This window comes from Anomaloglossus baeobatrachus, chromosome 7 (assembly GCF_048569485.1).
Source record: "Anomaloglossus baeobatrachus isolate aAnoBae1 chromosome 7, aAnoBae1.hap1, whole genome shotgun sequence".
In the NCBI taxonomy this organism is placed as follows: Eukaryota; Metazoa; Chordata; class Amphibia; order Anura; family Aromobatidae; genus Anomaloglossus; species Anomaloglossus baeobatrachus.
Genome location: NC_134359.1, coordinates 282,111,791 through 282,255,020, shown reverse-complemented (window position 1 = coordinate 282,255,020; position 143,230 = coordinate 282,111,791). Strand labels below are relative to the sequence as shown.

The 143,230-nt window shown below is 49.0% G+C and overlaps 14 protein-coding genes across 14 annotated transcripts; 3 read left to right on the top strand and 11 right to left on the bottom strand.

Annotated features, from left to right (window-relative positions):
* Window positions 1–6,256: 6,256 nt before the first annotated feature.
* On the bottom strand, window positions 6,257–6,637 carry LOC142246382 (histone H2B 1.1-like). Its single transcript, XM_075319431.1, has one exon. It carries the CDS (start codon window positions 6,635–6,637, stop codon window positions 6,257–6,259), a length of 381 nt encoding a protein of 126 aa, XP_075175546.1.
* Window positions 6,638–39,843: 33,206 nt separating this feature from the next.
* Window positions 39,844–40,230, bottom strand: LOC142246381 (histone H2A type 1-like). The gene has a single exon (XM_075319430.1). The coding sequence runs from the start codon at window positions 40,228–40,230 to the stop codon at window positions 39,844–39,846; it is 387 nt and encodes a 128-aa protein (XP_075175545.1).
* A 330-nt stretch (window positions 40,231–40,560) lies between these two features.
* LOC142246380 (histone H2B 1.1-like) lies at window positions 40,561–40,941 on the top strand. Its single transcript, XM_075319429.1, has one exon. It carries the CDS (start codon window positions 40,561–40,563, stop codon window positions 40,939–40,941), a length of 381 nt encoding a protein of 126 aa, XP_075175544.1.
* A 12,086-nt stretch (window positions 40,942–53,027) lies between these two features.
* LOC142246379 (histone H2B 1.1-like) lies at window positions 53,028–56,272 on the bottom strand. Its single transcript, XM_075319427.1, has 2 exons — window positions 55,896–56,272; window positions 53,028–53,260 (listed from the first exon to the last, which is right to left on the bottom strand). The coding sequence occupies exons 1-2, from the start codon at window positions 56,270–56,272 to the stop codon at window positions 53,170–53,172; spliced, it is 468 nt and encodes a 155-aa protein (XP_075175542.1). The 3' UTR covers window positions 53,028–53,169.
* Window positions 56,273–56,603: 331 nt separating this feature from the next.
* LOC142246378 (histone H2A type 1-like) lies at window positions 56,604–56,990 on the top strand. The gene has a single exon (XM_075319426.1). It carries the CDS (start codon window positions 56,604–56,606, stop codon window positions 56,988–56,990), a length of 387 nt encoding a protein of 128 aa, XP_075175541.1.
* An 18,718-nt stretch (window positions 56,991–75,708) lies between these two features.
* Window positions 75,709–76,089, bottom strand: LOC142246377 (histone H2B 1.1-like). The gene has a single exon (XM_075319425.1). It carries the CDS (start codon window positions 76,087–76,089, stop codon window positions 75,709–75,711), a length of 381 nt encoding a protein of 126 aa, XP_075175540.1.
* A 337-nt stretch (window positions 76,090–76,426) lies between these two features.
* Window positions 76,427–76,813, top strand: LOC142246375 (histone H2A type 1-like). The gene has a single exon (XM_075319424.1). The coding sequence runs from the start codon at window positions 76,427–76,429 to the stop codon at window positions 76,811–76,813; it is 387 nt and encodes a 128-aa protein (XP_075175539.1).
* A 6,912-nt stretch (window positions 76,814–83,725) lies between these two features.
* LOC142246374 (histone H3) lies at window positions 83,726–84,136 on the bottom strand. Its single transcript, XM_075319423.1, has one exon. It carries the CDS (start codon window positions 84,134–84,136, stop codon window positions 83,726–83,728), a length of 411 nt encoding a protein of 136 aa, XP_075175538.1.
* A 710-nt stretch (window positions 84,137–84,846) lies between these two features.
* Window positions 84,847–85,482, bottom strand: LOC142246731 (histone H1.3-like). The gene has a single exon (XM_075319784.1). The coding sequence runs from the start codon at window positions 85,480–85,482 to the stop codon at window positions 84,847–84,849; it is 636 nt and encodes a 211-aa protein (XP_075175899.1).
* Window positions 85,483–93,688: 8,206 nt separating this feature from the next.
* Window positions 93,689–94,069, bottom strand: LOC142246373 (histone H2B 1.1-like). The gene has a single exon (XM_075319422.1). The coding sequence runs from the start codon at window positions 94,067–94,069 to the stop codon at window positions 93,689–93,691; it is 381 nt and encodes a 126-aa protein (XP_075175537.1).
* Window positions 94,070–102,323: 8,254 nt separating this feature from the next.
* Window positions 102,324–102,734, bottom strand: LOC142246372 (histone H3). The gene has a single exon (XM_075319421.1). The coding sequence runs from the start codon at window positions 102,732–102,734 to the stop codon at window positions 102,324–102,326; it is 411 nt and encodes a 136-aa protein (XP_075175536.1).
* Window positions 102,735–116,809: 14,075 nt separating this feature from the next.
* On the bottom strand, window positions 116,810–117,190 carry LOC142246371 (histone H2B 1.1-like). The gene has a single exon (XM_075319420.1). It carries the CDS (start codon window positions 117,188–117,190, stop codon window positions 116,810–116,812), a length of 381 nt encoding a protein of 126 aa, XP_075175535.1.
* An 8,251-nt stretch (window positions 117,191–125,441) lies between these two features.
* Window positions 125,442–125,852, bottom strand: LOC142246370 (histone H3). Its single transcript, XM_075319419.1, has one exon. It carries the CDS (start codon window positions 125,850–125,852, stop codon window positions 125,442–125,444), a length of 411 nt encoding a protein of 136 aa, XP_075175534.1.
* Window positions 125,853–140,268: 14,416 nt separating this feature from the next.
* LOC142246368 (histone H2B type 1-O-like) lies at window positions 140,269–140,649 on the bottom strand. The gene has a single exon (XM_075319418.1). It carries the CDS (start codon window positions 140,647–140,649, stop codon window positions 140,269–140,271), a length of 381 nt encoding a protein of 126 aa, XP_075175533.1.
* Between the last annotated feature and the right edge of the window lie 2,581 nt (window positions 140,650–143,230).

Sequence of the window (143,230 nt, the reverse complement as noted above, 5' to 3'; positions counted from 1 at the left end):
CTGTTTTCAGTTTGATTCTCTGGACTATATATCATGTTCTGCAATGTTGTAGCTGTTATTAGTATACATTATGATGCTGTTGAGGTCCTAGTTTGGGACACCTCTGACTCTTTTTGTATCCATGTCACTGTTATTTGTTTTATGTTTGCATCTCTTATAACAGTGCCCCTATTTATATAAACTTTGCTATATTAATATAATTTTGGGTGCGTCTATGTTATTTACTATGTATGGCCTTACAAAACTCATTTTTCTCCTCCTTTTTGCTATTTTTTAGCCTGGGGTGACCTCTACATTGGATCCCCAACCACGGTAAAGCTGCCAGCTGTGGTTTTCAGGCTACAGCAGTCTGCTTTAATCTAGCTGGCTATCAAAAATAGAGGGACCCCACGTCATTTTTTTTTAACTATTTTTTTAAATAAAAAAAATTAATGGGCTTCCCTGTATTTTGATTTCCAGCCAAGGTAACGCAAGGCAGATGGGGGTGGCAACCCGTAGCTGTCTGCTTTAACTGCGCTGAGAATCAAAAATACAGCGGGGCGCTACGTTATTTTTTTTAATTATTTATTTTTACAGCATTGTCATGTCAGGCAATCAAAATACAGGGAAGCCCATTTTTTTTTAGTTATTTAAATAAATAATAAAAAAAATATATATATGGGCTCCCGCAGCATTTTTTGTATTGCTAGATAAGGGTAATCCAAGCAGCTACTGGCTGCTAACCCCCTCTGCTTGGTGTTACCTTCACTGGCAATGGAAAATCCAGGGAAGCATTTTTAATTTTTTTTTCCCCAAACAACTAAAAAAAAAAAAATGACATGAGCTTCGCCATATTTTTGTATGCTAGCCAGGTACAGCAGGCAGCTACGGGCTGCCCCCAACCCCCAGCTGCCTATTTGTACCTGGCTGGGAACTAAAAATATAGGGAAGCCCTTTTTTAAATTATTTCATGAATTTCATGAAATAATTAAAAAAAACGACATGAGCTTCGCCCCATTTTGGTGTCCAGCCGGGTACAACTGGACAACTGGGGATTGGAATCCGCAGCACAGGTTAGCCCGAGGTTTCTGGGCGCCTCTACTGCGAATTGCAGTCGTTAGCCCGAGGTTTCTGGGCGCCTCTACTGCGAATTGCAGTCCGCAGCCGCCCCATAAAATGGCACTTTCATAGAAGCGCCATCATCTGGCGCTGTATCCAACTCTTGCAGCTGCCCTGGTGATGGTGATTTGCTGGGTAATTATGAGTTAATACTAGCTTTGTTTTCCTAGCTAGTATTAAGCCAGAGATTCTTAATGTCAGGCAAGTTTGACCCGGCCATTAAGAATCTCCAATAAGGTGTTAAAAAAAAGACACCACACAGAGAAAAAATACTTTAATAGAAATAAATACACAGACACATTAGAGACTCCATGTTTATTACTCCCTCTCACCCCTCCACGATCCATGGTCTTTTGTCTTCTTTCTCCTTCAACCCATGCAGCTCTGCTACATCAGGTATCATTGCATGGGAGAAAGACGCTGCTGCCCTGTGAAAGACGCTGCTGCCACGTGCAGAAATCACTCAGTGAGAGTGACTACAGCCTGCCGACTGTTAGCGGTGACTTCACAGACGGGTTGCCATAGCAACGGTGCTCCGATCATGTGATTCCCGGTGCCGCTATTCACCGGCTGTGACAGCCAGTCCTTGCATGTGGGCTGACTCTGTAAAGAGCGCCCCATGCAGGAACGGGGAGTCGTTCGTGTGCCAGAGCATCTCGCCAGTACACGGAGATACACAAACGATCACCGCGTACTGGAGAGATGCACTTACAGGACCTAGGACCAGGACATGACGTCTAGCCATGTGACCAGTCTGTAGCCAATGAGATAAAAGACACGTGACTGGTCACATAGCTATTTTGACTTCACGATAGGTCCTGTCATTACTGCTGGTTATCGGGAGGACGCAGCGATTACCGATAGAAAAGCAGCGGGAGACAGAGTGGAGGACGGATCGCGGGCACCGGTAAGTGTTATGGCAATGTTTATTAACTGTATGTGTACATTTATAATGTGTTTTTATGTGTTTGTGATTTCCTCCCATTGTTTCCTATGGGGTTCGAGTGGTTCGCCGAACCGAATTCGAACGCGGCCTCCGTTCGGCGAACCGACTCGAGACGATCTGCAGCCGGTTGGCTCATCTCTAGTTGTGACTACAATTGTAATGACTTTATAGAACACAAGGACTCAGAGCAAAATAACAGGCAGATGTGGAGGATCAGTTCTTGAAAGTGAACTTTGTGGCGATGATAAGACTGATATTGGAGAGATCAGGACAGATCTAAGCTCTAGACCGCTATGGACATGCGCACACGGGCGGTCACTTGTCTATGTGTGCACGTTGCGTTTTTTTTCCGTGGAAATGCTGCGTTTTGAACTGCAGCGTTTTCAGTGCCAAATTGCATGCATTCAGCTTCCCCAGCAAAGTCTATGAGAAAGCTGAAAAATCTATGCACACGCTACGTTTGTGAACGCAGAGTTTTGGATCCCCAAAATCTCTGCGGAAAAAAAAGCAGCATGTCACTTCTTTTGTGCGTTGTAGCTGCGTTCTCCACACATTGAAATCAATGATGTGGGTCAAAACCCAACCAAAATGCACTTGGACTGCATTTTTGTTGCGTTCCGCATGCTTTTTGAGAAACAAAACGCAGGTCTTTTCAGTCTCTCTGTCAATGTCGGTCAATCTCTGTCTGTGGATGTCGGTGAAAAAGCATGCGCAGTGAAAAATAAAGAAAAATAAAGAATTCAGCTGCTAAAAAAACGTTACATGCTGCATTCCTTACGCCCAGCGGAAGCAACGCAGCGTCGGCCAGCAGAAGCAACGCAGTTACTTTTGGCACAATCCGTCATCCATACAAGTCTATGCGAAACAGAGGAATCCATTAACGAATTCCACTGTTTTCCAAAAGTAGGGGGGGACCGGAAGATAAGGACCAGAGGGTATATATCCCAATCGCCAGTCAGGGCCCACCGTGCTCCAGATGGCAATGGAGCTGCTGGCTCCCTGTGGGTTAAGTGGACACTATAGGACTGATGACTCATAGATAACCCAGCAGACCTGGGAACCGGTCACGTGTGTAGAGACACGTCAGACCGGATGACAACCCAGTTAGCGTTGCGGTGGAATTGGCGCAACCCCGACCACGTGTGTAGGGAACAAGTCAGGCCGGATGGTGACCAGGTAGTGTTGACCGAGAAGACCGCTGCGACAGCGCCCTGTCGGTCACGTGTGTTAGACACAACAAGCCGAGCAGTCCTTCGATTAGCCTTTCTGGTCACTATGCTAATGGTGACGTGTGTAGAGGACACGTCAGGCCAAGGGATCACACCAGTAGCGTTGACTGGGAAGCCAAGGAGGATAATAGGTTCACACACCCAATCCTGGAACACCCTGTTAACTCCACAGGGGTCCTGGGGTATGCTGTGCGTGTGCGTAAGAGGCACAACTGGACAGGTGACGCAGCGCACGTAACAGACGGATTGCGCCAAAAGGTAAATAACGCAAGTGTGAAAGTACCCTTACCCGTCACTGGGCCAGTTTGGGATGTCACAGCGGCCTGGCCCGGTTCCGTGACCCCAACGGTGTCTATAAGAGATGAAGGGGTTGGTTGGGGACGTTGGGAGTAGTAGTTATTTGTAATGCCACCTGTGGTACCGTATGCGGCCAGTTGTTAGCAGCCACTGCAGAATGTCTCTCTTCTGGGGCAGATGGTGATGCAGCTTAGGTGTTGCAGCTCTCCACAGGCAGAGCTAGGCCCCAGGTTGGGGGTGGCTGTTCAACCATGTGCGAGAGTGCAGGGCGCGGTATGGATCAGACAACAGAGCGGTTGCAGTTTAAGTTGTATACTGAATGACTTGCTCCTGTCGTTGGACTGCCAAAATCCGCTGTGATGGGCTCCAGCCGATCCCGGATAGTTCGGAGGCCTGAACCGGTGGGATGCTCCGTGAGGCCTTCCTTCCTGCGCTGTGTTGTGCAAGTCCCTGTGGCTTGGATCTACGCTGGGATCAGAGTCTTGGGGGTGATTATGTTCCCCGTCTCGCATAGCAGGCAGCGTGAGCCCGTTGATGGGTTCGCCCTTTGGTCACGACTCCTGTGCTGTGCTGTGCTCTATGTGCTGCTTTACCCAGGGCACTGTTGTGGGCCAGAAGACTTGAAATCTTCTGCCCAACGAATTCTGCTGGCAGGCCATGAAGTGCCCACCAGCCTAGGACTTCGAGATGTGTGCCAGTCATGAGTGAGATATGAGCTCTCTCCTCAGCGACAGTGTTCTCCTGCATCTCACTTGGTTCCCGTTGGTTTCTAGACTGCTGTATGTGGCTCCTCTCTCCCCAGATCAGTTGCCCAGCTCAACTGAGCACCTAAGCTAGTGGGTGGGAGGCCCCAGACGATGTGGTGACCATTCTAAATTACTCTACCTTAACCCCGTCCTGGTGAGAGGGCAACTGGCTTATGTATGTTTGTGGATTGTGAATGACCGGCCCCGCCCTCTTTCTTGCCCGGGATGATTACTGCACCTCTGGTAAGGCGTAGTACCCTGTGGTGACTGAAGCCTCAGGGGCGCCACACATACACCCCATATAGCGATGTATATCCTCCCCCTGTACAGCTGTATGGGTCCAAATGTTGCTTTTAGTGATCGGGGATCGAACTGGTGTTTTTTTCTTGTTTTGCAAATTACAGCTAATCAGGAGGATTCTTAACTAAGGAAGAGCGAACCTGAACTGTAAAGTTTGGGGGTCACACTGGGCAATGGGTGTTCGGGTCACGCACCTGTACACTAGCTTTTACCTGTATGTCTGGTTCCTGTTTAGGTTTATGATCTGAATAAAGAGAATACAGAGCAGCCAATCAGGAAGCATTTCCCATGTGGCACTACCGGCCCATCACAGCCACATCAAGTATTGATAAAGCTGTGATTAGCAGCTCACGACTGAAGAAGCAAAAACAAATAAATGACTTGGGCTATTGCCCTATTTATGAGAGCCAGCTCAGATAAAGCAGCAGCTGTAGGCTGCAACCCCCCCACCCCCCCAGCTGTCTGCTTTACAGCGGCTGATTATCAAAAATAGAGAGGATCCCATGCAGGGTTATTTATTAATTAAATGTAAAAAAAATAATAATATAAAAAGACTGACAGCACATCCACTAGGTGTGAACAGAAGCACACTGAAAATTCAACATTACAAAAATCTGTACAGCAGCAAATGAAAAGCTAAACTATGTAATCATGCAGTGCCAAATTCTCTGTACTACATTCACCCCCGCAGGTCTGTGAGAAGCGGTGACGTCACTTAAGTCACCGGAGTTCACACCTGGAGACTCACAGGGTATCATGTGTGATGGACGGTCTCCTCTGCCAGATTGCGGGACACGGCGGCAGGGCAGTCCGGCAATCAGGTCACTGCAGTTCACAGCCCGAATATCACCACATCCGCTCCTCTCTATAGCCAGCAGTCCTCACATTGTATAATTACACAGCAGGACCGCACACAGGTCTGTTTAGCCGCATATACTCCTGAGTGCTCCTCATATACATCCATACAGGGCCATATACTGCTGTGCACCTTCCATGTTGTCTACATCCCATATTGTACTTTTTACACCCATATAAAACTTTCATTGTAATATTCAGTGTTACTCCAAACATTCCAGTATTAGTAGAATATGGAAAGCCCATACAGCGCCGTATACAGCAATATAGTGCGGACAGATCAATCACTCCCGGCCTGAGAAGAGGAAATAAACCGAATCACCGCGTGTTACCGAGAACAAAGAGGGGAAACTCTCAGCTATAGGGCGGGAATTTCAAATTTAACGTTCAACCAATCAGCAGTCAGTAAGGCTCTGGCTCCGCCCATAGACGCTGTTAACCCGTTACTGCCCGCAATGTTCAGAGTTTTCTAGTACCCCCATATACGGTACTACTGTTATCTCTATATGCTGCATACCGCCATAATCTCCAAACGGTTTTGTATACTGACATTGCCATATAACCCCACAGTTCTGTATAATGCAGGATATTCCTAATCTAGTACTATAAACCGCAATTTTACGCAATACATCTGTATACAAAGTACTTTGAATTCAAACTAACACTATATACCGCGTTATTATGCTGTATACCTAGTTTCTCCAGAATCAAGCTCTGCTGTAGACAATGTGGTGGCTCTTAGAAGAGCCTTTGTGGTGTGGAGGATGGGGATCAGCAGTAACGGCTCACTTGGCGCTGGTGTACTTGGTGACGGCCTTGGTGCCCTCGGACACGGCGTGCTTGGCCAGCTCTCCCGGCAGCAGCAGGCGCACGGCGGTCTGGATCTCCCGGGAGGTGATGGTGTGGCGCTTGTTGTAATGAGCCAGGCGGGAGGCTTCCCCTGAGATGCGCTCGAAGATGTCACCGACGAAGCAATTCATGATGCCCATGGCCTTGGAGGAGATGCCGGTGTCGGGGTGCACCTGCTTCAGCACCTTGTACACGTAGATGGCATAGCTCTCCTTCCTGGTCTTCCTCCGCTTCTTGCCGTCCTTCTTCTGAGTCTTGGTCACGGCTTTCTTGGAGCCCTTCTTGGCGGCTGGGGCGGACTTGGCGGGATCAGGCATGATGAGAGAAGAAAGATCTTGTCACAAGATAAGAGAATAATAACCTTGCTCCTCCCAGAGCGGCCGTATTTATAGACCGGCCATGCAAATGAGCACTGATGACACATCACAGTTCCATTGGGTGAAAAAGGCACGTGACTTGTGGAAACGTCATGATCACCGCCCCTGCAGCTCATTGGAGGATCCACAAGTCTCATTTCCATGGATGACTTCAGATTCAGTCAATGACAGGAAAGGAGGGCGGAGCAGCAGCTTATAAAACACTCCGGAGCCGGCACACGCGTCACATTACAGTTCTTTATCTTCTGATCTCCGAAAAAAGCAACGCAGCGATGTCTGGACGCGGCAAACAAGGAGGGAAGGCCCGCGCTAAGGCCAAGACCCGCTCATCCCGGGCAGGACTGCAGTTCCCAGTCGGTCGTGTGCACAGGCTTCTCCGTAAGGGCAATTACGCTGAGAGAGTGGGCGCCGGCGCTCCGGTCTACCTGGCCGCTGTGCTCGAGTATCTGACTGCTGAGATCCTGGAATTGGCCGGCAATGCTGCCCGGGACAACAAGAAGACCCGCATCATCCCCCGTCACCTGCAGCTGGCTGTGCGCAATGACGAGGAGCTGAACAGGCTGCTGGGTGGGGTGACCATTGCCCAGGGAGGCGTCCTGCCCAACATCCAGGCCGTGCTGCTGCCCAAGAAGTCCGAGAGCAGCAAGAAGAGCAAGTAACGCCGCTGATCCGCATCATCCACAACACAAAGGCTCTTCTAAGAGCCACCACCCCGTCCTCACAGGAGCTGGCGCCGCTGATCTCTGCTGTGGTTCTGTACATATAGATTTATTATGGCCGCGGTTCTATATATCTCCGGGGGTATAAGCTGCACCCGGCAGTGTGAATAGGCCTGTGTATTATGAGGTTGGCACAGTGGCTGTAATTACTGGCACTAATCAGGTTTATCATCTGCGCTGTCACTCGTGTTCTGTTGGAAGCAGCGGTCACAGCACAAGGGAGTGTGAAATATCCACATACAGACACCTCACTGATGGTTCGTAATATGGGATTCTCTGCTCCGGTCTCTTCTACACAATCCTCTTCTCCATCCTCCATGTCCTGCAGTGGGAGGCGCTGAGTAACAGCCGCTGTTGTGCCCTTTCTGCGGGGATTTGGGGCCGGTGATGGGCGCCGGGCATTAGATGGTATAATGTGGGTAGATGCTCCTCTACGTACGGCTCCTGATGACTCCACTAGTGCAGGGCGACCCTGTGTTCCTGTCCTCACTCCCCATGTGGCGGCGCAGTGTGGTACACGGACTCTGCCGCTCAGTCTATATACAATGACTGCGAACAATGTGTGATCGGAAATCCCATCACTGTAACTCCAGTGTTATATACCCCCATATCGTGCCTCTATATAGAGCTGTACAGACCACACAGAAGCACGGCCGCCTCTGTGAGCACCGAGGTTTCTGCAATCACTGAACACATAATGTGAGCGGCATCTGCTATATGGAATATACGGAATAATAATGGAGATACTTGTGGATTTCCTGAGATCCCATCAGCCGCGACAAGGCGCCTCCTGTGCTGGCCCTGATCTCATCTGTTCCATACAGCAGCGGCGCCGCTCACATTTCATACACTCGGGGTTTGCAGACATCTTGGATCTTACACAGGCGCTGGATTCTTCTGTGTATTCTGCGGGTATTGGGCGTGTTCACACTTGCTGTATTCGGAGTCGCTGCTCACTTTTCTTTATGCTGCACAGACCCCATTATAAGTCTCCATATAGCGCTGAATATAAACCTACATATGAAGTATTCACTCAGCCCCAGACCTTCCGCCTGACACCGCGGGGCACAGAGAACAGAGAGTGGAGAAACTCAGCCATTGTGCGGGAATTTCAAATTCAGAGCTCAGCCAATCAGGGCACAATACAATTCTGAGTCCGCCCACACATCGCTTTCCTCAGACGTTCAGTTTTAACACCTTAGTGCCTGTGATGAATCCAGTTGCCATTACAGAATAGAAATTGAAGGCTGGAGAGTTTACACCACTCTGGAGAAAGTATAAGCGGCTCTACATGGAGTATAAAGTGGTGTATGGAAGGAGAATACTGCACTATATGGAGGTATTCCGCATTTATAGATAATAAACAGCACAATAGGAGTTTACAGCAGTATATGGAAGTATACAGCACTATGGATGGTGTATAGGGCACTGCACGGGGTATACTGTACTTTGTGGACGTATACACAACTATATGGAAGGACCCAATACTTTATAGATATACAGCACATTATGGAGTGTACAGGACAGCGGTGAGATTATTTTGGCTGTCGCATTTTAACGCATGGTTTTTTTTCGGGGGCCCCAATAGTGCTCTGTACTGCTATAGAGGGCTGTATAACGTCCATACAGAGTTTTCTACTCATTATAAAGGGCTCTGCACTTCAATGTAATGCAATATACCCCCATATAGTGCTGGACGCCCGCTAATAGTACAGATCATCATATAGTGCGGATACAACCTACATATTTAATTTTCACTCTGATCCAGAGCCCCTCCCGCTGACACCGCGGATCAGAGAACAAAGAACGAGAGAAAAGCAGCCAGGGAATCATTCAATGCTCAACCAATCAGCACTAATCAGGTCCCTGCTTCCGTCCACAGACACTAACTCCTTAGTGCCCGCGATGTTCCAGCTGCAGCTAAAGCAGAGGAGTCAGCAGTGATCGAGCGCAGCGCCGATCTCCCGCCCCTCTCCGCAGCAGCTGTAGCTTCTATTCAGGGTGTAAAATAAATCGACTGATCTGCTATAGAGCCCATATGGTGATTGCGCAGTGGATGCTTTTCTGCCTCGTAGCTCCGCCTCTGAAACCGTAGATTTCAGACTAAAGAGCGCTCATCCGTTTAACTCTTTGACATCACCGTATTCAGCTGCGTTTTCAGTTCCTTTTCCATCTACCACTGCTTTGACCTTCCTGCCGTCATTGTGAACATCGCTCCATCTGATTATAACCTGCGCCTCTGCATATAGGGGAGATTATATTCTGAGGATTCAGGTCTGGGGCAGCTCTACAATGCTCCGGATACAGCGCAGTCCTGTCCTCCAGACCTGCTGCCCCCGCACACGGTGATCGCGCTGGATGGAGGATGAGCCGCCATTATTATTCTGAAGGGTTATTAATCTTCGGTGGCCGACGTCGATCGGAGACTATAGTGCCCAGGACGCGGTGATTACATGAGTCTATAAACCCGGTACAGTTCGTCCATCTATCCGACTGCCTCATACAGAGTTATTCCCGGTGAATTATGACTTTTTTAGCAGGGTAGTACTTACCTATATACCAATCATGTAATTAAATAGGTATGCAGCAGGTTTGTTGCCAGATCCAGACCCTTGCACTGCTGGCACTTTATCCCTGCATTGATTTAAACTCTATTTTGGTTAGTTATGTAATCCTTGTGTTTTTGCAAAATATATTCCGGCTGCATTGTAGCACATTATATATAAATGCTTATTATTTCATGGAATGACTTTATGGTTGTGACTAGAGTTGAGCGCGGTTCGAGGTTCACCAGTCCACGGTTCGAGTGATTTTGGGGGTTGTTCTAGATCGAACTAGAACTCGAGCTTTTTGCTAAAAGTTCGAGTTACATTCGAGAATGGTTCGATCATCAAAAGCAGGGCTTTTTACAGCTACAGTGTGCAGGGAGCCATCGTTGGCAGGCTGCAGTAAGCTGGTAACGAAGATAAATATTGGGTATCCAAGCAAAGCGCTTTGCTTGGTAACCCGATATTTACCCTAGTTACGTGTGCAGGGAGCCGACACTTCCCTGCTCAGCTCGCTCCGCCCCCTCCTGCACTCGGCATGTACACACTCACACACACTCACCTGTCACCAGCCATGCAGTCCCTGACACTGAAGTCCTCAGAGCCACATGGACACGCTAGGCTACACCCACTTCCACCCACTTCGCACTCCGCCGCCCGCACACATGGCCCTGCTAGGCTCCACCCACCTGGCATTCTGCACACATTACCCCACTTGGCTCCACCCTTCCTGGCAATCTGCACACATTACCCCGCTTAGCTCCACCCACCTCGCACTTGGCACACATGGCCCCGCTCGGCTTACCTGCGGTGATGAAGTCCCGCCCTCCCGACCTCAGCACTGTCACTGTCCTCCATGGCCGCCGCTTGTCACATCTCCTGCTCAGGCTTCCGAACCGAGACTGTAACTAGCGGTGACGTCACAGGCTCCCGCGATACTTGGCTGTGAAGGCGGCGGTCATTGAAGTCAGTGACAGCTGTGCTGTCAGCAGTACAGGAGATCGTCACCGCAGGTAATGTACCTCGCTCCTGACAGCAGCACTTGTCATGCCCTGCAGTGACCTGGGCTGACCTATTGATGTTAGCTCAGGTCACTGCATTGCTCTCCCAGCCAATGGGGAACATTCTCTTCTTCATTGACTGGGGCATTGACTATGGTATGGATCGTCATGGGAACCGCTTGGATTACAGCAGACCTGGATTTGTTTTTCTTTCTCATAAATTGGTGAAAGAGGGAATGCTTTGGGGAGTGTTTTTTCAAATAAAAAAATTGTTTGTCGTCTATTTTTTTTTATTACTGACTGGGTTGGTGATGTCGGGTATCTGATAGACGCCTGACCTCACGAACCCCAGGGCTTGATACCAGGTGACATTACACATCTGGTATTAACCCCATGTATTACCCAGTTTGCCACCGCACCAGGGCACGGGATGAGCTGGGGCGAAGCACCAGGATTGGCGCATCTAATGGCTGCGCCACTTCTGGGGCGGCTGCGGCCTGCTATTTTTAAGCTGGGGAGAGTCCAATAACCATGGACCTCCCTAGTCTGTGAATATCAGACCCCCAGCTCTCTGCTTTACCTTGGCTGGTAATCCAATTTTGGGGGGACCTCCACGTGTTTTTTTTTAATTATTTATTTAATTTAAAATAACAGCGTGGGGTGCCCTCAGTGTTGGATTACCAGCCAAGGTGAAGCTGCCAGCTGTGGTCTACAGGCTGCAGCCGTCTGCTTTACCCTAGCTGGCTACAAAAATAGGGGGAACCCCACGTCTTTTTTTTTCTAAATGTGTTAGGTTTTTTTTTGGTAAATACAAGGCTAAGCACCCCTTAGTGCCACATGAAAAGCACCAAAGGGTGCAAAATTACAAAATGCATGAGAGTGGGACATTATGTGTCTTTCTGCCATTATAATGACAGAAAAGACTGATATGAAGTGTACAAGCACAGGAAAATCACCAGAGCGCTCTACGCTGTGAAAAGCAGTAGAAAATGGCACTGGAGTGATCATGTGACCGCCTCATGTAGGTTGAAGCTATGGATCCTGGGTAAATTTATGTATTTTCCTTCCTTCAGTTTTTTTGCAGTACGCAAAAAAAAGGAAGGCGCACGGATGACAAAAGGATGACATACGGACCGTATATGGAACGGAAACAGATGCCACACGAATGCACCCGTGAAAAAAAGGACCGTTTTTTGCGGACCGCAAAAACAGATCGGTCGTGTGAATGTAGCCTTATTCTGATCTTCCGTTTATAAACAGCAGGCATAAATAAGTGAATAGCGCCCCCCCAGCGTCAGAAAATCTCCGGGGTTTCAGGGGATAGCTGAAACCCTGGAGATCATGATTCAGGCCGGTTTTTGCAGTCCCCGCTCACGTGATCACCGGTATACACAGTATACAGATGATCACGTTACAGTAAAAGACAGCGCCGGTAAAAAATTATTTATCTCCCATCTGGCATGAACAAACATGTCAGATGGGAGATAAATCTCCTTCTCGGTCCTCTCTGGTCTCCCGCTGTCACCAAAGTGCCCCCTCCGACCCCCTCCCGGAAATCCAAGATTGCCACGCGGACAGCAGCGCGCCGGCCGCATTCACGCTTCTCCTCTGATTTCTGTTGCATGTGCCATGACACATGCAACAGAAAACTCCTCCCCAGGCCCTGCCAGGTCACCCCCTATAACCCCACCGGTGTTCCCCGGTACCTGTGCAGCAATGATCCCCCACGGCCCCCTCCTTCACAATAGACGCTGCCGCATGCACAGAGCGGCTGTCAGCTCAGCTTCCTGTGTTCATACACAGTGAGTGGCGGTAACCATGCATCTGTAAGCTACTGCAATGCCCTGCTCATGAAATAAGGAACATAGTTGATCAGGAGAGCTATACTACATTTCCAAATGGAGGTATTTGATTTTATAGTTGCCCTGCTGAACGACTACCAAACATGAGAGTCTGTTATACGCCACAAGTAAACACATCTAAATAGCGAGCTCTGTTGTTTAGTATTCATTCAGCTGAATAATTGGACTTAAAGGGGTATTCCATCTCCAAGATCCTAGCCTCAATATATAGTAGGTGGAATAGCAATAATATCAGCAAATACCAATATTTGGAAATGTAGAATAGTTCTCCTGATTAGGCATGCCCTTACCTCATGAGCAGGGCATTGCAGCTTTGGTAGCAACACTTATGACATGGACTCTGCTGCTGTGCACCCGGGGAGAGTGGGTGCAGATTCATTGCACCCTCACTCCTTACCTGGAGGTTCTGCACTCCTAGAAAAAGGGTGTATACGTTCCCTGAGCGTGTCCCCCCATATTCTAGACGGTCCAAAGTCATTGTGGGACTCCCTTATTTTTTTTCCTTACAATAAATTGGTGAAAGAGGGAATGTTTTGTGGAGTGTTATTTCAAATACATTTTTTTTTGCTTATTTTTTTGTTCGTACTGACAGTTTGTGATGTCGGGTATCTGATAGACGCCATGACATCACAAACTGCTGGGCTTAACCCCTTCACCCCCGGCCACTAAAACACCCTAATGACCGGGCCATTTTTTGCAATTCTGACCAGTGTCACTTTGACAGGTTATAACTCTGGAACGCTTCAACGGATCCTGGCGATTCTGAGATTGTTTTTTCGTGACATATTGTACTTCATGTCAGTGGTAAATTTAGGCCGATATTTTTTGCGTTTATTTGTGAAAATTTAGGAAATTTGGCGAAAATTTTGAAAATTTCGCAAATTTCAAACTTTGAAAATTTATGCCCATAAATCTGAGAGATATGTCACACAAAATAGTTACTAAATAACATTTCCCACTTGTCTACTTTACATCAGCGCAATTTTCGAAACAAATTTTTTTTCCGTTAGGAAGTTAGAAGGGGTCAAAGGTCATCAGCAAATTCTCATTTTTCCAACAAAATTTACAAAATAATTTTTTTAGGGACCACATCACATTTGAAGTGACTTTGAGAGGCCGAGGTGACAGAAAATACCCAAAAGTGACCCCATTCTAAAAACTACACCCCTCACACTGCTCAAAACCACATCCAATAAGTTTATTAACCCTTTAGGTGCTTCACAGGAACCAAAGCAATGTGGAAGGAAAAAATGAAAATTTTACTTTTTAACACAAAAATGTTACTTTAGCCATAAAATTTTCATTTTTACAAGGGAGAAAAGAGAAAGTGCACCCTACAATTTATTGTGCATGTTCTCCTGAGTACGCTGATACCCCATATGTGGTAAAAATCAATTGTTTGGGCGCACGGCAGAGCTCGGAAGGGAAGGAGCGCCATTTGAATTTTTGAACGCAAAATTAGCTGCACTCATTAGTGGACGCCATGTCGGGTTTGAAGACCCCCTGAGGTGCCTAAACAATGGAGCTCCCCCATAAGTGACCCCATTTTGGAAACTAGAGGCCTCAAATAATTTTTCTAGATGTTTGGTGAGCACTTTGAACCCCTGGGGGCTTCACAAAAGTTTATAGCGTTGAGCCGTGAAAAGAAAAAAAAAAATTTTTACCACAAAACGGTTGCTTCAACTAGGTAGCTTTTTTTTTCACAAGGGTAACAGGAAAAAATGCACCATAAAATGTATTGTGCATTTTCTCCTGAGTACGCAGATACCTCATATGTGGTGGAAAGTAATTGTTTGGGCGCATGGCGGGGCTCAGAAGAGAAGGAGCGCCATTTGACAGCAAAATTGGTTGGAATCATTAGCGGACACCATGTCACGTTTGGAGACCCCCTATGGTGCCTAAACAGTGGAGCTCCCCCACAAGTGACACCATTTTGGAAACTAGAGCCCTCAAATAATTTTTCTAGATGTTTGGTGAGCACTTTGAACACCTGGGGGCTTCACAGAAGTTTATAGCGTTGAGCCGTGAAAAGAATTTTTTTTTTTTTACCACAAAACGGTTGCTTCAACTAGGTAGCTTTTTTTTTCACAAGGGTAACAGGAAAAAATGCACCATAAAACGTATTGTGCATTTTCTCCTGAGTACGCAGATACCTCATATGTGGTGGAAAGTAATTGTTTGAGCGCATGGCGGGGCTCAGAAGAGAAGGAGCGCCATTTGACTTTTCAAACGCACAGACGCAGTGCACTGATCGGCCGCTGCAGGACGCACGGTCGGATGCGATAAAAAAAAGCGTCGGGGATACGTAAAAAAAAAAGTCACGCCAAAAATTGACCATGGATGCAGATACGTTATGTGCATCCCTGATCAGCGCTTGGCGGGACGCACGGACGGATGCGATACAAAAAGCGTCGCAAATACGGAAAAAAGTCACGCCAAAAATTGAGCAGGGATGCCGATCCGTTATCTGCATCCCTAATCAGCGCTCGGCGGGACGCACGGACGGATGCGATACAAAAAGCGTCGTGAATACGGAAAAAAGTCACGCCAAAAATTGAGCAGGGATGCCGATCCGTTATCTGCATCCCTAATCAGCGCTCGGCGGGACGCACGGACGGATGCGATACAAAAAGCGTCGTGAATACGGAAAAAAGTCACGCCAAAAATTGACCATGGATGCCGATCCGTTATCTGCATCCCTGATCAGCGCTTGGCGGGACGCACGGACGGATGCGATACAAAAAGCGTCGGGGATACGGAAAAAAAAGTCACGCCAAAAATTGAGCAGGGATGCAGATCCGTTATCTGCATCCCTGATCAGCGCTTGGCGGGACGCACGGACGGATGAGGTGTAAAAATGGACAGGGGATACGGAAAAAAAAAAAAAAAAAGTTATACTCACAGTACCCACAGGACTAGCAGGAGGATCACTGACCAGAAGAGCTGCAGAGGAACAGATGGCAGAGAGATGGACAGCTTTACAGGAGCAGCAGGCAGATCAGCAGAATGCCCAGGAAGGACCCAGCGATGGATGCAGATGTGATCAGGCCGGTGAAGACAGGTAAGAGGACATCGGGGGAGAGCAGAGGGGGAGAGGGGGGGGGGGTGAGAGCAGAGGGGGAGGGGGGGAGAGCAGAGGGGGAGGGGGGGGGAGAGCAGAGGGGGAGACCGGAGAGGGAGCTGCAGAAGCAGAATAGAAATAATGGGGGAGGCAGTCAGATCGCGGGGGGAGCGGATCGGGATGTCGGGGGGGGGGGGGGTGGTTGGGGGGAGCAGATCGCGGGGGGGGCACGGCAGGGGCTATCACGGCAGCGCGCAGGGGCACCACGGGAGCGCGCACGGGCTGCAAAGTGAGCACAGTACTCACTTTGCAGCAGCAGCGGTGGTAGCAGATCGGGATGCCGGGGGGGGCAGATCGGGGCGTAGGGGGGCAGATCGGGGGGGGGCACGGGCAGGGGCCTTCACGGGAGCGCGCAGGGGCCTTCACGGGAGCGCGCAGGGGCCTTCACGGGAGCGCGCAGGGAGCGGAATACTTACCATTAGAGCTGCAGCGGCGGAGACATCAGAGGCGGCGGCGGCAGCAGCAGCGGTGGCGTGGTACCAAAAGTACCAGCCACTCCACGCTGCAGACATGTTGGGGGAGGGCTCACAGGCCAGCACAGGCCTGGGGAGGCGGCCACCGGCAGATCAGACCGCCCCACTGCACACTGATTGGAGCGATTGCGCGTCATAGCACGATCGCTCCAATCAGTGCTGCAGGGGCTGGGGGAGACATGTTTGAGGTCCACCTATGATATGCTGCAGCAGCTGCGGCATCTCATAGCTGGATCTCACAGGATCGCACTAATTCGGGCATTATTTTTGCCGAAATTAGTGCGATCGATGTGGTTGGCGGTTCAGATTTGAACAGCCAATCACATCGATCGTCGATAGGGGGTGGCGATGCCGCCCCCCCTGGGGTCAAGCAAAGGTCCCCTGCTGTAAGAAACAGCAGGGGACATCATTTGAAAGTCGTTGCTATGGCCACGGCAATCAAATGAAGTTTAGGCCGTAAAATTACGTCCCTGGTCGTTAAGTCACGTTAAAATAGGACGTAATTTTACGGCCCGCGGTCGTGAAGGGGTTAATGTCAGATGGGACTGATATGTGCCTGGTTTTATGTTCAACTAGCCATCTTCTGTTATCTATGGCACTTATGTAACTCTGGGATATTTTGTCCCTATGGGCGGCTGTATGCCCTATTTTACTGGATCACGGTGGTCGCATGCTACTCTGAGGCACTCTTGCCCTATGTTTACACCTCATTATAGATTTACTATATAGTGGGGCTCCTTTAGCTCGCCATCGCAGTGCAGCGATATTTATGTTATGGGCATCTTTTTTCACTTACCTATGGATTTGCCCACATCAAAGATGGCCGCGCGTGACTCGCATGCCCTGTGCTGCTGGGGATCTCGCGCGCACTGAGGAGCTCCAATCGGTGTGTGGTGATGGTACCCTTGTGAGCGTCACTTCCGCTGGGAGACCCAGAAGTGACGCGCGGGACTCGGGCATTGTCACAGCGCATGCGGCGCTCAAAACGGCGGTAATTAGGCAATGTCCACACGAGTATATATACTGGGGGTTCACTATACAGGGTCACACTGCCCCCCGAGGAAGCATCTTTGCGAAACGCGTCGGGGCTTCCCCTCTCCATTACCTGGACCTTTGACACGGCGATCATACTGGCATTATAACATGGGTAAGCAATTGCTCCAACTTCAAACATTGGATACTGATAGCTATATGTATACATGCCCTGTTGGGCAGTTTTCAGTTTGATTCTCTGGACTATATATTACGTTCTGCAATGTTGGAGCTGTTATTAGTATACATTATGATGCTGTTGAGGTCCTAGTTTGGGACACCTCTGACTCTTTTTGTATCCATGTCATTGTTATTTGTTTTATGTTTGCATCTCTTATAACAGTGCCCCTATTTATATAAACTTTGCTATATTAATAAATATTTGCATATAATTTTGGGTGTGTCTATGTTATTTATTATGTGTGGCCTTACAAAACTCATTTTTCTCCTCCCTTTTTGCTGTTTTTTTGTTAGTACTGACAGTTTGTGATGTTGGGTATCTGATAGACGCCATGACATCACAAACTGCTGGGCTTGATGTCAGATGACCTTACAGCTAATACCAACCCCATTTATTACCCCGTTTGCCACCGCACCAGGGCACAGGATAAGCTGGGGTGAAGCGCCAGGATTGGCGCATCTAGTGGATGCGCCATTTCTGGGGCGCCTGCGGCCTGCTATTTTTAGGCTGTGAAGTTCCAAGTTCCAATAACTATAGACCTTCCCACCCTGAGAATACCAGACAGCTGTCCGCTTTACCTTGGCTGGTGAGCCAATTTGGGGGGGACCCTACTATTTTTGTAATTATTATCATTTCTAAAATAATTATAAAATAGAGCCTGGGGTGACCTCCACATTGGATCACCAACCACGGTAAAGCTGCCAGCTGTGGTTTTCACGCTACAGCAATCTGCTTTAATCTAGCTGTCTATCAAAAATTGAGGGACCCCACGTCTTTTTTTTTTTTAACTATTTTTTTTTTTAAATAAAAAATTAATGGGCTTCCCTGTATTTTGATTGCCAGCCAAGGTAACGCAAGGCAGATGGGGATGGCAACCCATAGCTGTCTGCTTTAACTGCGCTGAGAATCAAAAATACAGTGGGGCGCTACGTCATTTTTTTAATGATTTATTCTTACAGCACTGTCATGTCAGGCAATCAAAAAACAGGGAAGCCCATTTTTTTTTTAGTTATTTAAATAAATAATAAAAAAATATATATATGGGCTCCCGCTGCATGTTTTGTTTTTTGCTAGAAAAGGGTAATCCAAGCAGCTACAGGCTGCTAATCCCCTCTGCTTGGTGTTACCTTCACTGGCAATGGAAAATCCAGGGAAGCATTTTTATTTTTTTTCCCAAACAACTAAAAAAAAAAAAAAAAAAAAAATGACATGAGCTTCGCCATATTTTTGTATGCTAGCCAGGTACAGCAGGCAGCTACGGGCTGCCCCCAACCCCCAGCTGCCTATTTGTACCTGGCTGGGAACTAAAAATATAGGGAAGCCCTTTTTTTTAATTATTTCATGAATTTCATGAAATAATAAAAAAAAGAAAAAACGACATGAGCTTCGCCCCATTTTTGTGTCCAGCCGGGTACAAATAGGCAGCTGGGCATTGGAATCCGCAGCACAGGTTAGCCCGAGATTTCTGGGCGCCTCTACTGCGAATTGCAGTCCGCAGCCGCCCCAGAAAATGGCGCTGTCATAGAAGCGCCATCATCTGGCGCTATATCCAACTCTTCCAGCTGCCCTAGTGACGGTGATTTTCTGGGTAATTATGAGTTAATACTAGCTTTGTTTTACTAGCTAGTATTAAGCCAGAGATTCTTAATGTCAGGCAGGTTTGACCCGGCCATTAAGAATCTCCAATAAAGGTTAAAAAAAAGACACCACACAGAGAAAAAATACTTTAATAGAAATAAATACACAGACACATTAGAGACTCCATGTTTATTACTCCCTCTCACCCCTCCACGATCCATGGTCTTCTGTCTTCTTTCTCCTTCAACCCATGCAGCTCTGCTACATCAGGCATCATTGCATGGGAGAAAGACGCTGCTGCCCCGTGCAGAAATCACTCAGTGAGAGTGACCACAGCCTGCCGACTGTTAGCGGTGACTTCACAGCCGGGTTGCCATAGCAACGGTGCTCCGATCACGTGATTCCCGGTGCCGCTATTCACCGGCTGTGACAGCCAGTCCTTGCATGTGGGCTGACTCTGCAAAGAGCGCCCCATAAAGGAACGGGGAGTCGTTCGTGTGCCAGAGCATCTCGCCAGTACACGGAGATACACAAACGATCACCGCGTACTGGAGAGATGCACTGACAGGACCTAGGACCAGGACATGATATCTAGCCATGTGACCAGTCTGTAGCCAATGAGATAATAGACGCGTGACAGGTCACATAGCTATTTTGACATCACAATAGGTCCTGTCATCACTGCTGGTTATCGGGAGGACGCAGCGATTACCGATAAAAAAGCAGCGGAAGACAGAGTGCAGGACGGATCGCGGGCACCGGTAAGTGTTATGGCAATGTTTATTAACCCCTTCACGACCGCGGGCAGTAAAATTACGTCCTATTTTAACGTGACTTAACGACCAGGGACGTAATTTTACTGCCTAAACTTCATTTGATTACCGTGGCCATAGCAACGGCTTTCAAATGATGTCCCCTGCTGTTTCTTACAGCAGGGGACCTTTGCTTGACCCCAGGGGGGGCGGCATCGCCACCCCCTATCGACGATCGATGTGATTGGCTGTTCAAATCTGAACCGCCAACCACATCGTTCGCACTAATTTCGGCAAAAATAATGCCCGAATTAGTGCGATACTGTGAGATCCAGCTATGAGATGCCGCAGCTGTTGCAGCATATCATAGGTGGACCTCAAACATGTCGCCCCCAGCCCCTGCAGCACTGATTGGAGCGATCGTGCTATGACGCGCAATCGCTCCAATCAGTGTGCAGTGGGGCGGTCTGATCTGCCGGTGGCCGCCCTCCCCAGGCCTGTGTTGGCCTGCGAGCCCTCCCCCAACATGTCTGCAGCGTGCAGTGGCTGGTACTTGTGGTACCACGCCACCGCTGCTGCTGCCGCCGTAGCTGAGGTCACCGCTCCTGCTGCACGTGAGTACTGTGCTCACCTTGCAGCCCGTGCGCGCTCCAGTGGTGCCCCTGCGCGCTCCCTTGTTAGCCCGTGCCCCCCTGCGATCTGCCCCCCGACATCCCGATCTGCTCCCCCTCCCCCACCCCGATCTGCTCCCCCTGCGATCTGACTGCATCCCCCATTATCTCTATTCTGCTTCTCCAGCTCCCTCTCCGGTCTCTCCCTCTGCTCTCCCCCCCTCCCCCTCTGCTCTCCCCCCCTCTGCTCTCACCCCCCCCCTCCCCCTCTGCTCTCCCCTGACGTCCTCTTACCTGTCTTCACCGGCCCGATCACATCTGCCTCCATCGCTGGGTCCTTCCTGGGCATTCTGCTGATCTGCCTGCTGCTCCTGTAAAGCTGTTCATCTCTCTGCCATCTGTTCCTCTGCAGCTCTTCTGGTCAGTGATCCTCTGGGTACTGTGAGTATAACTTTTTTTTTTTTTCTGTATCCCCTGTCCATTCTTACACCTCATCCGTCCATGCGTCCCGCTGAGCGCTGATCAGGGATGCAGATAACGTATCTGCATCCCTGCTCAATTTTTGGCGTGACTATTTTCCGTATCTGCGACGCTTTTTGTATCGCATCCGTCCATGCGTCCCGCCAAGCGCTGATCAGGGATGCACATAACGTATCTGCATCCATGGTCAATTTTTGGCGTGACTTTTTTTTTTTACGTATCCCGACGCTTTTTGTATCGCATCCGTCCGTGCGTCCCGCCAAGCGCTGATCAGGGATGCAGATAACGTATATGCATCCCTGCTCAATTTTTGGCGTGACTTTTTTCCGTATCCGCAACGCTTTTTGTATCGCATCCGTCCGTGCGTCCCGCCGAGCGCTAATCAGAGATGCACATAACGGATCTGCATCCATGGTCAATTTTTGGCGTGACTTTTTTTTTTTACGTATCCCCGACGCTTTTTGTATCGCATCTGACCGTGCGTCCTGCAGCGGCCGATCAGTGCACTGCGTGTGTGTGTGAAAAGTCAAATGGCGCTCCTTCTTTTCTGAGCCCCGCCATGCGCCCAAACAATTACTTTCCACCACATGTGAGGTATCTACGTACTCAGGAAAAATTGCACCATACGTTTTATGGTGCATTTTTTCCTGATAGCCTTGTGAAAAAAAAAGCTACCTAGTTGAAGCAACCGTTTTGTGGTAAAAAAAAAAAATTTCTTTTCACGGCTCAACGCTATAAACTTCTGTGAAGCCCCCAGGTGTTCAAAGTGCTCACCAAACATCTAGAAAAATTATTTGAGGGCTCTAGTTTCCAAAATGGGGTCACTTATGGGGGAGCTCCATTGTTTAGGCACCTCAGGGGGTCTTCAAACCCGACATGGCGTCCACTAATGAGTGCAGCTAATTTTGCGTTCAAAAATTCAAATGGTGCTCCTTCCCTTCCGAGCTCTGCCGTTCGCCCAAACAATTGATTTTTACCCCATATGGGGTATCAGCGTACTCAGGAGAACATGCACAATAAATTGTAGGGTGCACTTTCTCTTTTCTCCCTTGTAAAAATGAAAATTTTATGGCTAAAGTAACATTTTTGTGTTAAAAAGTAAAATTTTCATTTTTTCCTTCCACATTGCTTTGGTTCCTGTGAAGCACCTAAAGGGTTAATAAACTTATTGGATGTGGTTTTGAGCAGTGTGAGGGGTGTAGTTTTTAGAATGGGGTCACTTTTGGGTATTTTCTGTCACCTCGGCCTCTCAAAGTCACTTCAAATGTGATGTGGTCCCTAAAAAAATTATTTTGTAAATTTTGTTGGAAAAATGAGAATTTGCTGATGACCTTTGACCCCTTCTAACTTCCTAACGGAAAAAAAATTTGTTTCGAAAATTGCGCTGATGTAAAGTAGACAAGTGGGAAATGTTATTTAGTAACTATTTTGTGTGACATATCTCTCAGATTTATGGGCATAAATTTTCAAAGTTTGAAATTTGCGAAATTTTCAAAATTTTCGCCAAATTTCCTAAATTTTCACAAATAAACGCAAAAAATATCGGCCTAAATTTACCACTGACATGAAGTACAATATGTCACGAAAAAACAATCTCAGAATCGCCAGGATCCGTTGAAGCGTTCCAGAGTTATAACCTGTCAAAGTGACACTGGTCAGAATTGCAAAAAATGGCCCGGTCATTAGGGTGTTTTAGTGGCCGGGGGTGAAGGGGTTAAGCCCAGCAGTTTGTGATGTCATGGCGTCTATCAGATACCCGACATCACAAACTGTCAGTACGAACAAAAAAATAAGCAAAAAAAAATGTATTTGAAATAACACTCCACAAAACATTCCCTCTTTCACCAATTTATTGTAAGGAAAAAAAATAAGGGAGTCCCACAATGACTTTGGACCGTCTAGAATATGGGGGGACACGCTCAGGGAACGTATACACCCTTTTTCTAGGAGTGCAGAACCTCCAGGTAAGGAGTGAGGGTGCAATGAATCTGCACCCACTCTCCCCGGGTGCACAGCAGCAGAGTCCATGTCATAAGTGTTGCTACCAAAGCTGCAATGCCCTGCTCATGAGGTAAGGGCATGCCTAATCAGGAGAACTATTCTACATTTCCAAATATTGGTATTTGCTGATATTATTGCTATTCCACCTACTATATATTGAGGCTAGGATCTTGGAGATGGAATACCCCTTTAAGTCCAATTATTCAGCTGAATGAATACTAAACAACAGAGCTCGCTATTTAGATGTGTTTACTTGTGGCGTATAACAGACTCTCATGTTTGGTAGTCGTTCAGCAGGGCAACTATAAAATCAAATACCTCCATTTGGAAATGTAGTATAGCTCTCCTGATCAACTATGTTCCTTATTTCATGAGCAGGGCATTGCAGTAGCTTACAGATGCATGGTTACCGCCACTCACTGTGTCTGAACACAGGAAGCTGAGCTGACAGCCGCTCTGTGCATGCGGCAGCGTCTATTGTGAAGGAGGGGGCCGTGGGGGATCATTGCTGCACAGGTACCGGGGAACACCGGTGGGGTTATAGGGGGTGACCTGGCAGGGCCTGGGGAGGAGTTTTCTGTTGCATGTGTCATGGCACATGCAACAGAAATCAGAGGAGAAGCGTGAATGCGGCCGGCGCGCTGCTGTCCGCGTGGCAATCTTGGATTTCCGGGAGGGGGTCGGGGGGGGCACTTTGGTGACAGCGGGAGACCAGAGAGGACCGAGAAGGAGATTTATCTCCCATCTGACATGTTTGTTCATGCCAGATGGGAGATAAATAATTTTTTACCGGCGCTGTCTTTTACTGTAACGTGATCATCTGTATACTGTGTATACCGGTGATCACGTGAGCGGGGACTGCAAAAACCGGCCTGAATCATGATCTCCAGGGTTTCAGCTATCCCCTGAAACCCCGGAGATTTTCTGACGCTGGGGGGGCGCTATTCACTTATTTATGCCTGCTGTTTATAAACGGAAGATCAGAATAAGGCTACATTCACACGACCGATCAGTTTTTGCGGTCCGCAAAAAACGGTCCTTTTTTTCACGGGTGCATTCGTGTGGCATCCGTTTCCGTTCCGCATACGGTCCGTATGTCATCCGTTTGTCATCCGTGTGCCTTGCTTTTTTTTGCGTACTGCAAAAATCTGAAGGAAGGAAAATACATAAATTTACCCAGGATCCATAGCTTCATCCTACATGAGGCGGTCGCATGTTCACTCCAGTGCCATTTTCTACTGCTTTTCACAGCGTAGAGCGCTCTGGTGATTTTCTTGTGCTTGTACACTTCATATCAGTCTTTTCTGTCATTATAATGGCAGAAAGAAACATAATGTCCCACTCTCATGCATTTTGTAATTTTGCACCCTTTGGTGCCTTTCATGTGGCACTAAGGGGTGCTTAGCCTTGTATTTACCAAAAAAAACCTAATACATTTAAAAAAAAATGACGTGGGGTTCCCCCTATTTTTGTAGCCAGCTAGGGTAAAGCAGATGGCTGCAGCCTGCAGACCACAGCTGGCAACCTCACCTTGGCTGGTAATCCAACACTGAAGGCACCCCACGCTGTTATTTTAACCCCTTCACGACAGCGAGCAGTAAAATTACGTCCTATTTTAACGTGACTTAACGACCAGGGACGTAATTTTACGGCCTAAACTTCATTTGATTGCCGTGGCCATAGCAATGGCTTTCAAATGATGTCCCCTGCTGTTTCTTACAGCAGGGGACCTTTGCTTGACCCCAGGGGGGTGGCATCGCCACCCCCCATAGGCGATCGATGTGATTGGCTGTTCAAATCGGATCCGCCAATCACATTGATCACGCTGTTTTCGGCAAAGAAAAATGCCAAAAATAGTGTGATCTTGTAAAATCCAGCTAGGACCGGGGCTGCAGCAGCTCCGATCATTGGCTGGAAGCAAGCAGACACCGTGCCCCCCCCCTGCATCACTGATTGGAGCGATCGTGCTATGACGCGCAATCGCTCCAATCAGTGTGCAGTGGGGCGGTCTAATCTGCCGGTGGCCGCCCTCCCCAGGCCTGTGCTGGTCTGGGGACCCTCCCCCAACATGTCTGCAGCGTGCAGCACTGGCTGGTACTAGTGGTACCACGCCACCGCTGCCGCTGCTGTCACGTCACGTCGCAGGAGCGGTGAGTATTGTGCTCACCTTGCAGCCCCTGCGGGCTTCCGTAATGGCCCCTGCTCGTGCCCCCCTGCGATCTGCCCCCCCCCCCCGCCATCCCGATCTGCCCCCCCGCCATCCCGATCTGCCCCCCGCCATCTCTATTCTGCAGCTCCTGCGGTATCCCTCCTCCCCTGCTCTCTTGCAGCCCCTGCGCGCTCTTGTGATTTGCTCCTGCGCGCTCCCGTAATGGCCCCTGCCCGCGCCCCCCTGCGATCTGCCCCCCGCCATCCCGATCTGCCCCCCCGCCATCCCGATCTGCCCCCCCGCCATCCCGATCTGCCCCCCCACATCCCTATCTGCCCTCCGACATCCCGATCTGCCCCCCCCCGACATCCCGAACTGCCCCCCCCGACATCCCGATCTGCCCCCCCCACATCCCGATCTGCCCCCCCCGACATCCCGATCTGCCCCCCCCGACATCCCGATCTGCCCCCCCCCGACATCCCGGTCTGCCCCCCGACATCCCAGTCTGCCCCCCGACATCCCAATCTGCCGGCCTCCCCCGTGATCTCTATTCTGCAGCTCCTCCGGTATCTCCCTCCTCTGCTCTCTCCCTCCCCCTCTGCTGTCCCCGTCCCCCTCTGCTGTCCCCCCCCCCGACGTCCTCTTACCTGTCTTCACCGGCCGATCACATCTGCCTCCATCGCTGGGTTCTTCTTCCTGGGTCTTCTGCTGAGCTGTCCAACTTCCTGCCTGCTGGCTGCTGCTGTAAAGCTGTTCCTTGCCTTCTGTTCCTCCTGCAAATCCTCTGGGTACTGTGAGTATAACTTTTTTTTTTTTTTCTTTTTTTCCTCTATCCCCTGTCCATTTTTACACCTCATACGTCCGTGCGTCCCGCCGAGCGCTGATCAGGGATGCAGATAACGTATCTGCATCCGTGGTCAGTTTTCGGCGGGACTTTTTTTCCCGTATTCCCGACGCTTTTTGTATCGCATCTGTCCGTGCGTCCCGCCGAGCGCTGATCAGGGATGCACATAACGGATCGGCATCCCTGCTCAATTTTTGGCGTGACAAAAAGCATCGGGGATACGGAAAAAAAAGTATCGCATCTGTCCGTGCGTCCCGCTGAGCGCGGATCTGCATCCCTGCTCAATTTTTGGCGTGACTTTTTTTTTTTTTTTTCCGTATCCCCAGCGCTTTTTGTATCTCATCCGACCGTGCCTCCTGCAGCGGCCGATCAGTGCACCGCGTCTGTGCGTTTGAAAAGTCAAATGGCGTTCCTTGTCTTCTGAGCCCCGCCATGCGCCCAAACAATTGATTTCCACCACATGTGAGGTATCTGCGTACTCGGGAAAAATTGCACCATACGTTTTATGGTGCAATTTTTCCTGATACTGTTGTAAAAAGAGAAAAAAAAAGCTACCTTGTTGCTGCAAAAATTTAATTTTTTTTTTTTAAAAAAAAATAAATAATTTTCACGGTTCAACGTTATCAACTTTCAGTGGAGCCCCTGGGGGTACAAGGGGCTCACTAAACATCTAGATAAATTCCTTGAGGGGTCTAGTTCCAAAATGGGGTAATTTGTGGGGGAGCTCCACTGTTTAGGCACCATGGGGGGGGGTCTAAAAACGTGACATGGCGTCCGCTAATGATTCCAATCAATTTTGCTGTCAAATGGTGCCCTTCTCTTCTGAGCCCCGCCATGCGCCCAACAATTACTTTCCACCACATGTGAGGTATCTGCGTACTCAGGAGAAAATGGACAATACATTTTATGTTGCATTTTATCCCGATACCCTTGTGAAAAAAAAGCTACCTAGTTGAAGCAACAGTTTTGTGGTAAAAATTTTTTTTTTCTTTTCACGGCTCAACGTTATAAACTTCTGTGAAGCCCCCAGGTGTTCAAAGTGCTCATCAAACATCTAGAAAAAATATTTGAGGGCTCTAGTTTCCAAAATGGGGTCACTTGTGGGGGAGCTCCATTGTTTAGGCACCTCAGGGGGTCTTCAAACCCGACATGGCGTCCGCTAATGAGTGCAGCTAATTTTGTGTTCAAAAATTCAAATGGCGCTCCTTGCGTTTCGACCTCTGCCGTGCACCCAAACAATTGATTTTTACCCCATATGGGGTATCAGCGTACTCAGGAGAAAATGCATAATAAATTGTAGGGTGCACTTTCTCTTTTCTCCCTTGTAAAAATGAAAATTTTATGGCTAAAGTAACATTTTTGTGTTAAAAAGTAAAATTTTCATTTTTTCCTTCCACATTGCTTTGGTTCCTGTGACGCACCTAAAGGGTTAATAAACTTCTTGGATGTGGTTTTGAGCAGTGTGAGAAGTGCAGTTTTTAGAATGGGGTCACTTTTGGGTATTTTCTGTCACCTCGGCCTCTCAAAGGCACTTCAAATGTGATGTGGTCCCTAAAAAAAATATTTTGTAAATTTTGTTGGAAAAATTAGAAATTGCTGATGACCTTTGACCCCTTCTAACTTCCTAACGAAAAAAAAATTTCTTTCGAAAATTGCGCTGGTGTAAAGTTGACAAGTGGGAAATGTTATTTAGTAACTATTTTGTGTGACATATCTCTCAGATTTATGGCCATAAATTTTCAAAGTTTGAAAATTGCGAAATTTTCCAAATTTTCGCACAATTTCCTAAATTTTCACAAATAAACGCAAAAAATATCGGCCTAAATTTACCACTGACATGAAGTACAATATGTCACGAAAAAACAATCTCAGAATCGCCAGGATCCGTTGAAGCGTTCCAGAGTTATAACCTGTCAAAGTGACACTGGTCAGAATTGCAAAAAATGGCCCGGTCATTAGGGTGTTTTAGTGGCCGGGGGTGAAGGGGTTAATGATATTTTTAGGATGAGACCCGTGTGGGTGATCGGGTACAGCGAATATTAACCAGGAATAACGCTGTATGAGGCAGCTGGATAGATGGACGAACTGTACTGGGTTTATAGACTCATGTAATTATCGCGTCTTGGGCACTATAGTCTCGGATCGATGGCGGCCACCGAAGATTAATAACCCTTCAGAATAATAATGGCGGCTCATCCTCCATCCAGCGCGATCACCGTGTGCGGGGGCAGCAGGTCTGGAGGACAGGACTGCGCTGTATCCGGAGCATTGTAGAGCTGCCCCAGACCTGAATCCTCAGAATATAATCTCCCCTATATGCAGAGGTGCAGGTTATAATCAGATGGACGGAGAGCAGCGATTGGGCGGGATGTTCACAAGAACGGCAGGAGGGTGACAGCAGCGGGAGATGGAAAAGTAACTGAAACCGCAGCTGAATACGGTGATATCAAAGGGTTAAAATAAACGTATGAGCGCTCTTAAATCTGAAATCTACGGTTTCAGAGGCGGAGCTACGAGTTTGAAATTCCCGCTCTGTAACACGTGGTTCTGCCTCTTTACACGCGATTGTCCTGCTGCTGTGGGGTGAGCTGACTGCCGATCTCCTGTGCTCCGGGGAATGCTGGAAACTGTCACTGATCTGTCATGTGTCTGATAATACAGATAATCCAGTACAAGTTTCTTTACCCGGATTAACGCATTACTGGCCGATCCCGCTCCACATACGTGTTCTCACAGATGAGGCGACTTCACCCCCACAACCTGGTGGAGCATTCGAGGTGATCGGGCAGATCTACACTTTATCCACAGATCCGGTGTCGCATGATCCCCTTTTAGCGGGGAAATTTGTGACATGAAATTGCTGGTTAGTAGCCGCATTAGGAGTTCTGAAAACCCGGTCTATCTGCTCACAGCAAAGACAAATTTGCGCCCTTTGAAGGACAAGAACCTCCATCCCCTGTATATATTGAGCGCTGCTGTATACACTATAGAATAGCGTGGGCAGAAAAGCATCCACTGCGCAATCACCATATGAGCTCTATAGCAGATCAGTCGATTTATTTTACGCCCTGAATAGAAGCTACAGCTGCTGCGGAGAGGGGCGGGAGATCGGCGCTGCGCTCGATCACTGCTGACTCCTCTGCTTTAGCTGCAGCTGGAACATCGCGGCCACTAAGGAGTTAGTGTCTGTGGACGGAAGCAGAGACCTGCTTAGTGCTGATTGGCTGAGCATTGAATGATTCCCTGGCTGCTTTTCTCTCGTTCTTTGTTCTCTGATCCGCGGTGTCAGCGGGAGGGGCTCTGGCTATAGTGAAAATTAAATATGTAGGTTGTATCCGCACTATATGATGATCTGTACTATTAGCGGGCGTCCAGCACTATATGGGGGTATATTGCATTACATTGAAGTGCAGAGCCCTTTATAATGAGTAGAAAGCTCTGTATGGACGTTATACAGCCCTCTATAACTCCCTGATGAAGCAATAGCGCACAAGCTAAGCTACCAGTGAAAAGTACGTCGGAGTTTCTTGGGGGATTAACCCTTCCTCACCTGACAAAACCTTCTGGGTTTGATTCACAAATTGCTGACTGCACATTGTGTATGTATGGGGTCTCTGCCATTTCCATATGGGCTCCATATATAACCACTTTGTGCACATAAGTGGGACATACTAAAAAGAATGATGAAAAGGAATAAATAAAAAGAATGAAGATAATAACTTATTAGGTGTATATTATGTAGATGTATAAAAGGTTTCTTGGGCAAGTTAGACATGGAATGAACATGAAATATCTGTAGATAATAATAGAATAAACACATATCCCATATAACCAGGTGTATATTATGTTACCTGAGCATTATAGGTGTGGAATGATCATGAAATATCTGTAGATAATAGGAGAATGAATGCATATGCCATATAACCAGGTGTATATTACGTTACCTGAGCATTATAGGTGTGGAATGATCATGAAATATCTGTAGATAATAGAATGAACGTATATGGCATATAACCAGGTGTATATTATGTTACCTGAGCATTATAGGTGTGGAATGATCATGAAATATCTGTAGATAATAGGAGAATGAACGCATATGGCATATAACCAGGTGTATATTATGTTACCTGAGCATTATAGGTGTGGAATGATCATGAAATATCTGTAGATAACAGGAAAATGAATGCATATGGTATATAACCAGGAGTATATTACGTTACCTGACCATTATAGGTGTGGAATGATCATGAAATATCTGTAGATAATAGGAGAATGAACGTATATGGCATATAACCAGGTGTATATTATGTTACCTGAGCATTATAGGTGTGGAATGATCATGAAATATCTGTAGATAATAGGAGAATGAACGCATATGGCATATAACCAGGTGTATATTATGTTACCTGAGCATTATAGGTGTGGAATGATCATGAAATATCTGTAGATAATAGGAGAATGAATGCATATGGCATATAACCAGGTATATGTTATGTTACCTGAGCATTATAGGTGTGGAATGATCATGAAATATCTGTAGATAATAGGAGAATGAATGCATATGGCATATAACCAGGTGTATATTATGTTACCTGAGCTTTATAGGTGTGGAATGATTATGAAATATCTGTAGATAATAGGAGAATGAATGCATATGGCATATAACCAGGTGTATATTACGTTACCTGAGCATTATAGGTTTTTTACCGCGGGTGCGGTAATCTTTCAGACCCTGTGGTAAAATGAATCATTTCATTTAAAAGTACAACTTATCCCACAAAAAAAGAAGCCTTATATATCTATATTGACATAAAAAATAAAAAAATCATTGAAGAAGGTGACCGAAAAACGAAAATTCAAAGCAAAAATCGCCAGGGGGTGAGGGGAATAACCCCCTAAATGCTGTAATAAATAGCATTCTCGGCATTTAGGTGGATGCGACCGCTGCCATGATGACCAGTCATGACAACTTCTCAGTCACTCAGCTGGAGAATGCCTGGTATACCATGCTAAATGCATGTTATGTGAGGCCTGAAACACACATCCGTGAAACAAGTGCGTGTTTGGTCCGTTTTCGTGTATACTGGAGACACGGCCAAACGTGCACCAATGTTATTGTATGATAAAAGGTCCACGTGCGTTTTTGATGCATGTCCGTTTGTCCGTGTCCGTGGTCCGTACCTGTGTGCGTTTTGCACGGCAGCATGTCCGTTTTCTGCACGCAACACGCAGCACGGACCCAATGAAAGTCAATGGGTCTGTGCGCACGTCCGAGTGACACGGACGCATCTCTGTTTGCTCCCTGTACGTTTTGTGCTTTTTTCATGTGATGTCGGTCTTTTTTCTTTTTCTGTTTCGTTCTCTCCCTCAGTCCGTCGGTCGGTCTCTATGTCTGTCGGTCGGTCTCTCTGTCTTATCTGTCCCTCTAGCTGTCTGTCGGTCAGTTCCCCCCACTCTCTCATACTTACCGTTCCCCGATCTCCGGCGCGGCGCTGCACTGCTGTTATAAAAACTTCGGCGGCTTTTACTATTTTGAAAAAGCCGGCCGCCTATTAATCAATCTCGTATTCCCTGCTTTCCCCGCCCACCGGCGCCTGTGATTGGTTGCAGTCACACACGCCCACCACGCTGAGTGACAGCTGTCTCACTGCACCCAATCACAGCAGCCAGTGGGCATGTCTATACTGTGCAGTAAAATAAATAAATAAATAATTAAAAAAACCGGCGTGCGGTCCCCCCCATTTTAATACCAGCCAGATAAAGCCATACGGCTGAAGGCTGGTATTCTCAGGATGGGGAGCTCCACGTTATGGGGAGCCCCCCAGCCTAACAATCAGTCAGCAGCCGCCCAGAATTGCCGCATACATTATATGCGACAGTTCTGGGACTGTACCCGGCTCTTCCCGATTTGCCCTGGTGCGTTAGCAAATCGGGGTAATAAGGAGTTATTGGCAGCCCATAGCTGCCAATAAGTCCTAGATTAATCATATCAGGCGTCTCCCGGAGATTCCTTCCATGATTAATCTGTAAGTGACATTTCAAAAACACACACACCCGAAAAAATAATTTATTAGAAATAAAAAACACTAACAAAGTCCCTCATCACCAATTTATTAACCCCGACAAAGCCCTCCATGTCCGGCGTAATCCACGGACCTCCAGCGTCGCTTCCAGCTCTGCTACATGCAGGTGACAGGAGCTGCAGAATACACCGCCGCTCCTGTCAGCTCCACGCAACAAATGAGGTGAGTAGCGCGATCAGCTGCTGTCAGTCAGGTAACTCGCGGCCACCGCTGGATCCAGCGGTGGCCGCGGGTAACCTCAGTGACCGCTCAGCTGATCGCGCTACTCATCTCAGTTGCTGCGTGGAGCTGACAGGAGCGGCGGTGAGTAGCGCGATCAGCTGAGCGGTCACTGAGGTTATCCGCGGCCACCGCTGCATCCACCGCTGGATCCAGGTAACCTCAGTGACAGCTCAGCTGATCGCGCTATTGCCTTCATTAGCTGCGTGGAGGTGACAGGAGCGGCAGTGTCTTCTGCTGCTCCTGTCACCTTCATGCAGAAGAGCTGGATGCGACGCTGGAGGTCCGTGGATTATGCCGGACATGGAGGGCTTTGTCGGGGTTAATATATTGGTGATGAGGGACTTTGTTAGTGTTTTCATTTACAAGGAATGGATTAGACACAGGTGCCACATAATGGCTGTCAACCAGAATGTCCCTGAGATTTTTCCCTCGCCGAGGTGTCATCAAGGGATTCTCAGAGACATTCTGGGACAAGATCTTATCTGTCTTAAGAATCGCCCAGTGTCTTTTCAGGCAGTATCTAATCTCATTCCCTTTGTGTTATTATGGTGTTTTTTATTGTGTTTTTTGATTCTTTTTTAATTGTGTTTGTTTGTTCTCCTTGTTTTAATAGTGATTTATTCATCTTATGAATCTGTACCCATGTGTTTCTTCGTGATCGGTGGTTTTCTGCGGCTCGTCGTGAACCTTGACCTCAAGCATACCATCTGACCATTGATATAAAGTCTACCATGTGGAAAACTGTTTCAGGATTTGGAAGAGTCTGGAGACTAGCTCTCATGGAATTACTGCTATAGCTGTGTATTGACGGTTAATAAGAGAATAATTGCCCGGGGTTTTTTATATATATATATATATATATATATTGTGAGACTGTGACCGGGGTTATCTATGACGGCCGGTACGTCTCGCCCCGGTTGTGCTCACTCCATGATAGAAAGTAACTCCACTCCGGGGTTAATGCTGTTTCCCTACAGGGTTAAAAGGAAACAGAAAGATGGGCGTGGAAGCTTAGTGTGTGAGGGAGTGAACACAACTCCCTGAGTTCTCTGCCGGAGAGGCCCATGTGTAATGTTATGGACTTTTGTTTGACTATTAAACCGGATGCTGTGAACCTTGATGCCTGGATCCCGTGTCTTCTGCTGCGCAGCCGACCACGCTACCTCACAATATATATATATATAGGAAATGCAGAGTTGTTCTTTAATCTTCTTGTATTTCTAAACCCTGGTGAAAGACTAAAATAAAATTTATGGTCGTTAATTGAGACTTTTTGAAACCTCCTGGCAATTATGATAGTGAAATATTGTACATATTATGCTGGGCTGTTTTTCTATGATAGTTATATCTGGGACTATTGAAGGATTGAACTGTATTGTAGGGACTTAATTATGACCTAGTGATATTATTTCTATCTGGTTGATGCGGTTCCGTCACAGTGGGTATGTGGTATGACTTTAGTATATTGCGCATTCTTTATGCTATGTTTATGTTTCAAAATTGGCTGATTAGTACATATTGGGCGATCTGGGACATAGGTACGATGTAATCTTGGTTGCATTAGCCCCTGGTTACCTCCTGGTGATGTGTGCGTCTCTGGGCGCACGCTCTCTGACAGTCCTCTGTAGGTAAGACACTTCACGGCCTCCGTTGATCCAATGCGCATGCTCGGTGACGTCAGTGGGAGAATTCTCCCTGAGTCTGCGCGTTGGAGTTGGAATGCTGTGGCTTGTTTCACATGAACACTTGAGGCTGTTCACTGCGCGTGCGCCACGCTGGCACGCACATATCACCTGGTGTTTAATTAAACGACACATGGGTATTTAGTACGGACATCTGGGGAATGAGCGCACTTCCGCCCCTGCCTCCATCCTGCTGAAGAAGCATTAAGCGACACGCGTCCAGGACTGGGAGCTGCATTCCTTCCCCCCACTGCTGTGTGTTTGGAGCTCCTACTATTGTCCAATTTATGGGTAAGCCTTGAATTTAGCCTTATACCAACTCTATGATCTTTTTAGATGGCATTTTCCCTGGATTAGCTGGGAGCTGCATTATGTCTGGTGACAGCGAACATTTTTGGTAGCTGTAACTAGGATATGGGACTCATTATGTTATTTGTCCTTTATTTCTACGCTAGCTAGACACACAGATCTACTTTTGTGGGGCGTGGATATTTGGTAGAGGTCCTCCTTATACCTTTTGATAAATGAATCCTGTGATTTTATATTTGTGTCCATTCATATGTTTAATAAAAATCGATGTTTTTTGGAAATTTATACTCCTATGTGTATGTGGTTCTTTTTGGGACTCATATATCATTTGTAGTCTGTTGATGGAGTTATTCCATTTATTTATCCATACATAAGGGAAGTATATGAAATTACTACAATGATATTGCAATTTTTCCCTTTGTCTTTGATCTTGTTAATAGATATTTCATGATAATTCCACACCTATAATGCTCAGGTAACATAATATACACCTGGTTATATGCCATATACGTTCACTTTCCTATTATCTACAGATATTTCATGATCATTCCACATCTATAATGCTCAGGTAACGTAATATACACCTGGTTATATGCCATATGCGTTCATTCTCCTGTAATCTACAAATATTTCCTGATCATTCCACACCTATAATGCTAAGGTAACAGAATATACACCTGGTTATATGCCATATGTGTTCATTTTCCTATTATCTACAGATATTTCATGATCATTCCACACCTATAATGCTCAGGTAACATAATATACACCTGGTTATATGCCATATACGTTCATTCTCCTATTATCTACAGATATTTCATGATCATTCCACACCTATAATGCTCAGGTAACGTAATATACACCTGGTTATATGCCATATGCGTTTATTCTTCTGTAATCTACAGATATTTCATGATCATTCCACACCTATAATGCTCAGGTAACATAATACACACCTGGTTATATGCCATATGTGTTCATTCTCCTATTATCTATAGGTATTTCCTGATCATTCCACACCTATAATGCTCAGGTAACATAATATACACCTGGTTATATGCCATATGCGTTCATTCTCCTATTATCTACAGATATTTCCTGATCATTCCACACCTATAATGCTCAGGTAACATAATATACACCTGGTTATATGGCATATGTGTTAATTTTCCTATTATCTACAGATATTTCATGATCATTCCACACCTATAATGCTCAGGTAACATAATATACACCTGGTTATATGCCATATGCATTCATTCTCCTATTATCTACAGATATTTCATGATCATTCCACACCTATAATGCTCAGGTAACATAATATACACCTGGTTATATGCCATATGCATTCATTCTCCTATTATCTACAGATATTTCATGATCATTCCACACCTATAATGCTCAGGTAACATAATATACACCTGGTTATATGCCATATGCATTCATTCTCCTATCATCTACAGATATTTCATGATGATTCCACACCTATAATGCTCAGGTAACATAATATACACCTGGTTATATGGCATATGTGTTAATTTTCCTATTATCTACAGATATTTCATGATCATTCCACACCTATAATGCTCAGGTAACATAATATACACCTGGTTATATGCCATATGCATTCATTCTCCTATTATCTACAGATATTTCATGATCATTCCACACCTATAATGCTCAGGTAACATAATATACACCTGGTTATATGCCATATGCATTCATTCTCCTATTATCTACAGATATTTCATGATCATTCCACACCTATAATGCTCAGGTAACGTAATATACACCTGGTTATATGCCATATGCATTCATTCTCCTATTGTCTACAGATATTTCATGATCATTCCACACCTATAATGCTCAGGTAACACAATATACACCTGGTTATATGCCATATGCATTCATTCTCCTATTATCTACAGATATTTCATGATCATTCCACACCTATAATGCTCAGGTAACATAATATACACCTGGTTATATGCCATATACGTTCATTCTCCTATTATCTACAGATATTTCCTGCTCATTCCACACCTATAATGCTCAGGTAACACAATATACACCTGGTTATATGCCATATGCATTCATTCTCCTATTATCTACAGATATTTCATGATCATTCCACACCTATAATGCTCAGGTAACATAATATACACCTGGTTATATGCCATATACGTTCATTCTCCTATTATCTACAGATATTTCATGATCATTCCACACCTATAATGCTCAGGTAACATAATATACACCTGGTTATATGCCATATGCGTTCATTCTCCTATTATCTACAGATATTTCATGATCATTCCACACCTATAATGCTCAGGTAACATAATATACACCTGGTTATATGCCATATACGTTCATTCTCCTATTATCTACAGATATTTCATGATCATTCCACACCTATAATGCTCAGGTAACATAATATACACCTGGTTATATGCCATATGCATTCATTCTCCTATTATCTACAGATATTTCATGATCATTCCACACCTATAATGCTCAGGTAACATAATATACACCTGGTTATATGCCATATACGTTCATTTTCCTATTATCTACAGATATTTCATAATCATTCCACACCTATAATGCTCAGGTAACATAATATACACCTGGTTATATGCCATATGCATTCATTCTCCTATTATCTACAGATATTTCATGATCATTCCACACCTATAATGCTCAGGTAACATAATATACACCTGGTTATATGCCATATACGTTCATTCTCCTATTATCTACAGATATTTCATGATCATTCCACACCTATAATGCTCAGGTAACATAATATACACCTGGTTATATGCCATATGCATTCATTCTCCTATTATCTACAGATATTTCATGATCATTCCACACCTATAATGCTCAGGTAACATAATATACACCTGGTTATATGCCATATGCATTCATTCTCCTATTAGCTACAGATATTTCATGATCATTCCACACCTATAATGCTCATATATAATGTTCATTCCATGTGTAACTTGCCAAAGAAACCTTTTATACATCTACATAATATACATCTAATAAGTTATTACCCTCATTCTTTTTATTTATTCCTTTTCATCATTCTTTTTAGTATGTCCCCACATAAGTGCTATATGCCTTATAAGTTGAGTGCACACATATGTGGTTCTCACTTTATGTGATAAATTGTGCATTTGACATGTAACTGGCCAGGCTGACGCCTTTGATACCCCCTGTTGTATACACGTGTAATGGGTTACCTATCATGGTGTCTGCTTATGATGTGGTTGAGTGCCATATGAGCTAAATGCACACATATGTGGTTTTTCACTCTAGGCTGTAATTTGTTATGGTTGACACATAACTGGCCAAAATAATACTTTTCTGACAATCCCCTACCACCTTTTTTCCACATATTGGTGGAGATCTATTTATAAACTGTTGGTATATTGTGTAGGTAGATTCTGAGTTTGACCTATGCATTCCTATTTGACTTTTTTATCATAAGATGTTGCCATTGTACTCCAATCACATACAAGTGTGATATCTATGTATGATAACATACAGGAATGATTTGGTCAGTGGTATTGTCAACCTCTTTTTTGAAATATTTCTTATGTGATATACTGTGGCCTGTTGATAGCACTTTTTCAAATATCCTTGAAGGTTAATGTCTGTGCCTTTTTAACACCCTTCCTCTTGGCCTCATTCTCTTTATCTTTGACTCTATATATATTAATGTATGTATTTTCTTATCTACTTTTTACAATATAAATTAAGATAACTAAAATAAATACATATTTTGTGAAGCAGCTTTACTCGTTTTTCTCCTGTTTTTTGAGCCCTCTATAGCAGTACAAAGCTCTATTGGGGCCCCCGAAAAAAACGCGTTAAAATGTGACAGTCTAAATAATCTCACCGCTGTCCTGTACACTCCATAATGTGCTGTATACCTATAAAGTATTGGGTCCTTCCATATAGTTGTGTATACGTCCACAAAGTACAGTATACCCCGTGCAGTGCCCTATACACCATCCATAGGGCTGTATACTTCCATATACTGCTGTAAACGCCTATTGTGCTGTTTATTATCTATAAAAGCTGAATACCTCCATATAGTGCTGTATTCTCCTTGCATACACCACTTTATACTCCATGTAGAGCCGCTTATACTTTCTCCAGAGTGGTGTAAACTCTCCAGCCTTCAATTTCTATTCTGTATTGGCAACTGGATTCATCACGGGTACTAAGGTGTTAAAACTGAACGTCTGAGGAAAGCGATGTGTGGGCGGAGCCAGAATTGTATTGTGCCCTGATTGGCTGAGCTCTGAATTTGAAATTCCCGCACAATGGCTGAGAGTTTCTCCACTCTGTTCTCTGTGCCCCGCGGTGTCAGGCGGAAGGTCTGGGGCTGAGTGAATACTTCATATGTAGGTTTATATTCAGCGCTATATGCAGACTTCTAATGGGGTCTGTGCAGCATAAAGAAAAGTGAGCAGCGACTCCGAATACAGCAAGTGTGAACACGCCCAATACCCGCAGAATACACAGAAGAATCCAGCGCCTGTGTAAGATCCAAGATGTCTGCAAACCCCGAGTGTATGAAATGTGAGCGGCGCCGCTGCTGTATGGAACAGATGAGATCAGGGCCAGCACAGGAGGCGCCTTGTCGCGGCTGATGGGATCTCAGGAAATCCACAAGTATCTCCATTATTATTCCGTATATTCCATATAGCAGATGCCGCTCACATTATGTGTTCAGTGATTGCAGAAACCTCGGCGCTCACAGAGGCGGCCGTGCTTCTGTGTGGTCTGTACAGCTCTATATAGAGGCACGATATGGGGGTATATAACACTGGAGTTACAGTGATGGGATTTCCTATCACACATTGTTCGCAGTCATTGTATATAGACTGAGCGGCAGAGTCCGTGTACCACACTGCGCCGCCACATGGGGAGTGAGGACAGGAACACAGGGTCGCCCTGCACTAGTGGAGTCATCAGGAGCCGTACGTAGAGGAGCATCTACCCACATTATACCATCTAATGCCCGGCGCCCATCACCGGCCCCAAATCCCCGCAGAAAGGGCACAACAGCTGCTGTTACTCAGCGCCTCCCACTGCAGGACATGGAGGATGGAGAAGAGGGTTGTGTAGAAGAGACCGGAGCAGAGAATCCCATATTACGAACCATCAGTGAGGTGTCTGTATGTGGATATTTCACACTCCCTTGTGCTGTGACCGCTGCTTCCTACAGAACACGAGTGACAGCGCAGATGATAAACCTGATTAGTGCCAGGAACAACAACCACTGTGCCAACCTCATAATACACAGGCCTATTCACACTGCCGGGTGCAGCTTATACCCCCGGAGATATATAGAACCGCAGCCATAATAAACCTATATGTACAGAACCACAGCAGAGATCAGCGGCGCCAGCTCCTGAGGACGGGGTGGTGGCTCTTAGAAGAGCCTTTGTGTTGTGGATGATGCGGATCAGCGGCGTTACTTGCTCTTCTTGCCGCTCTCGGTCTTCTTGGGCAGCAGCACGGCCTGGATGTTGGGCAGGACGCCTCCCTGGGCAATGGTCACCCCACCCAGCAGCCTGTTCAGCTCCTCGTCATTGCGCACAGCCAGCTGCAGGTGACGGGGGATGATGCGGGTCTTCTTGTTGTCCCGGGCAGCATTGCCGGCCAATTCCAGGATCTCAGCAGTCAGATACTCGAGCACAGCGGCCAGGTAGACCGGAGCGCCGGCGCCCACTCTCTCGGCATAATTGCCCTTGCGGAGAAGCCTGTGCACACGACCGACTGGGAACTGCAGTCCTGCCCGGGATGAGCGGGTCTTGGCCTTAGCGCGGGCCTTCCCTCCTTGTTTGCCGCGTCCAGACATCGCTGCGTTGCTTTTCCGGAGATCAGAAGATAAAGAACTGTAATGTGACGCGAGTGCGGCTCCGGAGTGTTTTATAAGCTGCTGCTCCGCCCTCCTTTCCTGTCATTGACTGAATCTGAAGTCATCCATGGAAATGAGACTTGTGGATCCTCCAATGAGCTGCAGGGGCGGTGATCGTGACGTTTCCACAAGTCACATGCCTTTTTCACCCAGTAGAACAGCGATGTGACAGCAGTGCTCATTTGCATGGCCGGTCTATAAATACGGCCGCTCTGGGAGGAGCAGAATCGTTATCTTCTTGTCTTGTCACGAGAGGTCTCTGCTCTCATCATGCCTGATCCCGCCAAGTCCGCCCCAGCCGCCAAGAAGGGCTCCAAGAAAGCCGTGACCAAGACTCAGAAGAAAGACGGCAAGAAGCGGAGGAAGACCAGGAAGGAGAGCTATTCCATCTACGTGTACAAGGTGCTGAAGCAGGTGCACCCCGACACCGGCATCTCCTCCAAGGCCATGGGCATCATGAATTGCTTCGTTGGTGACATCTTCGAGCGCATCTCAGGGGAAGCCTCCCGCCTGGCTCATTACAACAAGCGCCACACCATCACCTCCCGGGAGATCCAGACCGCCGTGCGCCTGCTGCTGCCGGGAGAGCTGGCCAAGCACGCCGTGTCCGAGGGCACCAAGGCCGTCACCAAGTACACCAGCGCCAAGTGAGTGATCACTGCTGCTCCAACACCACAACGGCTCTTCTAAGAGCCACCACATTGTCTACAGCAGAGCTTGATTCTGGAGAAACTGGGTATACAGCATAATAACGCGGTATATAGTGTTATAGGCTAAGTTCACATTTCCGTTGATTTGTATCAGTCACATGCGTGGCGGGGCCAGGCGCTGAGGATGTCAGTGGAAGTGCTGCGGTCTGCATGGCTGGGGACAGGTGAGTGTATCCGTGAGTGAGTGAGTGAGTGTGTGTATGTGCATGTATTAGTGATGGGAAATCTAGTTCATTTTGGTGATTAGTTCACCATGAACTAGTTCACTGAAAAGATTAGTTCAAAAGATTAGCTCATTTAGTTCATTTAGGTCAGTATTTCTCTCCCCCCCTATCCTGTGAGGAGCTGATAGGAAATGCATCATGTGACCTGTGAACTAAATGAACTATATGATATGCTGAACTAAATGTTCTACTGAGAATGAATCAGGACGGCCTAGTTCAGTCTGATGCATCTCACTGAGCCCAGCAGCGCCCCCTGTGTAGAGTGTAGAGTACTGACCCATAATGAATGTGTATGAGGGAGCTGAAAAGCAGTTCAGCAGCCACCATTTTGAGAACAGAACATGAGCCAGTGGTAAAGATTTTAGCAAGACTGATCTAGGCTACAGGAGGGTGATCCTCTACAGGAGGCTGATCCTATCACACAGACAGGTGAGGGGCATGAACCACACACACAAACTCTCTCTCCCATACATACACATGAGCTGTCTGTCTACTGTGCAATTTCAGTTTTTATTAATATTATTATTACTATTATATTTGTATTTGATGTGTGGTCTAGTGTTTTACTACCTTCAAGTGTGAGAGCAGGAGCCTCCTGGAGCTGTAGAGGATCACTCTGTCTCCTCACACTGCTATTTAGTTCAGTATTTCTCTCCTGTGAGGAGCTGACAGGAAATGCATCATGTGACCTGTGAACTAAATGAACTATATGAGCTGCTGAACTAAATGTTCTACTGAGAATGACTCAGAGCAGCCTAGTTCAGTCTGATGCATCTCACTGAGCCCAGCAGTGCCCCATGTGGTAGTGTAGAGTACTGACCCATAATGAATGTGTATGAGGGAGCTGAGAAGCAGTTCAGCATTCACCATTTTGAGAACAGGAGCCAGTGGTAAAGTTTTTAGCAAGACTGATCTTCTAGACTACAGGAGGCTGCTCCTCTACAGGAGGCTGCTCCTCTACAGGAGGCTGATCCTCTACAGGAGGCTGATCCTCTACAGGAGGGTGATCCTATCACACAGACAGGTGAGGGGCATGAACCACAAACAGAAAAACTCTCTCATACACACATATGAGCTGTGTCTGTCTACTGTGCAATTTCAGTTTTTATTAATATTATTATTACTATTATATTTGTATTTGATGTGTGCTAGTGTTTTACTACCTTCAAGTGTGAGAGCAGGAGCCTCCTGAGCTGTAGAGGATCACTCTCTGTCTCCTCCCACTGCTGTTTAGTTCATAATGAACTAATCTCTGTCAGGATGGTGAACTAGATGAACTAGTTCACTCTGAGGAGTAGTTCATTTTGAACTACTCACTCACGAACTACCCATCACTAGCATGTATGTATGTATGTATGTATGTATGTATGTGTGTGCACATGCAAAGTGCGGGAGGGGGCGGAGCCGAGCGGGGGGCGGGGCCAGGCGCTGAGGATGTCAGTGGCAGTGCTGCGGTCTGCATGGCTGGGGACAGGTGAGTGTATGTGTGAGTGAGTGTGTGTATGTGCATGTATGTATGTGTGTGTGTGCACATGCAAAGTGCGGGAGGGGGCGGAGCCGAGCAGGGGGCGGGGCCAGACGAGGGTGTCAGTGCTTGTCTGCATGGCTGGGGACAGGTGTGTATGTGTGTACATACATGTGCGGAGTGCGGGAGGGGGCGGGGCCGAGCGGGGAAGTGTCGGCCTCCCTGCACACGTAACCAGCCTAAATATCGGGTAACAGCAAAGCACCCGATGTTTACCTTGGTTACCCGATATTTACCTTGGTTACGGGCCTACACCGCTTAGCGCTGGCTCCTTGCACCGTAACCAGGGTAAATATCGGGTAACCAACCAAAGCTGGTGACGTGTGCAGGGAGCCAGAGAGCATGCGCAGCGAAATCCGACGGATCTCGCTGCTCAAAAAACGTTACATGCTGCGTTCCTCCCGCCCAGCGGTCAGTCGTTCCACGACTGATCAGTCGGGCGGAGGGTGCAACGCAGCATCATCAGTCACAATCCGCTGCTCACACAAGTCTATGGGAGCAACGGAATCCGCTAAACGGATTCCGCTGTTTACAAGAGCAGCGGATTGTGACTGATAGATTTTAGCGGAAATGTGAACTTAGCCTTAGTTGGAATTCAAAGTACTTTGTATACAGATGTATTGCGTAAAATTGCGGTTTATAGTACTAGATTAGGAATATCCTGCATTATACAGAACTATGGGGTTATATGGCAATGTCAGTAGACAAAACCGTTTGGAGATTATGGCGGTATGCAGCATATGGAGATAACAGTAGTACCGTATATGGCGGTACTAGAAAACTGGAAACATTGTGGGCAGTAACGGGTTAACAGCGTCTATGGGCGGAGCCAGAGCCTTACTGACTAGCTGAGCGTTAAATTTGAAATTCCCGCCCTATGGCTGAGAGTTTCCGCTCTTTGTTCTCGGTAACACGCGGTGATCCGGTTTATTTCCTCTTCTCAGGCCGGGAGTGATTGATATGTCCGCACTATATTGCTGTATACAGCGCTGTATGGGCTTTCCCCATTACTATCCTAGGGTTTGGCAGCTATGTTTTTTTGTCAAATCACAGCTATTAACCCCTTCACCCCCGGCCACTAAAACACCCTAATGACCGGGCCATTTTTTGCAATTCTGACCAGTGTCACTTTGACAGGTTATAACTCTGGAACGCTTCAACGGATCCTGGCGATTCTGAGATTGTTTTTTCGTGACATATTGTACTTCATGTCAGTGGTAAATTTAGGCCGATATTTTTTGCGTTTATTTGTGAAAATTTAGGAAATTTGGCGAAAATTTTGAAAATTTCGCAATTTTCAAACTTTGAAAATTTATGCCCATAAATCTGAGAGATATGTCACACAAAATAGTTACTAAATAACATTTCCCACTTGTGTACTTTACATCAGCGCAATTTTCGAAACAATTTTTTTTTCCGTTAGGAAGTTAGAAGGGGTCAAAGGTCATCAGCAAATTCTCATTTTTCCAACAAAATTTACAAAATAATTTTTTTTAGGGACCACATTACATTTGAGGTGACTTTGAGAGGCCGAGGTGACAGAAAATACCCAAAAGTGACCCCATTCTAAAAACTACACCCCTCACACTGCTCAAAACCACATCCAATAAGTTTATTAACCCTTTAGGTGCTTCACAGGAACCAAAGCAATGTGGAAGGAAAAAATGAAAATTTTACTTTTTAACACAAAAATGTTACTTTAGCCATAAAATTTTCATTTTTACAAGGGAGAAAAGAGAAAGTACACAATACAATTTATTATGCATTTTCTCCTGAGTACGCTGATACCCCATATGTGGTAAAAATCAATTGTTTGGGCGCACGGCAGGGCTCGGAAGGGAAGGAGCGCCATTTGAATTTTTGAACGCAAAATTAGCTGCACTCATTAGCGGACGCCATGTCGGGTTTGAAGACCCCCTGAGGTGCCTAACCAATGGAGCTCCCCCACAAGTGAGCCCATTTTGGAAACTAGAGCCCTCAAATAATTTTTCTAGATGTTTGGTGAGCACTTTGAACCCCTGGGGGCTTCACAGAAGTTTATAGCGTTGAGCCGTGAAAAGAAAAAAAATTTTTTTTACAACAAAACTGTTGCTTCAACTAGGTAGCTTTTTTTTTCACAAGGGTAACAGGAAAAAATGCACCATAAAATGTATTGTGCATTTTCTCCTGAGTACGCAGATACCTCATATGTGGTGGAAATCAAATGTTTGGACACACAGCAGTGCTCGGAAGGCAAGGAGCGCCATTTGAATTTTTGAGTGCAAAATTAGCTGCACCTGTTAGCGGACGCCATGTCGGGTTTGAAGACCCCCTGAGGTGCCTAACCAATGGAGCTCCCCCACAAGTGAGCCCATTTTGGAAACTAGAGCCCTCAAATAATTTTTCTAGATGTTTGGTGAGCACTTTGAACCCCTGGGGGCTTCACAGAAGTTTATAGCGTTGAGCCGTGAAAAGAAAAAAAATTTTTTTTTTACCACAAAACGGTTGCTTCAACTAGGTAGCTTTTTTTTTCACAAGGCTATCAGGAAAAAATGCACCATAAAATGTATTGTGCATTTTCTCCTGAGTACGCAGATACCTCATATGTGGTGGAAAGTAATTGTTTGGGCGCATGGCGGGGTTCAGAAGAGAAGGAGCGCCATTTGACAGCAAAATTGGTTGGAATCATTAGCGGACGCCATGTCACGTTTGGAGACCCCCTATGGTGCCTAAACAGTGGAGCTCCCCCACAAGTGACACCATTTTGGAAACTAGAGCCCTCAAATAATTTTTCTAGATGTTTGATGTGCACTTTGAACACCTGGGGGCTTCACAGAAGTTTATAGCGTTGAGCCGTGAAAAGAAAAAAAATTTTTTTTACCACAAAACGGTTGCTTCAACTAGGTAGCTTTTTTTTTCACAAGGGTAACAGGAAAAAATGCACCATAAAATGTATTGTGCATTTTCTCCTGAGTACGCAGATACCTCATATGTGGTGGAAAGTAATTGTTTGGGCGCATGGCGGGGTTCAGAAGAGAAGGAGCGCCATTTGACAGCAAAATTGGTTGGAATCATTAGCGGACGCCATGTCACGTTTGGAGACCCCCTATGGTGCCTAAACAGTGGAGCTCCCCCACAAGTGACACCATTTTGGAAACTAGAGCCCTCAAATAATTTTTCTAGATGTTTGATGTGCACTTTGAACACCTGGGGGCTTCACAGAAGTTTATAGCGTTGAGCCGTGAAAAGAAAAAAAAAAATTTTTACCACAAAACGGTTGCTTCAACTAGGTAGCTTTTTTTTTCACAAGGCTATCAGGAAAAAATGCACCATAAAATGTATTGTGCATTTTCTCCTGAGTACGCAGATACCTCATATGTGGTGGAAAGTAATTGTTTGGGCGCATGGCGGTGCTCAGAAGAGAAGGAGCGCCATTTGACAGCAAAATTGGTTGGAATCATTAGCGGACGCCATGTCACGTTTGGAGACCCCCTATGGTGCCTAAACAGTGGAGCTCCCCCACAAGTGACACCATTTTGGAAACTAGAGCCCTCAAATAATTTTTCTAGATATTTGATGTGCACTTTGAACACCTGGGGGCTTCACAGAAGTTTATAGCGTTGAGCCGTGAAAAGAAACATTTTTTTTTTTACCACAAAACGGTTGCTTCAACTAGGTAGCTTTTTTTTTCACAAGGGTATCCGGAAAAAATGCACCATAAAATGTATTGTGCATTTTCTCCTGAGTACGCAGATACCTCATATGTGGTGGAAATAAATTGTTTGAGCGCATGGCGGGGCTCAGAAGAGAAGGAGCGCCATTTGACTTTTCAAACGCACAGACGCAGTGCACTGATCGGCCGCTGCAGGACGCACGGACGGATGCGATACAAAAAGCGTCGCAAATACGGAAAAAAGTCACGCCAAAAATTGACCATGGATGCCGATCCGTTATGTGCATCCCTGATCAGCGCTCGGCGGGACGCACGGACGGATGCGATACAAAAAGCGCCGTGAATACGGAAAAAAGTCACGCCAAAAACTGACCACGGATGCAGATCCGTTATCTGCATCCCTGATCAGCGCTCGGCGGGACGCACGGACGGATGCGATACAAAAAGCGTCGTGAATACGGAAAAAAGTCACGCCAAAAATTGACCATGGATGCCGATCCGTTATCTGCATCCCTGATCAGCGCTTGGCGGGACGCACGGACGGATGAGGTGTAAAAATGGACAGGGGATACGGAAAAAAAAAAAAAGTTATACTCACAGTACCCAGAGGAGTAGCAGGAGGATCACTGACCAGAAGAGCTGCAGAGGAACAGATGGCAGAGAGATGGACAGCTTTACAGGAGCAGCAGGCAGATCAGCAGAATGCCCAGGAAGGACCCAGCGATGGACGCAGATGTGATCAGGCCGGTGAAGGCAGGTAAGAGGACGTCGGGGGAGAGGAGAGGGGGGGTGAGAGCAGAGGGGGGGTTGAGAGCAGAGGGGGGGGGGAAGCAGAGGGGGAGGGGGGTAGAGCAGAGGGGGAGACCGGAGAGGGAGCTGCAGAAGCAGAACAGAGATAATAGGGGAGGCAGTCAGATCGCGGGGGGAGCAGATCGGGATGTGGGGGGGGGGGGGTTTGGGGGGAGCAGATCGCGGGGGGGGGCACGGCAGGGGCTACCACGGCAGCGCGCAGGGGCACCACGGGAGCGCGCACGGGCTGGCTGCAAAGTGAGCACAGTACTCACGTGCAGCAGCGGTGACAGCTAGGGCGGCGGCAGCAGCGGCGGTGGCGTGGTACCACAAGTACCAGCCACTGCACGCTGCAGACATGTTGGGGGAGGGCTCGCAGGCCAGCACAGGCCTGGGGAGGGCGGCCACCGGCAGATCAGACCGCCCCACTGCACACTGATTGGAGCGATTGCGCGTCATAGCACGATCGCTCCAATCAGTGCTGCAGGGGCTGGGGGCGACATGTTTGAGGTCCACCTATGATATGCTGCAGCAGCTGCGGCATCTCATAGCTGGATCTCACAGGATCGCACTAATTCGGGCATTATTTTTGCCGAAATTAGTGCGATCGATGTGGTTGGCGGTTCAGATTTGAACAGCCAATCACATCGATAGGGGGGTGGCGATGCCGCCCCCCTGGGGTCAAGCAAAGGTCCCCTGCTGTAAGAAACAGCAGGGGACATCATTTGAAAGCCGTTGCTATGGCCACGGCAATCAAATGAAGTTTAGGCAGTAAAATTACGTCCCTGGTCGTTAAGTCACGTTAAAATAGGACGTAATTTTACTGCCCGCGGTCGTGAAGGGGTTAACCCCATACATTGCCACCGCATCAGGGCAAGCGGGATGAGCTGCTGCATCTAATGTTATATACCAATTCTTTGGCGGCTGAAGGGTGATATTATCAGGCTGGGAGGGGCCAATAGCCATGGCTCTTCCTTCCCTAGTAAATACCAGCTACCTGCTTTACCTCAGCTGGTTATTAACAATGAGGGGGACTCCAAGCCATTTTTTTTTTTTACATTACAAGAATCTGTACAGTAACATCTGAAGAGCTAAAATATGTAAACCTGAAATATAGAAATTTTTGCTCTGCATTACTGCTACTGGAAAAAATGAAATACGTGGTTTAAAAATTAGCCAATTTGTGTAACCCCGACAAAGACAAGGCGTACCACTTTTTTGTCTCATTTTTCCCAATAGCAGTAATGCAGTGCCAAATTCTCTGTACTACATGATTACAAAGTTTAGCTTTTCATTTGCTGCTGTACAGATTTTTGAACCGTTGAATTTTCAGTGTGCTTCTGTTCACACCTAGTGGATGTGCTGTCAGTCTTTTTATATTTTTTTTTTATATTTAATAAAAAAATCTGCATGGGATCCTCTATTTTTGATCAGCCACTGGAAAGCAGACAGCTGGGGGGGGGGGGGGGTTGCAGCCTACAGCTGCTGCTTTATCTCAGCTGGCTTTCATAAATAGGGCAATAGCCCAAGTCATTTATTTGTTTTTGCTTCTTCAGTGGTGAGCTGCTAATCACAGCCTTATCAATACTTGATGCGGCTGTAATGGGCCGGTAGTGCCACATGGGAAATGCTTCCTGATTGGCTGCTCTGTATTCTCTTTATTCAGGTCATAAACCTAAACAGGAACCAGACATACAGGTAAAAGCTAGTGTACAGGTGCGATACCCGAACACCCAGTGCCCAGTGTTATCCCCAAACGTTACAGTTCAGGTTCGCTCTTCCTTAGTTAAGAACCATCCTGATTGGCTGCAATTTGCAAAACAAGAAAAAAACACCAGTTCGATCCCCCATCACTAAAAGCAACATATGGACCCATACAGCTGTACAGGGAGGATATACATCGCTATATGGGGTGTATGTGTGGCGCCCCTGAGGCTTCAGTCACCACAGGGTACTACGCCTTACCAGAGGTGCAGTAATCATCCCGGGCAAGGAAGAGGTCGGTGCCGGTCATTCACAATCCACAAACATACATAAGCCAGTTGCCCTCTCACCAGGACGGGGTTAAGGTAGGGTCATTTAGAATGGTCACCACATCGTCTGGGGCCTCCCACCCACTAGCTTAGGTGCTCAGTTGGGCTGGGCAACTGATCTGGGGAGAGAGAGGAGCCACATACAGCAGTCTAGAAACCAACGGGAACCAAGTGAGATGCAGGAGAACACGGTCGCTGAGGAGAGAGCTCATATCTCACTCATGACTGGCGCACATCTCGAAGCCCTAGGCTGGTGGGCACTTCATGGCCTGCCAGCAGAATTCGTCAGGCAGAAGATGTCAAGTCTTCTGGCCCACAACAGTGCCCTGGGTAAAGTAGCACATAGAGCCAGGAGTCGTGACCAAAGGGCGAACCCATCAACAGGCTTGCGCCGCCTGCTATACGAGACGGGGAACATAATCACCCCCAGGACTCTGATCCCAGCGTAGATCTAAGCCACAGGGACTCGCACAATACAGCACAGGACTCGCACAACACAGCGCAGGAAGGAAGGCCTCACGGAGCAATCCCATCGGTTCAGGCCTCCGAACTATCCGGCATCGGCTGGAGCCCATCACAGCGGAGTTTGGCAGTCAAACAACAGGAGCAAGTCATTCAGGATACAACTTAAACTGCAACCGCTCTGTTGTCTGATCCATACCGCGCCCTGCACTCTCGCACATGGTTGAATAGCCACCCCCCAATCTGGGGCCTAGCTCTGCCTGTGGAGAGCTGCAACACCTAAGCTGCATCACCATCTGCCCCAGAAGAGAGACATTCTGCAGCGGCCGCTAACAACTGGCTGCATACCACAGGTGGCGTTACAAATAACTACTACTACCAACGTCCCCAACCAACCCCTTCATCTCTTATAGACACCGTTGGGGTCACGGAACCGGGCCAGGCCGCTGTGACATCCCAAACTGGCCCAGTGACGGGTAAGGGTACTTTCACACTTGCGTTATTTACCTTTTGGCGCAATCCGCCTGTTATGTCCCCTGCGTCACCTGTCCAGTTGTGCCTCTTACGCACACGTACAGCATACCCCAGGACCCCTGTGGAGTTAACAGGGTGTTCCAGGATTGGGTGTGTGAACCTAGTATCCTCCTTGGCTTCCCAGTCAACGCTACTGGTGTGATCTCTTGGCCTGACGTGTCCTCTACACACGTCACCATTAGCGTAGTGACCAGAAACGCTAATCGAAGGATCGCTCGGCTTGTCGTTTCTAACAGACGTGGCCGACAGGGCGCTGTCGCAGCGGTCTTCTCGGTCAACACTACCTGGTCACCATCCGGCCTGACGTGTTCCCTACAGACGTGGTCGGGGTTGCGCCAATTCCACCGTAACGCTAACTGGGTTGTCATCCGGTCTGACGTGTCTCTACACACGTGACCGGTTCCCAGGTGTGCTGGGTTATCTATGAGTCATCAGTCCTATAAAGTCCACTTAACCCACAGGGATCCAGCTTCATTGCCATCTGGAGCACGGTGGGCCCTGACTGCCGATAGGGATATATACCCCCTTTTCCAAATCTGCCGGTCCCCCCGTAACACCGCCCTTTTGAAAAACAGTGGAATTCGTTAACGGATTCCTCTGTTTCCCATAGACTTGTATGGATGACGGATTATGCCAAAAGTAACTGCGTTGCTTCCGCTGGCCGACGCTGCGTTGCTTCCGCCGGGCGTAAGGAATGCAGCATGTAACGTTTTTTGAGTGACTGAATTCTTTATTTTTCACTGCGCATGCTTTTTTTTTTTTTTTTTTTTAAATCACAGAAACTTTATTTTGTCTCTCAGCGGCCGAACTTTCAGCTGATCGCCTGGCGGCCGGCTATTGAGAGCGATCAGCTGAGCGGCCGGCTTTTGAGAGCGATCAGCTGGGAAATACAAACAGCCTAGTTGGAGTCGAGTGACAGTGAGAGGAGTGGAGTTGTAGAGCTGTCAGGGACCCGGCTAGGACCCTGGGACCCTTGAACCATCAGGCAGGCAGACGGTGGTGGCCGCCTGCAGGAGTACCGGTAAAGCAGCCGACGGAACCTTAGGGACCGGGCCAGGGTTGGAGCCCGCCGGCCCTGAACCAAGGAGTCAACCATTTACCGGAGCACCAGAAACCGGGTACTCAGACCCCATCCTAGCTTAGAAGCCACTGAGTATAGGCAAATTAACTGATTGCAGGCTGGACCTCACGGGTTCATCCTCACCCAAAGTCCAGAAAGAAGGCAAAAGCCCACCGATACCAGGTGAGAGCCACCGCCAAGGGCCAAACATCCGACGGGCCAGCACCTGCGGGCAACCGAGGGCTCCTCCGGCAGTTCAACGCCGGGGAGCGGGCTACCACTGTCCAGTCAGGGGAGCCAAAAACCACAACAAGAGGTGGAAGGGAAAGGGGCCACCATCAACCTCACAAGGGGACACAAGCAGCCGGCTGCGGGACCCTACCATACTCGAACTTTGGTTTACCAGAGACTCTGAATGTGAATTAATCGTAAGTACACCAGTACCATCCGGGCACGACACTGCACCGCAGCATGGCACCCTGCATCCCGACAACAACACCGTTGCCAGTCCCCCACCAGGCCCCGGGACACACCGCCCCTACCCACGGAGGGGCTAACATCTAGGCTGTGACCGCAAGACCGATCCCGGATGAGCCCGCACCTTCACTTCAGCTGCAGCGGTGGTGCATCCCGTCACCACGACCCGTGGGTGGCGTCATGACCAGTAGGATGACAACGCGGCCCTCCCCGGCTGCGCGCCTTGTCCCACACCACCACCACACTACTGGCTCTCCCCTTAACAGAGCAACGTGGCCCCCGGTCCGGAGGCGCTCGTGCCACAGACAACCCGAGCCCGGACCTCGAGCGGCTCGCGGTACACTTAAGCCGGACCTGGAGAGGTATTACGTCAATTGCTGCCGTACCAGGGCAATTCGGGATGAACCGGGTAGAGTCCCTGGACTGTGCCATCTAAAGAATGCGGCAATTCCGGGCGGCTGCTGGCTGATATTGTTAGGCTGGGGGGCTCCCCATAATGTGGGGCTCCTCATCCTGAGAATACCAGCCTTCAGCCGTGTGGCTATACTATACTATTACTTATTTTACTGCACGATATAGACCCGCCCACCTGCGGCTGTGATTGGTTGCAGTGAGACATCTGTCACTCAGCGTGGGGGCGTGTCTGACTGCAACCAATCATAGGCGCTGGTGGGCGGGGAAAGTAGGGAATACCAGATTATTCAATGAGCGGCCCGCATTTTCAAAAGAGGAAAAGCCGCCGGAGCAGTGTGACAGCCGTGCAGCGCCGCGCTGGGGATCGGGGAGTGTGAGAGATGGGGAGAGACTTACCGACGGACAGAGAGAGAGACAGAACGATCAACTGACAGAGAAAGAGACCGACCGACAGACAGAGGGAGATTCACCGACATTGACAGGGAGACTGAAAAGACCTGCGTTTTGTTTGTCAAAAAGCATGCGGAACGCAACAAAAATGCAGTACAAGTGCATTTTGGTTGCGTTTTGACCCACATCATTGATTTCAATGTGTGGAGAACGCAGCTACAACGCACAAAAGAAGTGACATGCTGCTTTTTCTTCCCGCAGCGATTTTGGGCATCCAAAACTCTGCGTTCATAAACGCAGCGTGTGCATAGATTTTTCGGCTTTCTCATAGACTTTGCTGGGGAAGCTGAATGCATGCAATTTGGCACTGAAAACGCTGCAGTTCAAAACGCAGCATTTGCACGGAAAAAAACGCAACGTGCGCACATAGACAAGTGACCGCCCGTGTGCGCATGTACATAGCGGTCTAGAGCTTAGATGTGTTCTGATCACTCCAATATCAGTCTTATCATCGCCACAAAGTTCACTTTCAAGAACTGATCCTCCACATCTGCCTGTTATTTTGCTGAGTCCTTTTGTTCTATAAAGTCATAACAATTGTAGTCACAACTAGAGATGAGCCAACCGGCCGCAGTTCGTCTCAATTCGGTTCGCTGAACGAAGGCCGCGTTCGAGTTCGGTCCGGCGAACCACTCGAACCCTATAGGAAACAATGGGAGACAATCACAAACACATAAAAACACATTATAAATGTACACATACAGTCAGTGGCGTAACTTGAGTTGGATGGGCCCCGGTGCAAAGTTTAGACCTGGGCCCCCCCCTCCACATACACAGACACTTGGGGTAGGGGATAATGACACTGACATTCGGGGTACAGGATAATGAGACACTTGGCTCTCACCCACAGCACCCTGAAATCCCTCTATCAGCACCCAGCTTTCCTATGTTCTGATATTTATCTTGTCCTCAGCACCCAGCTTTCCCATATCAGAGCATGAGAAAGCTGGGTGCTGAGAGATGTATATCAGAACATGGGAAAGCTGGGTGCTGAGAGATGTATATCAGAACATGGGAAAGCTGGGTGCTGAGAGATGTATAGCAGAGCATGGGAAAGTTGGCTGCTGAGGGAAAGAGCCTTTTTCCCTCAGCACAAAACATTTCCATCCCATACTTGTATCTTTGTCCCCCCTGTATAAAGTTCTCAAAATACTATAACAGCCCCCACATAGCCTTCCAAATAATTGTATAAAGGGTCCCACATAACCCTTCATATATTAGAATGCAGATACATAGCCCTCCATATATTATAATGCACCCCCATAATTCTCCATGTATAAAGTAGCCCTTCAATTAAAATGCATTTCCCATAGTTCTCCATGTATTAAAATTCACCCCATAGTTTTCCATATATTATACTGCACCACATAGTCCTCCATGTTTTATAATGCACTTCCATAGTCCGTGTATAAGGTAGCCTCCATAGTCCTCCATATATTATAATGTAGCCCCCATAGTCCTATATGTATTATAACACAACCCCATAAAACTTCAGATGGTATTATGCAGCCCCATACTCCTCCATGTATAATTCACCCCTATATTCCATGTATAGGGTGTCCCTTTATTTTGTATTATACAGCCCCCCCACCTCCATTTTAATGCAGCCCTATAGACCTCCAGTATAAATCAAAATATTCCGTACAAATCCACCTTAAATTGTAATATAGATCAAAAATACCTTAGAGGTGGTCAGGGTTGTTCAGTATACCGCAATAACCCAACGCGCGTTTCAGCGTGCTTTCTTCAGAGCATCCCCTGAAGAAAGCACGCTGAAACACGTGTCGGGATATTGCGGTATACTGAACAACGCTGACCATCTCTAAGGTATATTGATTATAGCAATACATTTTGCACTTTATTTTTACAGGCCATTTTCATTCCATGCCTTTTTTACCATATTTATATAGCGATATTTATGAAGATAGAGCACTTTGCACTTTATGCATTATTTATTTCATAAGCTATTTATTTATGGTAGTTTATACGATTTGGTCTTAACACTGTGGAGTTGTACCTTTTGGTTTTACCGCTGCTGCTCTAACATGGGTATTTGATCCTGTTCTTTTATACTAATCTTTGAGTATGTACTTTATGTATTTTTAACTAAGATTTGTGAATAAAAATTAATAATTTTAAAAAAAAGACACCAATTCCTTTTTTGAACCGTTATTGGTTTTAAAGGTATTTTGATCTCTGTATATTCAAACAATGCAGAATACCGCCATATAGTGCGAATTTTACTCTATATACATTAGTCACTTCCAGCCTCAGTTAGTGACTATTTACTATGACCTCGACTCCAATCAAAATACAGCGATGATGTTAAATAGTCACAACCTTCAATCCAGGTATATTCCCATAGAGCGCTGTATAGACTCCACACAATGATGCATCCGATCATATCGTGCTGTATTTTCCCCGTATACACAAATACTGCTAAATATATATCCTTAGTGATGTGTTTGCTGTATATCGCCATATACTGTTATCTATGTGAGATCACTGGAGCTGTTCGTCACTATTCACACTGACCTCTGACTATTGCTTGCATTTACCGTAGTCTCGGCAGTAACACTATCCGTGCTCCGTACATGATAGCACTCAGGCACTTAGGGCGGCACGGTGGCTCAGTGGTTAGCGCTGGGTTCGAATCCCACCAAGGACCACATCTGCAAGGAGTTTGTATGTTCTCCCCGTGTTTGCGTAGGTTTCCTCCGTGTACTCCGGTTTCTTGCCACACTCCAAAAACATAGAGGGAATTTAGATTGTGAGCCCCAATGGGGAGTGTTCCTGATGTATGTAAAGCGCTGCGCCTCTATATAAAAATATTTTTAGTTTTATTTAATGGGGAGCTGGCCTTTGTCTCATCACAGTCCTGATCACCAGGGTGCTCTACACCCTGTATACATTGTGCTACAAATCACCAGAGAACATATTGGTGCATGCACCCACATTGTGCCATGTATCCGGTTTTATTCCTCCATGTAGGACTTTATCTCACCAGTGTTCTTGTCTTATATTGCTGAGTATTTCCATATAGCGCTTTATATTTCAAAACTATTTTTTTAGGAGCCGATATCAGATCAGTAACTGCAAATCAGCCCCAGATAAACCAATAAACGAGATCACAACTGCATGGAGCAGCCACATCCCCCGCACTCCCTATGTGCTACATTACAGATATGAACAGAGATCAGCGGCGCCAGCTCCTGTGAATGGGTGGTGGCTCTTAAAAGAGCCGTTGTGGTGTTGGAGCAGCAGTGATCACTCACTTGGCGCTGGTGTACTTGGTGACGGCCTTGGTGCCCTCGGACACGGCGTGCTTGGCCAGCTCTCCCGGCAGCAGCAGGCGCACGGCGGTCTGGATCTCCCGGGAGGTGATGGTGTGGCGCTTGTTGTAATGAGCCAGGCGGGAGGCTTCCCCTGAGATGCGCTCGAAGATGTCACCAACGAAGCAGTTCATGATGCCCATGGCCTTGGAGGAGATGCCGGTGTCGGGGTGCACCTGCTTCAGCACCTTGTACACGTAGATGGCATAGCTCTCCTTCCTGGTCTTCCTCCGCTTCTTGCCGTCCTTCTTCTGAGTCTTGGTCACGGCTTTCTTGGAGCCCTTCTTGGCGGCTGGGGCGGACTTGGCGGGATCAGGCATGATGAGAGCAGAGACCTCTCGTGACAAGACAAGAAGATAACGATTCTGCTCCTCCCAGAGCGGCCGTATTTATAGACCGGCCATGCAAATGAGCACTGCTGTCACATCGCTGTTCTACTGGGTGAAAAAGGCATGTGACTTGTGGGAACGTCACGATCACCGCCCCTGCAGCTCATTGGAGGATCCACAAGTCTCATTTCCATGGATGACTTCAGATTTAGTCAATGACAGGAAAGGAGGGCGGAGCAGCAGCTTATAAAACACTCCGGAGCCGGCACACGCGTCACATTACAGTTCTTTATCTTCTGATCTCCGGAAAAGCAACGCAGCGATGTCTGGACGCGGTAAACAAGGAGGGAAGGCCCGCGCTAAGGCCAAGACCCGCTCATCCCGGGCAGGACTGCAGTTCCCAGTCGGTCGTGTGCACAGGCTTCTCCGCAAGGGCAATTATGCCGAGAGAGTGGGCGCCGGCGCTCCGGTCTACCTGGCCGCTGTGCTCGAGTATCTGACTGCTGAGATCCTGGAATTGGCCGGCAATGCTGCCCGGGACAACAAGAAGACCCGCATCATCCCCCGTCACCTGCAGCTGGCTGTGCGCAATGACGAGGAGCTGAACAGGCTGCTGGGTGGGGTGACCATTGCCCAGGGAGGCGTCCTGCCCAACATCCAGGCCGTGCTGCTGCCCAAGAAGACCGAGAGCGGCAAGAAGAGCAAGTAACGCCGCTGATCCGCATCCTCCACAACACAAAGGCTCTTCTAAGAGCCACCACCCGTCCTCACAGGAGCTGGCGCCGCTGATCTCTGCTGTGGTTCTGTACATATAGTTATTATGGCTGCGGTTCTATATATCTCCGGGGGTATAAGCTGCACCTGGCAGTGTGAATAGTCCTGTGTATTATGAAGTTGGCACAGTGGCTGTAATTACTGGCACTAATGAGGTTTATCATCTGCGCTGTCACAGCACAAGGGAGTGTGAAATATCCAGATACAGACACCTCATATAGCGCTGTATATCCCCCAGTGCTCTGTATACCGCTGTATAGGCTGCTGCAGTCCTGTGTATCCTCCATATACTCCTGTATAGGCTGCTGCAGTGCTGTATATCCTTCCTATAGAGCTGTATGGGTCCATATGTTGCTGTTAGTGATGGGGGATTTTCTTGTTTTGTTGCAGACTCCATATAGCGCTGAATAGAACAAAGCGCGAGAGAGACTCAGCCAATCAGCACGGAGTATGGCTCTGGCTCCGCCCATAGGCGACATCAGATTAGGTACCCAAACCGACGCTAAATTAACCCTTCAGTGCCTGTGATGTTTCCAGCTGCCTCTAGAGCAGGACAGAACCTAGCAATTGGAGAGTATACAGCAATATATGGAGGCATACCGATCTATTAATAATAATAATAAATTGTATTCATTTATATAGCGCTATTAATTCCACAGCGCTTTACATACATTGGCAACACTGTCCCCATTGGGGCTCACAATCTAGAGTCCCTATTACTGGAGTATACAGCACAATAAGGAGGTAAATAACAGTATATGGAGGTAAGCAGAACTATGAATATACAGCAGTATATAGATATTATGCTGCACTATATGGGGATATAAATCACATTATAACTGGGATTGTTAGCTTAGAATAAATTGGGTTACAATCATGCACAGCTGGATCAGTGACTAAAGTGTACATCTGCCCGATCACCTCGTATGTTCCACCAGAATGTGGGGGGTGAACTTGCCTCTACTGTGAGAACACGGATAAATGTGAAGCAAGATCGGCCACTAAGGAGTTCATCCGGGAAGAAGACACTTGTACTGGACTATACACCCCGGTGTTCTGTATTATCAGACACATGACAGATCAGTGACAGCATTCACAAGAGATCGGCAGTCAGCTCACCCCACAGCAGCAGGACAAACTGTAAAGAAGGCAGGAGCACGTGTTACAGAAAAGGAACAGAAGAAACCGTCGCCAATGAGCGGGAATTTCAAATTCGTTGTAGCTCCGCCTATATACATACATTCCAGTAAGAGCGCTCATTTGTTTAACCCTTTGGTGTCACCGTATTCAGCTGCGGTTTGTCACTTTTCCATCTCCCGCTGCTGTGACCCTCCTGCCGTTCTTGTGAACTTCCCGCCCAATCGCTGCTCTCCGTCCATCTGATTATAACCTGCACCTCTGCATATAGGGGAGATTATATTCTGAGAATTCAGGTCTGGGGCAGCTCTAATACTCAGGATACAGTGCAGTCCTGTCCTCCAGACCTGCTGCCCCCGCACACGGTGATCGCGCTGGATGGAGGATGAGCCGCCATTATTATTCTGAAGGGATATCATTAATCTTCGGTGGCCGCCATCGATCGGTGACAATAGTGTCCAAGACGCGGTGATTACACAGGAGTCTATAGACCCGGTACAGATCGTCCATCTAATCAGCGTTATTCCCGGTGAATATTCGCTGTACCTGATCACCTACACGGGTCTAATCCAAGATATTATTAAGCAGCATCAACTTTCATCTCACAGCTGAACTTTGCTGTTTCCTTTGCAGTAACCGCAGCACAGCAGGATATGGACTGTGCCCAGATATATCCATGTTCGGCTATACCACCCCCATCACACACCCCGGTGTTATATGTATGATCAGCCACATGATAGATCAGTGAGGGGACAGCATTCATCAGGGCACAGGAAATCTGCCCTCCGCTCACCCCACAGCAGCAGGACATTGTAGCCTTTCAGGTAGATGTGGGTGGCTCTGAAAAGAGCCTTTGGGTTGTGAGGACAGAATAGAGCAGAATTAACCTCCGAAGCCGTAGAGAGTGCGGCCCTGGCGCTTCAGCGCGTACACCACGTCCATGGCGGTGACGGTCTTCCTCTTGGCGTGCTCGGTGTAGGTGACGGCGTCACGGATCACATTCTCCAGGAAAACTTTCAGGACTCCGCGAGTCTCTTCGTAGATGAGGCCGGAGATGCGCTTGACGCCTCCTCTGCGGGCGAGACGGCGGATGGCAGGCTTGGTGATGCCCTGGATGTTATCACGGAGCACCTTCCTGTGCCGCTTGGCGCCGCCTTTCCCGAGACCTTTTCCTCCTTTACCGCGACCAGACGGACCAGAAGGAGAACTGATGAGATGACGCGCGTCCGGGGCGTGTTTTACAGACTGACGACTCCGCCTTTCCTCTGCTGATTGGCTGAATACAAAACTGTTAGGGAGTTTGAATTTACCGCCCTTTCGGCTTCTTCTGCAGTTCATTTGACTCTAATATAACTTCTCCCCAAATGAGAATTATCCCAAATACAGTCCATAGATAAAATCCACCGAACACTAATGTGTTATGTAAGCAGCTTTCCAGATCTCCGTCATTATCTCCCCAGTCGCTTATTCCTGCAGTCTATGTACAGATCAGTTCCACAGCTACAAGCAGGAGGTCCGTGCTATAACATGATCTTACATTTTCACAGAGAAGCGGCCTCATACTCAGGCGACAATGTCCGCTGTGTGGAGGGATATAAACGGCTTCATCACCAGCCAGAGTATGAAGATTGCTGAGTAGTAGCGCAGAGCAGGCACGGGATGATGAGAGCAGTAATTAGGCAGCAGTCACACGGCCGTATAACAGGGGCGGGGATCGCATACAATGCTTCGACTGGCGGAGGCTCTTCCTGACCGGAGCGAGAGGTGCATAGCAATAGAAGCTTAGAAAGAGCAAAATCCTTCAGATATTATTCAAGTAAAGACTAGTAAAAAGATCGAGTAAATAGAGAAACCTCAGGGAGACTTGTTTGGTTACCCATGGGGTGTTTGCAAAACCACTAATAAAAAAATGAATAGAAAAACCGGAGAAACAAGTGGGGTATCATGCAAAACAATGAGAAATATTTATTTGGGTACAAAGACATATGAGATACAAATATTGTATATAAAAAAAGAGGAAAAGATGACAGATGCAATAGACTTCTGGCAGAAAAAAAAACACTACAGACCTGTGTAATTACATATGGGTAAGTAGCACCCGGCTACCAAAATCATAACAATTGTAGTCACAACCATGTAGCCATTCCATCAAATAATAATTATTGATATATAAAGTGCTACTATGTAGAAGGATTTTCTTTTGCAAAAAGCAGGGATTACATAGCAAAAACACAAGAGTTTAAATCAATGCAGGGATAAAGTGCCAGCAATGCAAGGGTCTGGATCTTTTAACAAAACCTTAACAAACTTACACAATTACACTGCCCTGCTTAAAAAAACAAAACAAAAACAACTCATAGCAGTTGTACTCACAAACAGTCATTTCATCAAATATTAAGTATTGACAAGTGCTGCAATGCTGGAGGATTTTTTTGGAAAAAAACAGGGATTACATAACAAAACAGAATAAAATGTAAATCAATGCAGGGATAAAGTGCCAGCAGTGCAATAGTCTGGAGTCCCCCCAGGAGAGGTAACCGCATTTTGCGTGTCACAGAACAGGCTTCCTCAAATCAGAAGTGAGGGGTGTTTATTCTATTCATTCTAATTTTCTTTAGGTATTTAATCCCTGTTTTTTTGCAAAAATATTCCTCCTGCTTTGTAGCACTTTATAGGTCAATCAATACCTATTATTTGATGAAATGACTGCATGTTTGTGACTACAATTATGACTTTTTTAGCAGGGTAGTACTTACCTATATACCATTCATGTAATTAAATAGGTATGTAGCAGGTTTGTTGCCAGATCCAGACCCTTGCACTGCTGGCACTTTACCCCTGCATTGATTTAAACTCTATTTTGGTTAGTTATGTAATCCCTGTGTTTTTGCAAAATATATTCCGGCTGCATTGTAGCACATTATATATAAATGCTTATTATTTCATGGAATGACTTTATGGTTGTGACTAGAGTTGAGCGTGGTTCGCGGTTCGAGTGATTTTGGGGGGTGTTCTAGATCGAACTAGAACTCGAGCTTTTTCCTAAAAGTTCGAGTTACGTTCGAGAACGGTTCAATCATCAAAAGCAGGGCTTTTTACAGCTACAGTGTGCAGGGAGCCATCCCTGGCAGCCTGCGGTAAGCTGGTAACGAAGATAAATATCCCAACAAAGCGCTTTGCTTGGTAACTCGATATTTACCCTAGTTACGTGTGCAGGGAGCCGACACTTCCCCGCTCAGCTCGCTCCGCCCCCTCCTGCACTCGGCATGTACACACACACACACACTCACACTCACCTGTCCCCAGCCATGCAGTCCCCGACACTGACGTCCTCAGCGCCACATGGCCCCGCTAGGCTCCACCCACATCGCACTCCGCCGCCAGCACACATGGCCCCGCTAGGCTCCACCCACCTGGCACTCTGCACAGATTACCCCGCTTAGCTCCACCCACCTGGAAATCTGCACACATTACCCCGCTTAGCTCCACCCACCTGGCAATCTGCACACATTACCCCGCTTGGCTCCACCCACCTGGCACTCTGCACACATTACCCTGCTTGGCTCCACCCACCTGGCACTCCGCACACATTACCCGGCTTGGCTCCACCCACCTGGCTCTTCGCACACATTACCCCGCTTAGCTCCACCCACCTGGCACTCTCCACACATTATTTCTCTTGGCTCCACCCACATGGAACTCTGCACACATTACCCCGCTTAGCTCCACCCACCTGGCACTCTGCACACATTACCCCGCTTGGCTCCACCCACTTGGCACTCTGCACACATTACCCCACTTGGCTCCACCCACCTTGCACTCTGCACACATTACCCCGCTTAGCTCCACCCACCTCGCACTCGACACACATGGCTCCGCTCGGCTTACCTGCGGTGATGAAGTCCCGCCCTCACGACCTCAGCACTGTCACTGTTTTCCATGGCCGCCGCTTGTCACATCTCCTGCTCAGGCTTCCGACCCAAGAGTGTGACTAGCGGTGACGTCACAGGCTCTCGCGATACTTGGCTGTGAAAGCGGCAGTCATTGAAGTCAGTGACCGCTGTGCTGTCAGCAGTCCAGGAGATCGTCACCGCAGGTAACGTACCTCGCTCCTGACAGCAGCACTTGTCGTGCCCTGCAGTGACATGGGCTGACCTATTGATGTTAGCTCAGGTCACTGCATTGCTCTCCCAGCCAATGGGGAACATTCTCTTCTTCATTGACAGTGACATTGACTATGGTATGGATTGTCATGGGAACCGCTTGGATTACAGCAGACCTGGATTTGTTTTTCTTTCTCATAAATTGGTGAAAGAGGGAATGCTTTGGGGAGTGTTTTTTCAAATAAAAATGTGTTTCTCGTCTATTTTTTTTTTATTACTGACTGGGTTGGTGATGTCGGGTATCTGATAGACGCCTGACCTCACGAACCCCAGGGCTTGATGCCAGGTGACATTACACATCTGGTATTAACCCCATATATTACCCTGTTTGCCACCGCACCAAGGCACGGGATGAGCTGGGGCAAAGCACCAGGATTGGCGCATCTAATGGCTGCGCCACTTCTGGGGCGGCTGCGGCCGGCTATTTTTAGGCTGGGGAGAGTCCAATAAGCATGGACCTCCCTAGTCTGAGAATATCAGACCCCAGCTCTCTGCTTTACCTTGGCTGGTGATCCAATTTTGGGGGGACCTCCACGTGTTTTTTTTTTTAATTATTTATTTAATTTAAAATAACAGCGTGGGGTGCCCTCAGTTTTGGATTACCAGCCAAGGTGAAGCTGCCAGCTGTGTTCTGCAGTCTGCAGCCGTCTGCTTTACCCTAGCTGGCTACAAAAATAGGGGGAACCCCACGTCATTTTTTTTTTTAATGTATTAGGTTTTTTTTGGTAAATACAAGGCTAAGCACCCCTTAGTGCCACATGAAAGGCACCAAAGGGTGCAAAATTACAAAATGCAGGAGAGTGGAACATTATGTTTCTTTCTGCCATTATAATGACAGAAAAGACTGATATGAAGTGTACAAGCACAAGAAAATCACCAGAGCGCTCTACGCTGTGAAAAGCAGTAGAAAATGGCACTGGAGTGAACATGTGACCGTCTCATGTAGGTTGAAGCTCTGGATCCTGGGTAAATTTATGTATTTTCCTTCCTTTAGTTTTTTTGCAGTACGCAAAAAAAAGGAAGGCGCACGGATGACAAACGGATGACATACGGACCGTATGCGGAACGGAAACGGATGCCACACGGATGCACCCGTGAAAAAAAGGACCGTTTTTTGCGGACCGCAAAAACTGATCGGTCGTGTGAATGTAGCCTTATTCTGATCTTCCGTTTATAAACAGCAGGCATAAATAAGTGAATAGCGCCCCCCCAGCGTCAGAAAATCTCCGGGGTTTCAGGGGGTAGGTGAGACCCTGGAGATCATGATTCAGGCCATTTTTTGTGGTCCCCGCTCACGTGATCACCGGTATACACCGTATACAGATGATCACGTTACAGTAAAAGACATAAAAAATTATTTATCTCCCATCTGGCATGAACAAACATGTCAGATGGGAGATAAATCTCCTTCTCGGTCCCCTCCGGTCCCCCGCTGTCACCAAAGTGCCCCTCCGACCCCTCCCGGAAATCCAAGATGGCCACGCGCATAGCAGCGCGCCGGCCGCATTCACCCTACTCCTCTGTTTTCTGTTGCATGTGCCATGACACATTCGACAGAAAACTCCTCCCCAGGACCTGCCAGGTCACCCCCTATAACCCCACCGGTGTATCCCAGTGTTCCACAGTACCTGTGTAGCAATGATCCCCTGCGGCTCCCTCCTTCACAATACACGCTGCCGCATGCACAGAGCGGCTGTCAGCTCAGCTTCTTGTGTTCAGACACAGTGAGTGGCAGTAACCATGCATCTGTAAGTACTGCAATGCCCTGCTCATGAGGTAAGGAACATAGCTGATCAGGAGAGCTGTACTACATTTCCAAATGGAGGTACTTGAATTTATAGTTGCCCTGCTGAGCGACTACCAAACATGAGAGTCTGTTATTTGCCACAAGTAAATACATCTAAATAAAGAGCTCTGTTATTTAGTATTCATTCAGCTGAATAATTGGACTTAAAGGGGTATTCCATCTCCAAGATCCTATCCCCAATATATAGTAGGTGGAATAGCAATAATATCAGCAAATACCAATATTTGTAAATGTAGAATAGTTCTCCTGATTAGGCATGCCCTTACCTCATGAGCAGGGCATTGCAGCTTTGGTAGCAACACTTATGACATGGACTCTGCTGCTGTGCACCCGGGGAAAGTGGGTGCAGATTCATTGCACCCACACTCCTCACATGGAGGGTCTGCACTCCTAAAAAAAGGGTGGATATGTTCCCTGAGCGTGTCCCCCCATATTCTAGACGGTCCAAAGTCATCGTGGAACTCCCTTATTTTTTTTCCTTACAATAAATTGGTGAAAGAGGGAATGTTTTGTGGAGTGTTATTTCAAATACATTTTTTTTGCCTATTTTTTTGTTAGTACTGACAGTTTGTGATGTCGGGTATCTGATAGACGCCATGACATCACAAACTGCTGGGCTTGATGTCAGATGGGACTGATATGTGCCTGTTTTTATGTTCAACTAGCCATCTACTGTGATATATGGCACTTATGTAACTCTGGGATATTTTGTCCCTATGGGCAGCTGTATGCCCTATTTTACTGGATCACGGTGGTCGCATGCTACGCTGAGGCACTCTTGTCCTATCTTTACACCTCATTATAGATTTACTATATAGTGGGGCTCCTTTAGCTCGTCATCGCAGTGCAACGATATTTATGTTATGGGCATCTTTTTTTCACTTACCTATGGATTTGCCCACATCTAAGATGGCCGCGTGTGACTCGCATGCCCTGTGCTGCTGGGGATCTCGCGCGCACTGAGGAGCTCCAATCGGTGTGTGGTGACGCTCCCATTGTGAGCGTCACTTCCGCTGGGAGACCCGGAAGTGATGCGCGGGACTCGGGCATTGTCACAGCGCATGCGGCGCTCAAAACGGCGGTAATTAGGCAATGTCCACATGAGTATATATACTGGGCAGTAGTGTAGCTAGCGGGGGGCAGAGGGTGCCGCCGCCCCGGGCCCCGTGCTCAGAGGGGGCCCAACCGGAGCTGCAATACCATTAACTATATCAGCGTTCACAGCGCGCCGATATAGTTATCCTCTGCGGCACTGCGGAGGAGACATGATCTCCCTGCGCTGCTGCGGATGACAGAGCACACGCAGGACACAAAGTCCCAGCATGGTGACGTCATCCCTCAGCACCAAGTTGGGGGGGGGGCAATTTTCCCCCAGGCTGCTCTCCCAGCTATTGTAGAGGGCGGGCCGCCTGCTGCATAATGTCATAACACACATGGCCGCGCAGAGTGAATTGCGCGCGGCGGTGTCTCTTGTACTATGATGTGGCCGGCCACACTGACAGGCGCAGACATGGCTGACCGCCACATAGTACAGGAGACCCGGCCGCTGGCATGCACAGTGCGCGGCCGCTGGCATGCACAGTGCGCGGCCACGTGCATTATAATGACGTCATGCAGCGCGCGCTGCCTCCATCCAGTGTTGTGGCTGCATCCCAGTGATTAGAAGCTGCCTGGGTAGTGGGCGTGACCGGCTTTGTTGGTGGGCGTGGCCATGTTTCCTCCCGTCCACTATAATCATGTAGGGTTCGCCCCCCCTCTCCCCCTGCGCCCCCCCCCTCTCCCCCTGCGCCCCCCCCCCTCTCCCCCTGCGCCCCCCCCCTCTCCCCCTGCGCCCCCCCCCCTCTCCCCCTACGCCCCCCCCCTCTCCCCCTACGCCCCCCCCCTCTCCCCCTACGCCCCCCCCTCTCCCCCTACGCCCCCCTGCGCCCTCCATCTGGAGGTCTTACCTCGTCCCCGCTTCTATCATAAAGAACTCCAGGACACCTGGAGTTTCTGTCATCACCTGCATTGCCGAGGCCCCGCCCCTCCTGATCACATGGGCGTGACGTCACCACAGGTCCTTTAGTTTAGAGGGATTTACCATGGCATGAAACAAGTCTGTGGCTGCACGAGAGAGAAGTGTCCCCCAATCATCAAAAGTAAAAAACACCTCCAGTATGTGTCTGTTTGTATAGGATTGTTTCTGTCTTTTGTGTATGATTATTTGTATGTGAATGTTTTCAAATATGTATACACTTCTATGTGATTATATCTGTGTATGTGTCTGTATATATGTGTGTGTATATGGCTTTATGCAGGTGTCTGTATGTGTATACGGTTGTACGCAGGTGTCTGTATCTGTATACGGCTGTATGCAGGTGTGTGTATGTGTGTACGGCTGTACGCAGGTGTCTGTATGTGTATACGGCTGTACGCAGGTGTCTGTATGTGTATACGGCTGTACGCAGATGTCTGTGTATACGGCTGTACGCAGATGTCTGTATGTGTATACGGCTGTACGCAGGTGTCTGTATGTGTATACGGCTGTACGCAGATGTTTGTATGTGTATATGGCTGTACGCAGATGTCTGTATGTGTATACGGCTGTACGCAGGTGTCTGTATGTGTATACGGCTGTACGCAGGTGTCTGTATGTGTATACGGCTGTTTGCAGATGTCTGTATGTGTATACGGCTGTACGCAGGTGTGTGTATGTGTATACGGCTGTATGCAGATGTCTGTATGTGTATACGGCTGTACGCAGGTGTCTGTATGTGTATACGGCTGTACGCAGGTGTCTGTATGTGTATACGGCTGTATGCAGATGTCTGTATGTGTATACGGCTGTACGCAGATGTCTGTATGTGTATACGGCTGTATACAGGGGTGTGTGTGTGTACGGCTGTACACAGGTGTCTGTGTATACGGCTGTACGCAGGTGTCTGTATACGGCTGTACGCAGGTGTGTGTGTGTATACGGCTGTACGCAGGTGTCTGTAAGGAGATGTAGGCCCATCATACTGTGTATAGGGGAGGTGTAGAAGTATATTATGTATAGGGAAGGGGTAGAGGCATCTTACTGTGTATAGGGGAGCCATGGGAACATCATACTGTGTATAGGGGAGGCATAAGGGCTTCATACTGTGTATAGACGAACTGTACATGGGAGGGACATTATTAAATGTTAAGTGGACACTTGGGAACCATTATTGTTATAGGGGCAGTCAGGATATTGTGACCGTGAAAGGCACACTGGGGGCTCTATTACTTTCTAGGAACAATATGTGGGCACCTTTCTAGGGCACTTACACAGGTCATTAATATTTTCTAGGGGGAAATGTTACCATTTAGAGGGCACAAATGAGGCATTTTACCATGTAAAGAGCACAGTGGTGGCATTAATATGTGGGGGGCACAGTGGTGGCATTAATATGTGGGGGGCACAGTTGTGGCATTAATATGTAGGAGGCACAGTGGTGGCATTAATATGAGGGGGGCACAGTGGTGGCATTAATATGTGGGGGGCACAGTGGTGGTATTAATATGTGGGGGGCACAGTGGTGGCATTAATATGTCGGGGAACAGTGGTGGCATTAATATGTGGGGGGCACAGTTGTGGCATTAATATGTGGGAGGCACAGTGGTGGCATTAATATGTGGGGGGCACAGTGGTAGCATTAATATGTGGGGGGCACAGTGGTGGCATTATTATGTGGGGGCACAGTGGTGGCATTATTATGTGGGGGCACAGTTGTGGCATTATGTGGGGGCACAGTGGTGGCATTATGTGGGGGTACAGTGGTGGCATTAATATGTGGGGGGCACAGTGGTGGCATTATGTGGAGGCACAGTGGTGGCATTATGTGGAGGCACAGTGGTGGCATTAATATGTGGGGGGCACAGTGGTGGTATTAATATGTGGGGGGCACAGTGGTGGCATTAATATGTCGGGGAACAGTGGTGGCATTAATATGTGGGGGGCACAGTGGTGGCATTAATATGTGGGGGGCACAGTGGTGGCATTAATATGTGGGGGGCACAGTGGTGGCATTATTATGTGGGGGCACAGTGGTGGCATTATATGGGGGCACAGTGGTGGCATTATGTGGGGGTACAGTGGTGACATTAATATGTGGGGGGCACAATGGTGGCATTATTATGTGAGGGCACAGTGGTGGCATTATGTGGAGGCACAGTGGTGGCATTATGTGGAGGCACAGTGGTGGCATTATGTGGGGACACAGTGGTGGCATTATGTGGAGGCACAGTGGTGGCATTATGTGGGGACACAGTGGTGGTATTATGTGGAGGCACAGTGGTGGCATTATGTGGGGACACAGTGGTGGCATTATTATGTGGGGGCACAGTGGTGACATTATTATGTGGAGGCACAGTGGTGACATTATTATGTGGAGGCACAGTGGTGGCATTATGTGGAGGCACAGTGGTGGCATTATGTGGAGGCACAGTGGTGACATTATTTTGTGGGGGCACAGTGGTGGCATTATGTGGAGGCACAGTGGTGGCATTATGTGGGGACACAGTGGTGGCATTATGTGGAGGCACAGTGGTGGCATTATTAAGTGGGAGGCACAGTGGTGGCATTACTATGTGGGGGCACAGTGGTGGCATTATGTGGAGGCACAGTGGTGGCATTATTATGTGGAGGCACAGTGGTGGCATTACTATGTGGGGGCACAGTGGTGGCATTACTATGTGTGGCAGTAAGAGGAGCATGGTTTTTGTGCCACACAGCAGGTGCAGTAATAGGGACACACACGGCAGCAGCGGCTCAATATTGGGGTGACGGCAGGATGAGGGGTTTGTGCAGGTTGGGATTAGATGGGGTTCGGTGCCGGAAGTGTGAGGAGTTACATGTGTCTTTGTTGTAATATCTGTAGATGAGTTGTGGCTGGAAGAAGTCGTCATGTCGGTCTGGGCCAGATGGAAAACACAGAAAAGGTGAACAACTCCATCCGAAAGAACGTCAGCAGTAAGTCGCCATCTATAACTGCACTGTGACCTCTTGTATGTGCTGCAGCACCGATGTCTACCTCTATATAGTCACCATATAGCGGTAATATCAGTGTCATCTGCTGAGGTTCCACTATGCCCACGTTTAGTCTGCACCACCGTAGTTATCATGGTTACCTGGTAAGGGGCCCACTCAGATGTTTTGCCCCCCCTTAGCTGAAACCCTAGCTACGCCACTGATATTTGGGGTTCACTATACAGGGTCACACTGCCCCCCGAGGAAGCATCTTTGCGAAACGCGTCGGGGCTTCCCCTCTCCATTACCTGGACCTTTGACACGGCGATCATACTGGCATTATAACATGGGTAAGCAATTGCTCCAACTTCAAACATTGGATACTGATAGCTAGATGTATACATGCCCTGTTGAGCTGTTATCAGTTTGATTCTCTGCACTATATATCATGTTCTGCAATGTTGTAGCTGTTATTAGTATACATTATGATGCTGTTGAGGTCCTAGTCTGGGACACCTCTGACTCTTTTTGTATCCATGTCACTGTTATTTGTTTTATGTTTGCATCTCTTATAACAGTGCCCCTATTTATATAAACTTTGCTATATTAATATAATTTTGGGTGGGTCTATGTTATTTATTATGTATGGCCTTACAAAACTCATTTTTCTCCTCTTTTTTGCTATTTTTTAGCCTGGGGTGACCTCTACATTGGATCCCCAACCACGGTAAAGCTGCCAGCTGTGGTTTTCAGGCTACAGCAGTCTGCTTTAATCTAGCTGGCTATCAAAAATAGAGGGACCCCACGTCATTTTTTTTTAACTATTTTTTTAAATAAAAAAAATTAATGGGCTTCCCTGTATTTTGATTTCCAGCCAAGGTAACGCAAGGCAGATGGGGGTGGCAACCCGTAGCTGTCTGCTTTAACTGCGCTGAGAATCAAAAATACAGCGGGGCGCTACGTCATTTTTTTTAATTATTTATTTTTACAGCATTGTCATGTCAGGCAATCAAAATACAGGGAAGCCCATTTTTTTTTAGTTATTTAAATAAATAATAAAAAAAAAATATATATGGGCTCCCGCAGCATTTTTTGTATTGCTAGATAAGGGTAATCCAAGCAGCTACTGGCTGCTAACCCCCTCTGCTTGGTGTTACCTTCACTGGCAATGGAAAATCCAGGGAAGCATTTTTAATTTTTTTTTTTCCCCAAACAACTAAAAAAAAAAAAATGACATAACCTTCGCCATATTTTTGTATGCTCGCCAGGTACAGTAGGCATCTACGGGCCGCCCCCAACCCCAAGCTGCCTATTTGTACCAGGCTAGGAACTAAAAATATAGGGAAGCCCTTTTTTTAATTATTTCATGAATTTCATGAAATAATTAAAAAAAAAAAAAAAACGACATGAGCTTCGCCCCATTTTGGTGTCCAGCCGGGTACAACTGGACAACTGGGGATTGGAATCCGCAGCACAGGTTAGCCCGAGTTTTCTGGGCGCCTCTACTGCAAATTGCAGTCCGCAGCCGCCCCATAAAATGGCACTTTCATAGAAGCGCCATCATCTGGCGCTGTATCCAACTCTTGCAGCTGCCCTGGTGATGGTGATTTGCTGGGTAATTATGAGTTAATACTAGCTTTGTTTTCCTAGCTAGTATTAAGCCAGAGATTCTTAATGTGAGGCAAGTTTGACCTGGCCATTAAGAATCTCCAATAAAGGGTTAAAAAAAAGACACCACACAGGGAAAAAATACTTTAATAGAAATAAATACACAGACACATTAGAGACTCCATGTTTATTACTCCCTCTCACCCCTCCACGATCCATGGTCTTCTGTCTTCTTTCTCCTTCAACCCATGCAGCTCTGCTACATCAGGCTTCATTGCATGGGAGAAAGACGCTGCTGCCCCGTGCAGAAATCACTCAGTGAGAGTGACCAAAGCCTGCCGACTGTTAGCTGTGACTTCACAGCCGGGTTGCCATAGCAACGGTGCTCCGATCACGTGATTCCCGGTGCCGCTATTCATCGGCTGTGACAGCCAGTCCTTGCATGTGGGCTGACTCTGTAAAGAGCGCCCCATGCAGGAACGGGGAGTCGTTCGTGTGCCAGAGCATCTCGCCAGTACACGGAGATACACAAACGATCACCGCGTACTGGAGAGATGCACTTACAGGACCTAGGACCAGGACATGACGTCTAGCCATCTGACCAGTCTGTAGCCAATGAGATAATAGACACGTGACTGGTCACATAGCTATTTTGTCGTCACGATAGGTCCTGTCATTATTGCTGGTTATCGGGAGGACGCAGCGATTACCGATAGAAAAGCAGCGGGAGACAGAGTGGAGGACGGATCGCGGGCACCGGTAAGTGTTATGGCAATGTTTATTAACTGTATGTGTACATTTATAATGTGTTTTTATGCGTTTGTGATTGCCTCCCATTGTTTCCTATGGGGTTCGAGTGGTTCGCCGAACCGAATTCGAACGCGGCCTCCGTTCGGCGAACCGACTCGACACGATCTGCAGCCGGTTGGCTCATCTCTAGTTGTGACTACAATTGTTATGACTTTATAGGACAAAAGGACTCAGAGCAAAATAACAGGCAGATGTGGAGGATCAGTTCTTGAAAGTGAACTTTGTGGCGATGATAAGACTGATATTGGAGTGATCAGGACAGATCTAAGCTCTAGACCGCTATGGACATGCGCACATGGGCGGTCACTTGTCTATGTGCGCACGTTGCGTTTTTTTCTGTGGAAATGCTGCGTTTTGAACTGCAGCGTTTTCAGTGCCAAATTGCATGCATTCAGCTTCCCCAGCAAAGTCTATGAGAAAGCTGAAAAATCTATGCACACGCTATGTTTGTGAACGCAGAGTTTTGGATGCCCAAAATCTCTGCGGAAAAAAAAGCAGCATGTCACTTCTTTTGTGCGTTGTAGCTGCGTTCTCCACACATTGAAATCAATGATGTGGGTCAAAACGCAACCAAAATGCACTTGGACTGCATTTTTGTTGCGTTCCGCATGCTTTTTGACAAACAAAACGCAGGTCTTTTCAGTCTCTCTGTCAATGTCGGTCAATCTCTGTCTGTGGATGTCGGTGAAAAAGCATGCGCAGTGAAAAATAAAGAATTCAGTCGCTCAAAAAACGTTACATGCTGCATTCCTTACGCCCAGCGGAAGCAACGCAGCGTCGGCCAGCGGAAGCAACGCAGTTACTTTTGGCACAATCCGTCATCCATACAAGTCTAGGGGAAACAGAGGAATCCATTAACGAATTCCACTGTTTTCCAAAAGTAGGGGGGGACCGGCAGATAAGGACCAGGGGGTATATATCCCAATCACCAGTCAGGGCCCATCATGCTCCAGATGGCAATGGAGCTGCTGGCTCCCTGTGGGTTAAGTGGACACTATAGGACTGATGACTCATAGATAACCCAGCAGACCTGGGAACTGGTCACGTGTGTAGAGACACGTCAGACCGGACGACAACCCAGTTAGCGTTGCGGTGGAATTGGCGCAACCCCGACCCCGTGTGTAGGGAACACGTCAGGCCGGATGGTGACCAGGTAGTGTTGACCGAGAAGACCGCTGCGACAGCGCCCTGTCGGCGACGTGTGTTAGACACAACAAGCCGAGCGGTCCTTCGATTAGCCTTTCTGGTCACTACGCTAATAGTGACGTGTGTAGAGGACACGTCAGGCCAAGGGATCACACCAGTAGCGTTGACTGGGAAGCCAAGGAGGATAATAGGTTCACACACCCAATCCTGGAACACCCTGTGAACTCCACAGGGGTCCTGGGGTATGCTGTGTATGTGCGTAAGAGGCACAACTGGACAGGTGACGCAGTGCACGTAACAGGCGGATTGCGCCAAAAGGTAAATAACGCAAGTGTGAAAGTACCCTTACCCGTAACTGGGCCAGTTTGGGATGTCACAGCGGCCTGGCCCGGTTCCGTGACCCCGACTGTGTCTATAAGAGATGAAGGGGTTGGTTGGGGACGTTGGGAGTAGTAGTTATTTGTAACGCCACCTGTGGTATGCGGCCAGTTGTTAGCAGCCGCTGCAGAATGTCTCTCTTCTGGGGCAGATGGTGATGCAGCTTAGGTGTTGCAGCTCTCCACAGGCAGAGCTAGGCCCCAGGTTGGGAGTGGCTGTTCAACCATGTGCGAGAGTGCAGGGCGCGGTATGGATCAGACAACAGAGCGGTTGCAGTTTAAGTTGTATACTGATTGATTTGCTCCTGTCGTTGGACTGCCAAAATCCGCTGTGATGGGCTCCAGCCGATCCCGGATAGTTCGGAGGCCTGAACCGGTGGGATGCTCCGTGAGGCCTTCCTTCCTGCGCTGTGTTGTGCAAGTCCCTGTGGCTTGGATCTACGCTGGGATCCGAGTCCTGGGGGTGATTATGTTCCCCGTCTCGTATAGCAGGCAGCGCGAGCCTGTTGATGGGTTCGCCCTTTGGTCACGACTCATGGCTCTATGTGCTGCTTTTCCCAGGGCACTGTTGTGGGCCAGAAGACTTGAAATCTTCTGCCAGACGAATTCTGCTGGCAGGCCATGAAGTGCCCACCAGCCTAGGGCTTCGAGATGTCTGCCAGTCATGAGTGAGATATGAGCTCTCTCCTCAGCGACCGTGTTCTCCTGCATCTCACTTGGTTCCGTTGGTTTCTAGACTGCTGTATGTGGCTCCTCTCTCCCCAGATCAGTTGCCCAGCCCAACTGAGCACCTAATTTAGTGGGTGGGAAGCCCCAGACGATGTGGTGACCATTCTAAATGACCCTACCTTAACCCTGTCCTGGTGAGAGGGCAACTGGCTTATGTATGTTTGTGGATTGTGAATGACCGGCACCGACCTCTTTCTTGCCCGGGATGATTACTGCACCTCTGGTAAGGCGTAGTACCCTGTGGTGACTGAAGCCTCAGGGGCACCACACATACACCCCATATAGCGATGTATATCCTCCCTGTACAGCTGTATGGGTCCATATGTTGCTTTTAGTGATGGGGGATCGAACTGGTGTTTTTTTCTTGTTTTGCAAATTGCAGCCAATCAGGATGGTTCTTAACTAAGAAGAGTGAACCTGAACTGTAAAGTTTGGGGGTCACACTGGGCAATGGGTGTTCGGGTCTCGCACCTGTACACTAGCTTTTACCTGTATGTCTGGTTCCTGTTTAGGTTTATGATCTGAATAAAGAGAATACAGAGCAGCCAATCAGGAAGCATTTCCTATGTGGCACTACCGGCCCATTACAGCCGCATCAAGTATTGATAAGGCTGTGATTAGCAGCTCACCACTGAGGAAGCAAAAACAAATAAATAAATGACTTGGGCTATTGCCCTATTTATGAGAGCCAGCTGAGATAAAGCAGCAGCTGTAGGCTGCAACCCCCCAGTGGTCTGCTTTACAGTGGCTGATTATCAAAAATAGAGAGGATCCCATGCAGGGTTTTTTATTAATTAAATGTAAAAAAAATACTAATATAAAAAGACTGACAGCACATCCACTAGGTGTGAACAGAAGCACACTGAAAATTCAACGTTACAAAAATCTGTACAGCAGCAAATGAAAAGCTAAACTATGTAATCATGCAGTGCCAAATTCTCTGTACTACATTCACCCCCGCAGGTCTGTGAGAAGCGGTGACGTCACTCAAGTCACAGGAGTTCACACCTGGAGACTCACAGGGTATCATGTGTGACGGCCGGTCACCTCTGCCAGATTGCGGGACACGGCGGCAGGGCAGTCCGGCAATCAGGTCACTGCAGTTCACAGCCCGAATATCACCACATCCGCTCCTCTCTACAGCCAGCAGCCTCACATTGTATAATTACACAGCAGGACCACACACAGGTCTGTTTAGCCGCATATACTCCTGAGTGCTCCCCATATACATCCATACAGGGCCATATACTGCTGTGCACCTTCCATGTTGTCTACATCCCATATTGTACTATTTACACCCATATAAAACTCTTTCATTGTAATATTCAGTGTTACTCCAAACAGTCCAGTATTAGTAGAATATGGAAAGCCCATACAGGGCTGTATACAGCAATATAGTGCGGACATATCAATCACTCCCGGCCTGAGAAGAGAAAATAAACCGAATCACCGCGTGTTACCGAGAACAAAGAGCGGAAACTCTCAGCTATAGGGCGGGAATTTCAAATTTAACGTTCAGCCAATCAGCAGTCAGTAAGGCTCTGGCTCCGCCCATAGACGCTATGTTAACCCGTTACTGCCGGCAATGTTCCCAGTTTTCTAGTACCCCCATATACGGTACTACTGTTATCTCTATATGCTGCATACGGCCATAAGTCTCCAAACGGTTTTGTATACTGACATTGCCATATAACCCCATAGTTCTGTATAATGCAGGATATTGCTAATCAGTACTACAAACCGCAATATTACGCAATACATCTGTATAAAAAGTACTTAACTACAACACTATATACCGCGTTATTGTGCTGTATACCCAGTTTCTCCAGAATCAAGCTCTGCTGTAGACAATGTGGTGGCTCTTAGAAGAGCCTTTGTGGTGTGGAGGATGGGAGCAGCGGTGGTGATCACTTGGCGCTGGTGTACTTGGTGACGGCCTTGGTGCCCTCGGACACGGCGTGCTTGGCCAGCTCTCCCGGCAGCAGCAGGCGCACGGCGGTCTGGATCTCCCGGGAGGTGATGGTGTGGCGCTTGTTGTAATGAGCCAGGCGGGAGGCTTCCCCTGAGATGCGCTCGAAGATGTCACCAACGAAGCAGTTCATGATGCCCATGGCCTTGGAGGAGATGCCGGTGTCGGGGTGCACCTGCTTCAGCACCTTGTACACGTAGATGGCATAGCTCTCCTTCCTGGTCTTCCTCCGCTTCTTGCCGTCCTTCTTCTGAGTCTTGGTCACGGCTTTCTTGGAGCCCTTCTTGGCGGCTGGGGCGGACTTGGCGGGATCAGGCATGATGAGAGTAACTAAAAATATCTTGTCACAAGATAAGAGAATAATAACCTTGCTCCTCCCAGAGCGGCCGTATTTATAGACCGGCCATGCAAATGAGCACTGATGACGACACATCACAGTTCCATTGGGTTAAAAAGGCATGTGACTTGTGGAACGTCACGATCACCGCCCCTGCAGCTCATTGGAGGATCCACAACTCTCATTTCCATGGATGACTTCAGATTCAGTCAATGACAGGAAAGGAGGGCGGAGCAGCAGCTTATAAAACACTCCGGAGCCGGCACACGCATCACATTACGGTTCTTTATCTGCTGATCTCCGAAAAAGCAACGCAGCGATGTCTGGACGCGGCAAACAAGGAGGGAAGGCCCGCGCTAAGGCCAAGACCCGCTCATCCCGGGCAGGACTGCAGTTCCCAGTCGGTCGTGTGCACAGGCTTCTCCGCAAGGGCAATTACGCCGAGAGAGTGGGCGCCGGCGCTCCGGTCTACCTGGCCGCTGTGCTCGAGTATCTGACTGCTGAGATCCTGGAATTGGCCGGCAATGCTGCCCGGGACAACAAGAAGACCCGCATCATCCCCCGTCACCTGCAGCTGGCTGTGCGCAATGACGAGGAGCTGAACAGGCTGCTGGGTGGGGTGACCATTGCCCAGGGAGGCGTCCTGCCCAACATCCAGGCCGTGCTGCTGCCCAAGAAGACCGAGAGCGGCAAGAAGAGCAAGTAACGCCGCTGATCCGCATCATCCACAACACAAAGGCTCTTTTAAGAGCCACCACCCCGTCCTCACAGGAGCTGGCGCCGCTGATCTCTGCTGTGGTTCTGTACATATATAGAACTGCAGCCATAATAAATCTATATCTCCGGGGGTATAAGCTGCACCCGGCAGTGTGAATAGTCCTGTGTATTATGAGGTTGGCACAGTGGCTGTAATTACTGGCACTAATGAGGTTTATCATCTGCGCTGTCACTCGTGTTCTGTAGGAAGCAGCGGTCACAGCACAAGGGAGTGTGAAATATCCACATACAGACACCTCACTGATGGTTCGTAATATGGGATTCTCTGCTCCGGTCTCTTCTACACAATCCTCTTCTCCATCCTCCATGTCCTGCAGTGGGAGGCGCTGAGTAACAGCCGCTGTTGTCCCCCTTTCTGCGGGGATTTGGGGCCGGTGATGGGCGCCGGGCATTAGATGGTATAATGTGGGTAGATGCTCCTCTACGTACGGCTCCTGATGACTCCACTAGTGCAGGGCGACCCTGTGTTCCTGTCCGCACTCCCCATGTGGCGGCGCAGTGTGGTACACGGACTCTGCCGCTCACACTGGATCTATATACAATGACTGCGAACAATCTGTGATCGGAAATCCCATCACTGTAACTCCAGTGTTATATACCCCCATATCGTGCCTCTATATAGAGCTGTACAGACTCCACACAGAAGCACGGCCGCCTCTGTGAGCACCGAGGTTTCTGCAATCATTGAACACATAATGTGAGCGGCATCTGCTATATGGAATATACGGAATAATAATGGAGATACTTGTGGATTTCCTGAGATCCCATCAGCCGCGACAAGGCGCCTCCTGTGCTGGCCCTGATCTCATCTGTTCCATACAGCAGCGGCGCCGCTCACATTTCATACACTCGGGGTTTGCAGACATCTTGGATCTTACACAGGCGCTGGATTCTTCTGTGTATTCTGCGGGTATTGGGCGAGTTCACACTTGCTGTATTCGGAGTCGCTGCTCACTTTTCTTTATGCTGCACAGACCCCATTAGAAGTCTGCATATAGCGCTGAATATAAACCTACATATGAAGTATTCACTCAGCCCCAGACCTCCCGCCTGACACCGCGGGGCACAGAGAACAGAGAGTGGAGAAACTCAGCCATTGTGCGGGAATTTCAAATTCAGAGCTCAGCCAATCAGGGCACATTACAATTCTGGCTCCGCCCACACATCGCTTTCCTCAGACGTTCAGTTTTAACACCTTCGTGCCCGTGATGAATCCAGTTGCCATTACAGAATAGAAATTTAAGGTTGGAGAGTTTACACCACTCTGGAGAAAGTATAAGCGGCTCTACATGGAGTATAAAGTGGTGTATGGAAGGAGAATACAGCACTATATGGAGGTATTCAGCTTTTATAGATGATAAACAGCACAATAGGAGTTTACAGCAGTATATGGAAGTATACAGCACTATGGATGGTGTATAGGGCACTGCACGGGGTATACTGTACTTTGTGGACGTATACACAACTATATGGAAGGACCCAATACTTTATAGATATACAGCACATTATGGAGTATACAGGACAGCGGTGAGATTATTTAGGCTGTCACATTTTAACGCGTTTTTTTCGGGGGCCCCAATAGAGCTCTGTACTGCTATAGAGGGCTGTATAACGTCCATACAGAGCTTTCTACTCATCATAAAGTGCTCTGCACTTCAATGTAATGCAATATACCCCCATATAGTGCTGGACGCCCGCTAATAGTACAGATCATGATAAAGTGCTGAATACAACCTACATATTTAATTTTCACTATAGCCAGAGCCCCTCCCGCTGACACCGCGGATCAGAGAACACAGAACGAGAGAAAAGCAGCCAGGGAATCATTCAATGCTCAGCCAATCAGCACTAATCAGGCCCCTGCTTCCGTCCACAGACACTAACTCCTTAGTGCCCGCGATGTTCCAGCTGCAGTTAAAGCAGAGGAGTCAGCAGTGATCGAGCGCAGCGCCGATCTCCCGCCCCTCTCCGCAGCAGCTGTAGCTTCTATTCAGGGCGTAAAATAAATCGACTGATCTGCTATAGAGCCCATATGGTGATTGCGCAGTGGATGCTTTTCTGCCCACGCTATTCTATAGTGTATACAGCAGCGCTCAATATATACAGGGGATGGAGGTTCTTGTCCTTCAAAGGGCGCAAATTTGTCTTTGCTGTGAGCAGATAGACCGGGTTTTCAGAACTCCTAATGCGGCTACTAACCAGCAATTTCATATGTCACAAATTTCCCCGCTAAAAGGGGATCATGCGACACCGGATCTGTGGATAAAGTGTAGATCTGCCCGATCACCTCGAATGCTCCACCAGGTTGTGGGGGTGAAGTCGCCTCATCTGTGAGAACACGTATGTGGAGCGGGATCGGCCAGTAATGCGTTAATCCGGGTAAAGAAACTTGTACTGGATTTATCTGTATTATCAGACACATGACAGATCAGTGACAGTTTCCAGCATTCCCCGGAGCACAGGAGATCGGCAGTCAGCTCACCCCACAGCAGCAGGACAATCGCGTGTAAAGAGGCAGAACCACGTGTTACAGAGCGGGAATTTCAAACTCGTAGCTCCGCCTCTGAAACCGTAGATTTCAGACATAAGAGCGCTCATACGTTTATTTTAACCCTTTGATATCACCGTATTCAGCTGCGGTTTCAGTTACTTTTCCATCTCCCGCTGCTGTCACCCTCCTGCCGTAATTGTAAACATCCCGCCCAATCGCTGCTCTCCGTCCATCTGATTATAACCTGCACCTCTGCATATAGGGGAGATTATATTCTGAGGATTCAGGTCTGGGGCAGCTCTACAATACTCAGGATACAGCGCAGTCCTGTCCTCCAGACCTGCTGCCCCCGCACACGGTGATCGCGCTGGATGGAGGATGAGCCGCCATTATTATTCTGAAGGGTTCTTCGGTGGCCGCCATCGATCCGAGACTATAGTGCCCAGGACGCGGTGATTACATGAGTCTATAAACCCAGTACAGTTCGTCCATCTATCCAGCTGCCTCATACAGCGTTATTCCTGGTTAGTATTCGCTGTACCCGATCACCCACACGGGTCTCATCCTAAAAATATCAGTAAGCAGCATCAACATTCATCTCCCAGCAGAACTTTGCTTTTCACTCTGTAGTAATCGCAGCACAGGAGGATATGGTCTATGCTCAGATATATCCATGTTCGGCTATACCCCCCTCCCCCCATCACACACCCCGGTGTTATATGTATAACAGCCACATGATAGATCAGTGAGAGCGAACAGCTCTGAACACAGGAAATCTGCCCTCAGCTCACCCCACAGCAGCAGGACATTGTAGCCTTTCAGGTAGATGTGGGTGGCTCTGAAAAGAGCCTTTGGGTTGTGAGGACAGAGTAAAGCAGAATTAACCCCCGAAGCCGTAGAGAGTGCGGCCCTGGCGCTTCAGCGCGTACACCACGTCCATGGCGGTGACGGTCTTCCTCTTGGCGTGCTCGGTGTAGGTGACGGCGTCACGGATCACATTCTCCAGGAAAACTTTCAGGACTCCGCGAGTCTCTTCGTAGATGAGGCCGGAGATGCGCTTGACGCCTCCTCTGCGGGCGAGACGGCGGATGGCAGGCTTGGTGATGCCCTGGATGTTATCACGGAGCACCTTCCTGTGCCGCTTGGCGCCGCCTTTCCCGAGACCTTTTCCTCCTTTACCGCGACCTGACATCTTCAAAGTAGTTAGAACAAAACAAGTGATAAATTGACGCCGACTCCTCCTTTATGTAGAGGATGGTCGGACCAGAAGGAGAACTGAAAAGATGACGCGCGTCCGGGGCGTGTTTTACAGACTGAGGACTCCGCCTTTCCTCTGCTGATTGGCAGAATACAGAACTGTTAGGGAGTTTGAATTTACCGCCCTTTCTGCTTCTTCTGCAGTTCATTTGACTCTAATATAACTTCTCCCCAAATGAGAATTATCCCAAATACAGTCCATAGATAAAATCCACCGAACACTAATGTGTTATGTAAGCAGCTTTCCAGATCTCCGCCATTATCTCCCCAGTCGCTTATTCCTGCAGTCTATGTACAGATCAGTTCCACAGCTACAAGCAGGAGGTCCGTGCTATAACATGAGCTTACATTTTCACAGAGAAGCGGCCTCATACTCAGGCACCAATGTCTGGTGTGTGGAGGGATATAAACGGCTTCATCACCAGCCAGAGTATGAAGATTGCTGAGTAGTAGTGCAGAGCAGGCACGGGATGATGAGAGCAGTAATTAGGCAGCAGTCACACGGCCGTATAACTGAGGCCGGGATTGCATACAATGCTCCGACTGGCGGAGGCTCTTCCTGACCGGAGCGTGAGAGGTCCATAGCAATAGAAGCTTAGAAAAAGCAAAATCCTTCAGATATTATTCAAGTAAAGACTAGTAAAAAGATCGAGTTAATAGAGAAACCTCAGGAAGACTTGTTTGGTTACCCATGGGGTGTTTGCAAAACCACTAATAAATAATTGGGGAAGAAAAACGGAACAACAAGTGGGGTATCATGCAGAACAATGACAAATATTTATTTGGGTACAAAAACTATATGAGATACAAATATTGTATATAAAAAAGAGGAAAAGATGACAGATGCAATAGACTTCTGGCAGTGGGAAAAAAATACGACAGGCCTGTGTAATTAAATATGGGTAAGTAGCACCCGGCTACCAAAATCATAACAATTGTAGCCATTCCATCAAATAATAATTATTTATAAATAAAACTAGCTGTACTACCCGGCTTCGCCCGGGTTAATATTGGCTGTTAAAATAGAATGTATTAACATTCCCGGGATAGAATGTATAAATAGAATATATTAACGCCCAGGATAGTAACTGTCTCTATGTTTCTCTCCCATTCTCTGTCTGTCTCCCCCTCTGTATATATCTCTCTGTTTCTCTATCTTTGTCTGTCTATCTTTCTCTTTCCCTGTCTGTCGGTCTCTTTATGTGTCTCTTTCTCTGTCTATGTCTCTTTCCCTGGCTGCATTGTGACACGCCAACATTCCATATAAGGGCATGGCCGCGCATTCTTCTGAAGATCTGGCTGCACTGTGGCTCCCAGTTCCATTCGCTGTTTTTTTGGCGAATAACTAAAGAGCGGAGTTAAAATTTCCCCTCGAAACATAGCCTATGACGCTCCTGGGGTCCAGAAGTGTGAGTGTGCAAAATTTTGTGGCTGTAGCTGCGACGGTGCGGATGCCAATCCCGGACATACACACACATTCAGCTTTATATATTAGATGATACTATATAGGAGGAATTTTTAAAAAAACAAAAATTAGGGATTACATAACATAAAACAGTTTAAATCAATGCAGGGATAAAGCGTCAGCAATGCAAGGGTCTGGATCTTTTAACAAGACCCCTACAAACTTAAAAAATTGGTACTGCCCTGATTTAAAAAAAAAATAGTTGTACTCACAAACATACAGTAATTTCATCAAATATTAAGCATTGACAAGTGCTGCAATGCTGGAGGATTTTTTTTTTTGCAAAAAAAAAGAAAAAAAACAAACAGGGATTACATACCAAAATAGAATAGAATGTAAATCAATGCAGGGATAAAGTGCCAGCAGTGCAAGGGTCTGGAGTCCCCCAAGGAGAGGTAACCACATTTTGTGTGTCACAGAGCAGGCTTCATCAGACCAGAAGTTAGGGAGTCAATTCTATTCATCCTATTATGTTTAGGTATTTCATCCCTGTTTTTTGCAAAAATATTCCTCCTGCTTTGCAGCACTTTATGTAAATCAATACTTAGTATTTGATGAAATGACTGCATGTTTGTGATTACAATTATGATTTTAGCAGTGTAGTACTTACCTATATACCATTTATGTAATTAACCAGGTGTATAGCAGCTTTGTTGCTAGAACCAAACCCTTGCACTGCTGGCACTTTATCCCTGCATTGATTTAAACTCTATTTTGGTTAGGTATGTAATCCGTTTTTTTTGCAAAAAAAAAAAAATCCTCCTGCATTGTAGTACATTATATTCAATGCTTATTGTTTCATGGAATGACTTTATGGTTGTGACTACAATTGTTATGACTTTCTGGGAAAGGAGAAACACGAGTTTTTGTAGTGCAAACAATACATAATTTATTTAGTGAATATGGTGACAAGGGCTTGAAAGAGTTAAGATGAACAATAATATTGTCATATATATATATATATATATATATATATATATATATGACAATATTATTGTTCATCTTAACTCTTTCAAGCCCGTGTCACCATATTCACTAAATAAATGATGTACTGTTTGCACTACAAAAACTCGTGTTTCTCCTTTCCCGGATATAATTAGGAGTTTGTGCCACCTGTGTGATCCCTGGATAGACAGGGACGCCGGGTATATGACTAGTATGGTTTTCTGGAAATCTGTTATGACTTTGTAGAACAAAAGGACTCAGAGGAAAATAACAGGCAGATGTGAATGATCAGCTCTTCAAAGTGAACTTTGTGGTGATAAGACTGATATTGAGGTGATCAGAACAGATCTAAGCTGTAGACCGCTATGTACCTGCACACACGGGCGGTCACCTAGAATCTTGCATTAATGGGTAAATGTACTTTATCACTCACTGCTCGCACGTGTCTGATCTCAGTGATATGGACCAAGATCAACCCGATTATTTCACGCATTGACTTCCAGCTCCGCAGTAATCGCGGTAATGGAGGATGGTTATAGATAGTTACCGACATTCCTATATAAACAGTCTGGTGCAGACACTAGTAGGAAACATTAGAGGATATAAGCGGCAGCAGCTCTGATGAGGAGGATGTGGTGGCTCTGAGAAGAGCCTTTGTGTTGTACTCGGGGTGCAGGACAGATCTAAGCCCTCTCCCCACGGATGCGGCGGGCCAGCTGGATATCTTTGGGCATGATGGTGACCCTCTTAGCGTGGATGGCGCACAGATTTGTGTCCTCAAACAGCCCCACCAGATAAGCCTCGCTGGCCTCCTGCAGGGCCATGACGGCCGAGCTCTGGAAGCGGAGATCGGTCTTGAAGTCCTGGGCGATTTCTCTTACCAGGCGCTGGAAGGGAAGCTTACGGATCAGCAGCTCAGTGGACTTCTGGTACCGGCGAATCTCACGGAGAGCGACTGTGCCTGGCCGGTAGCGGTGAGGCTTCTTCACTCCGCCGGTGGCGGGAGCGCTCTTCCTGGCGGCCTTAGTGGCCAGCTGCTTGCGGGGAGCTTTCCCTCCGGTGGATTTGCGAGCGGTCTGCTTAGTTCTGGCCATAGCTCAGTATAGAGGAGAACAGATGTGATGAGGAGCAGCGCAGAGAGCAGGAGATTTATACTCTGCTGCTCGTTTTCCCGCTTCATGTAGGATACCCCATTGGATATTTCAGAAAATAACAGGAGCCGCTAATAGGGTGTGATGTCCGCGACCAATCATTGCTCACAGGAGGCGGAGCCTGAGGCCTAGTAATCCCGCCCTACAGATGCAGTGGGGTCTCTGCAGCTCCCCCTTGTGGGTAGTGTCTGTATCAGAGCAGCGGGTGTTACAGGAGCCGCCGATGTGCCTGTGTATATTCCCGCAGAGCTGTACAGCGCCGCTCCCCCTCCTCCTACACATCCTAACGCGGGTTTCTATGTTCCCGGGGCCAAAATCTGATGATGCGGGTACATGTGACTTGTAGGCTCCAATCTGCGCTCACAAGGGAGCAGCGACAGAAGAGCTCATTACACGCGCATCACTCCCGCTGCTGTGACCTGCAGGAGCGCGGCCGGGGTGTGATCAGCTGCACACGTGATATGGCGGGAATACAGCGCCAGAGCCGGGGAAATAACCCTCATTATAGTGACACCAGTGTGCAGGATCCTGTAGATGGAGACACTGTGCGGAAGAATGAAAAATACAATGTCCGCTCCTGATCACAGCTCTGCCGGGACAAGGTGTTGGCTCTGAAAAGAGCCTTTGTGAGGAAGTATCAGGGCGGCTGCAGCTTATTTCTTAGCCGCGGGCTTCTTGGCTTTCGCTGCCTTCTTAGCCGGACTCTTTGCAGCTTTGGGTTTTGCCGCCTTCTTAGCCGGGCTCTTGGTCACCTTCTTGGGTTTCGGAGCGGACTTCTTCTTGGGGCTCTTTGCCGCCTTCTTGGCAGCTGCGGGCTTCTTAGCCTTCTTCGGGCTCTTCTTGGCCGTGGTCGGAGCCTTCTTGGGCTTCTTAGGAGATTTGGCCGCTTTCTTTGCTGCAGCGGGTTTCTTGGCCGCAGCTGCTGGCTTCTTCTTGGCCACCTTGTCCTTGCTCTCCTGCTTCTTGTTCAGCTTGAAGGATCCGGAGGCGCCGCTGCCCTTCACCTGGAGGAGGACGCCTTTGGTGACCAGACCCTTGACGCCCAGCTTCACCCGGCTGTTGTTCTTCTCTACATCGTAGCCTCGGGCAGTCAGAAGCTTCTTCACGGCGGCCAGAGAGACCCCACTGCGCTCCTTAGAGGCGGAAACGGCATTGACAATCAGCTCGGAGATACTGGGACCGAAAGATTTCTTGCTTTTCTTTGCGGCCCCGGATTTCTTCGGCTGCTTCTTAGATTTGGCGGCCGGTTCGGCAGCAGGAGGAGCGGCGGCTGGTGCGGTCTCTGCCATCGCGTGATGCGGAAATAAAACACAAAAAAATCTCCTGTGAGGAAACCACTGAGGACGGAGCTGGAGGAGTCTGTTCTATATACAGTCTTACTGCGCACTGATTGGCTGCTAAGCTGCACTGTCCTGAGCTTCTATTGGCTGACACTGAACACAGGCCCCGCCTTCTCCCGACCGTCCCAGAGTGAAGCGCCGCTCTCCCCTTGTGCTTCCCTGCCCGGGATAAAAGCCCTTTATCGGCTACAGCCGGACGGGTGAGCGCGCTTTCTCCAGCACTTCCCATCCTCCAACATCTCCACTGAGCGTTTGTCGCCGTCACTACCAGAGAAGCCGGGAAACAGCGGAGAGAAGGTCCCGGGATCATCGCCGCCGTCCTCCCGATCTGCTCATCACTGAGTGTCAGAGAAAATAAAACTGCTGCGGGAGCTCGTCCTCCTATTCCCGGCTCTTATCACCACAATAAGGATCATCACTACAATATATACTGTGCAGGCAGCAGATTATACTATGTGGGGGCGACCTGGAGCTGCTGAGAGCCCAGAATGGTAACACAGGCGATGGCCTCCGCTGCCTGCACCTCCCTGAGCTGGAATATAAATCTATCCCGTGTGTGCAGAGTATCGGGAGTAACCAGGTCTCCACATCAGTAGATCATGCCCATAGGTAGATCAGTGCAATCTCCTGCAGAATATTGTGTCTTATCCTCTGTGAAGCTTTTATCTCTGAGGCCTGTACTGGTGGGAAGAGCTGTGATGAGGCGATGACTTCACAATGCGACCCACTCCATCCAAAAGCAGAAAAATCCCTGTGTAATCACGGAAATATTAATCACGCATCTGACACCAACTACTGTGCAAACGGCGAAATACTGAGGAAGAAGCGAAGACGCAAAATGCTCAATCCGCACACAGCACAGCTGTATATACTGCACAGCACAGATCAGCAGCTTTATAAGTGTCCATAATAGTAGAGCAATGTGTACATGATATACAGCAGTATGCAGCGTTTACATAGCAGGGTATACAGTACATATAGCAATGTGGACAGTGTATACACAGCAGTGCGTACATTGTATTCAGCAGCGTGTAGTGGAAAAGGGCAAGAGAGCTGAGGATAATGAAGACAATTATGAATAGGAAAAGGAAGAGGAAAAATACAAGGAGGATGATGAAGACGAATTAGAGGAGAAAGACAAAGACAGCTCTCTATTTTTTAACAGAATTATCCCAAATACAGTCCATAGATAAAATCCACCGAACACTAATGTGTTATGTAAGCAGCTTTCCAGATCTCCGTCATTATCTCCCCAGTCGCTTATTCCTGCAGTCTATGTACAGATCAGTTCCACAGCTACAAGCAGGAGGTCCGTGCTATAACATGATCTTACATTTTCACAGAGAAGCGGCCTCATACTCAGGCACCAATGTCCGCTGTGTGGAGGGATATAAACGGCTTCATCACCAGCCAGAGTATGAAGATTGCTGAGTAGTAGTGCAGAGCAGGCACGGGATGATGAGAGCGGTAATTAGGCAGCAGTCACACGGCCGTATAACTGGGGCCGGGATTGCATACAATGCTCCGACTGGCGGAGACTCTTCCTGACCGGAGCGTGAGAGGTCCATAGCAATAGAAGCTTAGAAAAAGCAAAATCCTTCAGATATTATTCAAGTAAAGACTAGTAAAAAGATCGAGTTAATAGAGAAACCTCAGGGAGACTTGCTTAGTTACCCATGGGGTGTTTGCAAAACCACTAATAAATAATTGGGGAAGAAAAACGGAACAACAAGTGTGGTATCATGCAAAACAATGACAAATATTTATTTGGGTACAAAAACTATATGAGATACAAATATTGTATATAAAAAAGAGGAAAAGATGACAGATGCAATAGACTTCTGGCAGGGAAAAAAAAATACGACAGGCCTGTGTAATTAAATATGGGTCAGTAGCACCCGGCTACCAAAATCATAACAATTGTAGCCATTCCATCAAATAATAATTATTTATATATAAAACTAGCTGTACTACCCGGCTTCGCCCGGGTTAATAACGGCTGTTAAAATAGAATGTATTAACATTCCCGGGATAGAATGTATAAATAGAATATATTAACGCCCAGGATAGTAACTGTCTCTATGTTTCTCTCCCATTCTCTGTCTGTCTCCCCCTCTGTATATATCTCTCTGTCTCTCTATCTTTGTCTGTCTCTTTCCTTGTCTGTCTATCTGTCTCTTTCCCTGTCTGTCTGTTTCCCGGTGTCTGTCTCTTAACCTGTCTCTCTCTTTCCCTGTCAGTCTGTCTCTTTATGTGTCTCTTTGTGTGTGTTTCTTTCCCTGTCTATGTCTCTTTCCCTGGCTGCATTGCGACACGCCAACATTCCATATAAGGGCATGGCCGCGCGCATTCTTCTGAAGATCTGGCTGCACTGTTTCTCCCAGTTCCATTCGCTGTAATGGAGGCAGATTTTTTGGCGAATAACTGTAAAGAGCGGAGTTAAAATTTCCCCTCAAAACATAGCCTATAGCCTATGACGCCCTTGGGGTCCAGAAGTGTGAGTGTGCAAAATTTTGTGGCTGTAGCTGCGACGGTGCGGATGCCAATCCTGGACATACACACATTCAGCTTTATATATTAGATGATACTATGTAGGAGGAATTTTTAAAAAACACAAATTAGGGATTACATAACATATAACAGTTTAAATCAATGCAGGTATAAAGTATCAGCAATGCAAGGGTCTGGATCTTTCAACAAGATTTCTTGCTTTTTTTTGCGGCCCCGGATTTCTTCGGCTGCTTCTTAGACTTGGCGGCCGGTTCGGCAGCAGGAGGAGCGGCGGCTGGTGCGGTCTCTGCCATCGTGTGATGCGGAAATAAAACACAAAAAGATCTTCTGCGGGGAAAACACTGAGGACGGAGCTGGCGGCGTCTAGTTATATGTACAGTCTTACTGCGCACTGATTGGCTGCTGAGCTACACCGTCCTGAGCGTCTATTGGCTGACACTGAGCACAGGCGGCCGCCTGCCTCTCTGTATGGGCGCCGGCCACTTGTCTGTGCGGGCGGGTGGCCGGCCGGCTGCCTGCCTCTCTGTGTGGGCACCGGCCGCCTGTGTATGCCTGCGGCTGACGGTCTGCCTCTCTGTGCGGGCGCCGGCCGCTTGTCTGTGTGGGCGGCCGGGTGGCTGCCTGCCTCTCTGTGCGGGCGCCGGTCGCTTGTCTGTGCGGGCGGACGGCCGCCTGTCTCTCTGTATGGGTGCCGGCCGCTTGTCTGTGCGGCGGGCGGGCGCCTGCATCTCTGTATGGGCGCCGGCCACTTGTCTGAGCGGGCGGGTGGCCGGTCGGCCGCCTGCCTCTCTGTATGGGTGCTGGCCGCTTGTCTGTGCGGGCGGGCAGCCGCCTGCCTCTCTGTATGGGTGCCGGCCACTTGTCTGTGCGGGCGGGTGGCCGGCCGCTTGTCTGTGTGGGCGGGCGGCCGCCTCTCTGTGCGGGCGCCGGCCGCCTGCCTCTCTGTGCGGACACCGGCCGCTTGTCTGGGCGCCCTGATAGGGGCCCGGACGCTTCTCCGCGGCTCGGGCCGAGCCGCTCGAGGTCCGGGCTCGGGTTGTCTGTGACACGAGCGCCTCCGGACCGGGGGCCACGTCGCTCTGTTAAGGGGAGAGCCAGTAGTGTGGTGGTGGTGTGGGACAAGGTGCGCAGCCGGGGAGGGCCGCGTTGTCATCCTATGGGTCATGACGCCACCCACGGGTCGTGGTGACGGGATGCACCACCGCTGCGGCTGAAGTGAAGGTGCGGGCTCATCCGGGATCGGTCTTGCGGTCACAGCCTAGATGTTAGCCCCTCCGTGGGTAGGGGCGGTGTGTCCCGGGGCCCGGTGGGGGACTGCCAACGGTGTTGTTGTCGGGATGCAGGGTGCCATGCTGCGGTGCAGTGTCGTGCCCGGATCGCACTGGTGTACTTACGATTAATTCACATTCAGAGTCGCTGGTAAACCAAAGTTCGAGTATGGTAGGGTCCCGCAGCCGGCTGCTTGTGTCCCCTTGTGAGGTTGATGGTGGCCCCTTTCCCTTGCACCTCTTGTTGTGGTTTTTGGCTCCCCTGCCTGGACAGTGGTAGCCCGCTCCCCGGCGTTGAGCTGCCGGAGGAGCCCTCGGTTGCCCGCAGGTGCTGGCCCGTCGGATGTTTGGCCCTTGGCGGTGGCTCTCACCTGGTATCGGTGGGCTTTTGCCTTCTTTCTGGACTTTGGGTGAGGATGAACCCGTGAGGTCCAGCCTGCAATCAGTTAGTTTGCCTATACTCAGTGGCTTCTAAGCTAGGATGGGGTCTGAGTACCCGGTTTCTGGTGCTCCGGTAAATGGTTGACTCCTTGGTTCAGGGCCGGCGGGCTCCAACCCTGGCCCGGTCCCTAAGGTTCCGTCGGCTGCTGTACCAGTACTCCTGCAGGCGGCCACCACCGTCTGCCTGCCTGATGGTTCAAGGGTCCCAGGCTCCTAGCCGGGTCCCTGACAGCTCTACAACTCCACTCCTCTCACTGTCACTCGACTCCAACTAGGCTGTTTGTATTTCCCAGCTGATCACTCTCAAAAGCCGGCCGCTCAGCTGATCGCTCTCAATAGCCGGCCGCCAGGCGATCAGCTGAAAGTTCGGCCGCCGAGAGACAAAATAAAGTTTCTGTGATTTAAAAAAAAAAAAAGCATGCGCAGTGAAAAATAAAGAATTCAGTCGCTCAAAAAACGTTACATGCTGCATTCCTTACGCCCGGCGGAAGCAACGCAGCGTCGGCCAGCGGAAGCAACGCAGTTACTTTTGGCACAATCCGTCATCCATACAAGTCTATGGGAAACAGAGGAATCCGTTAACGAATTCCACTGTTTTTCAAAAGGGCGGTGTTACGGGGGGACCGGCAGATTAGGAAAAGGGGGTATATATCCCTATCGGCAGTCAGGGCCCACCATGCTCCAGATGGCAATGAAGCTGCTGGATCCCTGTGGGTTAAGTGGACTTTATAGGACTGATGACTCATAGATAACCAGCACACCAGGGAACCGGTCACGTGTGTAGAGACACGTTAGACCGGATGACAACCCAGTTAGCGTTACGGTGGAATTGGCGCAACCCCGACCACGTGTATAGGGAACACGTCAGGCCGGATGGTGACCAGGTAGTGTTGACCGAGAAGACCGCTGCGACAGCGCCCTGTCGGCCACGTCTGTTAGACACGACAAGCCGAGCGATCCTTCGATTAGCGTTTCTGGTCACTACGCTAATGGTGACGTATGTAGAGGACACGTCAGGCCAAGAGATGACACCAGTAGCGTTGACTGGGAAGGCAAGGAGGATAATAGGTTCACACACCCAATCCTGGAACACCCTGTTAACTCCACAGGGGTCCTGGGGTATGCTGTACGTGTGCGTAAGAGGCACAACTGGTGACGCAGGGGACGCAACAGGCGGATTGCGCCAAAAGGTAAATAACGCAAGTGTGAAAGTACCCTTACCCGTCACTGGGCCAGTTTGGGATGTCACAGCGGCCTGGCCCGGTTCCGTGCCCCGACGGTGTCTATAAGAGATGAAGGGGTTGGTTGGGGACGTTGGTAGTAGTAGTTATTTGTAACGCCACCTGTGGTATGCAGCCAGTTGTTAGCGGCCGCTGCAGAATGTCTCTCTTCTGGGGCAGATGGTGATGCAGCTTAGGTGTTGCAGCTCTCCACAGACAGAGCTAGGCCCCAGGTTGGGGGTGGCTGTTCAACCATGTGCGAGAGTGCAGGGCGCGGTATGGATCAGACAACAGAGCGGTTGCAGTTTAAGTTGTATCCTGAATGACTTGCTCCTGTTGTTTGACTGCCAAACTCCGCTGTGATGGGCTCCAGCCAATGCCGGATAGTTCGGAGGCCTGAACCGGTGGGATGCTCCGTGAGGCCTTCCTTCCTGCGCTGTGTTGTGCGAGTCCTGTGCTGTATTGTGCGAGTCCCTGTGGCTTAGATCTACGCTGGGATCCGAGTCCTGGGGGTGATTATGTGCCCCGTCTCGCATAGCAGGCAGCGCGAGCCTGTTGATGGGTTCGCCCTTTGGTCACGACTCCTGGCTCTATGTGCTACTTTACCCAGGGCACTGTTGTGGGCCAGAAGACTTGACATCTTCTGCCTGACGAATTCTGCTGGCAGGCCATGAAGTGCCCACCAGCCTAGGGCTTCGAGATGTGTGCCAGTCATGAGTGAGATATGAGCTCTCTCCTCAGCGACCGTGTTCTCCTGCATCCCACTTGGTTCCCGTTGGTTTCTAGACTGCTGTATGTGGCTCCTCTCTCCCCAGATCAGTTGCCCAGCCCAACTGAGCACCTAAGCTAGTGGGTGGGAGGCCCCAGACGATGTGGTGACCATTCTAAATGACCCTACCTTAACCCCGTCCTGGTGAGAGGGCAACTGGCTTATGTATGTTTGTGGATTGTGAATGACCGGCACCGACCTCTTCCTTGCCCGGGATGATTACTGCACCTCTGGTAAGGCGTAGTACCCTGTGGTGACTGAAGCCTCAGGGGCGCCACACATACACCCCATATAGCGATGTATATCCTCCCTGTACAGCTGTATGGGTCCATATGTTGCTTTTAGTGATGGGGGATCGAACTGGTGTTTTTTTCTTGTTTTGCAAATTGCAGCCAATCAGGATGGTTCTTAACTAAGGAAGAGCAAACCTAAACTGTAAAGTTTGGGGATAACACTGGGCACTGGGTGTTCGGGTATCGCACCTGTACACTAGCTTTTACCTGTATGTCTGGTTCCTGTTTAGGTTTATGACCTGAATAAAGAGAATACAGAGCAGCCAATCAGGAAGCATTTCCTATGTGGCACTACCGGCTCATTACAGCCGCATCAAGTATTGAGAAGGCTGTGATTAGCAGCTCACCACTGAAGAAGCAAAAACAAATAAATGACTTGGGCTATTGCCCTATTTATGAAAGCCAGCTGAGATAAAGCAGCAGCTGTAGGCTGCAACCCCCCCCCCCCCCAGCTGTCTGCTTTCCAGTGGCTGATCAAAAATCGAGGATCCCATGCAGATTTTTTTATTAAATATAAAAAAAAAATATAAAAAGACTGACAGCACATCCACTAGGTGTGAACAGAAGCACACTGAAAATTCAACGTTACAAAAATCTGTACAGCAGCAAATGAAAAGCTAAACTTTGTAATCATGTAGTATAGAGAATTTGGCACTGCATTACTGCTATTGGGAAAAATGAGACAAAAAAGTGGTACGCCTTGTCTTTGTCGGGGTTACACAAATTGGCTAATTTTTAAACCACGTATTTCATTTTTTCCAGTAGCAGTAATGCAGAGCAAAAATTTCTATATTTCAGGTTTACATATTTTAGCTCTTCAGATGTTACTGTACAGATTTTTGTAATGTAAAAAAAAAATGGCTTGGAGTCCCCCTCATTGTTAATAACCAGCCGAGGTAAAGCAGGTAGCTGGTATTTACTAGGGAAGGAAGAGCCATGGCTATTGGCCCCTCCCAGCCTGATAATATCACCCTTCAGCCGCCAAAGAATTGGTATATAACATTAGATGCAACAGCTCATCCCGCTTGCCCTGATGCGGTGGCAATGTATGGGGTTAATAGCTGTGATTTGACAAAAAAACATAGCTGCCAAACCCTAGGATAGTAATGGGGAAAGCCCATATAGCGCTGTATACAGCAATATAGTGCGGACATATCAATCACTCCCGGCCTGAGAAGAGGAAACAAACCGGATCACCGCGTGTTACCGAGAACAAAGAGCAGAAACTCTCAGCCATAGGGCGGGAATTTCAAATTTAACGCTCAGCTAGTCAGTAAGGCTCTGGCTCCGGCCATAGACGCTGTTAACCCGTTACTGCCCGCAATGTTCAGAGTTTTCTAGTACCCCCATATACGGTACTACTGTTATCTCTATATGCTGCATACCGCCATAATCTCCAAACGGTTTTGTATACTGACATTGCCATATAACCCCATAGTTCTGTATAATGCAGGACATTCCTAATCTAGTACTATAAACCGCAATTTTACGCAATACATCTGTATACAAAGTACTTTGAATTCAAACTAACACTATATACCGCGTTATTGTGCTGTATACCCAGTTTCTCCAGAATCAAGCTCTGCTGTAAACAATGTGGTGGCTCTTAGAAGAGCCTTTGTGGTGTGGAGGATGGGGATCACCAGTAACGGCTCACTTGGCGCTGGTGTACTTGGTGACGGCCTTGGTGCCCTCGGACACGGCGTGCTTGGCCAGCTCTCCCGGCAGCAGCAGGCGCACGGCGGTCTGGATCTCCCGGGAGGTGATGGTGTGGCGCTTGTTGTAATGAGCCAGGCGGGAGGCTTCCCCTGAGATGCGCTCGAAGATGTCACCAACGAAGCAATTCATGATGCCCATGGCCTTGGAGGAGATGCCGGTGTCGGGGTGCACCTGCTTCAGCACCTTGTACACGTAGATGGCATAGCTCTCCTTCCTGGTCTTCCTCCGCTTCTTGCCGTCCTTCTTCTGAGTCTTGGTCACGGCTTTCTTGGAGCCCTTCTTGGCGGCTGGGGCGGACTTGGCGGGATCAGGCATGATGAGAGAAGAAAGATCTTGTCACAAGATAAGAGAATAATAATCTCTCCTCCCAGAGCGGCCGTATTTATAGACCGGCCATGCAAATGAGCACTGATGACACATCGCCGTTCCATTGGGTGAAAAAGGCATGTGACTTGTGGAACGTCATGATCACCGCCCCTGCAGCTCATTGGGGGATCCACAAGTCTCATTTCCATGGATGACTTCAGATTCAGTCAATGACAGGAAAGGAGGGCGGAGCAGCAGCTTATAAAACACTCCGGAGCCGCACTCGCGTCACATTACGGTTCTTTATCGTCTGATCTCCGAAAAAGCAACGCAGCGATGTCTGGACGCGGCAAACAAGGAGGGAAGGCCCGCGCTAAGGCCAAGACCCGCTCATCCCGGGCAGGACTGCAGTTCCCAGTCGGTCGTGTGCACAGGCTTCTCCGCAAGGGCAATTACGCCGAGAGAGTGGGCGCCGGCGCTCCGGTCTACCTGGCCGCTGTGCTCGAGTATCTGACTGCTGAGATCCTGGAATTGGCCGGCAATGCTGCCCGGGACAACAAGAAGACCCGCATCATCCCCCGTCACCTGCAGCTGGCTGTGCGCAATGACGAGGAGCTGAACAGGCTGCTGGGTGGGGTGACCATTGCCCAGGGAGGCGTCCTGCCCAACATCCAGGCCGTGCTGCTGCCCAAGAAGACCGAGAGCAGCAAGAAGAGCGAGAGCGGTAAGAAGGGCAAGTAACGCCGCTGATCCGCATCATCCACAACACAAAGGCTCTTCTAAGAGCCACCACCCCGTCATCACAGGAGCTGGCGCCGCTGATCTCTGCTGTGGTTCTGTACATATAGATTTATTATGGCCGCGGTTCTATATATCTCCGGGGGTATAAGCTGCACCCGGCAGTGTGAATAGTCCTGTGTATTATGAGGTTGGCACAGTGGCTGTAATTACTGTTATATACCCTCATATCGTGCCTCTATATAGAGCTGTACAGACTCCACACAGAAGCACGGCCGCCTCTGTGAGCGCCGAGGTTTCTGCAATCATTGAACACATAATGTGAGCGGCATCTGCTATATGGAATATACGGAATAATAATGGAGATACTTGTGGATTTCCTGAGATCCCATCAGCCGCGACAAGGCGCCTCCTGTGCTGGCCCTGATCTCATCTATTCCATACAGCAGCGGCGCCGCTCACATTTCATACACTCGGGGTTTGCAGACATCTTGGATCTTACAGAAGCGCTGGATTCTTCTGTGTATTCTGCGGGTATTGGGCGTGTTCACACTTGCTGTATTCGGAGTCGCTGCTCACTTTTCTTTATGCTGCACAGACCCCATTAGAAGTCTGCATATAGCGCTGAATATAAACCTACATATGAAGTATTCACTCAGCCCCAGACCTTCCGCCTGACACCGCGAGGCACAGAGAGTGGAGAAACTCAGCCATTGTGCGGGAATTTCAAATTCAGAGCTCAGCCAATCAGGACACATTACAATTCTGGCTCCGCCCACACATCGCTTTCCTCAGACGTTCAGTTTTAACACCTTAGTGCCTGTGATGAATCCAGTTGCCATTACAGAATAGAAATTTAAGGTTGGAGCGTTTACACCACTCTGGAGAAAGTATAAGCGGCTCTACGTGGAGTATAAAGTGGTGTATGGAAGGAGAATACAGCACTATATGGAGGTATTCAGCTTTTATAGATGATAAACAGCACAATAGGAGTTTACAGCAGTATATGGAAGTATACAGCACTATGGATGGTGTATAGGGCAATGCACGGGGTATACTGTACTTTGTGGACGTATACACAACTATATGGAAGGACCCAATACTTTATAGATATACAGCACATTATGGAGTGTACAGGACAGCGGTGAGATTATTTAGGCTGTCACATTTTAACGCGTTTTTTTCGGGGGCCCCAATAGTGCTCTGTACTGCTATAGAGGGCTGTATAATGTCCATACAGAGCTTTCTACTCATTATAAAGGGCTCTGCACTTCAATGTAATGCAATATACCCCCATATAGTGCTGGACGCCCGCTAATAGTACAGATCATGATAAAGTGCTGAATACACCCTACATATTTAATTTTCACTATAGCCAGAGCCCCTCCCGCTGACACCGCGGATCAGAGAACACAGAACGAGAGAAAAGCAGCCAGGGAATCATTCAATGCTCAACCAATCAGCACTAAGCAGGCCCCTGCTTCCGTCCACAGATACTAACTCCTTAGTGCCCGCGATGTTCCAGCTGCAGCTAAAGCAGAGGAGTCAGCAGTGATCGAGCGCAGCGCCGATCTCCCGCCCCTCTCCGCAGCAGCTGTAGCTTCTATTCAGGGCGTAAAATAAATCGACTGATCTGCTATAGAGCCCATATGGTGATTGCGCAGTGGATGCTTTTCTGCCCACGCTATTCTATAGTGTATACAGCAGCGCTCAATATATACAGGGGATGGAGGTTCTTGTCCTTCAAAGGGCGCAAATTTGTCTTTGCTGTGAGCAGATAGACCGGGTTTTCAGAACTCCTAATGCGGCTACTAACCAGCAATTTCATGTCACAAATTTCCCCGCTAAAAGGGGATCATGCGACACCGGATCTGTGGATAAAGTGTAGATCTGCCCGATCACCTCGAATGCTCCACCAGGTTGTGGGGGTGAAGTCGCCTCATCTGTGAGAACACGTATGTGGAGCGGGATCGGCCAGTAATGCGTTAATCCGGGTAAAGAAACTTGTACTGGATTTATCTGTATTATCAGACACATGACAGATCAGTGACAGTTTCCAGCATTCCCCGGAGCACAGGAGATCGGCAGTCAGCTCACCCCACAGCAGCAGGACAATCGCGTGTAAAGAGGCAGAACCACGTGTTACAGAGCGGGAATTTCAAACTCGTAGCTCCGCCTCTGAAACCGTAGATTTCAGACTTAAGAGCGCTCATACGTTTATTTTAACCCTTTGATATCACCGTATTCAGCTGCGGTTTCAGTTACTTTTCCATCTCCCGCTGCTGTCACCCTCCTGCCGTTATTGTAAACATCCCGCCCAATCGCTGCTCTCCGTCCATCTGATTATAACCTGCACCTCTGCATATAGGGGAGATTATATTCTGAGGATTCAGGTCTGGGGCAGCTCTACAATACTCAGGATACAGCGCAGTCCTGTCCTCCAGACCTGCTGCCCCCGCACACGGTGATCGCGCTGGATGGAGGATGAGCCGCCATTATTATTCTGAAGGGTTATTAATCTTCGGTGGCCGCCATCGATCCGAGACTATAGTGCCCAAGACGCGATAATTACATGAGTCTATAAACCCGGTACAGTTCGTCCATCTATCCAGCTGCCTCATACAGCGTTATTCCTGGTTAATGTCCGCTGTACCCGATCACCCACACGGGTCTCATCCTAAAAATATCAGTAAGCAGCATCAACATTCATCTCCCAGCAGAACTTTGCTTTTCACTCTGTAGTAATCGCAGCACAGGAGGATATGGTCTATGCTCAGATATATCCATGTTCGGCTATACCCCCCTCCCCCCATCATACACCACGGTGTTATATATATAACAGCCACATGATAGATCAGTGAGAGCGAACAGCATTCACCAGGACACAGGAAATCTGCCCTCCGCTCACCCCACAGCAGCAGGACATTGTAGCCTTTCAGGTAGATGTGGGTGGCTCTGAAAAGAGCCTTTGGGTTGTGAGGACAGAATAGAGCAGAATTAACCTCCGAAGCCGTAGAGAGTGCGGCCCTGGCGCTTCAGCGCGTACACCACGTCCATGGCGGTGACGGTCTTCCTCTTGGCGTGCTCGGTGTAGGTGACGGCGTCACGGATCACATTCTCCAGGAAAACTTTCAGGACTCCGCGAGTCTCTTCGTAGATGAGACCGGAGATGCGCTTGACGCCTCCTCTGCGGGCGAGACGGCGGATGGCGGGCTTGGTGATGCCCTGGATGTTATCACGGAGCACCTTCCTGTGCCGCTTGGCGCCGCCTTTCCCGAGACCTTTTCCTCCTTTACCGCGACCAGACATCTTCAAAGTAGTTAGAACAAAACAAGTGATAAATTGACGCCGACTCCTCCTTTATGTAGAGGATGGTCGGACCAGAAGGAGAACTGAAAAGATGACGCGCGTCCGGGGCGTGTTTTACAGACTGAGGACTCCGCCTTTCCTCTGCTGATTGGCAGAATACAGAACTGTTAGGGAGTTTGAATTTACCGCCCTTTCGGCTTCTTCTGCAGTTCATTTGACTCTAATATAACTTCTCCCCAAATGAGAATTATCCCAAATACAGTCCATAGATAAAATCCACCGAACACTAATGTGTTATGTAAGCAGCTTTCCAGATCTCCGTCATTATCTCCCCAGTCGCTTATTCCTGCAGTCTATGTACAGATCAGTTCCACAGCTACAAGCAGGAGGTCCGTGTTATAACATGATCTTACATTTTCACAGAGAAGCGGCCTCATACTCAGGCGACAATGTCCGCTGTGTGGAGGGATATAAACGGCTTCATCACCAGCCAGAGTATGAAGATTGCTGAGTAGTAGCGCAGAGCAGGCACGGGATGATGAGAGCAGTAATTAGGCAGCAGTCACACGGCCGTATAACTGGGGCGGGGATTGCATACAATGCTCCGACTGGCGGAGGCTCTTCCTGACCGGAGCGTGAGAGGTCCATAGCAATAGAAGCTTAGAAAAAGCAAAATCCTTCAGATATTATTCAAGTAAAGACTAGTAAAAAGATCGAGTTAATAGAGAAACCTCATGGAGACTTGTTTGGTTACCCATGGGGTGTTTGCAAAACCACTAATAAATAATTGGGGAAGAAAAACGGAACAACAAGTGGGGTATCATGCAGAACAATGACAAATATTTATTTGGGTACAAAAACTATATGAGATACAAATATTGTATATAAAAAAAGAGGAAAAGATGACAGATGCAATAGACTTCTGGCAGTGGGAAAAAAATACGACAGGCCTGTGTAATTAAATATGGGTAAGTAGCACCCGGCTACCAAAATCATAACAATTGTAGCCATTCCATCAAATAATAATTATTTATAAATAAAACTAGCTGTACTACCCGGCTTCGCCCGGGTTAATATCGGCTGTTAAAATAGAATGTATTAACATTCCCGGGATAGAATGTATAAATAGAATATATTAACGCCCAGGATAGTAACTGTCTCTATGTTTCTCTCCCATTCTCTGTCTGTCTCCCCCTCTGTATATATCTCTCTGTTTCTCTATCTTTGTCTGTCTATCTTTCTCTTTCCCTGTCTGTCGGTCTCTTTATGTGTCTCTTTCTCTGTCTATGTCTCTTTCCCTGGCTGCATTGTGACACGCCAACATTCCATATAAGGGCATGGCCGCGCATTCTTCTGAAGATCTGGCTGCACTGTGGCTCCCAGTTCCATTCGCTGTTTTTTTGGCGAATAACTAAAGAGCGGAGTTAAAATTTCCCCTCGAAACATAGCCTATGACGCTCCTGGGGTCCAGAAGTGTGAGTGTGCAAAATTTTGTGGCTGTAGCTGCGACGGTGCGGATGCCAATCCCGGACATACACACACATTCAGCTTTATATATTAGATGATACTATATAGGAGGAATTTTTAAAAAAACAAAAATTAGGGATTACATAACATAAAACAGTTTAAATCAATGCAGGGATAAAGCGTCAGCAATGCAAGGGTCTGGATCTTTTAACAAGACCCCTACAAACTTAAAAAATTGGTACTGCCCTGATTTAAAAAAAAAATAGTTGTACTCACAAACATACAGTAATTTCATCAAATATTAAGCATTGACAAGTGCTGCAATGCTGGAGGATTTTTTTTTTTGCAAAAAAACAAAAAACAAACAGGGATTACATACCAAAATAGAATAGAATGTAAATCAATGCAGGGATAAAGTGCCAGCAGTGCAAGGGTCTGGAGTCCCCCAAGGAGAGGTAACCACATTTTGTGTGTCACAGAGCAGGCTTCATCAGACCAGAAGTTAGGGAGTCAATTCTATTCATCCTATTATGTTTAGGTATTTCATCCCTGTTTTTTGCAAAAATATTCCTCCTGCTTTGCAGCACTTTATATGTCAATCAATACTTAGTATTTGATGAAATGACTGCATGTTTGTGATTACAATTATGATTTTAGCAGTGTAGTACTTACCTATATACCATTTATGTAATTAACCAGGTGTATAGCAGCTTTGTTGCTAGAACCAAACCCTTGCACTGCTGGCACTTTATCCCTGCATTGATTTAAACTCTATTTTGGTTAGGTATGTAATCCGTTTTTTTTGCAAAAAAAAAAATCCTCCTGCATTGTAGTACATTATATTCAATGCTTATTGTTTCATGGAATGACTTTATGGTTGTGACTACAATTGTTATGACTTTCCGGGAAAGGAGAAACACGAGTTTTTGTAGTGCAAACAATACATAATTTATTTAGTGAATATGGTGACAAGGGCTTGAAAGAGTGAAGATGAACAATAATATTGTCATATATATATATATATATATATATATATATATATATATATATATATATGACAATATTATTGTTCATCTTAACTCTTTCAAGCCCTTGTCACCATATTCACTAAATAAATGATGTACTGTTTGCACTACAAAAACTCGTGTTTCTCCTTTCCCGGATATAATTAGGAGTTTGTGCCACCTGTGTGATCCCTGGATAGACAGGGACGCCGGGTATATGGCCAAAACTGAACTAATCATCTTTCCTCCGTCTCACCTACACTCTCCACCTGATCTATCTATTACAATAAATAACACCACGCTCTCGCCAGTACCCAAAGTTCGGTGCCTCGGAGTGACCTTTGACTCTGCCTTATCCTTCATACCACACATCCAGTCCCTCACCACCTCCTGCCGTCTTCAACTCAAAAATATTTCCAGAATCCGCCCTTTCCTCAATTTGCAATCTACTAAAATGCTAGTGCATGCCCTCATAATCTCCCGCCTCGACTACTGTAACATCCTCCTCTGTGGCCTCCCTGCCAACACGCTCGCCCCTCTCCAGTCCATCCTTAACTCTGCTGCCCGACTTATCCACCTCTCTCCTCAATACCACCCCGCTTCTCCCCTCTGCATGTCCCTCCACTGGCTTCCAATCTTCCACCGTATCCAATTCAAACTTCTAACACTGACCTACAAAGCTGTGCATAATCTTTCCCCTCCGTACATCTCCGAACTACTCTCCCACTACACTCCAACACGTCACCTCCGGTCCTCCCAAGATCTCCTCCTCTCCTCCTCTCTCATTCGCTCCTCACGCAACCGACTCCAAGACTTCTCCCGAGCATCCCCAGTCTCCTGGAACTCGCTGCCTCAACACGTCAGACTATCCCCTACCCTTGCAAACTTCAAACGGAACCTGAAAACTCATCTGTTCAGAAATGCCTACAATCTACAATGAACTCGCTGCCGCCTGACCACCGTGCGGAGCTGCCGCCCGGCCACCGTGCGGAGCTGCCGCCCGGCCACCGTGCGGAGCTGCCGCCCGACCACCGTGTGGAGCTGCCGCCCGACCACCGTGCGGAGCCGCCGCCTGACCTACACCCCACCTATTGTCTCCTCCCCATAATCCTATAGAATGTAAGCCCGCAAGGGTAGGGCCCTCTTCCCTCTGTACTAGTCTGTCTACTGTAACTTGTATACGTATTTTGTATGTAACCCCCTTCTCATGTACAGCACCATGGAATTAATGGTGCTCTATAAATAAATAATAATAATAATAATAATAAAATAGTATGGTTTTCTGGAAATCTGTTATGACTTTGTAGAACAAAAGGACTCAGAGCAAAATAACAGGCAGATGTGAATGATCAGCTCTTCAAAGTGAACTTTGTGGTGATAAGACTGATATTGAGGTGATCAGAACAGATCTAAGCTGTAGACCGCTATGTAGCTGCACACACGGGCGGTCACCTAGAATCTTGCATTAATGGGTAAATGTACTTTATCACTCACTGCTCGCACGTGTCTGATCTCAGTGATATGGACCAAGATCAAACCGATTATTTCACGCATTGACTTCCAGCTCCGCAGTAATCGCGGTAATGGAGGATGGCTATAGATAGTTACCGACATTCCTATATAAAACAGTCTGGTGCAGACACTAGTAGGAAACATTAGAGGATATAAGCGGCAGCAGCTCTGATGAGGAGGATGTGGTGGCTCTGAGAAGAGCCTTTGTGTTGTACTCGGGGTGCAGGACAGATCTAAGCCCTCTCCCCACGGATGCGGCGGGCCAGCTGGATATCTTTGGGCATGATGGTGACCCTCTTAGCGTGGATGGCGCACAGATTTGTGTCCTCAAACAGCCCCACCAGATAAGCCTCGCTGGCCTCCTGCAGGGCCATGACGGCCGAGCTCTGGAAGCGGAGATCGGTCTTGAAGTCCTGGGCGATTTCTCTTACCAGGCGCTGGAAGGGAAGCTTACGGATCAGCAGCTCAGTGGACTTCTGGTACCGGCGGATCTCACGGAGAGCGACTGTGCCTGGCCGGTAACGGTGAGGCTTCTTCACTCCGCCGGTGGCGGGAGCGCTCTTCCTGGCGGCCTTAGTGGCCAGCTGCTTGCGGGGAGCTTTCCCTCCGGTGGATTTGCGAGCGGTCTGCTTAGTTCTGGCCATAGCTCAGTATAGAGGAGAACAGATGTGATGAGGAGCAGAGCAGAGAGCAGGAGATTTATACTCTGCTGCTCGTTTTCCCGCTTCATGTAGGATACCCCATTGGATATTTCATAAAATAACAGGAGCCGCTAATAGGGTGTGATGTCCGCGACCAATCATTGCTCACAGGAGGCGGAGCCTGAGGCCTAGTAATCCCGCCCTACAGATGCAGTGGGGTCTCTGCAGCTCCCCCTTGTGGGTAGTGTCTGTATCAGAGCAGCGGGTGTTACAGGAGCCGCCGATGTGCCTGTGTATATTCCCGCAGAGCTGTACAGCGCCGCTCCCTCCTCCTTCTACACATCCTAACGCGGGTTTCTATGTTCCCGGCGCCAAAATCTGATGATGCGGTTACATGTGACTTGTAGGCTCCAATCTGCGCTGCCTCTCCTTCTAAATTAACCCTCAGCGCCCAGTTGCAGTTCGGCACCACTGTCTTCCCTGCCCTGGCTTGCTTAGACACTGGCGCTGACGGCAATTTCATTTCAGCCTCCCTGGCAACTAGGTACTCTGTTCCCCTGGTCCTATTGCCTAAACCAATCAGTGTCCAGGTAGTCAACGGGTCCCTACTTGCCAAACCCATTACCCAGATCACCGTCCCTCTCAGGATGGATGTACCACCAGGCCACCATGAGCAGGTGTCCTTTCTGGTGCTTCCAGAAGGGACGGATGAGATCCTACTAGGACTCCCCTGGTTGAAACGGCATGCTCCGATACTCAACTGGACAACAGGGGAGATCTCGTCCTGGGCAGGGTCATGTAAAGAACACGTCGGAACAACCGGGTCACCCACTCCCCTAGACCTGGTGCCACCTGGCCAGACCCTCGTTCCCCCTAGGTTACGGAACGATGTACTTTCCTGGGACCATACCTCCAAGGTCGTGGGCCTCCTCAGGTCCAAAAGGACCAGAGTTCTAGAGGCCAGGCATGATTGGTGGCAGACGGCCGACTCCTCGTCCGACAACCCTGAAGTAGCGAGGTTGGTTAAAACAAAAATCGTTCAGGGCAAGAGGTACTTCCTCGTGGAGTGGGTCGGTCGTGGACCGAAGCATAGGACCTGGGAATTGGAGGATCATGTCCACGCTCCGGGTTTGGTAGCAGCCTTTGAGCACAGGCGGCGGGGGGGCCCTAGACGGGGGGGTAATGTTACATCTCGTGGCTCTCCTCTTGCAAGGAATGAGGTGGTCCCCCATTCCTTGTCTGCCGCGAGCCCTCTTGCTCAGCAGCGCCAAAGGCCTGGGAGACTGCAGGAGTTTCCTCCTCCTAGATGCAGCAGAAGGGTGACACCTAGTGGTTTACTCCTTGTAAGGAATGGAGTGGTCTCCCATCCCTTGCCTGCCACGTGTCCTCCTGCTCAGCATCGCAGAGGGTCAGAGTGGTTGCACAGTGTGCAAAGGATAGATGCTCAGGGAAGCAGCAAGACTTCCCTTAGCTCTGCACATTGTGAAACCGAAGATCCCGCCTTTATGACCCAGAGGCAGGAGGTTGAGCATGTGCCCCACGTGACGTCTTCTGATTCGCTCACTGGTATCACACGGCCAGATAACGAGGCTGGTGATGTGCTGAATCCTGACTGGCCGGGCCAGGACGTCACAGATCATGATTGGGTCACATCCGTCTCGCGCCCGCCCTTGGCTGGAGCTACATCTCCATAAAAAACCCTCCTGCCATCATGGCGGCGCGCGACCGTCCTTCTATGTTTGGATGTCTGGCAGCGTGCTGCCACGCCACTGCTCAGGCATTACTGTCTCTTGTGGGCTTGGCCCTTGCTGCTCCGGCAGTACCTCGTTTGCAGGCCGTGTTCCTGCCTTGCTGCTCCGGCAGTATCCCCTTCAACAGGCCGTGTTCCTGTCCCAGGTGAGCTCCTCGAGTCTCCACTGGACTCACCTGGTTATTGAAAGCACACGTGCGTGGGCACCTCTGTGCTACCCTTGTGCCATATTCTCGTGACTCCCGCTGGCACATGTGTGTAGGCACCTCTGTGCGTCCCCGTCCAACAGGTACACCGAGTTGTGAGCCCCGTGCCATACAACCCTCACGGGTTAGGGCGGACAGGTGTACGCAGATCGTCTGTGACATTCCAGACGATCGCTAGCAGCAACCCGCTCACTCTTCTCCCACCATAGCAGCGGTCCCTTACACCGCACAGTGGACCTTGACCGGCGGAAGCTGTCCATATACCATCTTGGCACGCTTCCCCGGGTCCCCCTCGTAACAGACCTCCACGTGTTTTTTTTTTTAATTATTTATTTAATTTAAAATAACAGCGTGGGGTGTTACGAGGGGGACCCGGGGAAGCGTGCCAAGATGGGAAATGGACTGCTTCCGCCGGTCAAGGTCCACTGTGCGGTGTAAGGGACCGCCGCTATGGTGGGTGAAGAGTGAGCGGGTTGCTGCTAGCGATCGTCTGGAATGTCACAGACGATCTATGTACACCGATCTGCCCTAACCCGTGAGGGTTGTATGGCACAGATCTCACGGCTCGGTGTACCTGTTCCACGGGGAAGCACAGAGGTGCCCACGCACGTGTGCCAGTGGAAGTCACGAGAATATGGCACGAGGGTAGCACAGAGGTGCCCACGCACGTGTGCTTTCAATAACCAGGTGAGTCCAATAGAGACTTGAGGAGCTCACCTGGGACAGGAACACGGCCTGTTGACGGGGGTACTGCCGGAGCAGCAAGGCAGGAACACTGCCTGCAAACGAGGTACTGCCGGAGCAGCAAGGGCCAAGCCCACAAGAGACAGTAATGCCTGAGCAGTGGCGTGGCAGCACGCTGCCAGACATCCAAACATAGAAGGACGGTCGCGCGCCGCCATGATGGCAGGGGGAGCTTTTAAGGAGGTGCAGCTCCACCCGAGGGCGGGTGCGAGGCGGAGATGACGGACTTGACCCAATCAGGGTCAACGACGTCCCAGCCTGGCCAGTCAGGATTCACCACGTCACCAGCCTTGTCATCAAGCCGTGTGACGTTAGTGAGCGAATCAGGACCCACCACGCATTGCACATGCTCACCCTCCTGCCTCTGGGAAATAGAGGCGGGATCCTCGGTCTCACAATGTGGAGAGATAACGGGAAACTCACTGCTTCCCTGAGCAGTAAACCTCTGCACATTGCGCAGCCTCGCAGACCTTCGGGGCCGCTGAGCAGGAGAGTCTGTGGCAGGCCAGGAATGGGAGACCGCTTCACTCCTTGTAACAGGAGAACCACTAGGTGTCACCCTTCTGCTGCCTCTCTGAGAAGGTATCTCCTGCACACTGCGCAGTCTGGCAGACCTTCGGTGCTGCTGAGCAGGAGTGCTCGTGGCAGGCAAGGAATGGGAGACTGCCTCAGTCCTTGCCTCAGGAGAGCCACGAAATGTAACATTACCCCCCCGTCTAGGCCCCCCCCCCCCCCTGTCCGTGCTCGAAGGCCGCTATCAAACTCGGGGCGCGGATATGATCCTCCAACTCCCAGGATCTATGCTCTGGACCACGGCCGGCCCACTCCACGAGGTAGTACCTCTTGCCCTGTATGACTTTTGTCTCCATAAGTTTTGCCACCTCAGGGTCGTCGGACGGGGAGTCGGTTAGAGCCGGCAGGGACCCCGAGAATTTATTAAGTCGTACGAGTTTCAGGAGGGACACGTGAAAGGTGTTGGCTATAGCCCAGCGTGGAGGGAGCTGGAGTCGATATGCCACTGGGTTTACCTGCTGTAGTACTTTAAATGGACCCAGATACCTAGGGGCGAATTTGGCTGCCTGTACCCGTAGGTTAACATTCTTAGAGGACAGCCATACTAGGTCACCAGGGGCGAAGGATGGTGCAGGGCGGCGGCGAACATCAGCCGTTGTCACCATCCGGTCTTTAGCCCTTTTAAGAGCCTCTTGGGTGTCATCCCAGATCTCCCGGGCCTTGGTCGCCCAATCCTCCACTCTAGTATTGGGTGACGTAATGGGCATCGGAACCGGGATTCTGGGATGTTGTCCGTTATTGAGTAGGAACGGAGTCTGGCCAGAGGATTCATGGACCGAATTTTTAATGGCAAATTCAGCCCAAGGAAGGAGGTTAGCCCAGTTGTCGTGGTGCGCGGATATAAAATGGCGGAGGTAAGTTACCAAGGTCTGATTAGTCCTCTCCACTAGTCCATTGGTCTCGGGATGGTATGCGGAGGAGATGTTCAGCTCTATCTGCAGGAGCTTACAGAGCTCTCTCCAGAAGCGAGACGCGAACTGGGGACCCCGGTCGCTCACCACCTTGTCAGGCATGCCATGCAACCTAAATACATGCCGAATGAACAAGGTGGCGAGAGCACGTGACGTCGGGAGTCGTGGGAGAGGCACCAAGTGGACCATTTTAGAGAAGTGGTCCGTGATGACCCATACGACCCTGTGCCCTGCTGACTTGGGCAGATCTCCCAGAAAGTCCATCCCCACCACTTCCCAGGGACGATCCGGCACTGGCAGTGGGTGAAGAAGACCTGCCGGTCTCTGCCGGGACGGCTTATTCCGAGCACACGACATACAGGCTCCCACATATTCCTGTATGTCCTGGGGTAGTCTCGGCCACCAATAATGCCTGGTCACCAGGTCTCTGGTCCTTTTGACCCCGAAGTGACCCCCGACCTTGGAGGCATGGGCCCACGATAGCACCTCGTTCCGTAGTTCAGGGGGAACGAGGGTTTTGCCAGGTGGCACCTGGTCCAAAGAAGTGGGAGTGACCATCCTCAAGCTGTCCGGGGGTAGTATAAGACGAGGCTCCTCCTCGTCCTCCTCCAACACAACCATACAACGTGACAAGGCATCGGCCCGTACGTTCTTCTCACCGGCCAGGTGGCGGATAATAAAGCGGAACCGGGAGAAGAATAAAGACCAACGGGCCTGCCTTGGGTTCAGGCGTTGTGCTGTCTGGAGGTATGTGAGGTTTTTGTGGTCAGAAAAAACCTCAAATGGATGCTTCGCACCCTCCAGGAGATGCCGCCATTCCTGGAATGCTAGTTTCATCGCCAGTAACTCCCTATCCCCTATGGAGTAGTTCCTCTCGGCCGGAGAAAAGGTCTTGGAGAAAAAGAAACACGGATGTTTCCTTCCTCGTTCGTTTTTCTGGTACAGGACTGCACCTGCACCGACTGAAGAGGCGTCTACCTCCAGTAGGAAGGGTTTGGAGATGTCTGGACGATGAAGGATGGGAGCTCTGGAGAAGTGAGTTTTGAGAGTGTGAAATGCCTCTACCGTTTCCCGTGTCCATGCTTTGGGATTAGCGCCCTTGCGGGTAAGGGCAATGATGGGTGCTGCCACCGTCGAGAAGTTGGGAATGAACTGGCGATAATAATTGATAAACCCCAAGAATCGCTGGATCGCCTTCAGCGAGCGGGGCTCAGGCCAGTTCATCACTGTCTCCAACTTCCCCGGATCCATTGCTAACCCCTGACTGGACACTATGTACCCCAGGAACGGCAAGGATTCCTGTTCTAAAACACACTTTTCCAGCTTAGCATATAACGAATGGGTGCGGAGCCTCTTAAGTACTCGGATGACATCCCTCCGATGGGTGGTAAGATCGGGGGAGAAGATAAGAATGTCATCCAGGTATGCAACCACGGAAAGATACAAATCCCGGAAAATGTCATTCACAAAGTCTTGAAATACGGCGGGGGCATTGCAGAGTCCGAAGGGCATTACTAGATACTCGTAGTGACCGTCCCTGGTGTTAAAGGCGGTCTTCCACTCATCGCCCTTTCGGACTCGCACTAGATTATACGCCCCGCGTAGATCCAGCTTTGTGAAGACCTTTGCCCCGCGGAATCGATCAAATAGCTCAGTAATGAGGGGCAAAGGGTATTTGTTCTTGATTGTGATTGCATTTAATCCCCTGTAATCGATACAGGGGCGCAGATCCCCTTCCTTCTTCTGCACAAAAAAGAACCCTGCACCAGCCGGTGAAATAGACTTGCGAATGAACCCCTTCGCCAGGCTGTCCTGAATATATTTGGACATAGCCTCCGTCTCTGGAGCAGAGAGTGGATACACTCTGCCCCTAGGGGGCTCGGAGCCTGGCTTCAGGTCTATTCGGCAATCATATGGCCGGTGGGGAGGAAGAGTATCTGCGGCCCTTTTGGAAAAGACATCCCTGTAGGCCTCATAAGGTGTCGGTAAACCCGGCCCCTCAGTATTCGCTGAGGACCCAACCGACCTAATGGTAGCGGGTGGTTCGGTAGTCACGAGGTGCTCTCTACAGGATCCTGCCCAGGATGAGATCTCCCCTGTTGCCCAGTTGAGTATAGGAGCATGCTGTCTCAACCAGGGAAGGCCCAGTAGGATCTCATCCGTCCCCCCTGGAAGCACCAGGAAGGACACCTGCTCATGGTGTCCCGGTGGTACATCCATCCTGAGAGGGATGGTGATCTGGGTGATAGGATCGAGTAGTATGGACCCGTCGACTACCCGGACCCTGAGTGGCTTGGGCAACAGAACCAGGGGAACTGAGTATCGGGTTGCCAGGGAGGTCGAGATGAAATTGCCTTCAGCGCCTGAGTCCAAGCAAGCCAGGGCAGAGAAGAGAGTAGTGCCGAACTGCAACTGGGCGCTGATAGTCAACCTAGAGGGAGAAGTAGCGTCTAGAGTCCCCCCTCTGATAGAAACTAGACGCTGTCTTTTCCCGACGGTTTGGGACATAGGGTAGCTATGTGTCCCCTCTGCCCACAGGAAAAGCAGATGACACAAGACCGAGAACCTGGGGCAGAGGAGACCACCTTGGACACCTCCATTGACTCCACGGAGTCGCCTACAGGACTGGCTGGGGGACCTGTCTGATGGAAGACGGGAGTCAGACGCTTTTTAGGCCGAGAAGGCGTGGGTGCTGAAGAGACCTCGAGCCTTCGCTCCGCCTGGCGGATGTCTATGCGAGAGGCAACCTGAATCAAGGACTCTAAAGTGGCAGGCACCTCACGTGTGGCCAGTGCGTCTTTGACAAACCCTGCCAGGCCCTCCCAAAACACAGGGACAAGGACCTTAAGTATATGATAAAAAAGTCCATACTGACGAAGGCCTCCAGCCGAAACGTCAATTATAATTTTTGGACCAAGTACATGTGATGAAATATTGAATAAATTTGTCAATAAAACAATTTTTTTGCATACAAATTAATGTATCATTGCCTTTTTGGGAGCGGTAGTGTGCCGGGGTTATCTCCCTTTTTGTATATGTTTTTTTACCTCAGAGCACCTATCTTTTCAGTGACGCAGGGCTTCTCTTTGTATTGATATTATACATGGAGGCCTGGGGAGGCTGGCTGCTATATTATACATGGAGGCCTGGGGAGGCTGGCTGCTATATTATACATGGAGGCCTGGGAGGCTGGCTGCTATATTATACATGGAGGCCTGGAGAGGTTGGCTGCATTATTATATATGGAGGCCTGGTGAGGCTGCATAATAAACATGAAGGACACCTTATACATTGAATATAGAGGTGTAATATACATAGAGGTCTATGAGGCTGCATTATACTGGAGGTCTATAGGGCTGCATTAAAATGGAGGTCGGGGGGGGCTGTATAATACAAAATGAAGGGACACCCTATACATGGAATATAGGGGTGAATTATACATGGAGGAGTATGGGGCTGCATAATGCCATCTGACGTTTTATGGGGTTGTGTTATAATACATATAGGACTATGGGGGCTACATTATAATATATGGAGGACTATGGAGGCTACCTTATACACGGACTATGGAAGTGCATTATAAAACATGGAGGACTATGTGGTGCAGTATAATATATGGAGAACTATGGGGTGAATTTTAATACATGGAGAACTATGGGAAATGCATTATAATTGAAGGGCTACTTTATACATGGAGGATTATGGGGGTGCATTATAATATATGGAGGGCTATGTATCTGCATTCTAATATATGAAGGGTTATGTGGGACCCTTTATACAATTATTTGGAAGGCTATGTGGGGGCTGTTATAGTATTTTGAGAACTTTATACAGGGGGGACAAAGATACAAGTATGGGATGGAAATGTTTTGTGCTGAGGGAAAAAGGCTCTTTCCCTCAGCACCCAGCTTTCCCATGTTCTGATATACATCTCTCAGCACCCAGCTTTCCCATGTTCTGATATACATCTCTCAGCACCCAGCTTTCCCATGTTCTGATATACATCTCTCAGCACCCAGCTTTCCCATGTTCTGATATACATCTCTCAGCACCCAGCTTTCCCATGCTCTGATATGGGAAAGCTGGGTGCTGAGGACAAGATAAATATCAGAACATAGGAAAGCTGGGTGCTGATAGAGGGATTTCAGGGTGCTGTGGGTGAGAGCCAAGTGTCAGCATCATTATCCTGTACCCCGAATGTCAGTGTCATTATCCCCTACCCCAAGTGTCTGTGTATGTGGAGGGGGGGCCCAGGTCTAAACTTTGCACCGGGGCCCATCCAACTCAAGTTACGTCACTGACTGTATGTGTACATTTATAATATGTTTTTATGTGTTTGTGATTGTCTCCCATTGTTTCCTATAGGGTTCGAGTGGTTCGCCGGACCGAACTCGAACGCGGCCTTCGTTCAGCGAACCGAATTGAGACGAACTGCGGCCGGTTGGCTCATCTCTAGTTGTGACTACAATTGTTATGACTTTATAGAACAAAAGGACTCAGCAAAATAACAGGCAGATGTGGAGGATCAGTTCTTGAAAGTGAACTTTGTGGCGATGATAAGACTGATATTGGAGTGATCAGAACACATCTAAGCTCTAGACCGCTATGTACATGCGCACACGGGCGGTCACTTGTCTATGTGCGCACGTTGCGTTTTTTTCCGTGCAAATGCTGCGTTTTGAACTGCAGCGTTTTCAGTGCCAAATTGCATGCATTCAGCTTCCCCAGCAAAGTCTATGAGAAAGCCGAAAAATCTATGCACACGCTGCGTTTGTGAACGCAGAGTTTTGGATGCCCAAAATCGCTGTGGGAAGAAAAAGCAGCATGTCACTTTTTTTGTGCGTTGTAGCTGCGTTCTCCACACATTGAAATCAATTATGTGGGTCAAAACGCAACCAAAATGCACTTGAACTGCATTTTTGTTGCGTTTCGCATGCTTTTTGACAAACAAAACGCAGGTCTTTTCAGTCTCCCTGTCAATGTCGGTGAATCTCCCTCTGTCTGTCGGTCGGTCTCTTTCTCTGTCAGTTGATCGTTCTGTCTCTCTCTCTGTCTGTCCCTCTCTCTGTCCGTCGGTAAGTCTCTCCCCATCTCTCACACTCCCCGATCCCCAGCGCGGCGCTGCACGGCTGTCACACTGCTCCGTCGGCTTTTCCTCTTTTGAAAATGCGGGCCGCTCATTATTCAATCTGGTATTCCCTACTTTCCCCGCCCACCAGCGCCTATGATTGGTTGCAGTCAGACACGCCCCCCACGCTGAGTGACAGATGTCTCACTGCAACCAATCACAGCCGCAGGTGGGCGGGGTCTATATCGTGCAGTAAAATAAGTAATAGTATAGTATAGCCACACGGCTGAAGGCTGGTATTCTCAGGATGAGGAGCCCCACGTTATGGGGAGCCCCCCAGCCTAACAATATCAGCCAGCAGCCGCCCGGAATTGCCGCATTCTTTAGATGGCACAGTCCAGGGACTCTACCCGGTTCATCCCGAATTGCCCTGGTACGGCAGCAATTGACGTAATACCTCTCCAGGTCCGGCTTAATTGTACCGCCCTGATAGGGGCCCGGACGCTTCTCCGCGGCTCGGGCCGAGCCGCTCGAGGTCCGGGCTCGGGTTGTCTGTGACACGAGCGCCTCCGGACCGGGGGCCACGTCGCTCTGTTAAGGGGAGAGCCAGTAGTGTGGTGGTGGTGTGGGACAAGGTGCGCAGCCGGGGAGGGCCGCGTTGTCATCCTACGGGTCATGACGCCACCCACGGGTCGTGGTGACGGGATGCACCACCGCTGCGACAGTGGTAGCCCGCTCCCCGGCGTTGAGCTGCCGGAGGAGCCCTCGGTTGCCCGCAGGTGCTGGCCCGTCGGATGTTTGGCCCTTGGCGGTGGCTCTCACCTGGTATCGGTGGGCTTTTGCCTTCTTTCTGGACTTTGGGTGAGGATGAACCCGTGAGGTCCAGCCTGCAATCAGTTAGTTTGCCTATACTCAGTGGCTTCTAAGCTAGGATGGGGTCTGAGTACCCGGTTTCTGGTGCTCCGGTAAATGGTTGACTCCTTGGTTCAGGGCCGGCGGGCTCCAACCCTGGCCCGGTCCCTAAGGTTCCGTCGGCTGCTGTACCAGTACTCCTGCAGGCGGCCACCACCGTCTGCCTGCCTGATGGTTCAAGGGTCCCAGGCTCCTAGCCGGGTCCCTGACAGCTCTACAACTCCACTCCTCTCACTGTCACTCGACTCCAACTAGGCTGTTTGTATTTCCCAGCTGATCACTCTCAAAAGCCGGCCGCTCAGCTGATCGCTCTCAATAGCCGGCCGCCAGGCGATCAGCTGAAAGTTCGGCCGCCGAGAGACAAAATAAAGTTTCTGTGATTTAAAAAAAAAAAAAGCATGCGCAGTGAAAAATAAAGAATTCAGTCGCTCAAAAAACGTTACATGCTGCATTCCTTACGCCCGGCGGAAGCAACGCAGCGTCGGCCAGCGGAAGCAACGCAGTTACTTTTGGCACAATCCGTCATCCATACAAGTCTATGGGAAACAGAGGAATCCGTTAACGAATTCCACTGTTTTTCAAAAGGGCGGTGTTACGGGGGGACCGGCAGATTAGGAAAAGGGGGTATATATCCCTATCGGCAGTCAGGGCCCACCATGCTCCAGATGGCAATGAAGCTGCTGGATCCCTGTGGGTTAAGTGGACTTTATAGGACTGATGACTCATAGATAACCAGCACACCAGGGAACCGGTCACGTGTGTAGAGACACGTTAGACCGGATGACAACCCAGTTAGCGTTACGGTGGAATTGGCGCAACCCCGACCACGTGTATAGGGAACACGTCAGGCCGGATGGTGACCAGGTAGTGTTGACCGAGAAGACCGCTGCGACAGCGCCCTGTCGGCCACGTCTGTTAGACACGACAAGCCGAGCGATCCTTCGATTAGCGTTTCTGGTCACTACGCTAATGGTGACGTATGTAGAGGACACGTCAGGCCAAGAGATGACACCAGTAGCGTTGACTGGGAAGGCAAGGAGGATAATAGGTTCACACACCCAATCCTGGAACACCCTGTTAACTCCACAGGGGTCCTGGGGTATGCTGTACGTGTGCGTAAGAGGCACAACTGGTGACGCAGGGGACGCAACAGGCGGATTGCGCCAAAAGGTAAATAACGCAAGTGTGAAAGTACCCTTACCCGTCACTGGGCCAGTTTGGGATGTCACAGCGGCCTGGCCCGGTTCCGTGCCCCGACGGTGTCTATAAGAGATGAAGGGGTTGGTTGGGGACGTTGGTAGTAGTAGTTATTTGTAACGCCACCTGTGGTATGCAGCCAGTTGTTAGCGGCCGCTGCAGAATGTCTCTCTTCTGGGGCAGATGGTGATGCAGCTTAGGTGTTGCAGCTCTCCACAGACAGAGCTAGGCCCCAGGTTGGGGGTGGCTGTTCAACCATGTGCGAGAGTGCAGGGCGCGGTATGGATCAGACAACAGAGCGGTTGCAGTTTAAGTTGTATCCTGAATGACTTGCTCCTGTTGTTTGACTGCCAAACTCCGCTGTGATGGGCTCCAGCCAATGCCGGATAGTTCGGAGGCCTGAACCGGTGGGATGCTCCGTGAGGCCTTCCTTCCTGCGCTGTGTTGTGCGAGTCCTGTGCTGTATTGTGCGAGTCCCTGTGGCTTAGATCTACGCTGGGATCCGAGTCCTGGGGGTGATTATGTGCCCCGTCTCGCATAGCAGGCAGCGCGAGCCTGTTGATGGGTTCGCCCTTTGGTCACGACTCCTGGCTCTATGTGCTACTTTACCCAGGGCACTGTTGTGGGCCAGAAGACTTGACATCTTCTGCCTGACGAATTCTGCTGGCAGGCCATGAAGTGCCCACCAGCCTAGGGCTTCGAGATGTGTGCCAGTCATGAGTGAGATATGAGCTCTCTCCTCAGCGACCGTGTTCTCCTGCATCCCACTTGGTTCCCGTTGGTTTCTAGACTGCTGTATGTGGCTCCTCTCTCCCCAGATCAGTTGCCCAGCCCAACTGAGCACCTAAGCTAGTGGGTGGGAGGCCCCAGACGATGTGGTGACCATTCTAAATGACCCTACCTTAACCCCGTCCTGGTGAGAGGGCAACTGGCTTATGTATGTTTGTGGATTGTGAATGACCGGCACCGACCTCTTCCTTGCCCGGGATGATTACTGCACCTCTGGTAAGGCGTAGTACCCTGTGGTGACTGAAGCCTCAGGGGCGCCACACATACACCCCATATAGCGATGTATATCCTCCCTGTACAGCTGTATGGGTCCATATGTTGCTTTTAGTGATGGGGGATCGAACTGGTGTTTTTTTCTTGTTTTGCAAATTGCAGCCAATCAGGATGGTTCTTAACTAAGGAAGAGCAAACCTAAACTGTAAAGTTTGGGGATAACACTGGGCACTGGGTGTTCGGGTATCGCACCTGTACACTAGCTTTTACCTGTATGTCTGGTTCCTGTTTAGGTTTATGACCTGAATAAAGAGAATACAGAGCAGCCAATCAGGAAGCATTTCCTATGTGGCACTACCGGCTCATTACAGCCGCATCAAGTATTGAGAAGGCTGTGATTAGCAGCTCACCACTGAAGAAGCAAAAACAAATAAATGACTTGGGCTATTGCCCTATTTATGAAAGCCAGCTGAGATAAAGCAGCAGCTGTAGGCTGCAACCCCCCCCCCCCCAGCTGTCTGCTTTCCAGTGGCTGATCAAAAATCGAGGATCCCATGCAGATTTTTTTATTAAATATAAAAAAAAAATATAAAAAGACTGACAGCACATCCACTAGGTGTGAACAGAAGCACACTGAAAATTCAACGTTACAAAAATCTGTACAGCAGCAAATGAAAAGCTAAACTTTGTAATCATGTAGTATAGAGAATTTGGCACTGCATTACTGCTATTGGGAAAAATGAGACAAAAAAGTGGTACGCCTTGTCTTTGTCGGGGTTACACAAATTGGCTAATTTTTAAACCACGTATTTCATTTTTTCCAGTAGCAGTAATGCAGAGCAAAAATTTCTATATTTCAGGTTTACATATTTTAGCTCTTCAGATGTTACTGTACAGATTTTTGTAATGTAAAAAAAAAATGGCTTGGAGTCCCCCTCATTGTTAATAACCAGCCGAGGTAAAGCAGGTAGCTGGTATTTACTAGGGAAGGAAGAGCCATGGCTATTGGCCCCTCCCAGCCTGATAATATCACCCTTCAGCCGCCAAAGAATTGGTATATAACATTAGATGCAACAGCTCATCCCGCTTGCCCTGATGCGGTGGCAATGTATGGGGTTAATAGCTGTGATTTGACAAAAAAACATAGCTGCCAAACCCTAGGATAGTAATGGGGAAAGCCCATATAGCGCTGTATACAGCAATATAGTGCGGACATATCAATCACTCCCGGCCTGAGAAGAGGAAACAAACCGGATCACCGCGTGTTACCGAGAACAAAGAGGGGAAACTCTCAGCCATAGGGCGGGAATTTCAAATTTAACGCTCAGCTAGTCAGTAAGGCTCTGGCTCCGGCCATAGACGCTGTTAACCCGTTACTGCCCGCAATGTTCAGAGTTTTCTAGTACCGCCATATACGGTACTACTGTTATCTCTATATGCTGCATACCGCCATAATCTCCAAACGGTTTTGTATACTGACATTGCCATATAACCCCATAGTTCTGTATAATGCAGGACATTCCTAATCTAGTACTATAAACCGCAATTTTACGCAATACATCTGTATACAAAGTACTTTGAATTCAAACTAACACTATATACCGCGTTATTGTGCTGTATACCCAGTTTCTCCAGAATCAAGCTCTGCTGTAGACAATGTGGTGGCTCTTAGAAGAGCCTTTGTGGTGTGGAGGATGGGGATCACCAGTAACGGCTCACTTGGCGCTGGTGTACTTGGTGACGGCCTTGGTGCCCTCGGACACTGCGTGCTTGGCCAGCTCTCCCGGCAGCAGCAGGCGCACGGCGGTCTGGATCTCCCGGGAGGTGATGGTGTGGCGCTTGTTGTAATGAGCCAGGCGGGAGGCTTCCCCTGAGATGCGCTCGAAGATGTCACCAACGAAGCAATTCATGATGCCCATGGCCTTGGAGGAGATGCCGGTGTCGGGGTGCACCTGCTTCAGCACCTTGTACACGTAGATGGCATAGCTCTCCTTCCTGGTCTTCCTCCGCTTCTTGCCGTCCTTCTTCTGAGTCTTGGTCACGGCTTTCTTGGAGCCCTTCTTGGCGGCTGGGGCGGACTTGGCGGGATCAGGCATGATGAGAGAAGAAAGATCTTGTCACAAGATAAGAGAATAATAATCTCTCCTCCCAGAGCGGCCGTATTTATAGACCGGCCATGCAAATGAGCACTGATGACACATCGCCGTTCCATTGGGTGAAAAAGGCATGTGACTTGTGGAACGTCATGATCACCGCCCCTGCAGCTCATTGGAGGATCCACAAGTCTCATTTCCATGGATGACTTCAGATTCAGTCAATGACAGGAAAGGAGGGCGGAGCAGCAGCTTATAAAACACTCCGGAGCCGCACTCGCGTCACATTACGGTTCTTTATCGTCTGATCTCCGAAAAAGCAACGCAGCGATGTCTGGACGCGGCAAACAAGGAGGGAAGGCCCGCGCTAAGGCCAAGACCCGCTCATCCCGGGCAGGACTGCAGTTCCCAGTCGGTCGTGTGCACAGGCTTCTCCGCAAGGGCAATTACGCCGAGAGAGTGGGCGCCGGCGCTCCGGTCTACCTGGCCGCTGTGCTCGAGTATCTGACTGCTGAGATCCTGGAATTGGCCGGCAATGCTGCCCGGGACAACAAGAAGACCCGCATCATCCCCCGTCACCTGCAGCTGGCTGTGCGCAATGACGAGGAGCTGAACAGGCTGCTGGGTGGGGTGACCATTGCCCAGGGAGGCGTCCTGCCCAACATCCAGGCCGTGCTGCTGCCCAAGAAGACCGAGAGCAGCAAGAAGAGCGAGAGCGGTAAGAAGGGCAAGTAACGCCGCTGATCCGCATCATCCACAACACAAAGGCTCTTCTAAGAGCCACCACCCCGTCATCACAGGAGCTGGCGCCGCTGATCTCTGCTGTGGTTCTGTACATATAGATTTATTATGGCCGCGGTTCTATATATCTCCGGGGGTATAAGCTGCACCCGGCAGTGTGAATAGTCCTGTGTATTATGAGGTTGGCACAGTGGCTGTAATTACTGTTATATACCCTCATATCGTGCCTCTATATAGAGCTGTACAGACCACACAGAAGCACGGCCGCCTCTGTGAGCGCCGAGGTTTCTGCAATCATTGAACACATAATGTGAGCGGCATCTGCTATATGGAATATACGGAATAATAATGGAGATACTTGTGGATTTCCTGAGATCCCATCAGCCGCGACAAGGCGCCTCCTATGCTGGCCCTGATCTCATCTGTTCCATACAGCAGCGGCGCCGCTCACATTTCATACACTCGGGGTTTGCAGACATCTTGGATCTTACACAGGCGCTGGATTCTTCTGTGTATTCTGCGGGTATTGGGCGTGTTCACACTTGCTGTATTCGGAGTCGCTGCTCACTTTTCTTTATGCTGCACAGACCCCATTAGAAGTCTGCATATAGCGCTGAATATAAACCTACATATGAAGTATTCACTCAGCCCCAGACCTTCCGCCTGACACCGCGAGGCACAGAGAGTGGAGAAACTCAGCCATTGTGCGGGAATTTCAAATTCAGAGCTCAGCCAATCAGGACACATTACAATTCTGGCTCCGCCCACACATCGCTTTCCTCAGACGTTCAGTTTTAACACCTTAGTGCCTGTGATGAATCCAGTTGCCATTACAGAATAGAAATTTAAGGTTGGAGAGTTTACACCACTCTGGAGAAAGTATAAGCGGCTCTACGTGGAGTATAAAGTGGTGTATGGAAGGAGAATACAGCACTATATGGAGGTATTCAGCTTTTATAGATGATAAACAGCACAATAGGAGTTTACAGCAGTATATGGAAGTATACAGCACTATGGATGGTGTATAGGGCAATGCACGGGGTATACTGTACTTTGTGGACGTATACACAACTATATGGAAGGACCCAATACTTTATAGATATACAGCACATTATGGAGTGTACAGGACAGCGGTGAGATTATTTAGGCTGTCACATTTTAACGCGTTTTTTTCGGGGGCCCCAATAGAGCTCTGTACTGCTATAGAGGGCTGTATAATGTCCATACAGAGCTTTCTACTCATTATAAAGGGCTCTGCACTTCAATGTAATGCAATATACCCCCATATAGTGCTGGACGCCCGCTAATAGTACAGATCATCATATAGTGCGGATACACCCTACATATTTAATTTTCACTATAGCCAGAGCCCCTCCCGCTGACACCGCGGATCAGAGAACACAGAACGAGAGAAAAGCAGCCAGGGAATCATTCAATGCTCAGCCAATCAGCACTAATCAGGCCCCTGCTTCCGTCCACAGACACTAACTCCTTAGTGCCCGCGATGTTCCAGCTGCAGCTAAAGCAGAGGAGTCAGCAGTGATCGAGCGCAGCGCCGATCTCCCGCCCCTCTCCGCAGCAGCTGTAGCTTCTATTCAGGGCGTAAAATAAATCGACTGATCTGCTATAGAGCCCATATGGTGATTGCGCAGTGGATGCTTTTCTGCCCACGCTATTCTATAGTGTATACAGCAGCGCTCAATATATACAGGGGATGGAGGTTCTTGTCCTTCAAAGGGCGCAAATTTGTCTTTGCTGTGAGCAGATAGACCGGGTTTTCAGAACTCCTAATGCGGCTACTAACCAGCAATTTCATGTCACAAATTTCCCCGCTAAAAGGGGATCATGCGACACCGGATCTGTGGATAAAGTGTAGATCTGCCCGATCACCTCGAATGCTCCACCAGGTTGTGGGGGTGAAGTCGCCTCATCTGTGAGAACACGTATGTGGAGCGGGATCGGCCAGTAATGCGTTAATCCGGGTAAAGAAACTTGTACTGGATTTATCTGTATTATCAGACACATGACAGATCAGTGACAGTTTCCAGCATTCCCCGGAGCACAGGAGATCGGCAGTCAGCTCAGCCCACAGCAGCAGGACAATCGCGTGTAAAGAGGCAGAACCACGTGTTACAGAGCGGGAATTTCAAACTCGTAGCTCCGCCTCTGAAACCGTAGATTTCAGACTTAAGAGCGCTCATACGTTTATTTTAACCCTTTGATATCACCGTATTCAGCTGCGGTTTCAGTTACTTTTCCATCTCCCGCTGCTGTCACCCTCCTGCCGTTATTGTAAACATCCCGCCCAATCGCTGCTCTCCGTCCATCTGATTATAACCTGCACCTCTGCATATAGGGGAGATTATATTGTGAGGATTCAGGTCTGGGGCAGCTCTACAATACTCCGGATACAGCGCAGTCCTGTCCTCCAGACCTGCTGCCCCCGCACACGGTGATCGCGCTGGATGGAGGATGAGCCGCCATTATTATTCTGAAGGGTTATTAATCTTCGGTGGCCGCCATCGATCCGAGACTATAGTGCCCAGGACGCGGTGATTACATGAGTCTATAAACCCAGTACAGTTCGTCCATCTATCCAGCTGCCTCATACAGCGTTATTCCTGGTTAGTATTCGCTGTACCCGATCACCCACACGGGTCTCATCCTAAAAATATCAGTAAGCAGCATCAACATTCATCTCCCAGCAGAACTTTGCTTTTCACTCTGTAGTAATCGCAGCACAGGAGGATATGGTCTATGCTCAGATATATCCATGTTCGGCTATACCCCCCTCCCCCCATCATACACCACGGTGTTATATATATAACAGCCACATGATAGATCAGTGAGAGCGAACAGCATTCACCAGGACACAGGAAATCTGCCCTCCGCTCACCCCACAGCAGCAGGACATTGTAGCCTTTCAGGTAGATGTGGGTGGCTCTGAAAAGAGCCTTTGGGTTGTGAGGACAGAATAGAGCAGAATTAACCTCCGAAGCCGTAGAGAGTGCGGCCCTGGCGCTTCAGCGCGTACACCACGTCCATGGCGGTGACGGTCTTCCTCTTGGCGTGCTCGGTGTAGGTGACGGCGTCACGGATCACATTCTCCAGGAAAACTTTCAGGACTCCGCGAGTCTCTTCGTAGATGAGGCCGGAGATGCGCTTGACGCCTCCTCTGCGGGCGAGACGGCGGATGGCGGGCTTGGTGATGCCCTGGATGTTATCACGGAGCACCTTCCTGTGCCGCTTGGCGCCGCCTTTCCCAAGACCTTTTCCTCCTTTACCGCGACCAGACATCTTCAAAGTAGTTAGAACAAAACAAGTGATAAATTGACGCCGACTCCTCCTTTATGTAGAGGATGGTCGGACCAGAAGGAGAACTGAAAAGATGACGCGCGTCCGGGGCGTGTTTTACAGACTGAGGACTCCGCCTTTCCTCTGCTGATTGGCAGAATACAGAACTGTTAGGGAGTTTGAATTTACCGCCCTTTCGGCTTCTTCTGCAGTTCATTTGACTCTAATATAACTTCTCCCCAAATGAGAATTATCCCAAATACAGTCCATAGATAAAATCCACCGAACACTAATGTGTTATGTAAGCAGCTTTCCAGATCTCCGTCATTATCTCCCCAGTCGCTTATTCCTGCAGTCTATGTACAGATCAGTTCCACAGCTACAAGCAGGAGGTCCGTGCTATAACATGATCTTACATTTTCACAGAGAAGCGGCCTCACACTCAGGCGCCAATGTCCGCTGTGTGGAGGGATATAAACGGCTTCATCACCAGCCAGAGTATGAAGATTGCTGAGTAGTAGTGCAGAGCAGGCACGGGATGATGAGAGCAGTAATTAGGCAGCAGTCACACGGCCGTATAACTGAGGCCGGGATCGCATACAATGCTCCGACTGGCGGAGGCTCTTCCTGACCGGAGCGTGAGAGGTCCATAGCAATAGAAGCTTAGAAAAAGCAAAATCCTTCAGATATTATTCAAGTAAAGACTAGTAAAAAGATCGAGTTAATAGAGAAACCTCATGGAGACTTGTTTGGTTACCCATGGGGTGTTTGCAAAACCACTAATAAATAATTGGGGAAGAAAAACGGAACAACAAGTGGGGTATCATGCAGAACAATGACAAATATTTATTTGGGTACAAAAACTATATGAGATACAAATATTGTATATAAAAAAAGAGGAAAAGATGACAGATGCAATAGACTTCTGGCAGTGGGAAAAAAATACGACAGGCCTGTGTAATTAAATATGGGTAAGTAGCACCCGGCTACCAAAATCATAACAATTGTAGCCATTCCATCAAATAATAATTATTTATAAATAAAACTAGCTGTACTACCCGGCTTCGCCCGGGTTAATATCGGCTGTTAAAATAGAATGTATTAACATTCCCGGGATAGAATGTATAAATAGAATATATTAACGCCCAGGATAGTAACTGTCTCTATGTTTCTCTCCCATTCTCTGTCTGTCTCCCCCTCTGTATATATCTCTCTGTTTCTCTATCTTTGTCTGTCTATCTTTCTCTTTCCCTGTCTGTCGGTCTCTTTATGTGTCTCTTTCTCTGTCTATGTCTCTTTCCCTGGCTGCATTGTGACACGCCAACATTCCATATAAGGGCATGGCCGCGCATTCTTCTGAAGATCTGGCTGCACTGTGGCTCCCAGTTCCATTCGCTGTTTTTTTGGCGAATAACTAAAGAGCGGAGTTAAAATTTCCCCTCGAAACATAGCCTATGACGCTCCTGGGGTCCAGAAGTGTGAGTGTGCAAAATTTTGTGGCTGTAGCTGCGACGGTGCGGATGCCAATCCCGGACATACACACACATTCAGCTTTATATATTAGATGATACTATATAGGAGGAATTTTTAAAAAAACAAAAATTAGGGATTACATAACATAAAACAGTTTAAATCAATGCAGGGATAAAGCGTCAGCAATGCAAGGGTCTGGATCTTTTAACAAGACCCCTACAAACTTAAAAAATTGGTACTGCCCTGATTTAAAAAAAAAATAGTTGTACTCACAAACATACAGTAATTTCATCAAATATTAAGCATTGACAAGTGCTGCAATGCTGGAGGATTTTTTTTTTTGCAAAAAAACAAAAAACAAACAGGGATTACATACCAAAATAGAATAGAATGTAAATCAATGCAGGGATAAAGTGCCAGCAGTGCAAGGGTCTGGAGTCCCCCAAGGAGAGGTAACCACATTTTGTGTGTCACAGAGCAGGCTTCATCAGACCAGAAGTTAGGGAGTCAATTCTATTCATCCTATTATGTTTAGGTATTTCATCCCTGTTTTTTGCAAAAATATTCCTCCTGCTTTGCAGCACTTTATATGTCAATCAATACTTAGTATTTGATGAAATGACTGCATGTTTGTGATTACAATTATGATTTTAGCAGTGTAGTACTTACCTATATACCATTTATGTAATTAACCAGGTGTATAGCAGCTTTGTTGCTAGAACCAAACCCTTGCACTGCTGGCACTTTATCCCTGCATTGATTTAAACTCTATTTTGGTTAGGTATGTAATCCGTTTTTTTTGCAAAAAAAAAAATCCTCCTGCATTGTAGTACATTATATTCAATGCTTATTGTTTCATGGAATGACTTTATGGTTGTGACTACAATTGTTATGACTTTCCGGGAAAGGAGAAACACGAGTTTTTGTAGTGCAAACAATACATAATTTATTTAGTGAATATGGTGACAAGGGCTTGAAAGAGTGAAGATGAACAATAATATTGTCATATATATATATATATATATATATATATATATATATATATATATATATGACAATATTATTGTTCATCTTAACTCTTTCAAGCCCTTGTCACCATATTCACTAAATAAATGATGTACTGTTTGCACTACAAAAACTCGTGTTTCTCCTTTCCCGGATATAATTAGGAGTTTGTGCCACCTGTGTGATCCCTGGATAGACAGGGACGCCGGGTATATGGCCAAAACTGAACTAATCATCTTTCCTCCGTCTCACCTACACTCTCCACCTGATCTATCTATTACAATAAATAACACCACGCTCTCGCCAGTACCCAAAGTTCGGTGCCTCGGAGTGACCTTTGACTCTGCCTTATCCTTCATACCACACATCCAGTCCCTCACCACCTCCTGCCGTCTTCAACTCAAAAATATTTCCAGAATCCGCCCTTTCCTCAATTTGCAATCTACTAAAATGCTAGTGCATGCCCTCATAATCTCCCGCCTCGACTACTGTAACATCCTCCTCTGTGGCCTCCCTGCCAACACGCTCGCCCCTCTCCAGTCCATCCTTAACTCTGCTGCCCGACTTATCCACCTCTCTCCTCAATACCACCCCGCTTCTCCCCTCTGCATGTCCCTCCACTGGCTTCCAATCTTCCACCGTATCCAATTCAAACTTCTAACACTGACCTACAAAGCTGTGCATAATCTTTCCCCTCCGTACATCTCCGAACTACTCTCCCACTACACTCCAACACGTCACCTCCGGTCCTCCCAAGATCTCCTCCTCTCCTCCTCTCTCATTCGCTCCTCACGCAACCGACTCCAAGACTTCTCCCGAGCATCCCCAGTCTCCTGGAACTCGCTGCCTCAACACGTCAGACTATCCCCTACCCTTGCAAACTTCAAACGGAACCTGAAAACTCATCTGTTCAGAAATGCCTACAATCTACAATGAACTCGCTGCCGCCTGACCACCGTGCGGAGCTGCCGCCCGGCCACCGTGCGGAGCTGCCGCCCGGCCACCGTGCGGAGCTGCCGCCCGACCACCGTGTGGAGCTGCCGCCCGACCACCGTGCGGAGCCGCCGCCTGACCTACACCCCACCTATTGTCTCCTCCCCATAATCCTATAGAATGTAAGCCCGCAAGGGTAGGGCCCTCTTCCCTCTGTACTAGTCTGTCTACTGTAACTTGTATACGTATTTTGTATGTAACCCCCTTCTCATGTACAGCACCATGGAATTAATGGTGCTCTATAAATAAATAATAATAATAATAATAATAAAATAGTATGGTTTTCTGGAAATCTGTTATGACTTTGTAGAACAAAAGGACTCAGAGCAAAATAACAGGCAGATGTGAATGATCAGCTCTTCAAAGTGAACTTTGTGGTGATAAGACTGATATTGAGGTGATCAGAACAGATCTAAGCTGTAGACCGCTATGTAGCTGCACACACGGGCGGTCACCTAGAATCTTGCATTAATGGGTAAATGTACTTTATCACTCACTGCTCGCACGTGTCTGATCTCAGTGATATGGACCAAGATCAAACCGATTATTTCACGCATTGACTTCCAGCTCCGCAGTAATCGCGGTAATGGAGGATGGCTATAGATAGTTACCGACATTCCTATATAAAACAGTCTGGTGCAGACACTAGTAGGAAACATTAGAGGATATAAGCGGCAGCAGCTCTGATGAGGAGGATGTGGTGGCTCTGAGAAGAGCCTTTGTGTTGTACTCGGGGTGCAGGACAGATCTAAGCCCTCTCCCCACGGATGCGGCGGGCCAGCTGGATATCTTTGGGCATGATGGTGACCCTCTTAGCGTGGATGGCGCACAGATTTGTGTCCTCAAACAGCCCCACCAGATAAGCCTCGCTGGCCTCCTGCAGGGCCATGACGGCCGAGCTCTGGAAGCGGAGATCGGTCTTGAAGTCCTGGGCGATTTCTCTTACCAGGCGCTGGAAGGGAAGCTTACGGATCAGCAGCTCAGTGGACTTCTGGTACCGGCGGATCTCACGGAGAGCGACTGTGCCTGGCCGGTAACGGTGAGGCTTCTTCACTCCGCCGGTGGCGGGAGCGCTCTTCCTGGCGGCCTTAGTGGCCAGCTGCTTGCGGGGAGCTTTCCCTCCGGTGGATTTGCGAGCGGTCTGCTTAGTTCTGGCCATAGCTCAGTATAGAGGAGAACAGATGTGATGAGGAGCAGAGCAGAGAGCAGGAGATTTATACTCTGCTGCTCGTTTTCCCGCTTCATGTAGGATACCCCATTGGATATTTCATAAAATAACAGGAGCCGCTAATAGGGTGTGATGTCCGCGACCAATCATTGCTCACAGGAGGCGGAGCCTGAGGCCTAGTAATCCCGCCCTACAGATGCAGTGGGGTCTCTGCAGCTCCCCCTTGTGGGTAGTGTCTGTATCAGAGCAGCGGGTGTTACAGGAGCCGCCGATGTGCCTGTGTATATTCCCGCAGAGCTGTACAGCGCCGCTCCCTCCTCCTTCTACACATCCTAACGCGGGTTTCTATGTTCCCGGCGCCAAAATCTGATGATGCGGTTACATGTGACTTGTAGGCTCCAATCTGCGCTGCCTCTCCTTCTAAATTAACCCTCAGCGCCCAGTTGCAGTTCGGCACCACTGTCTTCCCTGCCCTGGCTTGCTTAGACACTGGCGCTGACGGCAATTTCATTTCAGCCTCCCTGGCAACTAGGTACTCTGTTCCCCTGGTCCTATTGCCTAAACCAATCAGTGTCCAGGTAGTCAACGGGTCCCTACTTGCCAAACCCATTACCCAGATCACCGTCCCTCTCAGGATGGATGTACCACCAGGCCACCATGAGCAGGTGTCCTTTCTGGTGCTTCCAGAAGGGACGGATGAGATCCTACTAGGACTCCCCTGGTTGAAACGGCATGCTCCGATACTCAACTGGACAACAGGGGAGATCTCGTCCTGGGCAGGGTCATGTAAAGAACACGTCGGAACAACCGGGTCACCCACTCCCCTAGACCTGGTGCCACCTGGCCAGACCCTCGTTCCCCCTAGGTTACGGAACGATGTACTTTCCTGGGACCATACCTCCAAGGTCGTGGGCCTCCTCAGGTCCAAAAGGACCAGAGTTCTAGAGGCCAGGCATGATTGGTGGCAGACGGCCGACTCCTCGTCCGACAACCCTGAAGTAGCGAGGTTGGTTAAAACAAAAATCGTTCAGGGCAAGAGGTACTTCCTCGTGGAGTGGGTCGGTCGTGGACCGAAGCATAGGACCTGGGAATTGGAGGATCATGTCCACGCTCCGGGTTTGGTAGCAGCCTTTGAGCACAGGCGGCGGGGGGGCCCTAGACGGGGGGGTAATGTTACATCTCGTGGCTCTCCTCTTGCAAGGAATGAGGTGGTCCCCCATTCCTTGTCTGCCGCGAGCCCTCTTGCTCAGCAGCGCCAAAGGCCTGGGAGACTGCAGGAGTTTCCTCCTCCTAGATGCAGCAGAAGGGTGACACCTAGTGGTTTACTCCTTGTAAGGAATGGAGTGGTCTCCCATCCCTTGCCTGCCACGTGTCCTCCTGCTCAGCATCGCAGAGGGTCAGAGTGGTTGCACAGTGTGCAAAGGATAGATGCTCAGGGAAGCAGCAAGACTTCCCTTAGCTCTGCACATTGTGAAACCGAAGATCCCGCCTTTATGACCCAGAGGCAGGAGGTTGAGCATGTGCCCCACGTGACGTCTTCTGATTCGCTCACTGGTATCACACGGCCAGATAACGAGGCTGGTGATGTGCTGAATCCTGACTGGCCGGGCCAGGACGTCACAGATCATGATTGGGTCACATCCGTCTCGCGCCCGCCCTTGGCTGGAGCTACATCTCCATAAAAAACCCTCCTGCCATCATGGCGGCGCGCGACCGTCCTTCTATGTTTGGATGTCTGGCAGCGTGCTGCCACGCCACTGCTCAGGCATTACTGTCTCTTGTGGGCTTGGCCCTTGCTGCTCCGGCAGTACCTCGTTTGCAGGCCGTGTTCCTGCCTTGCTGCTCCGGCAGTATCCCCTTCAACAGGCCGTGTTCCTGTCCCAGGTGAGCTCCTCGAGTCTCCACTGGACTCACCTGGTTATTGAAAGCACACGTGCGTGGGCACCTCTGTGCTACCCTTGTGCCATATTCTCGTGACTCCCGCTGGCACATGTGTGTAGGCACCTCTGTGCGTCCCCGTCCAACAGGTACACCGAGTTGTGAGCCCCGTGCCATACAACCCTCACGGGTTAGGGCGGACAGGTGTACGCAGATCGTCTGTGACATTCCAGACGATCGCTAGCAGCAACCCGCTCACTCTTCTCCCACCATAGCAGCGGTCCCTTACACCGCACAGTGGACCTTGACCGGCGGAAGCTGTCCATATACCATCTTGGCACGCTTCCCCGGGTCCCCCTCGTAACAGACCTCCACGTGTTTTTTTTTTTAATTATTTATTTAATTTAAAATAACAGCGTGGGGTGTTACGAGGGGGACCCGGGGAAGCGTGCCAAGATGGGAAATGGACTGCTTCCGCCGGTCAAGGTCCACTGTGCGGTGTAAGGGACCGCCGCTATGGTGGGTGAAGAGTGAGCGGGTTGCTGCTAGCGATCGTCTGGAATGTCACAGACGATCTATGTACACCGATCTGCCCTAACCCGTGAGGGTTGTATGGCACAGATCTCACGGCTCGGTGTACCTGTTCCACGGGGAAGCACAGAGGTGCCCACGCACGTGTGCCAGTGGAAGTCACGAGAATATGGCACGAGGGTAGCACAGAGGTGCCCACGCACGTGTGCTTTCAATAACCAGGTGAGTCCAATAGAGACTTGAGGAGCTCACCTGGGACAGGAACACGGCCTGTTGACGGGGGTACTGCCGGAGCAGCAAGGCAGGAACACTGCCTGCAAACGAGGTACTGCCGGAGCAGCAAGGGCCAAGCCCACAAGAGACAGTAATGCCTGAGCAGTGGCGTGGCAGCACGCTGCCAGACATCCAAACATAGAAGGACGGTCGCGCGCCGCCATGATGGCAGGGGGAGCTTTTAAGGAGGTGCAGCTCCACCCGAGGGCGGGTGCGAGGCGGAGATGACGGACTTGACCCAATCAGGGTCAACGACGTCCCAGCCTGGCCAGTCAGGATTCACCACGTCACCAGCCTTGTCATCAAGCCGTGTGACGTTAGTGAGCGAATCAGGACCCACCACGCATTGCACATGCTCACCCTCCTGCCTCTGGGAAATAGAGGCGGGATCCTCGGTCTCACAATGTGGAGAGATAACGGGAAACTCACTGCTTCCCTGAGCAGTAAACCTCTGCACATTGCGCAGCCTCGCAGACCTTCGGGGCCGCTGAGCAGGAGAGTCTGTGGCAGGCCAGGAATGGGAGACCGCTTCACTCCTTGTAACAGGAGAACCACTAGGTGTCACCCTTCTGCTGCCTCTCTGAGAAGGTATCTCCTGCACACTGCGCAGTCTGGCAGACCTTCGGTGCTGCTGAGCAGGAGTGCTCGTGGCAGGCAAGGAATGGGAGACTGCCTCAGTCCTTGCCTCAGGAGAGCCACGAAATGTAACATTACCCCCCCGTCTAGGCCCCCCCCCCCCTGTCCGTGCTCGAAGGCCGCTATCAAACTCGGGGCGCGGATATGATCCTCCAACTCCCAGGATCTATGCTCCGGACCACGGCCGGCCCACTCCACGAGGTAGTACCTCTTGCCCTGTATGACTTTTGTCTCCATAAGTTTTGCCACCTCAGGGTCGTCGGACGGGGAGTCGGTTAGAGCCGGCAGGGACCCCGAGAATTTATTAAGTCGTACGAGTTTCAGGAGGGACACGTGAAAGGTGTTGGCTATAGCCCAGCGTGGAGGGAGCTGGAGTCGATATGCCACTGGGTTTACCTGCTGTAGTACTTTAAATGGACCCAGATACCTAGGGGCGAATTTGGCTGCCTGTACCCGTAGGTTAACATTCTTAGAGGACAGCCATACTAGGTCACCAGGGGCGAAGGATGGTGCAGGGCGGCGGCGAACATCAGCCGTTGTCACCATCCGGTCTTTAGCCCTTTTAAGAGCCTCTTGGGTGTCATCCCAGATCTCCCGGGCCTTGGTCGCCCAATCCTCCACTCTAGTATTGGGTGACGTAATGGGCATCGGAACCGGGATTCTGGGATGTTGTCCGTTATTGAGTAGGAACGGAGTCTGGCCAGAGGATTCATGGACCGAATTTTTAATGGCAAATTCAGCCCAAGGAAGGAGGTTAGCCCAGTTGTCGTGGTGCGCGGATATAAAATGGCGGAGGTAAGTTACCAAGGTCTGATTAGTCCTCTCCACTAGTCCATTGGTCTCGGGATGGTATGCGGAGGAGATGTTCAGCTCTATCTGCAGGAGCTTACAGAGCTCTCTCCAGAAGCGAGACGCGAACTGGGGACCCCGGTCGCTCACCACCTTGTCAGGCATGCCATGCAACCTAAATACATGCCGAATGAACAAGGTGGCGAGAGCACGTGACGTCGTGAGTCGTGGGAGAGGCACCAAGTGGACCATTTTAGAGAAGTGGTCCGTGATGACCCATACGACCCTGTGCCCTGCTGACTTGGGCAGATCTCCCAGAAAGTCCATCCCCACCACTTCCCAGGGACGATCCGGCACTGGCAGTGGGTGAAGAAGACCTGCCGGTCTCTGCCGGGACGGCTTATTCCGAGCACACGACATACAGGCTCCCACATATTCCTGTATGTCCTGGGGTAGTCTCGGCCACCAATAATGCCTGGTCACCAGGTCTCTGGTCCTTTTGACCCCGAAGTGACCCCCGACCTTGGAGGCATGGGCCCACGATAGCACCTCGTTCCGTAGTTCAGGGGGAACGAGGGTTTTGCCAGGTGGCACCTGGTCCAAAGAAGTGGGAGTGACCATCCTCAAGCTGTCCGGGGGTAGTATAAGACGAGGCTCCTCCTCGTCCTCCTCCAACACAACCATACAACGTGACAAGGCATCGGCCCGTACGTTCTTCTCACCGGCCAGGTGGCGGATAATAAAGCGGAACCGGGAGAAGAATAAAGACCAACGGGCCTGCCTTGGGTTCAGGCGTTGTGCTGTCTGGAGGTATGTGAGGTTTTTGTGGTCAGAAAAAACCTCAAATGGATGCTTCGCACCCTCCAGGAGATGCCGCCATTCCTGGAATGCTAGTTTCATCGCCAGTAACTCCCTATCCCCTATGGAGTAGTTCCTCTCGGCCGGAGAAAAGGTCTTGGAGAAAAAGAAACACGGATGTTTCCTTCCTCGTTCGTTTTTCTGGTACAGGACTGCACCTGCACCGACTGAAGAGGCGTCTACCTCCAGTAGGAAGGGTTTGGAGATGTCTGGACGATGAAGGATGGGAGCTCTGGAGAAGTGAGTTTTGAGAGTGTGAAATGCCTCTACCGTTTCCCGTGTCCATGCTTTGGGATTAGCGCCCTTGCGGGTAAGGGCAATGATGGGTGCTGCCACCGTCGAGAAGTTGGGAATGAACTGGCGATAATAATTGATAAACCCCAAGAATCGCTGGATCGCCTTCAGCGAGCGGGGCTCAGGCCAGTTCATCACTGTCTCCAACTTCCCCGGATCCATTGCTAACCCCTGACTGGACACTATGTACCCCAGGAACGGCAAGGATTCCTGTTCTAAAACACACTTTTCCAGCTTAGCATATAACGAATGGGTGCGGAGCCTCTTAAGTACTCGGATGACATCCCTCCGATGGGTGGTAAGATCGGGGGAGAAGATAAGAATGTCATCCAGGTATGCAACCACGGAAAGATACAAATCCCGGAAAATGTCATTCACAAAGTCTTGAAATACGGCGGGGGCATTGCAGAGTCCGAAGGGCATTACTAGATACTCGTAGTGACCGTCCCTGGTGTTAAAGGCGGTCTTCCACTCATCGCCCTTTCGGACTCGCACTAGATTATACGCCCCGCGTAGATCCAGCTTTGTGAAGACCTTTGCCCCGCGGAATCGATCAAATAGCTCAGTAATGAGGGGCAAAGGGTATTTGTTCTTGATTGTGATTGCATTTAATCCCCTGTAATCGATACAGGGGCGCAGATCCCCTTCCTTCTTCTGCACAAAAAAGAACCCTGCACCAGCCGGTGAAATAGACTTGCGAATGAACCCCTTCGCCAGGCTGTCCTGAATATATTTGGACATAGCCTCCGTCTCTGGAGCAGAGAGTGGATACACTCTGCCCCTAGGGGGCTCGGAGCCTGGCTTCAGGTCTATTCGGCAATCATATGGCCGGTGGGGAGGAAGAGTATCTGCGGCCCTTTTGGAAAAGACATCCCTGTAGGCCTCATAAGGTGTCGGTAAACCCGGCCCCTCAGTATTCGCTGAGGACCCAACCGACCTAATGGTAGCGGGTGGTTCGGTAGTCACGAGGTGCTCTCTACAGGATCCTGCCCAGGATGAGATCTCCCCTGTTGCCCAGTTGAGTATAGGAGCATGCTGTCTCAACCAGGGAAGGCCCAGTAGGATCTCATCCGTCCCCCCTGGAAGCACCAGGAAGGACACCTGCTCATGGTGTCCCGGTGGTACATCCATCCTGAGAGGGATGGTGATCTGGGTGATAGGATCGAGTAGTATGGACCCGTCGACTACCCGGACCCTGAGTGGCTTGGGCAACAGAACCAGGGGAACTGAGTATCGGGTTGCCAGGGAGGTCGAGATGAAATTGCCTTCAGCGCCTGAGTCCAAGCAAGCCAGGGCAGAGAAGAGAGTAGTGCCGAACTGCAACTGGGCGCTGATAGTCAACCTAGAGGGAGAAGTAGCGTCTAGAGTCCCCCCTCTGATAGAAACTAGACGCTGTCTTTTCCCGACGGTTTGGGACATAGGGTAGCTATGTGTCCCCTCTGCCCACAGGAAAAGCAGATGACACAAGACCGAGAACCTGGGGCAGAGGAGACCACCTTGGACACCTCCATTGACTCCACGGAGTCGCCTACAGGACTGGCTGGGGGACCTGTCTGATGGAAGACGGGAGTCAGACGCTTTTTAGGCCGAGAAGGCGTGGGTGCTGAAGAGACCTCGAGCCTTCGCTCCGCCTGGCGGATGTCTATGCGAGAGGCAACCTGAATCAAGGACTCTAAAGTGGCAGGCACCTCACGTGTGGCCAGTGCGTCTTTGACAAACCCTGCCAGGCCCTCCCAAAACACAGGGACAAGGACCTTAAGTATATGATAAAAAAGTCCATACTGACGAAGGCCTCCAGCCGAAACGTCAATTATAATTTTTGGACCAAGTACATGTGATGAAATATTGAATAAATTTGTCAATAAAACAATTTTTTTGCATACAAATTAATGTATCATTGCCTTTTTGGGAGCGGTAGTGTGCCGGGGTTATCTCCCTTTTTGTATATGTTTTTTTACCTCAGAGCACCTATCTTTTCAGTGACGCAGGGCTTCTCTTTGTATTGATATTATACATGGAGGCCTGGGGAGGCTGGCTGCTATATTATACATGGAGGCCTGGGGAGGCTGGCTGCTATATTATACATGGAGGCCTGGGAGGCTGGCTGCTATATTATACATGGAGGCCTGGAGAGGTTGGCTGCATTATTATATATGGAGGCCTGGTGAGGCTGCATAATAAACATGAAGGACACCTTATACATTGAATATAGAGGTGTAATATACATAGAGGTCTATGAGGCTGCATTATACTGGAGGTCTATAGGGCTGCATTAAAATGGAGGTCGGGGGGGGCTGTATAATACAAAATGAAGGGACACCCTATACATGGAATATAGGGGTGAATTATACATGGAGGAGTATGGGGCTGCATAATGCCATCTGACGTTTTATGGGGTTGTGTTATAATACATATAGGACTATGGGGGCTACATTATAATATATGGAGGACTATGGAGGCTACCTTATACACGGACTATGGAAGTGCATTATAAAACATGGAGGACTATGTGGTGCAGTATAATATATGGAGAACTATGGGGTGAATTTTAATACATGGAGAACTATGGGAAATGCATTATAATTGAAGGGCTACTTTATACATGGAGGATTATGGGGGTGCATTATAATATATGGAGGGCTATGTATCTGCATTCTAATATATGAAGGGTTATGTGGGACCCTTTATACAATTATTTGGAAGGCTATGTGGGGGTTGTTATAGTATTTTGAGAACTTTATACAGGGGGGACAAAGATACAAGTATGGGATGGAAATGTTTTGTGCTGAGGGAAAAAGGCTCTTTCCCTCAGCACCCAGCTTTCCCATGTTCTGATATACATCTCTCAGCACCCAGCTTTCCCATGTTCTGATATACATCTCTCAGCACCCAGCTTTCCCATGTTCTGATATACATCTCTCAGCACCCAGCTTTCCCATGTTCTGATATACATCTCTCAGCACCCAGCTTTCCCATGCTCTGATATGGGAAAGCTGGGTGCTGAGGACAAGATAAATATCAGAACATAGGAAAGCTGGGTGCTGATAGAGGGATTTCAGGGTGCTGTGGGTGAGAGCCAAGTGTCAGCATCATTATCCTGTACCCCGAATGTCAGTGTCATTATCCCCTACCCCAAGTGTCTGTGTATGTGGAGGGGGGGCCCAGGTCTAAACTTTGCACCGGGGCCCATCCAACTCAAGTTACGTCACTGACTGTATGTGTACATTTATAATATGTTTTTATGTGTTTGTGATTGTCTCCCATTGTTTCCTATAGGGTTCGAGTGGTTCGCCGGACCGAACTCGAACGCGGCCTTCGTTCAGCGAACCGAATTGAGACGAACTGCGGCCGGTTGGCTCATCTCTAGTTGTGACTACAATTGTTATGACTTTATAGAACAAAAGGACTCAGCAAAATAACAGGCAGATGTGGAGGATCAGTTCTTGAAAGTGAACTTTGTGGCGATGATAAGACTGATATTGGAGTGATCAGAACACATCTAAGCTCTAGACCGCTATGTACATGCGCACACGGGCGGTCACTTGTCTATGTGCGCACGTTGCGTTTTTTTCCGTGCAAATGCTGCGTTTTGAACTGCAGCGTTTTCAGTGCCAAATTGCATGCATTCAGCTTCCCCAGCAAAGTCTATGAGAAAGCCGAAAAATCTATGCACACGCTGCGTTTGTGAACGCAGAGTTTTGGATGCCCAAAATCGCTGTGGGAAGAAAAAGCAGCATGTCACTTTTTTTGTGCGTTGTAGCTGCGTTCTCCACACATTGAAATCAATGATGTGGGTCAAAACGCAACCAAAATGCACTTGAACTGCATTTTTGTTGCGTTTCGCATGCTTTTTGACAAACAAAACGCAGGTCTTTTCAGTCTCCCTGTCAATGTCGGTGAATCTCCCTCTGTCTGTCGGTCGGTCTCTTTCTCTGTCAGTTGATCGTTCTGTCTCTCTCTCTGTCTGTCCCTCTCTCTGTCCGTCGGTAAGTCTCTCCCCATCTCTCACACTCCCCGATCCCCAGCGCGGCGCTGCACGGCTGTCACACTGCTCCGTCGGCTTTTCCTCTTTTGAAAATGCGGGCCGCTCATTATTCAATCTGGTATTCCCTACTTTCCCCGCCCACCAGCGCCTATGATTGGTTGCAGTCAGACACGCCCCCCACGCTGAGTGACAGATGTCTCACTGCAACCAATCACAGCCGCAGGTGGGCGGGTCTATATCGTGCAGTAAAATAAGTAATAGTATAGTATAGCCACACGGCTGAAGGCTGGTATTCTCAGGATGAGGAGCCCCACGTTATGGGGAGCCCCCCAGCCTAACAATATCAGCCAGCAGCCGCCCGGAATTGCCGCATTCTTTAGATGGCACAGTCCAGGGACTCTACCCGGTTCATCCCGAATTGCCCTGGTACGGCAGCAATTGACGTAATACCTCTCCAGGTCCGGCTTAATTGTACCGCCCTGATAGGGGCCCGGACGCTTCTCCGCGGCTCGGGCCGAGCCGCTCGAGGTCCGGGCTCGGGTTGTCTGTGACACGAGCGCCTCCGGACCGGGGGCCACGTCGCTCTGTTAAGGGGAGAGCCAGTAGTGTGGTGGTGGTGTGGGACAAGGTGCGCAGCCGGGGAGGGCCGCGTTGTCATCCTACGGGTCATGACGCCACCCACGGGTCGTGGTGACGGGATGCACCACCGCTGCGGCTGAAGTGAAGGTGCGGGCTCATCCGGGATCGGTCTTGCGGTCACAGCCTAGATGTTAGCCCCTCCGTGGGTAGGGGCGGTGTGTCCCGAGGCCCGGTGGGGGACTGCCAACGGTGTTGTTGTCGGGATGCAGGGTGCCATGCTGCGGTGCAGTGTCGTGCCCGGATCGCACTGGTGTACTTACGATTAATTCACATTCAGAGTCGCTGGTAAACCAAAGTTCGAGTATGGTAGGGTCCCGCAGCCGGCTGCTTGTGTCCCCTTGTGAGGTTGATGGTGGCCCCTTTCCCTTGCACCTCTTGTTGTGGTTTTTGGCTCCCCTGCCTGGACAGTGGTAGCCCGCTCCCCGGCGTTGAGCTGCCGGAGGAGCCCTCGGTTGCCCGCAGGTGCTGGCCCGTCGGATGTTTGGCCCTTGGCGGTGGCTCTCACCTGGTATCGGTGGGCTTTTGCCTTCTTTCTGGACTTTGGGTGAGGATGAACCCGTGAGGTCCAGCCTGCAATCAGTTAGTTTGCCTATACTCAGTGGCTTCTAAGCTAGGATGGGGTCTGAGTACCCGGTTTCTGGTGCTCCGGTAAATGGTTGACTCCTTGGTTCAGGGCCGGCGGGCTCCAACCCTGGCCCGGTCCCTAAGGTTCCGTCGGCTGCTGTACCAGTACTCCTGCAGGCGGCCACCACCGTCTGCCTGCCTGATGGTTCAAGGGTCCCAGGCTCCTAGCCGGGTCCCTGACAGCTCTACAACTCCACTCCTCTCACTGTCACTCGACTCCAACTAGGCTGTTTGTATTTCCCAGCTGATCACTCTCAAAAGCCGGCCGCTCAGCTGATCGCTCTCAATAGCCGGCCGCCAGGCGATCAGCTGAAAGTTCGGCCGCCGAGAGACAAAATAAAGTTTCTGTGATTTTAAAAAAAAAAAAAAGCATGCGCAGTGAAAAATAAAGAATTCAGTCGCTCAAAAAACGTTACATGCTGCATTCCTTACGCCCGGCGGAAGCAACGCAGCGTCGGCCAGCGGAAGCAACGCAGTTACTTTTGGCACAATCCGTCATCCATACAAGTCTATGGGAAACAGAGGAATCCGTTAACGAATTCCACTGTTTTTCAAAAGGGCGGTGTTACGGGGGGACCGGCAGATTAGGAAAAGGGGGTATATATCCCTATCGGCAGTCAGGGCCCACCATGCTCCAGATGGCAATGAAGCTGCTGGATCCCTGTGGGTTAAGTGGACTTTATAGGACTGATGACTCATAGATAACCAGCACACCAGGGAACCGGTCACGTGTGTAGAGACACGTCAGACCGGATGACAACCCAGTTAGCGTTACGGTGGAATTGGCGCAACCCCGACCACGTGTATAGGGAACACGTCAGGCCGGATGGTGACCAGGTAGTGTTGACCGAGAAGACCGCTGCGACAGCGCCCTGTCGGCCACGTCTGTTAGACACGACAAGCCGAGCGATCCTTCGATTAGCGTTTCTGGTCACTACGCTAATGGTGACGTATGTAGAGGACACGTCAGGCCAAGAGATCACACCAGTAGCGTTGACTGGGAAGGCAAGGAGGATAATAGGTTCACACACCCAATCCTGGAACACCCTGTTAACTCCACAGGGGTCCTGGGGTATGCTGTACGTGTGCGTAAGAGGCACAACTGGTGACGCAGGGGACGTAACAGGCGGATTGCGCCAAAAGGTAAATAACGCAAGTGTGAAAGTACCCTTACCCGTCACTGGGCCAGTTTGGGATGTCACAGCGGCCTGGCCCGGTTCCGTGCCCCGACGGTGTCTATAAGAGATGAAGGGGTTGGTTGGGGACGTTGGTAGTAGTAGTTATTTGTAACGCCACCTGTGGTATGCAGCCAGTTGTTAGCGGCCGCTGCAGAATGTCTCTCTTCTGGGGCAGATGGTGATGCAGCTTAGGTGTTGCAGCTCTCCACAGACAGAGCTAGGCCCCAGGTTGGGGGTGGCTGTTCAACCATGTGCGAGAGTGCAGGGCGCGGTATGGATCAGACAACAGAGCGGTTGCAGTTTAAGTTGTATCCTGAATGACTTGCTCCTGTTGTTTGACTGCCAAACTCCGCTGTGATGGGCTCCAGCCGATGCCGGATAGTTCGGAGGCCTGAACCGGTGGGATGCTCCGTGAGGCCTTCCTTCCTGCGCTGTGTTGTGCGAGTCCTGTGCTGTATTGTGCGAGTCCCTGTGGCTTAGATCTATGCTGGGATCCGAGTCCTGGGGGTGATTATGTTCCCCGTCTCGCATAGCAGGCAGCGCGAGCCTGTTGATGGGTTCGCCCTTTGGTCACGACTCCTGGCTCTATGTGCTACTTTTCCCAGGGCACTGTTGTGGGCCAGAAGACTTGACATCTTCTGCCTGACGAATTCTGCTGGCAGGCCATGAAGTGCCCACCAGCCTAGGGCTTCGAGATGTGTGCCAGTCATGAGTGAGATATGAGCTCTCTCCTCAGCGACTGTGTTCTCCTGCATCTCACTTGGTTCCCGTTGGTTTCTAGACTGCTGTATGTGGCTCCTCTCTCCCCAGATCAGTTGCCCAGCCCAACTGAGCACCTAAGCTAGTGGGTGGGAGGCCCCAGACGATGTGGTGACCATTCTAAATGACCCTACCTTAACCCCGTCCTGATGAGAGGGCAACTGGCTTATGTATGTTTGTGGATTGTGAATGACCGGCACCGACCTCTTCCTTGCCCGGGATGATTACTGCACCTTTGGTAAGGCGTAGTACCCTGTGGTGACTGAAGCCTCAGGGGCGCCACACATACACCCCATATAGCGATGTATATCCTCCCTGTACAGCTGTATGGGTCCATATGTTGCTTTTAGTGATGGGGGATCGAACTGGTGTTTTTTTCTTGTTTTGCAAATTGCAGCCAATCAGGATGGTTCTTAACTAAGGAAGAGCAAACCTCAACTGTAAAGTTTGGGGATAACACTGGGCACTGGGTGTTCGGGTATCGCACCTGTACACTAGCTTTTACCTGTATGTCTGGTTCCTGTTTAGGTTTATGACCTGAATAAAGAGAATACAGAGCAGCCAATCAGGAAGCATTTCCTATGTGGCACTACCGGCCCATTACAGCCGCATCAAGTATTGATAAGGCTGTGATTAGCAGCTCACCACTGAAGAAGCAAAAACAAATAAATGACTTGGGCTATTTCCCTATTTATGAAAGCCAGCTGAGATAAAGCAGCAGCTGTAGGCTGCAACCCCCCCCCCCCCCCCCCCCCCCAGCTGTCTGCTTTCCAGTGGCTGATCAAAAATAGAGGATCCCATGCAGATTTTTTTATTAAATATAGAAAAAAAATATAAAAAGACTGACAGCACATCCACTAGGTGTGAACAGAAGCACACTGAAAATTCAACGTTTCAAAAATCTGTACAGCAGCAAATGAAAAGCTAAACTTTGTAATCATGTAGTACAGAGAATTTGGCACTGCATTACTGCTATTGGGAAAAATGAGACAAAAAAGTGGTACGCCTTGTCTTTGTCGGGGTTACACAAATTGGCTAATTTTTAAACCACGTATTTCATTTTTTCCAGTAGCAGTAATGCAGAGCAAAAATTTCTATATTTCAGGTTTACATATTTTAGCTCTTCAGATGTTACTGTACAGATTTTTGTAATGTAAAAAAAAAAAATGGCTTGGAGTCCCCCTCATTGTTAATAACCAGCCGAGGTAAAGCAGGTAGCTGGTATTTACTAGGGAAGGAAGAGCCATGGCTATTGGCCCCTCCCAGCCTGATAATATCACCCTTCAGCCGCCAAAGAATTGGTATATAACATTAGATGCAGCAGCTCATCCCGCTTGCCCTGATGCGGTGGCAATATATGGGGTTAATAGCTGTGATTTGACAAAAAAACATAGCTGCCAAACCCTAGGATAGTAATGGGGAAAGCCCATATAGCGCTGTATATAGCAATATAGTGCGGACATATCAATCACTCCCAGCCTGAGAAGAGGAAACAAACCGGATCACCGCGTGTTACCGAGAACAAAGAGCGGAAACTCTCAGCCATAGGGCGGGAATTTCAAATTTAACGCTCAGCTAGTCAGTAAGGCTCTGGCTCCGCCCATAGACGCTGTTAACCCGTTACTGCCCGCAATGTTCAGAGTTTTCTAGTACCCCCATATACGGTACTACTGTTATCTCCATATGCTGCATACCGCCATAAATCTCCAAACGGTTTTGTATACTGACATTGCCATATAACCCCATAGTTCTGTATAATGCAGGATATTCCTAATCTAGAACTGTAAACCGCAATTTTACGCAATAAATCTGTATACAAAGTACTTTGAATTCAAACTAACACTATATACCGCGTTATTATGCTGTATACCCAGTTTCTCCAGAATCAAGCTCTGCTGTAGACAATGTGGTGGCTCTTAGAAGAGCCTTTGTGGTGTGGAGGATGGGGATCACCAGTAACGGCTCACTTAGCGCTGGTGTACTTGGTGACGGCCTTGGTGCCCTCGGACACGGCGTGCTTGGCCAGCTCTCCCGGCAGCAGGAGGCGCACGGCGGTCTGGATCTCCCGGGAGGTGATGGTGTGGCGCTTGTTGTAATGAGCCAGGCGGGAGGCTTCCCCTGAGATGCGCTCGAAGATGTCACCGACGAAGCAATTCATGATGCCCATGGCCTTGGAGGAGATGCCGGTGTCGGGGTGCACCTGCTTCAGCACCTTGTACACGTAGATGGCATAGCTCTCCTTCCTGGTCTTCCTCCGCTTCTTGCCGTCCTTCTTCTGAGCCTTGGTCACGGCTTTCTTGGAGCCCTTCTTGGCGGCTGGGGCGGACTTGGCGGGATCCGGCATGATGCGAGAAGAAAGATCTTGTCACAAGATAAGAGAATAATAATCTTGCTCCTCCCAGAGCGGCCGTATTTATAGCCCAGCATGCAAATGAGCACTGATGACACATCGCCGTTCCATTGGGGGAAAAAGGCATGTGACTTGTGGGAACGTCATGATCACCGCCCCTGCAGCTCATTGGAGGATCCACAAGTCTCATTTCCATGGATGACTTCAGATTCAGTCAATGACAGGAAAGGAGGGCGGAGCAGCAGCTTATAAAACACTCCGGAGCCGGCACACGCGTCACATTACAGTTCTTTATCTTCTGATCTCCGAAAAAGCAACGCAGCGATGTCTGGACGCGGCAAACAAGGAGGGAAGGCCCGCGCTAAGGCCAAGACCCGCTCATCCCGGGCAGGACTGCAGTTCCCAGTCGGTCGTGTGCACAGGCTTCTCCGCAAGGGCAATTACGCCGAGAGAGTGGGCGCCGGCGCTCCGGTCTACCTGGCCGCTGTCCTCGAGTATCTGACTGCTGAGATCCTGGAATTGGCCGGCAATGCTGCCCGGGACAACAAGAAGACCCGCATCATCCCCCGTCACCTGCAGCTGGCTGTGCGCAATGACGAGGAGCTGAACAGGCTGCTGGGTGGGGTGACCATTGCTCAGGGAGGCGTCCTGCCCAACATCCAGGCCGTGCTGCTGCCCAAGAAGACCGAGAGCGGCAAGAAGAGCAAGTAACGCTGCTGATCCGCATCATCCACAACACAAAGGCTCTTCTAAGAGCCACCACCCCGTCCTCACAGGAGCTGGCGCCGCTGATCTCTGCTGTGGTTCTGTACATATAGATTTATTATGGCCGCGGTTCTATATATCTCCGGGGGTATAAGCTGCACCCGGCAGTGTGAATAGTCCTGTGTATTATGAGGTTGGCACAGTGGCTGTAATTACTGGCACTAATCAGGTTTATCATCTGCGCTGTCACTCGTGTTCTGTAGGAAGCAGCGGTCACAGCACAAGGGAGTGTGAAATATCCACATACAGACACCTCACTGATGGTTCGTAATATGGGATTCTCTGCTCCGGTCTCTTCTACACAATCCTCTTCTCCATCCTCCATGTCCTGCAGTGGGAGGCGCTGAGTAACAGCCGCTGTTGTGCCCTTTCTGCGGGGATTTGGGGCCGGTGATGGGCGCCGGGCATTAGATGGTATAATGTGGGTAGATGCTCCTCTACGTACGGCTCCTGATGACTCCACTAGTGCAGGGCGACCCTGTGTTCCTGTCCTCACTCCCCATGTGGCGGCGCAGTGTGGTACACGGACTCTGCCGCTCATCTATATACAATGACTGCGGACAATGTGTGATCGGAAATCCCATCACTGTAACTCCAGTGTTATATACCCTCATATCGTGCCTCTATATAGCGCTGTACAGACCACACAGAAGCACGGCCGCCTCTGTGAGCGCCGAGGTTTCTGCAATCACTGAACACATAATGTGAGCGGCATCTGCTATATGGAATATACGGAATAATAATGGAGATACTTGTGGATTTCCTGAGATCCCATCAGCCGCGACAAGGCGCCTCCTGTGCTGGCCCTGATCTCATCTGTTCCATACAGCAGCGGCGCCGCTCACATTTCATACACTCGGGGTTTGCAGACATCTTGGATCTTACAGAGGCGCTGGATTCTTCTGTGTATTCTGCGGGTATTGGGCGTGTTCACACTTGCTGTATTCGGAGTCGCTGCTCACTTTTCTTTATGCTGCACAGACCCCATTATAAGTCTCCATATAGCGCTGAATATAAACCTACATATGAAGTATTCACTCAGCCCCAGACCTTCCGCCTGACACCGCGGGGCACAGAGAACAGAGAGTGGAGAAACTCAGCCATTGTGCGGGAATTTCAAATTCAGAGCTCAGCTAATCAGGGCACATTACAATTCTGGCTCCGCCCACACATCGCTTTCCTCAGACGTTAAGTTTTAACACCTTCGTGCCCGTGATGAATCCAGTTGCCATTACAGAATAGAAATTTAAGGTTGGAGAGTTTACACCACTCTGGAGAAAGTATAAGCGGCTCTACATGGAGTATAAAGTGGTGTATGGAAGGAGAATACAGCACTATATGGAGGTATTCAGCTTTTATAGATGATAAAACAGCACAATAGGAGTTTACAGCAGTATATGGAAGTATACAGCACTATGGATGGTGTATAGGGCACTGCACGGGGTATACTGTACTTTGTGGACGTATACACAACTATATGGAAGGACCCAATACTTTATAGGTATACAGCACATTATGGAGTGTACAGTACAGCGGTGAGATTATTTAGGCTGTCACATTTTAACGCGTTTTTTTCGGGGGCCCCAATAGTGCTCTGTACTGCTATAGAGGGCTGTATAACGTCCATACAGAGCTTTCTACTCATTATAAAGGGCTCTGCACTTCAATGTAATGCAATATACCCCCATATAGTGCTGGACGCCCGCTAATAGTACAGATCATCATATAGTGCGGATACAACCTACATGTTTAATTTTCACTATAGCCAGAGCCCCTCCCGCTGACACCGCGGATCAGAGAACACAGAACG

Excerpts from the sequence above, each read along its gene's own strand:
- LOC142246382 (XM_075319431.1), bottom strand. The coding sequence starts at position 6,637 with ATGCCTGATCCCGCCAAGTCCGCCCCAGCCGCCAAGAAGGGCTCCAAG.
- LOC142246381 (XM_075319430.1), bottom strand. The coding sequence starts at position 40,230 with ATGTCTGGACGCGGCAAACAAGGAGGGAAGGCCCGCGCTAAGGCCAAG.
- LOC142246731 (XM_075319784.1), bottom strand. The coding sequence starts at position 85,482 with ATGGCAGAGACCGCACCAGCCGCCGCTCCTCCTGCTGCCGAACCGGCC.
- LOC142246368 (XM_075319418.1), bottom strand. The coding sequence starts at position 140,649 with ATGCCGGATCCCGCCAAGTCCGCCCCAGCCGCCAAGAAGGGCTCCAAG.
- LOC142246371 (XM_075319420.1), bottom strand. The coding sequence starts at position 117,190 with ATGCCTGATCCCGCCAAGTCCGCCCCAGCCGCCAAGAAGGGCTCCAAG.
- LOC142246372 (XM_075319421.1), bottom strand. The coding sequence starts at position 102,734 with ATGGCCAGAACTAAGCAGACCGCTCGCAAATCCACCGGAGGGAAAGCT.
- LOC142246377 (XM_075319425.1), bottom strand. The coding sequence starts at position 76,089 with ATGCCTGATCCCGCCAAGTCCGCCCCAGCCGCCAAGAAGGGCTCCAAG.
- LOC142246378 (XM_075319426.1), top strand. The coding sequence starts at position 56,604 with ATGTCTGGACGCGGTAAACAAGGAGGGAAGGCCCGCGCTAAGGCCAAG.
- LOC142246374 (XM_075319423.1), bottom strand. The coding sequence starts at position 84,136 with ATGGCCAGAACTAAGCAGACCGCTCGCAAATCCACCGGAGGGAAAGCT.
- LOC142246379 (XM_075319427.1), bottom strand. The coding sequence starts at position 56,272 with ATGCCTGATCCCGCCAAGTCCGCCCCAGCCGCCAAGAAGGGCTCCAAG. Across the intron at positions 53,261-55,895 it reads ACCAAGTACACCAGCGCCAA|GGTTCGAGTGGTTCGCCGGA; the intron begins GTGAGTGATCAC and ends TGTTTCCTATAG.
- LOC142246375 (XM_075319424.1), top strand. The coding sequence starts at position 76,427 with ATGTCTGGACGCGGCAAACAAGGAGGGAAGGCCCGCGCTAAGGCCAAG.
- LOC142246373 (XM_075319422.1), bottom strand. The coding sequence starts at position 94,069 with ATGCCTGATCCCGCCAAGTCCGCCCCAGCCGCCAAGAAGGGCTCCAAG.
- LOC142246370 (XM_075319419.1), bottom strand. The coding sequence starts at position 125,852 with ATGGCCAGAACTAAGCAGACCGCTCGCAAATCCACCGGAGGGAAAGCT.
- LOC142246380 (XM_075319429.1), top strand. The coding sequence starts at position 40,561 with ATGCCTGATCCCGCCAAGTCCGCCCCAGCCGCCAAGAAGGGCTCCAAG.